We start from the raw sequence: 128,078 nt of genomic DNA on the forward strand, positions 1-128,078 counted from the left end.
ACGCTACTTTGGCATAAACTTCTACAAAATAATATCAACGGTAAATTCTTTCGAATTATCTACGAAATGTACCAAGGCCTAAAATCACTTATTCTTATAAATAATAAACAATCGGCTTTATTCCCATGCAATATTGGCATCCGTCAAGGTGAAAATTTATCCCCAATTTTATTTACCCTGTATTTAAACGATATAGAAGATTACTTAACTAACCATGGATGTCAAGGAGTTGCCCTATGTCCGATAATCAAAATTCACCATTAGATATTGTACTACATATGTTTTGTTTGTTATATGCAGACGATACCGCACTTTTATCAACCTCCGCAAACGACTTACAACACACCTTAAATATATTTTATCCTTATTCTTTAAAATGGAAATTTAAAATAAACTGTAGCAAAACTAAAATATTAATTTTTAATGGAACCACTAGAGATTATAAACATACTTTAAAGGTCGGAAACACTGTTCTAGAGAATGTAAAAGAATATAAATATCTTGGAATTATCTTTACTAAATTAAATAACTTCCTTATTACTAAAACTAAGCTCAACCAACAGGCTACTAAGGCCATGTATTTTGTATTATCAAAAGCCAAAAATAATCATTTATCAACTGAATGTAAATCAAAAATGTTTGATTCAATAGTCCTTCCAATCTTGTTATACGGATGTGAAGTTTGGGGACATGAGAAAATTGATATATTTAATTCCGTACAAATAAACATTTTAAGACATATTTTACCTATTAAGAAAGCAACACCATTTTTTATGCTCTTTGGAGAGCTAGGGAGACTTCCTATTGAATTAATAATTTATAGAAGAATGGTATGTTACTGGGCAAGGCTTTTATCAGGAAAGCAGTCAAAATTTTCGACGTTATTGTATAAAGTAATGCTAAATGACTATATTGTTAACGGAACAGAATATAAATGGGCCATTATTATTAAAAACATTTTGGAAAACTTGGGAATGCGTAATGTCTGGGTAGCTCATACTTTCAGATCAGTTAATTGTCTCTCGCAACAAGTTAAACAAAGACAAACTGATCAATATTCACAAACATGGAGAAGTAACATATCATTAATAATATAACTAATTTTAGAAAAATACATTAATATACTTCCAGAAAAACTGTGGTAACCACTCTTAAAATTCAGAACATCAAACCATTATTTACCGGTAGAAACAGGACGCTGGAATAATAGTTCATTAGAAGATAGAATTTGTACCCTGTGCAATGAAAGTGAAATTTGTGATGAGTTTCACTATCTTTTCATTTGCCACTTTTTTAGTAATTCTAGGACTCAATTTTTACATCCCTATTACTATACTCGACCAAGTACTTATAAATTCAAAGAACTAATGCAAAACAAACGAATCAGTACACTAAAGAATTTAGCAAAGTTTATAAAAGTAATTATGACTGCATTTAAACATCCTTGATATTTCACATCCCCAACCCCCAGAAATACATTTTATATATATTTTGAACATTAATTTACCAATAACAATTTTAACTAGTTCTACCGGCTAAACGGCTTATATATTTGTATTTTTATGAATATTCACAGCTTTATGTTGTATGCAGATGTTCATAGGAATTAATTCACAATCATTGTAATTTAACTTTTGTATTTCTCTTTCATCTTGTTACGTGTTTATAGAAATATGTATATATTCCTCCTACGCCGTTGTGCGCGCGTGTGTGTGTGTGTGTGGGGGGGGGGGGGGGTCGACCCATAAAGCCAGCACCTGAGAGTGAGGCTGAGTCGACCGATCTTACGAGGTACCCCCCCCCCCCCCCCCGCCCTTCCAGTGGATCTATTCACGAAACAATGTGCTCTAGTGGCGTCGTTAAACAAAACAAACTTAATCTTTATTCAAGGGATCAAAGCTTATGCTGACTTAAACTCTGTGTGTGGGGCGGGACGTTAGCCCAGTGGTAAAGCACTCGTTTGATGTACGGTCGGTCTAGGATCGATCCCCGTCGGTGGGCCCATTGGGCTATTTCTCGATCCAAGCATCGCACCACGACTGGTACATTAAAAACCGCGGTATATGCTATCCTGTCTGTGGGGTGTTGCATATAAAAGATCCCTTGCTACTAATGGAAATTTTTTTTAGCGGGTTTCCTCTCTAAAACTATATCTCAAAATTACAACATGTTTGACATCCAATAGCCGATCATTAATAAATCAGCTCTAGTGGTGTCGTTAAACATTACACACACTTCTTCATTTTTAACCTCTGCGTATTTATTTATTATAAAGTCAAAGTATCCCCTGTTCATGACATGCGCATGTATAAACTGTATGTGACAGACGTGAATTATGATGCCACCGCTGTCATAGCCTTTGTAAATTATTACAATTTAATCCTAGTGTCGCCCATTTTGTTTTATGAGTTATGTTGAAAAACATCAGAACAAGACATTTTCATCTCCAAACGTGAAAGACACTGCACTTGCTCGTTATGAAACTCGTATTTAGTTTCGTATTCATCGGGCTAATACTTCTTGTGGATTATGGCTTAAGTCGAGTGGCTGTACAAACGGTAGACGGATATTTTGTCCATCACCGACCCGGTGGCTATTTGTCCGGTATCGGTTCATTTCGACAATGGTGGAGACACTTGTTCCGTCTTAGGTGTTTACTGATTAACGAATTTGATTTTGAAGACGGAGTCAACCCGTGTTTATATTTCTTGTTGTTTCAGCCATGGAGACGTCCGCCACGACTGCGTTCAACAACAACTGCGACACGACCAACAATATATTCATCTCTCACGACTACGTCTACCGCAGTCCCTACAACGTCCACAGCCATGAGTACCACGGTGCCTTCTTCAACAACAACTCCAACACCAACAACAACAACAACAACGACATCTACAACAGTTTCGACAACTACGGTTATAACCACCACTGAAGACAGAGGTAAATAAGACACAATTATTAAAGCGACAGACCCTAGTTTTTAAACACTAAGACGTATTTTTCACTATTAGAGCCGTTTTCTCTGGTCATCCTGGCATGGTGCTTATAAAAACTAATAGAGTCTAAGACACTAATGTCCTAACAACGCCATACAAATTGTGTGTATGACGTCATTAGAGATTGAGTCTGGATTCTAAAAGTTTTATAACCACGAGCTCTAGTCTTTTTAATACCACGAAATGCATTTTTCATATTTTATAAACGCACATACCTCTGAGAAGTAACTGTTTTGGAGACGAGCTGTAGTCTATGTTTAGAGGGTATTTCCCCGGTTCATCGTCACAGACTCTTATTTCACTCTATTTTAACTTGATTCAGGTGTGCTACAGGTTGATTGATACTAGGGTCTGCGACTTTAAAATATGTAAACAGCGAACCGTCGTCCATAGCGTTAGGAAGTTAACCATGTTTCTGACATTCAATATCACATTATTGATATTGAATCTCACATTAATGACATTGAATCTCACATTATTGACATTGAATCTCATATTAATGACATTGAATCTCACATTAAGTGAGCGGGGCGTAGCTCAGTGGTAAAGCGTTCGCTTGATGAGCGGTCGGTCTGGGATCGATCCCCTTCGGTGGGCCCATTGGGCTATTTCTAGCCCCAACCAGTGCACCATGACTGGTATATCAAAGGTCGTGGGATATGCTATCCTGTCTATGTGATGGTGCATATAAAAGATCCCTTGCTACTATTGCAAAAATGTAGCGAGTTTCCTTCTTTAGACTATATGTCAAAATTACCAAATGTTTGACATCCAATAACCGATGATTAATAAATCAGTGTCCTTTAGTGGTATCGTTAAACAAAAACAAACTTCTTCTTCTTCAATATCACATTAATGACATTGAATCCCACATTAATGACATTGAATCCCATTAATGACATTGAATCCCAAATTAATGGCATTGAATCCCACATTAATGGCATTGAATCCCACATTAATGACATTGAATCCCATTAATGACATTGAATCCCACATTAATGACATTGAATCCCATTAATGGCATTGAATCCCACAGTACATTTTTGTACTGTATAGAGACATCACGATGTTGATGATGACTAATATTTGGTCTAAAATACCAAATGTTCTCGTTATTTCTTTCTTAGGGTATATTTAAAGACATACTAAAACGACCTTGTAAAAACCTATGCTTTTCCCCCTAAATATTCTATATGAGAAACAGTATATGTAATCTATGTTTAAACAATTATTTAAGTATGTCAAAACATCTATGTTTAAACAAATTCAGTTCGTTAAAACATCTCTGTTTAAACAATTCCAGTATGCCAAAACATTTATTTTAAACGTTTCCTGTATGTCAAAACACCTATGTTTAAACAATTTCAGTTTGCCAAAACATCTGTTTAAATAATTTTAATATTTGAAAACATATATTTCTAAACAATTTCAGTATGTAAAAACCTATATGTTTAAAAAATTTCAGTATGTCATAACATCTATGTTTAAACAATTTTTGCATTTGAAAACATATATATTTAAACACTTTAATATATTAAAACATTTATGTTTAAACAATTTCAGTATGTCAAAACATCTATGTTTAAACAATTTCAGTATGTCAAAACATCTATGTTTAAACAATTTCATTATGTCAAAACATCTATATTTAAACAATTCCAGTATGATAGAACATCTATGTTTAAACAATTTTTGTATTTAAAAACATCTATGTTTAAACAATTTCAGTATGTCAAAACATCTATATTTATCCAATTTCAGTATGTCAAAACATCTATTTTTAGACAATTTCAGTACGTTAAAACATCTGTGTTTAAACAATTTCAGTATGCCAGAACATCCCTGGAGCGTCGTGTCTTGTCCCCAACTGTGACCCAGCCCGTGTCATCTCAGACAAGGATTGCTCGACAGGTTTTCAATGCTGTTTGGTCTAGAGCCACATGCCTTCTATGCTGCTTGGTCTAAGGTGCATACCTCCCATGCCGCATTGTCTAACGATACATAACGTATAGTTCAAAAAATATATACGGATTTGCCCATGAAATCGTTGAGATTATAAATTTTGTTGTGTGTTAAAAGCGTAATAAACTGCATTTAAAGTTCCATGTCGTTGTATATATATTTTTAAAAGATTGTATGTGGGTGGGTGGGTGGGGTGTATTAAAAAAGATTATCCATTTTTTAATATATCCACACACATACACACCACCACCACCACACAACCACCACAACACACATATCTACAGACATACATACACCACCACAACACATATCCACACACATGCACACAACACCGCATAGGATACAGTTTAAAAAAACAAATTAGTTGGTGAAATAAGGGAGATAATCCCATATTTATTTTTAATAAATTATCTTAATTTTGTAGTTATCTCCCATATTCAATCAACCCAAGGAATATATTGTCCTTACAGTTGATAAATGATTCGTTTTAATGTAGATAAGTAATGCTATTTTATTTATTTATTCGTTTAGTTATTTAGTTATTTATTTATTTATTTATTTATTATCCTTGTTTGTTTATTTATTTATTTATTATTTATTTATTTAAGTATTTACGGCTAATTTATTTATTAATTTTTTATTTTTTTTAAACTATTCTATTTTACTACGTCTATGCAAAATGAAGTAATTAAGACAAATAATTCGATATTATCTGTCTAGAGTAGTTTAGTATTGTGTGTTCTTAGGACCCTAAATAAAATTTGGACACAAAAATTAAATAAAAACTTAAAAGTTCAGTGGACCTATTCACGGGACAATGTGCTCTAGTAATGTCGTTAAACAAAACAAACTTTAACTTTATTCACGGGATCAAAGATAATGCTGACTATACCTTTGTGTGGGGGTGGGACGTAGTCCAGTGGTAAAGGACCCGCTTGATGCGCGGTCGGCCTGGAGTCGATCCCGGTCGGTGAAATATTTGGGCTATTTTTGGATCCAACCAGTGCACCACGACTGATATATCAAAGGCCGTGGTATATGCTATTATATCTGTGGGGTGGTGAATATAAAATATCCCTAGACACTAATGAAACATTTTAGCGGGTTTCTTCTCTAAGACTATATGTCAAAATTACAAATTGTTTCTTATTCAATAGCCGATGATTAATAAATCAATATGCCCTAGTGGTGTCGTTAAACAAAACAAACTTTAATTTTATTCACGGGATCGAAGATCATTGCTGACTTTAGCCTTTGTGTATTTATTATGAGGTCGAAGTATTCCATATTAAAGGGACAGTCCTGAGTTTGCTGCAGTTTTTAAGATGTTATCCACTAACAGACTGTTTAACGATTGTAATTACATATCAAATATATTTATCTGCATAAAATATTAGTGGTGGTATATTAAACGTGTTTCTGATCGTTTTAATATTTATTCTAGGTTAAATTTATTTTATTTCCTAAAATATTATATTTTCGTACGTACGAAATTATTTGAAGACAAAATCCAGTTTCTGCTTCTTACAAATATTAACACGACCAGAAACATATTGACTACTAGTATACAGACACTGATATTCTAAACAAGAAAATATATTTAATACGTAAATTTAATCGTAGAAATATTTTATTAGTCGGAAACATCTTACAATGCAGGAAACTAAGGAATGTCCCTTTAAGGACATGTGCATGTGACAGACGTGAATCGTGTGAACACCGCTGTCAAAACCTTTGTAAATTATTACAAATCATTCCTTGCGTCATCAATTTTCTTTGATGAGCCATGTTGAAAAACGTCAAAATAAGACATTTTCATCTCCAAACGTGAACGATTTTATGACTTTAAGTAACCCTGATGTGACTTTCACACTGTACGCAGTGAAAAGAAATACACTGGTACTTGCTCGTTATGAAACTCATATTTAGTTTCGTATCCATTGGGTTAATACTTGTTGTGGATTATGGCGTAAGTCGAGTGGCTGTACAAACGGTAGACGGAGAATTTGACGATGACCAACCCGATGGGTATTTGTCCCGTATCGGTTCATTTCAACAACTATGGTGGACACACTTTTTCCGTATGTGTTCACTGAATAACGAATTTGATTTTGATGATGTCAACCAGTGTTTATATTTCTTGTTGTTTTCGCCATGGAGGCGTTCAACAACAACAACTACGACGTCGGCGACACGACCAACAATATATCCAACTACCACGACTACGTCTACCACAGTCCCTACAACGACCCCATCCATAACTAGCACGACTCCTACTACGACTACAACTACAACAACAACCACGGCATCTACAACAGTTCCTACAACTACCACGACATCTACAACAGTTCCTACAAGGACCTCAGCATCTATAACAGATCCTACAATTATCACGACATCTAAAACAGTTCCTACAACAACCACGGCATCTACAACAGTTCCTACAACAACCACGACCACGACATCTACAACAGTTCCTACAACGACCACGACATCTACAACAGTTCCTAGAACAACCACGACATCTACAACAGTTCCTACAATAACAACGGCATCTACAACAGTTCCTACAACGACCAGGACATCTAAAACAGTTCCTACTACAACAACGACATCTACAACAGCTCCTACAACGTCGACAACATCTACAACAGATCCTACAACTACCACGACATCTACAACAGTTCCTACAAAGACCTCGACATCTACAACAGTTCCTACTACAATAACGACATCTACAACAGTTCCTCCTACAACAACGACATCTACAACAGCTCCTACAACGTCGACGACATCTACAACAGTTCCTACAACTACTACCACAACATCTACAACAGTTCCTACAACTACCACGACATCTACAGCAGTTCCTACAACTACCACGGCATCTACAACGACCACGACATCTACAACAGTTCCTACAACTACCACGGCATCTACAACAGCTCCTACAACGTCGACGACATCTACAACAGTTCCTACAACTACCACAACATCTACAACAGTTCCTACAACTACCACGACATCTACAGCAGTTCCTACAACTACCACGGCATCTACAACGACCACGGCATCTACAGCAGTTCCTACAACAACCACGACCACGACATCTACAACAGTTCCTACAACGACCACGACATCTACAGCAGTTCCTACAACTACCACGGCATCTACAACAACCACGGCATCTACAACAGTTCCTACAACAACCACGACCACGACATCTACAACAGTTCCTACAACGACCACGACATCTACAACAGTTCCTAGAACAACCACGACATCTACAACAGTTCCTACAATAACAACGGCATCTACAACAGTTCCTACAACGACCAGGACATCTAAAACAGTTCCTACTACAACAACGACATCTACAACAGCTCCTACAACGTCGACAACATCTACAACAGATCCTACAACTACCACGACATCTACAACAGTTCCTACAAAGACCTCGACATCTACAACAGTTCCTACTACAATAACGACATCTACAACAGTTCCTCCTACAACAACGACATCTACAACAGCTCCTACAACGTCGACGACATCTACAACAGTTCCTACAACTACCACAACATCTACAACAGTTCCTACAACTACCACGGCATCTACAACGACCACGACATCTACAACAGTTCCTACAACTACCACGGCATCTACAACAGCTCCTACAACGTCGACGACATCTACAACAGTTCCTACAACTACCACAACATCTACAACAGTTCCTACAACTACCACGACATCTACAGCAGTTCCTACAACTACCACGGCATCTACAACGACCACGGCATCTACAGCAGTTCCTACAACAACCACGGCATCTACAGCAGTTCCCACAAAAACCACGTCATCTACAGCAGTTCCCACAACAACCACGGCATCTACAACAGTTCCTACAACGACCACGACATCTACAAAAGTTCCTACAACAACCACGGCATCTACAACAGTTCCTACAACAACCACGGCATCTACAGCAGTTCTTACAACAACCACGGCATCTACAACAGTTCCTACAACAACCACGGCATTTACAACAGTTCCTACAACAACCACGGCATCTACAGCAGTTCCAACAACAACAACGGCATCTACAACAGTTCCTATAACAACTATGGGATCTACAACAACCACAGCATCTACAGCAGTTCCTACAACTACCACGACATCTACAGCAGTTTCTACAACAACCACGGCATCTACAACAGTTCCTACAACAACCACGGCATCTACAACAGTTCCTACAACAACCACGACATCTACAACAGTTCCTACAACGACCACGACATCTACGACAGTTCCTACGACCACCACGACATATACAACAGTTCCTACAACAACCACAGCATCGACAACAGATCCTACTACAACCACGGCATCTACAACAGCTCCTACAAGGACCAGGACATCTACAACAGTTCCTGTAGATCCCATAGTTGTTATAACTATGGGATCTACAACAACCACGGCATCTACAGCAGTTCCTACAACAACCACGGCATCTACAACAGTTCCTACATTTACTACGATATCTACAACAGTTCCTACGACCACAGCATCTACAACGACCACGGCATCTACAACAGTTCCTACAACGACCACGACATCTACGACAGTTCCTACGATTACCACGACATATACAACAGTTCCTACAACAACCACAGCATCGACAACAGATCCTACAACAACCACGGCATCTACAACAGCTCCTACAACGACCAGGACATCTACAACAGTTCCTATAACAACTATGGGATCTACAACAACCACGGCATCTACAGCAGTTCCTACAACAACCACGGCATCTACAACAGTTCCTACATTTACTACGATATCTACAACAGTTCCTACGACCACAGCATCTACAACGACCACGGCATCTGCAATAGTTTCCACAACAACCACGGCATCTACAACAACCACGGCATCTACAGCAGTTCCTACAACAACCACGGCATCTACAGTAGTTCCTACAATTACCACGGCATATACAACAGTTCCTACAACGACCACGACATCTACAACAGTTCCTACAACAACCACGGCATCTACAACAGTTCCTACAACAACCACGACATCTACAGCAGTTCCTACAACTACCACGACATCTACAACAGTTCCTACAACTACCACGGCATCCACAGCAGTTCCTACAACTACCACGACATCTATAACTGTTCCTACAACTACCACGACATCTACAAAAGTTCCTACAACAACCACGACATCTACAACAGTTCATACAACAACCACGGCATCTACAACAGTTCCCACAACAACCACGACATCTATAGCAGTTCCTACAACGGCCACGACATCTACAACAGTTCCTACAACGACCACATTTATAACAGTTCCTACAACTACCTCAACATCTACAACAGTTCCTACAACCACAACATCTACAACAGTTCCAACAACAACAACGGCATCTACAACAGTTCCTATAACAACTATGGGATCTACAACAACCACAGCATCTACAGCAGTTCCTACAACTACCACGACATCTACAGCAGTTCCTACAACAACCACGGCATCTACAACAGTTCCTACAACCACCACGGCATCTACAACGACCACGGCATCTACAACAGTTCCTACAACTACTACGGCATCTACAACAGTTCCTACAACGACCATGGCATCTACAACATTTCCTACAACAACCACGACATCTACAGCAGTTCCTACAACTACCACATCTACAGCAGTTCCTACAACTACTACGGCATCTACAACAGTTCCTACAACTACCACATCTACAACAGTTCCTACAACTACCACGGCATCTACAACAGTTCCTACAACGACCATGGCATCTACAACGACCACAGCATCTACAACAGTTCCTACAAATACCACGGCATCTACAACAGTTCCTACAACGACCACCGCAACTATAACAGTTCCTACAACGACCACGACATCTACAAACGTTCCTACAAAATCCACGGCATCTATAACAACAACGACATCTACAGCAGTTCCTACAACGACCACGACTTCTACAACAGTTCCTACAACTACCACATCTACAACAGTTCCTACAAATACCACGGCATCTACAACAGTTCCTACAACGACCACGGCAACTATAACAGTTCCTACAACGACCACGACATCTACAATAGTTCCTACAATGACCACGTCATTTACAACAGTTCCTACAACAACCACGACATCTACAACAGTTCCTACAACGACCATATCTATAACAGTTCCTACAACGACCTCGACATCTACAGCAGTTCCTACAATAACCACGGCATCTACAACAGTTCCTACATCGACCACGGCATCTACCACAGTTCCTACATCGACCACGGTATCCACAACAGTTCCTACAACGACCATGACATCTACAACAGTTCCTACAACTACCACATCTACAGCAGTTCCTACAACTACTACGGCATCTACAACAGTTCCTACAACAACCACGACATCTACAGCAGTTCCTACAACTACCACATCTACAACAGTTCCTACAACGACCATGGCATCTACAACGACCACATCATCTACAACAGTTCCTACAACAACCACGACATCTACAGCAGTTCCTACAACTACCACGGCATCTACAACAGTTCCTACATCTACCACATCTACAACAGTTCCTACAACTACCACGTCATCTACAACAGTTCCTACAACGACCACGGCATCTACAACGACCACGGCATCTACAGGAGTTCCCTCAACAACCACGACATCTACAGCAGTTCCTACAACTACCACGGCATCTACAACAGTTCCTACAACAACCACGGCATCTACAACAGTTCCTACATCGACCACGGCATCTACAACAGTTCCTACATCGACCACGGTATCCACAACAATTCCTACAACGACCATGACATTTACAACAGTTCCTACAACTACCACATCTACAACAGTTCCTACAACGACCACGGCATCTACAACGACCACTGCATCTTCAACAGTTCCTACAACAACCACGACATCTACAGCAGTTCCTACAACTACCACGACATCTACAGCAGTTCCTACAACTACCACGGCTTCTACAACACGTCCTACAACTACCATGACGTCTACAACAGTTTCTACAACAACAACGACATCTACAGACGTTCCTACAACTACCACGACATCTACAGCAGTTCCTACAACAACCACGGTATCTACAGCAGTTCCTACAACTACCACGACATCTACAGCAGTTCCTACAACTACCACGACATACACAGCAGTTCCTACAACTACCACGGCCTCTACAACAGTTCCTACAACTACCATGGCATCTACAACAGTTCCTACAAAATCCACGGCATCTATAACAACAACGACATCTACAGCAGTTCCTACAACAACGACCACGACTTCTACAACAGTTCCTACAACTACCACATCTACAACAGTTCCTACAAATACCACGGCATCTACAACAGTTCCTACAACGACCACGGCAGCTATAACAGTTCCTACAACGACCACGACATCTACAAACGTTCCTACAACAACCACGACATCTACAACAGTTCCTTCAACGACCACATCTACAACAGTTCCTACAACTACCACAACATCTACAACAGTTCCTACAACGACCACGGCATCTACAACGACCACGGCATCTACAACAGTTCCTACAACTACTACGGCATCTACAACAGTTCCTACAACGACCATGGCATCTACAACATTTCCTACAACAACCACGACATCTACAGCAGTTCCTACAACTACCACATCTACAGCAGTTCCGACAACTACTACGGCATCTACAACAGTTCCTACAACTACCACATCTACAACATTTCCTACAACTACCACGGCATCTACAACAGTTCCTACAACGACCATGGCATCTACAACGACCACAGAATCTACAACAGTTCCTACAACAACCACGATATCTACAGCAGTTCCTACATCTACCACGTCATCTACAACAGTTCCTACAACGACCACGGCATCTACAACTACCACGACATCTACAGCAGTTCCTACAACAACCACAGCATCTACAACAGTTCCAACAACAACCACGGCATCTACAACAGTTCCTACAACAACCACGACATCTACAGCAGTTCCTACAACTACCACGACATCTACAGCAGTTCCTACAACTACCACGGCCTCTACAACAGTTCCTACAACTACCACGGCATCTACAACAGTTCCTACAACTACCATGGCATCTACAACAGTTCCTACAAAATCCACGGCATCTATAACAACAACGACATCTACAGCAGTTCCTACAACGACCACGACTTCTACAACAGTTCCTACAACTACCACATCTACAACATTTCCTACAAATACCACGACATCTACAGCAGTTCCTACAACGACCACGACATCTACAAACGTTCCTACAACAACCACGGCATCTACAGACGTTCCTACAACTACCACGACATCTACAGCAGTTCCTACAACTACCACGGCATCTATAACAGTTCCTACAACGACCACGGCAACTATAACAGTTCCTACAACGACCACGACATCTACAAAAGTTCCTACAACAACCACGGCATCTACAACAGTTCATACAACGAACACGGCATTTACAACAGTTCCTACCACAACCACGACATCTACAACAGTTCCTACAACGACCACATCTATAACAGTTCCTACAACGACCTCAACATCTACAGCAGTTCCTACAATAACCACGGCATCTACAACAGTTCCTACAACCACCACGACATCTACAACAGTTCCTACAACCATCACATCTACAACAGTTCCTACAACTACCACGACATCTACAACAGTTCCTACAACCACCACGGCATCTACAACGACCACGGCATCTACAACAGTTCCTACAACTACTACGGCATCTACAACTGTTCCTACAACGACCATGGCATCTACAACAGTTCCTACAACAACCACGACATCTACAGCAGTTCCTACAACTACCACATCTACAGCAGTTCCTACAACTACTACGGCATCTACAACAGTTCCTACAACGACCACATCTATAACAGTTCCTACAACGACCTCGACATCTACAGCAGTTCCTACAATATCCACGGCATCCACAACAGTTCCTACAACCACCACGACTTCTACAACAGTTCCTACAACCACCACATCTACAACAGTTCCTACAACTACCACGACATCTACAACAGTTCCTACAACCACCACGGCATCTACAACGACCACGGCATCTACAACAGTTCCTACAACTACTACGGCATCTACAACAGTTCCTACAACGACCATGGCATCTACAACAGTTCCTACAACAACCACGACATCTACAGCAGTTCCTACAACTACCACATCTACAGCAGTTCCTACAACTACTACGGCATCTACAACAGTTCCTACAACTACCACATCTACAACAGTTCCTACAACTACCACGGCATCTACAACAGTTCCTACAACGACCACGGCATCTACAACGACCACAGCATCTACAACAGTTCCTACAACAACCACGACATCTACAGCAGTTCCTACAACTACCACGGCATCTACAACAGTTCCTACATCTGCCACATCTACAACAGTTCCTACAACTACCACGTCATCTACAACAGTTCCTACAACGACCACGGCATCTACAACAGTTCCCTCAACAACCACGACATCTACAGCAGTTCCTACAACTATCACGGCATCTACAACAGTTCCTACAATGATCGGATCTATAACAGTTCCTACAACGACCTCGACATCTACAACAGTTGCTACAACAACCACGGCATCTACAACAGTTCCTACATCGACCACGGCATCTACCACAGTTCCTACATCGACCACGGTATCCACAACAGTTCCTACAACGACCATGACATCTACAACAGTTCCTACAACTACCACATCTACAACAGTTCCTACAACGACCACGGCATCTACAACGACCACTGCATCTCCAACAGTTCCTACAACAACCACGACATCTACAGCAGTTCCTACAACTACCACGACATCTACAGCAGTTCCTACAACTACCACGGCTTCTACAACACGTCCTATAACTACCATGACGTCTACAGCAGTTTCTTCAACAACAACGACATCTACAAAAGTTCCTACAACAACCACGGCATCTACAACAGTTCATACAACGACCACGGCATTTACAACAGTTCCTACAACAACCACATCTATAACAGTTCCTACAACGACCTCGACATCTACAACAGTTGCTACAACAACCACGGCATCTACAACAGTTCCTACATCGACCACGGCATCTACCACAGTTCCTACATCGACCACGGTATCCACAACAGTTCCTACAACGACCATGACATCTACAACAGTTCCTACAACTACCACATCTACAGCAGTTCCTACAACTACCACGTCATCTACAACAGTTCCTACAACGACCACGGCATCTACAACGACCACGGCATCTACAGGAGTTCCCTCAACAACCACGACATCTACAGCAGTTCCTACAACTACCACGGCATCTACAACAGTTCCTACAACAACCACGGCATCTACAACAGTTCCTACATCGACCACGGCATCTACAACAGTTCCTACATCGACCACGGTATCCACAACAGTTCCTACAACGACCATGACATCTACAACAGTTCCTACAACTACCACATCTACAACAGTTCCTACAACGACCACGGCATCTACAACGACCACTGCATCTGCAACAGTTCCTACAACAACCACGACATCTACAGCAGTTCCTACAACTACCACGGCATCTACAACAGTTCCTACATCTACCACATCTACAACAGTTCCTACAACTACCACGTCATCTACAACAGTTCCTACAACGACCACGGCATCTACAACGACCACGGCATCTACAGGAGTTCCCTCAACAACCACGACATCTACAGCAGTTCCTACAACTACCACGGCATCTACAACAGTTCCTACAACAACCACGGCATCTACAACAGTTCTTACATCGACCACGGCATCTACAACAGTTCCTACATCGACCACGGTATCCACAACAGTTCCTACAACGACCATGACATCTACAACAGTTCCTACAACTACCACATCTACAACAGTTCCTACAACGACCACGGCATCTACAACGACCACTGCATCTCCAACAGTTCCTACAACAACCACGACATCTACAGCAGTTCCTACAACTACCACGACATCTACAGCAGTTCCTACAACTACCACGGCTTCTACAACACGTCCTACAACTACCATGACGTCTACAGCAGTTTCTACAACAACAACGACATCTACAGACGTTCCTACAACTACCACGACATCTACAGCAGTTCCTACAACTACCACGGCATCTATAACAGTTCCTACAACGACCACGGCAACTATAACAGTTCCTACAACGACCACGACATCTACAAAAGTTCCTACAACAACCACGGCATCTACAACAGTTCATACAACGAACACGGCATTTACAACAGTTCCTACCACAACCACGACATCTACAACAGTTCCTACAACGACCACATCTATAACAGTTCCTACAACGACCTCGACATCTACAGCAGTTCCTACAATAACCACGGCATCTACAACAGTTCCTACAACCACCACGACATCTACAACAGTTCCTACAACCATCACATCTACAACAGTTCCTACAACTACCACGACATCTACAACAGTTCCTACAACCACCACGGCATCTACAACGACCACGGCATCTACAACAGTTCCTACAACTACTACGGCATCTACAACTGTTCCTACAACGACCATGGCATCTACAACAGTTCCTACAACAACCACGACATCTACAGCAGTTCCTACAACTACCACATCTACAGCAGTTCCTACAACTACTACGGCATCTACAACAGTTCCTACAACGACCACATCTATAGCAGTTCCTACAACGACCTCGACATCTACAGCAGTTCCTACAATAACCACGGCATCTACAACAGTTCCTACAACCACCACGACTTCTACAACAGTTCCTACAACCACCACATCTACAACAGTTCCTACAACTACCACGACATCTACAACAGTTCCTACAACCACCACGGCATCTACAACGACCACGGCATCTACAACAGTTCCTACAACTACTACGGCATCTACAACAGTTCCTACAACGACCATGGCATCTACAACAGTTCCTACAACAACCACGACATCTACAGCAGTTCCTACAACTACCACATCTACAGCAGTTCCTACAACTACTACGGCATCTACAACAGTTCCTACAACTACCACATCTACAACAGTTCCTACAACTACCACGGCATCTACAACAGTTCCTACAACGACCACGGCATCTACAACGACCACAGCATCTACAACAGTTCCTACACCAACCACGACATCTACAGCAGTTCCTACAACTACCACGGCATCTACAACAGTTCCTACATCTGCCACATCTACAACAGTTCCTACAACTACCACGTCATCTACAACAGTTCCTACAATGACCACGGCATCTACAACAGTTCCCTCAACAACCACGACATCTACAGCAGTTCCTACAACTACCACGGCATCTACAACAGTTCCTACAACGATCGGATCTATAACAGTTCCTACAACGACCTCGACATCTACAACAGTTGCTACAACAACCACGGCATCTACAACAGTTCCTACATCGACCACGGCATCTACCACAGTTCCTACATCGACCACGGTATCCACAACAGTTCCTACAACGACCATGACATCTACAACAGTTCCTACAACTACCACATCTACAACAGTTCCTACAACGACCACGGCATCTACAACGACCACTGCATCTCCAACAGTTCCTACAACAACCACGACATCTACAGCAGTTCCTACAACTACCACGACATCTACAGCAGTTCCTACAACTACCACGGCTTCTACAACACGTCCTATAACTACCATGACGTCTACAGCAGTTTCTTCAACAACAACGACATCTACAGAAGTTCCTACAACTACCACGACATCTACAGCAGTTCCTACAACTACCACGGCATCTACAACACTTCCTACAACTACCATGACGTCTACAGCAGTTCCTACAACAACAACGACATCTACAGTAGTTCCTACAACTACCACGACTTCTACAACAGTTCCTACAACTACCACGGCATCTACAACACTTCCTACAACTACCATGACGTCTACAGCAGTTCCTACAACTATCACGACTTCTACAACAGTTCCTACAACTACCACGGCATCTACAACACTTCCTACAACTACCATGACGTCTACAGCAGTTCCTACAACTACCACGGCTTCTACAACACTTCCTACAACTACCATGACGTCTACAGCAGTTTCTACAACAACAACGACATCTACAGAAGTTCCTACAACTACCACGGCATCTACAACACTTCCTACAACTACCATGACATCTACAACAGTTCCTACAACAACAACGACATCTACAGTAGTTCCTACAACTACCATGACATCTACAGCAGTTCCTACAGCTATGGTTATAACAACTACTGAAGACAGAGGTAAATAAAACACAATTATTAAAGCGACAGACCCTAGTTTTTAAACACTATGACGTATTTTTCACTATCAGAGCTATTTTGTTTTATAACTGAAATCAGGTTTGATATTTTGTAAACGCACATACCTCTGAGAAGTAAGGGTTTTGGAGACGAGCTGTAGTCTATTTTTAGAGGGTATTTCCCCGGTTCATCGTCTCAGACTCTTATTTCACTCTGTTTTAACTTGATCCAGGTGTGCTACAGGTTGACTGACACTAGGGTCTGCGACTTTAAAATATGTAAACAGCGAACCGTCGTCCATAGTGTTAGGAAGTTAACCATGTTTCTGACATTCAGTATCACATTATTGACATTGAATCTCACATTAATGACATTGAATCTACTGACATTGAATCTCACATTACATCTTTGTACTTTATAAAGACATTACTATGTTAATGATGACTGATATTTGGTGTAAAATACCAAGTGTTCTCATTATATCTTTCTTAGGGTATATTGAAAGACATACTAAAATGACCATGTAAAACCTGATGCTCTCCCCTGCCTATCCCACCCACCCCAACCCCAATACTCTGTATGATAAATAATATTTGTATTTTATGTTTAAACAGTTATTTTAGTATGCCAAAACATATTATTTTGTATTTTATGTTTAAACAGTTGTTTTAGTATGCCAAAACATCTATGTTTAAACAATTTCAGTATATCAAAACATTTATATTTAAACAATCTCAGTATGCCAGAGCATTTATGTTGAAACAATCTAAGTATGTTAAAACATCTATATTTAAACAATTTTAGTATGCCAAAACATCTATAGTTAACCAATGTCTAGATGATAAAACCTCTATATTTAAAGAATTTCAGTATGTCAAGACATATATGTTTAAACAATTTCAGTATGTTAAAACATCTATGTTTAAAGAATTTCAGTATATCAAAACATCTATGTTTAAACAATTTCAGTATGCCAGAACATCCCTGGAGCGTCGTGTCTTGTCCCCAAATGTGACCCAGCCCGTGTCGTCCCAGACAAGGATTGCTCGACAGGTTTCCAATGCTGTTTGGTCTAGAGCCACGTGCCTTCTATGCTGCTTGGTCTAAGGTGCATACCTCCCATGCCGCACTGTCTAACGATACATAATGTATAGTTAATAAAATAGGAATTTGAAAACGAAACCGTTGAGATTTTAAATTCAGTTGTGTGTCAGAAGCGTAATAAACTGAATTTAAAGTTTCATGTTGTATATATTTTTAAAAAGAAGTTTGTATTGTTTAACGACACAACTGCAGCACATTGATTTATTAATCATCGGTTATTATTGGGTTTCAAACATTTGGTAATTTTGACATATAGTCTTAGATAGGACACCCGCTACCTTTTGTTTCATTAGTAGCAAGTAATATTGTATATGCACCATCTCACAGACAGGATCGCACATACCACAGCCTTTGATATACTAGTCTTGGTGCACTGGCTGGAACGAGAATATTTCAAAGATTATCCATTACATTATCGAATATATCGCCAAGCTTTCACCCCAATCCACCACCCTCCCCCGATATATGCCAGTCTTACATTTGTTTTAGACCTTATTTATAATGTGGGTTATATCTAATAATAGATTCCTGTAAAATATATAATGAATTGTCAACAAAGGTATCTGACTGCCGAATTCATATGTAAGACAGTACAGTACATAGGTTGACAAATCTAGTTGTGACGATTCCTTCTGCGTCTTATTGTCAAATTCTTTTAGAAAATAATTATTTTCAGATCTCTCCATTTTTGGGGAGCTGCCATTCTCTCTCCATCGCTCCACATGACTCTCCTGAAATTAGTTTAAGGGTCAGTAATTACTAGTTTCCCTAGTATCAGGTAGAACTAAACCAAATAACGTCCGACTGGGTCAAAGTTCGAGGTGTACCCAACTTTTGAGGGAGCCGTTAATGCCACAAGTCCTGTGATGGGTGATAAATATGTTTCATCGGTGCCAAAAAAAAAATGCAATTTTATTTCATCTACTAATAGTTACTGTATCAGGTAGCGGAACTAGGGTAGTCATAGACGCTATCCGTTATCTCTGAAATTAGCAGCTTGACCCCCAATTTTTTCTTATTCACTTTAAGAATGAGGGGTGGTAGTATTTACATCCGTGGTATATATGCCGATTGATACGCTGCAGGTAGGAGTTTTAGCCACATATGTTACTATTGTCATCTATGAGATTTGATTTGGTGGTATACGCCCTATATACGGAATACCACATGCGCGTGTAGTAAGAGGCAAACATATATTCACACACATACACCCCACCCCAACCCCTACCACCCAAGATTTATGTTTACAGTTCCTCACTAGATAACTAGACTGTTTGGTTCTCACTACACAGATGTGATCTGTCATTGAAACCCATGTTAAATTGCTCAACTTCAAATGAAGATTGCCAATAGAACGGGTTCTCGTTGGCATTAACAACATACACCACTGTGAACATACATTATATAAGCATTTATTTTCACTCCAAAATTTAAAACATTTCATCTCATCTCTGTTTTTTGCTATATGACCGCATCTGGATATATATATATATATATATATATATATATATATATATATATATATATATATATATATACATATATATGTTTGTAAACCACCTTAATGTATCACCGTTTGGTGGTCTGAGTTGAATAAAGTTCTGTTCTGTTCTGTTCTGTTCGGCTGTAGTACCGGTCTGAACAGGTGATTCATTAAAGGGACATTTCTGAGTTTGCTCCGTTCTAAGATGTTTCCGACTTATAAAACAGTTCTACGATTAAATTTACATATTAAATACATTTCTTGTTTAGAATATCAGTGTCTGTATATTCAATGTGTTTCTGCTCGTCTTAATATTTCTAAGAAGCACAAACTGGATTTTGTCTTCAAATAATTTCGTACGTACAAAAAAAAAAAATTGGAAATAAAACGAAATTTAACCTAGTACAAATATTAGAACGATCAGAAACACATTTAATATTTTATGCAGAAAAATGTATTTGATATGTAATTACAATAGTTAAAAAGTCTCTGTTAGTCGATAACATCTTAAAAGGTGCAGCAAACTCAGGAATGTCCGTTTAAACGATTCACTCCGGTTGTCTCTTTCGCTATACACCCATGTCCCAAAACGTCAATGCACAATATTACAAAACAACATGGGCAAAATACAGCCAGAAGGCTTACAATTAAACATACTTATTGTTTTAATTTCCCCCCAAAGGCAAAGACGGGTGCGCCAACTCCGCAATAACTGGCGTTACGCGACAACGCAGTCCTATGTGACACTATCAAAAACCAGGAAGTAAACGACTTTGTATTTATAACTTTTTGTAAAAGTTCTATAAATAATGCCTTCTTCGTGTTTTTGTGTTACTCAGTACCACGAAAGAAGAAAACAGTTTTCCAACTGACAAGATATTGTAAAACAAAAGATGGATTGTTGTCATGAGATAAGACAAATGGCATTTGAAAGATGACCGTCAGTGTTGTTTGTTTTTACAGACCGCATATCCCGTGATAGAAGATTATAAAACATGTAAGTTCTACTGAAATTTTATTTTACTATTTTCTCCTGTAGATTCTGTCAGAATATAGTTTAAGTAATGCTAAAATATCAAATATTAATAACACGATAATATGAAATGTTTCTTTTTGCTTAAAGGCACACTATCACTATCAGTTTGCTTGACCTATTTTTTCAACACTTTTACATGATTTAGGTCTAGCCTGCTTGTGAAAACTAAGTAAAAAATTTATTAATCAATCCTACAATTAATATTTACATAATTAATGCAATAATATCAAATTGTAATGTGTAGCCAACCAAATTGTAATGTGCAGCCAATCAAATTGTAATGTGCAGCCAATCAAATTGTAATACGAAACCTCTCAATATTTTATATAGGGCCAGGACATAGCCCAGTGGTAAGGCACTCACCCAATGTGCGGTAGGTTTAAGCGTGAAGTGGATTTAAGATCGATTTCCATCAATGGGTCCATTGGGCTATTTTTCATTCTATCCAGTGCTCCACAACTGGTGTAAAAAAGGCTGTGGTATGTACCATCCTGTCTGTGGAATGTTATATATAAAAGATCGCTTGCTGCTAATCAGATAGAGTAGCCCAATGTGTGGCAGAAACAGGTTTCCTCTATTATTATTCTGTGTGGCCCTTAACCATATACAACCTTACATACATGTGTACCATGCATATAATAATACAATTTTTTAAATAATATTTGGGTGGAATGGGTTGTTAATGGCGTGGGTTTTTTTTTTTTAAATTGCTGGTAGGATAAAATAGGAATCCAGGTTATGTCGCTCTAAAACCTGTTCACATCCTGAATAATTTTGCCATATACATGTATTTGTTTGCACAATGTTTGCACAAACTGGATTTTGTCTTCAAATAATTTCGTACGTACGAAAAAACTATATTTTAGGAACTAAAGTAAAATATAACCTAGTACAAATATTAGAACGACCAGAAACACGTTTAATATACAGCCACTAATATTTTATACAGAAAAATATATTTGATATGTAATTACAAATCGTTAAAACGTCTCTGTTAGTCGATAACATCTTAAAAATTGAAGCAAACTCGGGAATGTCCCTTTAAGCTTAGCTACATGAATACACTTGTATTATAATTTAATTTTGTATTTTATGTACAGAACTACTACGATTTCTTAAAGACTGAGGCTAGAAGTCATCCCACGCTTGTTTGTATGGACAGAGCCTGATGTGTTGTCTTGTATCATTCGTGACAATCCGTTGTGGTCCGTATTAAACTGTACCGATCCTTAACGATCCGTAGCGACCTGTAGCGACCCGTAGCGCTCCCCGTTGTCAACTAAACCCCTATCCTTAATAATCCTTGGTTTATCCGTCGAAAACCGTAGTTAAACCGTGGTGCATCTGTGGGGGACCGCGGATAGACCATTATCCGGGGTCATTCGTGAGGTTTTCATCCGTCGTGAATCCGGCCAGACAATCCCTGACAGTGTGACCGAGGTTTTACAATGGTAATACATATTGTAAGAATGTGTCATGAATGAAAATCAAGTAGACACAGAACTTTCTATAATATAAAAATATACATTTCCAATGTTTTGCAACAGAGAAAATGTTTGAACGTTTTATTTTTTCATTTCTGTTTTAGATAATTGCGATAGTGAAAAAACCCAGGTTATGTTTGTTGACCAATCTTATAAACAAGGACATTGTTAATCATTACTAATTTAATCATTTTAAAGAGAAAAAATGGATAGATAATTTTTATTATTATTATTTATGTTTTTAAATTACGATGCTTTGCATGTTGTTGGTTTTATATTTTTAGACATAAATGCTTTCTGTTTACTTGAACCTTAATTGGATATAAACACGAAAATAGGTGGAAATGAAATGAACATTGTCCTTTCAGCAGTTGATAAACGATTCGTTTTCATGCAGGGAAGTAATGCTAGTTTATTTTTTTTATTTTTTTATTTATTTATTTATTCACGGCGTATTTATTTACTGACAAAAAGATGAGTAAACTGCAGATGAATAGATATTTTTGTTTTAAACTATTCTATTTGTCTACGTCGGGGCAAATTGAAGTAACTGAAGAAAAATAGTTCGATGTTATCTGTCCAGCGTAGTTTAGTTTTGTGTGCTTTTAGGGTCCTAAATAAAATATGGACACTAAAATAAAATTAAAATTTAAAGTTTGTTTTGTTTAACGACACCACTAGAGCACTTTGATTTCTTAGTTATCGGCTATTGGATGTCAAATATTTGGTATTTTTTTCACCCGTAAGTCTTGCGTTTCAGCGGACAAAAAGGAATTTGAAAAAACAAAACAGTGATCGAGTACAATATTGTTAAAGTTTGTTTTTGTTTAACGACACCACTAGAGCACTTTGATTTCATTGATATCGCTATTGGATGTCAAACCTTTGGTAATTTTTCACTCGTAGTCTTAAAGGTAACACGCTACATTTGTTGATTAGTAGCAAGTGAAAGGATATGTTTTATTTAACGACGCACTCGACACATTTTATTTACGGTTATATGGCGTCAGACATATGGTTAAGGACTACACAGATATTGAGAGAGGAAACCCGCTGTCGCCACTTTTTTCCTGTTAGCAGCAAGGGATCTTTTACATGCACCATCCCACAGACAGGATAGTACATACCACGGCCTTTGATATACCAGTCGTGGTGCATTGGCTGGAATGAGAAATAGCCCAATGGGCTCACCGACAGGGATCGATCCCAACCGACCGCGCAGCAAGCGAGCTCTGTACCACTGAGCTACGTCCCGCTTCTTAGTAGCAAGGTATGTTTTACATGCACTTTCCCCAGACAGGACATCACTTTGCTATGTCATTCGTGGTGTACTGGATGGGACGGTGGGGGGGGGGGGGGGGGGGTGTGTGTGTGTGTGTGTGAACAGCTAGAAAATGGGTCCACTGAGGTGGTTAGATGCCCGTTCCAGTCCGACCATCCATCGACTGTTGATGGTTATGTCATGTCATAGGGTTTTACGTGCACATTCAGAACAAGCTGTTGTAGCGCACGCCTGTCGTGGGCACAAGAGCCGGCCTTGGCCGGCTCCTCCGTCCATGACAGGAAAGGTGGGGGAAGGAGAGAGGAGGGTGGGGGTGGTGGTGGTGCTATGGAATTTGAATGGAGCAGTTAAATGCCAAAGAGAAAAGGGTGCGCAATTTTGATTGAGGGAATTTGGCGCAATTTTGAACGGTCGGTCGAAAGGTAAATGGCCGAGCTAATATAGGTTTTGATATTAGTGAATCGAGAGTAGCTCGTTAATTTTAGACCTTTATGATGCTGTGGTGTCTCCCTAGGTTGCCCATAGGGCCCTTATAAAGGGCCTGACCGCTTCTGGTCGAGGCATCACCATGTACCAAGTTATTACCAGCAGCAAGTATTGGGGGGTTTGGGTGGGGGAGGCCGATATTCTTTTGTTCAGCTTCCCCCGGGTGCATTGCAATTGTGTACTCGGAACGGTATTCTTTTGTCCGGTTCCTTATTAGAGTACGTGCTGGGCCATTAAATGGGGGGTGGGTGCATTGTTATCATTAGTCAATGCACCCTGTGTACTGATGCAGTGAGCGTGTAATCTGTGTGTGAATCCTAGTTTTGTGTTAAGATGTTCAACGGTCATTCATGACCACCCATCCCCCTCCGTCCTTGTATAGCATTGAATACAATGACGGAGGGGGAGTTAAACTAGCCTAGCTATCTAATTTGAAGGGTTAAACCCTTATAGTGTAGGTATTGGTTTAAAAAGCCTAGTGCTTGGCATACTTAATTTTATTACCAATGCAATAAACGAAACTAACGGTGGCAAGTAGCAATTGTATACATATATGCACCAATCTAGGTACTTAGTTTGAAGAATTTTGATTTCCTCCCCCTAAATAGGATTTTAGTAGGCTTACTTGGTTTGTCTTCAGGCTATCTGGATAGTTGGGTATCGGTTTTCCTGCATGTCTTTGCTTCTGGAACCCTAGTTGACTTACCTTAGTTAGCTAGGATGGAATGCATCAGTAATAAAATTTAAAAAAAATGGTGCGGGTGCAAAGACAAATTCCTGCTAAATGGTTACAAATGGATAGTCATAAGGTCCGATGATTGAAACATCGGCCGAACTCCCAACCATCACGCTGGCGGAAGGTTACTAACGGGTAGTGACAAGGTCCGTGGATTGAAACATCAGCCGAACTCGTAACCATCAGATTGGCGGAGGGTTACTAACGGGTAGTGGAAGGGTCCGAGGATTTTGCACGTGAGGTATTATTTGCGTAACCTCATTATAAACTTATTTTCTTTCTTTTCTTTCCGGACGTAGCACAGTTCTAAAGCGCTCGCTTGATGCGCCGTCGGTCTGGGATCTATCCCCGTCGGTGGGCCCATTGGGCTATTTCTAGCTCCAGCAAGTACACCACGACTGATATATCAAAGGCCGTGGCATGTGCTATCTTGTCTGTGGGATGGTGCATATAAAAGATCTCTTGCTACTAATGAAAAAATGTGGCGGGTTTCCTCTCAAAGACTATATGTCAAAATTACCAATTGATATCCAGTAGTCGATGATTAATACATCAATATACTCTAGTGGTGTCGTTAAACAAAACAAACTTTAACTTTATTCACGGGATCAACCATTATGCTGACCGTAACCTAGATACATGTATTTATTATGAGGTCAAAGTATTCCTTTTCCATGATATGCGCATGTATAAACTGTATTTGACAGACGTGAATTATGAGACCACCGCTGTCATAACCTTTGTAAATTATTACAATTTAATCCTAGTGTCGCCCATATTGTTTTATAAGCTACGTTGAAAAACGTCAAAATAAGACATTTTCATCTCCAAACGTGAAATGTTTTATGACTTTAAGTCACCCTGGTGTGACTTCCACACTGTACGCAGTGAAAAGAAATACACTGGTACTTGCTCGTTATGAAACTCATATTTAGTTTCGTATCCATCGGGTTAATACTTCTTGTGGATTATGATTTTACTCGAGTAGCTGTGCATACGGTAGACGGACGATTTGTCTATCACCGACCCGGTGGCTATTCATCCGGTACCGGTTCATTTCAACAATGGTGGAGACAATATTTTCGTCTGAGGTGTTTCCTGAATAACGAAAATAACGAATTTGATTTTGAAGAAGTCAACTGGTTTTTATATTTCTTGTTGTGTTCGCCATGGAGGCATCCACCACGACAGCGTTCAACAACAACTACGACGTCGGAGGTGGAACGACACAAAATATATCCATCTTCCAAGACTACGTCTACCGCAGTCCCTACAACGACCACAGCCATAACTAACACGACGCCTACTACTACAACAACAACATCTACTATATCAACAACAACCACGGCATCTACAACAGTTCATACAACAACCACGACATCTACAACAGTTCCTACAACAACCACGGCATCTACAACACATCCTACAACAACCACGGCATCTACAACACTTCCTACAACGACCACGGCATCTACAACACATCCTACAACGACCACGACATCTACAACACTTCCTACAACGACCACATCTACAACACTTCCTACAACGACCACATCTACAACACTTCCTACAACGACCACATCTACAACACTTCCTACAACGACCACGACATCTACAACACTTCCTACACCGACCACGGCATCTACAACACTTCCTACAACGACCACGACATCTACAACACTTCCTACAACGACCACGGCATCTACAACACTTCCTATAACGACCACGGCATCTACAACACTTCCTACAACGACCACGGCTTCTACAACACTCCCTACAACGACCACGGCTTCTACAGCACTTCCTACAACGACCACGGCATCTACAACACTTCCTACAACGACCACATCTACAACACTTCCTACAACGACCACAACTACAACACTTCCTACAACGACCACGGCATCTACAACAGTTCCTACAACAAGCACATCTACAACACTTCCTACAACGACCGTGGCATCTACAACAGTTTCTACAACGACCACATCTACAACACTTCCTACAACGACCACATCTACAACACTTCCTACAACGACCACGACATCTACAACACTTCCTACAACGACCACGGCATCTACAACACTTCCTACAACGACCACGACATCTACAACACTTCCTACAACGACCACGACATCTACAACACTTCCTACAACGACCACGGCATCTACAACACTTCCTACAACGACCACGACATCTACAACACTTCCTACAACAACAACGACATCTACAACACTCCCTACAACGACCACATCTACAACACTTCCTACAACGACCACAACTACAACATTTCCTACAACGACCACGGCATCTACAACAGTTCCTACAACAAGCACATCTACAACACTTCCTACAACGACCATGGCATCTACAACAGTTTCTACAACGACCACGACATCTACAACACTTCCTACAACGACCACGGCATCTACAACACTTCCTACAACAACCACGGCATCTAGAACACTCCCTACAACGACCACGTCATCTACAACCGTTTCTACAACGACCACAGCGATAACTACCACGACGCCTACTACTACAACAACAACTCCTACACCAACGACAACCACGGCATCTACAACAGTTCCTACAACTACTGTTATAACCACTACTGAAGACAGAGGTAAATAAAATACAATTATTAAAGCGACAGACCCTAGTTTTTGAACACTACGACCACGTATTTTTTACAATCAGAGCCGTTTTGTTTTACAATAATTGAAATCTGGGCCCAGACTTTCGAAGCTATCTTAGCACTATGAAGTCGTAAAACCATCGTAAGCTATGACGTCACTATGGCGTGTGCTGTAGTGACGTCACAGCCTACGATGGTTTTACAATTTTTTAGCGCTAAGATAAGCTTCTAAAAATCCTAGCCAGGTTTCTGGTGAGCCTGGTGTTTCTAATACCACAAAATACTCTCTTTTTTTCATATTTTATAAACGAACATAACTCTGAGAAGTAACTGTTTTTGAAGACGAGCTGTATTCTATTTTTAGAGGGTATTTCCCCGTTTCATCTTCACAGACTAATTTCACTCTGTTTTAACTTGGTCCAGATCTGCTACAGGTTGACTGACACTAGGGTCTGCGACTTTAAAATATGTAAATAGCGAACCGTCGTCCATAGCGTTAGGAAGTTAACCATGTTTCTGACATTCAGTATCACATTATTGACATTGAATCTCACATTAATGACATTGAATCTCACATTAATGACATTGAATCCCACATTAATGACATTGAATCCTGCATTACATCTTTGTACTGTATACAGACATCACGATGTTAATGATGACTGATATTTGATATAAAATACCAAGTTTTCTCGTTATTTCTTTCTTAGGGTATATTTAAAGACATACTAAAATGACCTTGCAAAAACTTATGCTTTGCCTCCACCCCCACCCCCTCAAACCTAATACTCTGTATGACAAATAATTTTTGTAATCTATGTTTAAACAATTTCAGTATACCCGAACATCTATGTTTAAACAATTTCAGTACACAAGAACATCTATATTTAAAGAATTTCAGTATGTTAAAACATCTATGTTTAAACAATTTCAGTATACCAGGACATCTATATTTAAACAATTTCAGTATGTAAAAATAAATCTATGTTTAAAGAATTTCAGTATGTTAAAACATCTATGTTTAAACAATTTCAGTATACCAGGACATCTATATTTAAACAATTTCAGTATGTAAAAATAAATCTATGTTTAAAGAATTTCAGTATGTTAAAACATCTATGTTTAAACAATTTCAGTATACCAGAACATCTATATTTAAACAATTTCAGTATGCCAGAACATCCCTGGAGCGTCGTGTCTTGTCCCCAACTGTGACCCAGCCCGTGTCGTCCCAGACAAGGACTGCTCGACAGGTTTCCAATGCTGTTTGGTCTAGAGCCACGTGCCTTCTATGCTGCTTGGTCTAAGGTGCATACCTCCCATGCCGCAATGTCTAACGATACATAACGTATAGTTCATAAAATATATACGGATTTGCACACGAAACCGTTGACATTTTAATTTTAGTTTTAGTTAAGCGTAATAAAAACTGCATTTAAAGTTCTATGTTGTTGTATATATTTTTTTTAAAGATTATCCATTAAATTTAGGAATATATCATCAAGCTTTTTTCCTCTCGATCAGGGCTTCTAGAATTTCATAAACATCCACTAGCCATGGGATCGGTGATTTTAAAAATGTACTAGCCATGATTTAAAATGTACTATCCCTACTTTAAATAAATACAATTTTACAATTAGTAATAATCAGATATGTCACCTAAAGAGGGAGATTGAGCTTAAAAATCCTTAGATTGGGGTAGAAAAACGGGGCAAGATATTCATATTTACAAAAAAGCATTTGACAAGGTTTTTTTTTTTCACTAGCCGTCTGGCTAGTTATACTAATTATTTACTAGCCCAACACTGATTATCACTAGCCCTGTCTCGATATATGCCACTCTTCCTTTTTCTTCAGACCGTATATACAATGTGACCGGCCTCGGTGGCGTCGTGGTTAGGCCATCGGTCTACAGGCTGGTAGGTACTGGGTTCGGATCCCAGTCGAGGCATGGGATTTTTAATCCAGATACCGACTCCAAACCCTGAGTGAGTGCTATGCAAGGCTCAATGGGTAGGTGTAAACCACTTGCACCGACCAGTGATCCATAACTGGTTCAACAAAGGCCATGGTTTGTGCTATCCTGCCTGTGGGAAGTGCAAATAAAAGATCCCTTGCTGTTAATCGGAAAGAGTAGCCCATGTAGTGGCGACAGCGGGTTTCCTCTCAAAATCTGTGTGGTCCTTAACCATATGTCTGACGCCATATAACCGTAAATAAAAAAGTGTGTTCAGTGCGTCGTTAAATAAAACATTTCCTTTTTTTTTTTTACAATGTGGGTCACATCTAGATGTATGTCCTTGTGAAGGGTAGTGAAGGGTGGGTGGTAGTAATGTTGTGAAGGGTAGTGAAGGGTGGGTGGTAGTAATGTTGTGAAGGGTAGTGAAGGGTGGGTGATAGTAATGTTGTGAAGGGTGGGTGGTAATGTTGTGAAGGGTAGTGAAGGGTGGGTGGTAGTAATGTTGTGGAGAGTAGTGAAGGGTGGGTGGTAGTAATGTTGTGAAGGGTAGTGAAGGGTGGGGGTAGTAATGTTGTGAAGGGTAGTGAAGGGTGTGTGGTAGTAATGTTGTGAAGGGTGGGAGATAGTAATGTTGTGAGGGAAGTGAAGGGTGGGTGGTAGTAATGGTGTGAAGGGTAGTGAAGAGTGGGTGGTAGTAATGTTGTGAAGGGTTGGGGTAGTAATGTTGTGAAGGGTAGTGAAGGGTGGGTGATAGTAATGTTGTGAAGGGTGGGTGGTAATGTTGTGAAGGGTAGTGAAGTGTGGGTGGTAGTAATGCTGTGGAGAGTAGTGAAGGGTGGGTGGTAGTAATGGTGTGAAGGGTAGTGAAGGGTGGGGGTAGTAATGTTGTGAAGGGTAGTGAAGGGTGTGTGGTAGTAATGTTGTGAAGGGTGGGAGATAGTAATGTTGTGAGGGAAGTGAAGGGTGGGTGGTAGTAATGGTGTGAAGGGTAGTGAAGAGTGGGTGGTAGTAATGTTGTGAAGGGTTGGGGTAGTAATGTTGTGAAGGGTAGTGAAGGGTAGGGGTAGTAATGTTGTGAGGGTAGTGAAGGGTGGGTGGTAGTAATGTTGTGAAGGGTTGGGGTAGTAATGTTGTGAGGGTAGTGAAGGGTGGGTGGCAGTAATGTTGTGAAGGGTAGTGAAGGGTGGGTGGCAGTAATGCTGTGAAGGGTAGTGAAGGGTGGGTGGCAGTAATGTTGTGAAGGGTAGTGAAGGGTGGGTGGCAGTAATGCTGTGAAGGGTAGTGAAGGGTGGGTGGCAGTAATACTGTGAAGGGTAGTGAAGGGTGGGTGGTAGTAATGTTGTGAAGGGTAGTGAAGGGTGGGTGGTAGTAATGTTGTGAAGGGTAGTGAAGGGTGGGTGATAGTAATGTTGTGAAGGGTGGGTGGTAATGTTGTGAAGGGTAGTGAAGGGTGGGTGGTAGTAATGCTGCAATTGTTTTATATTGTCACAACAGGCAGGGGCGGATTTGTTTTGTTTACCTACACCACTAGAGCACATTGATTTATAATTCATAGGCTATTAGATGTCAAACATTTGGTAATTTTGACATGCAGTCTCAGAGAGGAAACCCGCTACATTTTTTTTCTCTATTAGTAACAAGGGATCTTTTATATGCACCATCCCACAGACAGGGTAGTACATACCACGGCCTTTGATATATCAGTCGTGTTACACTGGCTAGAACGAGAAATAGCCCAATGGGCCCAAACCTGACCGCGCATCAAGCGAGCGTTTTGCCACTGGGCTACATCTCGCCCCGATGCTTCAAAGAGGCACCTACTAACAGTATTCACTTTCAAAGTGCCATACCCAAATACCCAAGCCTTTCTTTCTGGCAGAAACACTGCTTTGTTAATATATCCACTCAACACTTGTAGAACATATTGCAACAGAACAGCACAAACGTTACCAGTCGTCATTACGTTACCAGTCGTCATTACGTTAGCAGTCATTACGTTAGCAGTCGTCATTACGTTAGCAGTAAGTCGTCATTACGTTAGCAGTCGTCATTACGTTAGCAGTCAGTCGTCATTACATTAGCAGTCGTCATGACGTTAGCAGTCAGTCGTCATTACGTTAGCAGTCAGTCGTCATTACGTTAGCAGTCGTCATTACGTTAGCAGTCAGTCGTCATTACGTTAGCAGTCAGTCGTCATTACGTTAGAAGTCGTCATTACGTTAGCAGTCAGTCGTCATTACGTTAGCAGTCGTCATTACGTTAGCAGTCGTCATTAGGTGAGAACGAGACGTAGCCCACTGGTAAAACTCTCGCTTAATGCGCGGTCGGTAGGCCTATTGTTCCAGCCAGTGCACCACGACTGGTATATCAAAGGCCGTGGTGTGTACTACCCTGTCTGTGGGATGGTGCATATAAAAGATTACTTGCTGCTAATTGAAAAGAGTATACACATGAAGTGACGACAGCGGGTTTCCTCTCTCAATATATGTGGTCATTAACCATATGTCTGACGCCATATAACCGTAAAATAAAATGTGTTGAGTGGGTCGTTAAATAAAATATTTCCTTTCCTTTATCGCGATTAAATATAACAAAATAGCAATAATGACACTTTCAACTTTGAGAATGGATCTTCAACAACTTTTCAATAACACCAATTATATCATCCAGAGTACTCTGACCTTAAAGGGACATTCCCGAGTTTGCTTCAATTTTTAAGATGTTATCGACTAACAGAGACGTTTTAACGATTGTAATTATATGTCAAATATATGTTTCTGTTTAAAATATTAGTGGCTGTATATTAAACCTGTTTCTGGTCGTTCTAATATTTGTACTAGGTTATATTTTACTTTAGTTTCTAAAATATATTGTTTCGTACGTACGAAATTATTTGAAGACAAAATCCAATTTGGGCTTCTTACAAATATTAAGATGACCAGAAACACATTCAATATACAGACACTGATATTCTAAACAAGAAAATATATTCAATATGTAAGTTTAATCGTAGAAATATTTTATTAGTCGGAAACATCTTACAATGCAGCCAACTCAGGAATGTCCCTTTAAGAGGGCAAGGCAGACATTTGGACAGTTATAATGCTCCCCTCACGGTCAGAGAAAATTCTATATTAAAACTGTTCAGTATGTGCCTACCATACGGTAGTCAAAGATTCCCGCTCTAATACCACAACAACCCTATGTTTGACGTTAAATACCTTTACATCGATCATTTTCGAGTTCGCTGATAACAAACATTTGACATATTAATCATTAATACACACACTACAGGAAGAAATCCGACAGCACTGTAGCGCCCACACGCTACACACAGCACCTATGTATTTAACCGGTGTGGAGTGCTAAAAAAAATACACCGTAGTACTACGACTCCCCACACTTGCAAACTGACCCCTGTTGAATAATGACTCCCTCTTAAAACCACAGAAAACCTTCTCGTAGGGATTTCAGTTTGTGTTTAAGGTAAAATATTTCTACGATTAAACTTACATATTAAATATATTTTCTTCTTTAGAATATCAGTTTATTATATTTTTGGAAATAAAATGAAATTTATCCTAGTACAAATATTAGAACGATCAGAAACATATTTAATATATAGGCACTAATGTTTTATGCAGAAAAGTATATTTGATATGCAATTACAGTCGTTAAAAGTCTCTGTTAGTCGATAACATCTTAAAAATTGCAGTAAACTCAGGAATGTCCCTTTAACGGTGGCCTCTATGATCAAGTGACTATATACAGTTCAAAATAGATGCATATAGAGACTAATACATGAGTGGGCGTCAGATATCATTCATCTCACAACGAGTTGTTTTAAAATGTATCTAACAAGCGAGAGTGAGTTTAAAGCCGCACACCCTAGTTCCATCCAGCGAAAATAAATTATAATTTAGTTAATCTACAAACCTGTAACACACTTAGATCACGTTTTTATCAAATGGAGTGAAAAAGCAGGTTTTATATCGATAAATACCATGGGAATCCCCATGTCCCAATTGCTTGAAATAATTTTGAAAGTTAGTATTCTGATGTCACCGGTAGAAGCACAACAATGCCTACGTCACGACAAATTTCACAGACTTGGGGTGCGTTCGTTTCACCTCTCCTGGACATGTTCCAACTGTTCTGTCCTGGTTGTATCACCTCTCCAGATATCGTAAGACTTAGCAAAATTATTGGTTTTAAGGGCTTGTAACGTTTTGTATTGAGACACTTACTTGTCTGAACTTTATTGTTACTGAAAATGTTCACGAAATGTGAAGAAAAATCTCACAAATGAACAAAAACAAATCGGATGTTGATTGCGCGAACCGTGCACGAGAAAACAAACCAACCAAAATGATAACGGTCACGTAATATACCAACGTCTGTGACATTAAAAATAGATTGGACCTCGCTTGCTTAACGGTTTTTTCTCGACAACACGTTTTGTGAAAAAATGCAAAAAAATGCATTTCGTGGTTTTACAAACATCAGGATTACCAAAAAGCACTTCAGGTGAATGGAAATGTGTATTCTAAATAATAAAATGTAAGTAACGTGCAATTTTATTTGTGAAAAATGGGGTTTAATAGCGAAAAACAACGCCGTAATGGTTAACAAATAAACGTAACTAGGGTGTGTCCCTTTAATACGTTTTAAAACGAGTTGTGAGATAAATGGTATCTAACGGACACGAATGTATTATTCTATTTCTTAGCAAATTTTAACATCTTTTTCGACTAACAGTTATTTACAGCCATTGCACTTGTAGCTGACTTAGGTGTCACAGACCCATGATTGTCAGGTTAACTATACGTCACAGTCTAATCGATTTCCATCGTGTAGTTTTGTATTTATGGCAGTGGTGACCTGGTCATCACCTAGAAGCAGCCAGTCGTATGTCTTGAAATTGTTAACACTCATACGTGTGTTAATAACTATGACTGTGTTATCAAAAATAACGCATGGTGTTCTCACCAACGGGTGTGTAAGAAATATAATACATGAAAGAACATGACTGATTTTACAGGCAAGTGGTTGTTAGATGAGGCTCCAAAAATGTATACACACCCTTTTTCTTGCCAATACGGTAAATTATTCAGTGCAACTTATTTTCGTGCTTATATCCAATTAAGGTTCAAGCACGCTGAGCTGGGCACACACCTCAGCTATCTGGGTTGTCTGTCCAGGACAGTGGGTTAGTTGTTAGTTGGTTAGTGGGAAAGAAGAGGGTGTAGTGGCCTTGAACTTACCCACTGAGCCCTTAAGAGCTCGTTCTGGGTTTGAGCTGATACCAGGCTGCAAACCCTGTACCTACCAGCCTGTAGTCCGATGGCTTACCCACTGCGTCAACGACGCCGGTACGGGAAATCAACATATGAGTTAGAAAATGATTTAAACAAGTGGGATTGTCTACCTTGATGGCAGGTCTTGATTAGAGGCCATACTAGTACATGAAGTACGTACATACAAAATCTTGGATTTGTTGCCACCACCACCCTCTTCAACCTCCCTCTTGTACGTTTGATCATTGCGCTCCTCAACCATGCACAGACACACATTGTTCCTCCAGGCTGAAAAGTACTTTGCATACAACTAGGAGCTCGGACTGGTTATAATTTTACACCCATTATATATTTTGAGACATTCACGAAATAACAAGAGGTTGGGGGGGGGGGGGGGGGGTGGGTGTTTGTTTGGGTTGGGTGTGTTTTTTGTGTGTTTTTTGTGTGTGTGTGGGGGGGGGGGGTTTGTTGTTGTTTTTGGGTTGTTGTTGTTTGTTTTTTTGTTGTTGTTTTTTGGGGGGGTATTTAAACTTGACAATTGATTGGGATTTAAAAGCCTACCTCTTGTGAAAAAGAAAACATTATAAAAATTGGAATAGTTTATGCATGATATGCAGAGTGAAACTCCGAGAAACGACCACCCCGTTACAAAGACCAATATTTCAAATACCGAAATATTTCATTTTTATTTTATAGTAAAAATATACCGGTATTAAGACCATCCCGCTTCTCCGGATTACGACCAGTAAAGTCAAACCCAATAGTCGTTTTCAGTGCATTTTTATTTTTACTCAAAAAACGCGACCGCAGAATTGACCTGTTATGTAACACAAGCGACAAACAATAAATAATGTATTAAAATATTGTCTAATTGTTTGCGCCATGGTGTTAAAATTAATACGTTTCCCAAACAATAGACTTATGTTTATTTAGCTGACAAGACAGGGGTATTTTGGTACCAGCAAACAATTGGACTGCAAATTAGCACGTCATTGTTAATTTGTAAAATCATGGGAACGTGACCCAAAGGTCACGCGTTTTTATTACCTTTGGGAACCCTATGACGTCGGGAGGGTGTTATTTATCCAAACAGTTATTAATATCTATTTTGTAATAATTAAGAGGCTTGGCACTTGGTTATTCGTGCAGATCAATGCAAATGTCAATGCAAATGTCAATACAACGTCATCACCTATTTATTTTATCATATCAGTTGAAACATTGCTGAGGATATTTGGGAAGGAGGGTGGGACGTAAAATGCACAATCAGTATTTACCAACAGTCATCATTCTGAATATTTTTAATCTATTAATACCAGTTTTAAAAAAACACACCGGCCTCGGTGGCGCAGTGGTTAAGCCATCGCACTACAGGCTGGTAGGTACAGGGTTCGCAGCCCGGTACCGGCTCCAACCCTTAAGGGCTAAATGGGTAGGTGTAAGACTACTACACCCTCTTCTCTCTCACTAACCACTAACCAACTAAGAATTTAAACCACTGTCCTGGACAGACAGCCCATATAGCTGATGTATGTGCCCAGGACAGCGTGCTTGAATCTTAATTGAATGTAAGCACGAAAATAAGTTGAAATGAAATTAATAAATCACGCCGATAGCGGAGTTTCACTGTAATACTTATGCTGACGTATGTGTGGGTATTTTGGTGAACAAAAATTAGAGGATATCGACTTTGGCCTAACGTCAACGAAACAAATATGTTTAGGGTAGTGTCCCTAAAACACTGGTGACAAAATTGGAATGAGTAGTGAATCCATAATTTTTTCCCTGTAACCAGTGAGTTTCAACTTCAAGAGTTATTAGGGCTTCAAAAAAATTAATGTAGTGTGCGTGTGCGTGCGTGCGTGCGTGGTGCGTGCATGTGCGTGTGTGTGTGTGTGTGTGTGCGCGCGCGCGCGCGTGTGTGTGTGTGTGTGTGTGTGTGTGTGTGTGTGGAGTGGAGTACACAAGACCATATGTAGTCCATGGCCTACTATTAAAGGGACATCCCTGAGTTTGCTGCATTGCAAGATGTTTCCGACCAGTAAAATATTTCTACGATTAAACTTACATATTAAATATATGTTCTTGTTTAGAATATCAGTGTCTGTATATTCAATGTGTTTCTGGTCTTCTTAATATTTGTAAGAAGCCCAAACTGGATTTTGTCTTCCAATAATTTCGTACGTACGACAAAACATATTTTAGGAAATAAAATGAAATTTAACCTAGAACAAATATTAGAACAATCAGAAACACGTTAAATATACAACTATTTATATTTTATGCAGAAAAAAATATTTGATATGTAATTACAATCGTTAAAAAGTCTCTGTTAGTCGATAACATCTTAAAAACTGCAGCAAACTCAGGAATGTTCCTTTAACTGTATCCAAACATAGGATACAAATGTCAGCAAAAGGATTGTTGCCTCAAAACGTATTCGATTTTGAAAATACATCACCCAATGATAGGTGTCCTAGCAATGCGCATAGCCTACACAAAGAAAACTACACATTGAACACCAAGTCAGCGCATCGTGGTTAAATATCTGAATCGAATCATTTGCTTGATTTCAGAGGGAGTTAGCTTTACTCCACATGGAATAGCTATTTGTGGAAGTGATGTTTACAAGGAAGGAAGGAAATGTTTTATTTAACGACGCATTCAACACATTTTATTTACGGTTATATGACGTCAGACATATTGCTAAGGGCCACACAGATATTGAGAGAGGAAACCAGCTGTTGACACTTTTCGATTAGCAGCAAGGGATATTTTATATGCACCATCCAACAGACAGGATAGTACATACCGCGGCCGTTGTTACACCAGTTGTGGAGCACTGGCTGGAACGATAAATAGCCCAATGGGTTGATGTTTACAAATGCTTCATTTTCTCACTACCAACAGTATGTAGCATCTTTATGCGCCAATACTTTCTGTAGCTTTCTTTGTCATAATTCTACTGTAAAAGTAATTTTTCTACGGCAAAGGAGTCAATATTCTATATAGAAAAGTGACCGGGGGTCAGCATTCTATGGGTGTCAAAAACCACGTTACACCGGTCGTAATGACAGTGTCATGACTGTCTAAATGTCCGTCTTGGTATCTTGCCGTCAGAGCACTCCGGCTATAATTATTACACAAACCACTTTGTTAGAGTAGCTTCTTAAAACATATCCTCATTTTCTGGGGAAAAGGTGTAAAGAATAACAACATTAAATTTAAATCTAATATTTTAATAGCAAGATATACGCTGACGACAGTATATACAGACATAAATACTAAGTAAAGAAAACATCACGTGATGGAAAAACAAGTGAATCATTATAATTTTAAAAATATAGACGGTGCAATAAGGATATGGACGGAATTAAAGTTAACAACACATCTATAAATCGATTCTTACTGACCCTGATTAAGTTGTAGTTTGTATATGTGTTAGGTTTGTCCACAGCTTATATTTTTGGTAGATGCTGGGGGATTTTAAGGTGGACTTGGGGTGTTAAATATATGCCACCCATCCCAGTATGAAACGCTAAATCTGCTCCCCTAACAGAGTAAGGCACATACTAACAAAAAAGCAGATTTAATATATATATAGTAGGGAACCTAAAATATTAATGTTAATATCAACTATTAGACCGAACATACGTTCTGACCACAGACATCCTAGTAAAGAACGTTCAGGTCTGTTTATCAACACATGGAAACACATTCCATAGTTTGCACGTGTATCGCGCAGTTGGCCCGTACACGTGCGTGGGATGTCATTCTCGATTTTGACAATTTCCTTGAAGGTCGATAAATCACTGTGGAACATTATTTCTAGTTATTGACTCTAAAGGTTTCATAAGCACCAGGGCCCGTGCTTATAAAACTTAAAGTCTAGACTTTAATAAAGTCCAGACTTTAACGTAATGCTATTTGAATGGCGTTGCCATGACGTTAAAGTCTGGACTTTATTAAAGTCTAGACTTTAATGTTTATAAGCACGGGGCCAGGCCTGGGCCCCAGCGTATACAACTTTCAGAGCGCAGACTCAATCTCTAATGACGTCACAGGCATACAATTTGTACGGCGTTGTCATGACATTAACGTCTAGGCCTTTGAAAGGTTTACAAGCACAAGGCCTGTTTTCAATTGCTCTGCTTAAAACTACAACAAATCACGGAAACGTGCTATATAATAAAATAATTTTACAAAAGAATGCCATTTATTTTTTAATGATTGTAATTCCTGCTGTAAAGTGTTACACAGCACACACACACACGGGTAAAGTCGAGCCAGTCATACTGGACATCGTGTATACCAAGAGTCAGTCCTTAAAAGTCAGAATTCTTCAAGCACGTTTTTCAAGTACCTTGTGGTGCTTTAATATACATATTCGACAGAACACAAAATACTTCCATTTTCACTCAACATTCCTATACACACAAAACACAGAAAAGTAACGCTCTATATAATATTATAAAACAACACCAAACTAAAGATACTGAGATTCATGTGTGTGTGCTGTTTTATTTGTGTTACATCAGGCCTGAGTTCAGCCAGCGAACGTTTCGCTAACGTTTGCGAACTATTTGACTGATTCCCGATGTGGCTATTTGGTTTAACGTGAAGCGTATAAACCAGTCTAGCAGGCGTTAGCGACAATCGGTTGACTTAAATTACCCCGGGCCTGTACACAGGATTTATCTAAGGAGGGGTCCATAATTCACGAAAGTGATTTTGTTAATAATTCCTGTAGGAACGAAGTCGTGTTAAGAGATATGTATACTATTTCAGTTGTAAAATGCAGTGACGTTATTTCTCAAATATTCTAAGACAAACGTTTAGCAACGTAGTCCTACAGCATTGTACTTTAAAATACAAGTTACAGTCAGTGACGTGTTAGCTGCGTGTTTCATTTTGGACTGACAACCCCTTGATACTTGACAAATGATGTATTAATTAAAACAAAGAGTCTGCTTTCCCTGTGAAAGTCACGAGTTTTATTTTATCTGTGCACATTTATCAAATCGCTAAACTTTTTTTTTCTTGTCTTAGTACGCATTATCGGAAGAAACAAATTATGCCAGAAAACCGGAAAGGGGTCTTCCCGGGGTCAAATTCTAGGATAGTTAGAGCTTTGTATAATCAAATCTAATATTTCACAAATATGGCGCTGCTTCTTAGTTCGATTTTGTGTGATCAAAGGTGGGAAAATAGTGGTCAACGACAGTGTGTGTGTGTGTGTGTGTGTGTGTGTGTGTGTGTGTGATACGTAGGGGTGTCACGATACTCCTACCACACGATACGATACGATACGGATCACGATACATAACCCGCGATACGATATGTATCATGATACATAACACACGATACGATACGTATCACGATACATAACCCACGATACGATACGTATCATGATACATAACCCGCGATACAATACGTATCACGATACATAACCAGCGATACGATACGTATCATGATACATAGCCTACGATACCATACGTATCATGATACATAACCCACGATATGATACGTATCATGATACATAGCCTACGATACGATACGTATCATGATACATAACCCACGATACGATACGTATCATGATACATAACCCACGATATGATACGTATCACGATACACAACCCACGATACGATACGTATCACAATACATAACCCGCGATGCGATACATATTACGATACACAACCCAGGATACGACACGTATCACGATACCCGATTCACAATGTTTTCCCAGTAAAACAAGAAGTTTATATTTAGGTGAAATGTTTTTAAAATAAGAAATAAACAAGATAAAAGTAAAACACTGATTAAACACGGTTTTAATGTAGAAATGCCACATCGCATACTTATTAAAATAAGCAGATAGAAATACCACATCGCATACTTATTGAAATAAGCAGATAGAAATACCACATCGTATAGTTATTGAAATAAGCAGATAGAAATACCACATCGTATAGTTATTGAAATAAGCAGATAGAAATACCACATCGTATAGTTATTGAAATAAGCAGATACATTCTCTGTCCGCTTTATTAAAAAAACATTTCTTGAACGAAATAACTTGTCAATAAGTACCTCTCACTACGAATTGCTGTATCGATACAGGAATCGATACATGGTTAAGATTTGAATCGATATACAAGCAAGGGCATGGTGTATCGTACCGTCAGCAATAGTATAGTGATGCATCGATGTATCGTGACACCCTTCGTGTTAAGGATCTCAGCTAATCGGCACATTACCCACTTCACTCATATCTCGATACACATACTGTAATAATTTACATAGTCTATGACCATTTTGTGTCATATTCGTCCGGTACGAAAGAATAAAATACATAAACTGTCTACATCGATTATCAAAACAACAACCACGATATGCACATAAAAACACGAAACAAAAAGCACACACACAATATATAGTATATAAAACATTATATATATATATATATATATATATATATATATATATATATATATATATATATATATATATATATATATATATATATATATATAATTTATAAGTAACTATGGTCGTACCTAGGTAGAACTGGTTGGAACTCATTTAACTTATGACGTCACGAGGGACACTGATATCAATACGATTGTTAAATCAGTCAACCATTTAACACATAATTGCATGCACCGAAGGTTCAAGCACGTCTGTTTGGACAAATTTATTAAGTGTCCCGGCGAACGTGTCCAAGACAGGGGAATGGTGGAATAATAAGTTAAATGGAATTTACAATTTTAAATAGAAAAAGAAAGAAGAAGAACGAAATTAAACAAAGATATTATCATGGCAAACTTAACATCCTATCCAAAAACAGCTCATTATATATTCATAAGTGTATAGATAATACATCCCATCCAAAAATAGCTCATTATATATTCATAAGTGTATAGATAATACATCCCATCCAAAAATAGCTCATTATATATTCATAAGTGTATAGATAATAAAATAATTTTGTGTCAAAAAACTTTTTGTTGGCATTTAATGTCAATTTACAGACATTCATTCCCAATTTACATCTTTGTACTTTCCCGCTCCAACCAGTGCACCACAACTGATTAAGGGCCGTGGTATGCGTTTTCCTGTCTGTGGGAAAGTGCATATAAAAGATCCCTTGCTGCATTAGGAAAAAATGTAACAGATTTTCTCTCTAAGACTATATCATATGTCGGAATTTCCAAATGTTTGACATCCAATAGCCGGTGATTAATTAATCAATGTGCTCTAGTGGTGTCGTTAAACAAAACAAACTTGTTCTGTTTTTCTTTATATTTTATACAGACATTACGAGGCAAATAATGAATAAAATGAGGTCTAACATTGCAGGTGTCCCCTTAATGTTTTATCTCTGTATATTCGAGGTATGTCTGTGCCCAGGACAGCCTGCTTGAACCTTATTTGGGTGTACGTATAAAACATTTATTGAAATAACTAAAATAATAGGAGAGATGTTGGTCTTTGAAAACGGCACTTCTTTAGAAATAAGGCACTTCTCTCCAAACCACTCCCTTCTAACACACATCCCACCCCAATCCACCGCTAGGTACAACCATGTCTACAAATATAAGAAGCTATGCAAAAATAGAGCAACACAGAGCTATACTGTTTGCTACCTACTAACAATTAAAAACGTGTTCTACGTTCCATTCATCTTGAACATTACACATGAAATTAACATCACAGAAAGCTTTGCATTAAACATTACCATCACAAGACTCTCGGGAGCAATAGAGGTTAAAAAAAAGTGTAAATCCGCATAAAGTTAAGGACGGACATTATCGATATTTTTGGGCCAATAAAAAAAAAAAAAAAAAAAAAGTAAAGGACATTTTAGTTCTGTTTGTGTAAATATATTGCCTACCATATTTAGGATAGGCATGTACGTAAATATAGCATTTGCAATAAATTCATTATAATCTGATTGGGAGGTGGGGTTACCATATTTAGGATAGGCATTACGAAAATATATCATTTGTAATGAACTAAGTACAATGTGATTTGGATGGTGAAGTGAAAAACAGTAATGCGTATTCTGGGCCTAAAAGTAAAACTTGAAGATACAGTTTTAAAACTCAAAGAAATATTAACACAACGACGTCTGAATGTGTTAATTTGTTCGAGTTCATATTAAATTATTTGCTGTTTTTATTACTATAACACATGAATAACAAAGGTGAAGGATATTTCGCCCTTAAAAAGAAGAGTTTTCTCCCGAAGAAATTGATGATAATATATATTAAAGTGACGGACCCTAGTTTTAAACACTACAGCGTATTTTTCACTATTAGAATCGTTTTTTATAATTGAAATCGGACATTACATAGGTTTTATTGTTTAGATTATCTATTCCCGTACATCCAAAGCATTTGTGAGTATTTTTAATACACTAAATCTATTGTCATATTTAAAAAAAGCACGTACTTTTTAAATGTAACGTTTATTTAAGGGGATTTCCCCGTTTCAACGTCAACGATTCTTGTTTAACTCATCTGGAACTTTATTCAAATGTGTTACACGTTATTAACCAAATTTAGTGTCCGTTTTCGCATGATGAAACTAGGGTAAGGTACTTTAAGGAAGGACGGGTAACTACTTTATAGAAATAATTATCGTTGTCCTGAGGGCCAAGTACCTTTAAAATAATGATAAAAATATGTATTGTGTATAATGTTTAAAATAATGATACAAATATGTGTTTGTTATGTTTAAAATAATTATAAAAATATGTTGTGTGTAATGTGTGTGTGTGTCGGAAATGTAAATGTCATATCATAGTAGTAATAAAGCAATTGCTTACACATTAAAAAGAAACCCCACCATTTTATTACTTGCCTTATATGATATTTACATTGTTAAAATTGAATACCCATGCTTCATGGTGTTGGTTTTTGTCAATACATTACCTGCCCCGGCGTGTGTATATTGTTATAGGCCGTTCTACACCTAATGAATCACTTCAAAATGAAGGGATGTGTGCTATAGCATCTCTTGCGATGATTTCATAATTTCACATTTGAATCCAGCATTTCATTGCACATTGTACCAAGCGAGGGTACAAGGAATTCAACCAACGATTGCAAAGTATAGAACGACCATTCATAGTCCACAGTACCCAGCATATATATATATATATGATTGATGTTTAAATATTAGTTTATAGTTTATAGTGTTGCAAATGTACCAAGAGTGTTCAGTATAAGTGTTACATTTTAAGTGAGAAAGATGTAAATATGTCCCTTCAGATTGCAAATTCTGGCTCTGACGTCATCGGTACTTCCTGCCCGTCAATTGTGAGCACGAACGAAAGGCCCGTCCTGACAACAGCAAACGACTTTATCCGGCCCTTGTGTCCGTTGATTTCGAAGTCAAACGTCGCCCCCGTCTCGTCAAACTGATTCTACAATTATTAAAGAGAAATCACAGTAATTATTAAAGAGAAAACACAGGAAGTATTTTTAAAAATTAACATAACAATAAAAGATAAATTAACAGAATTATTAAAAATAAATCACTGGAATAATTAAAGAGAATTTTTTTTTAAACAATAAAATTATTAAAGAGAAATTCCTGAAATAAACAAACAGAAATCAATAGATTATTAAACAGAAATCAACAGATTATTAAACAGAAATCAACAAATAATTAAACAGAAATCAACAGAATAATTAAACAAAAATCAACAGAATTATTAAACAGAAACCAATAGATTATTAAACAGAAATAAACAGATTATTAAACAGAAATAAACAGAATTATTTAAGAGAAATTACCGCAATAATTAAAAAGAAATCACTGGAATAATTAAAGAGAAATCACTGAAATAATTAAAGAGAAATCACAGGAAGTATTAAACAGAATGCAACGGAATTATTAAACATAAATATATAGAATTATTAAGCAGAAATCAACAGAATTATTACAGTGAAATCAACAGAATTATTACAGTGAAATCAACAGAATTATTGAACATAAATCAACAGAATAATTAAACAGAAATCAACAGATTATTAAACAGAAATCAACAGAATTATTAAAGTGAAATCAACAGAATTATTAAACAAAAATCAACATAATAATTAAACAGAAATCAACAGATTATTAAACAGAAATCAACAGATAATTAAACAGAAATCAACAGAATTATTAAACAAAAATCAACAGAATTATTAAACAGAAACCAATAGATCATTAAACAGAAATCAACAGATTATTAAACAAAAATATACAGATTATTAAACAGAAATTAACAGAATTATTAAACAGAAATCGACATAATTATTAAATAGAAATCAACAGATTTATTAAACAGAAATTAACAGAATTATTAAACAGAAATCAATAGAATTATTAAACAAAAATCAACAGAATTATTAAACAGACATCTCCAGAATTATTAAACAGAAATCATCGGAATTATTAAGTGAAATCAGCAGAATTATTAAACAGAAATCAATAGAATTATTGAACAGAAATCGACAGAATTATTAAACAGAAATTAAAAGAATTATTAAACAGAAATCAACAGAATTATTAAACAGAAATCAACAGAATTATTAAACATACATCACTGGAATAATTAAATTGTAATCACCTGAATTAGTAAAGAAATCAACAGAATTATTAAAGAGAAATCACTGAAATAATTAACAGAAACAAGTAATAGAAAATGTTAAAACACAATATACAGAAACAAGAACAGATCAAAACGCTAACACAACTTACACCGACTTGCCAGGTTTATTAATGATAAACTTTTTGGGAAGTGCTACTTATGGAAATACGAAGCAAAACTATTTCTTACTCTAGCTATATGAAAAAGCTAACAGATAAACAGAAAGCGAACCAATAAAAGAAATAACAAAATTAGAAAAAGATCATAATATAGACAAAACTACTTTAGAAGAAAAACGTACTGAACTTAGAACGATTAGAGACAAAAAGCTACAGGCGCAAATAATAAGATCTCGTAGTAAATGGATAGATGAAGGAGAAAAACCGACTAAATATTTTTGTAATATGGAAAATTGTAACTATATAAGCAAAGCTATCCCAAATGTATTCAAATCAAATGGTCTATTAACTGAAACTGAAACTGAAATTGTGAAGAAAGTAAAGCTATTTTATGAAAATCTGTATAAATCCAGACCTATTAATGATGTTAATTTAGAAGAAATATTAACTTTTCACATATACCGAAACTTAACTAAACAACACAAGAATAACCTGGAAGGTTTCTTTAAAGAAGATGAAATACTATCTTGCTTAGAAAATATGACAAATAATAAAAGGCCGGGGTCAGAATCTGATGAGTTCACAGCAGAATTATTTAAATAAATTTGGACAGATATAGGTAGGTGTCTTACTAGAGCAATAAATTATAGCTATCATATAGGTGAACTCTCATTAACCGAAAAAGAAGGTGTTATAACATGTATTCCTAAAAAGGAAACAAATAAACAATATTTTTTAAAAATGGAGACCTATATCTTTGCAAAATGTCTCATATAAAATTGCATCAGGTTGCATAGCTAATAGAACTGAAACTGTTTTACCTTGCTTAATAAATGAAGACCAAATGGGCTTTATATCTGGCAGATACATCAATGAAAATATTATAAATCTCTACGACTTATTTCATTATACAGAAAAGAATAACATTCCAGGCCTTCTATAGTACTTGATTTCGAGAAAGTATTTGATTCTATTGCCTAGGCCTTTCATTCTCAAGACCTTCGACATTTTTAATTTTGGAGATTCTATTTAAAAATTGATTGAAATTTTCTATTTTAATCCTCACCGTGGTGCTGGGGTGTAACATTCTCTTTGAGAATGGCCAATACAGCGCAATTGAAATTTTGAGTAAAAGTCAGTATCTATCTGTGATATTTGTATTTTTGCACAGTTCTTTACACTGTTTTTAGTTAAATCTTGAATTTTTATATTGATGTTGATCATCACTTTATTTGTTTGCATTACCATAGTTTGATACCCAATAGCCGATGTATTTTTCGTGCTGGGGTGTCGTTAAACATTCATTTATTTATTCATTCATTCATTCTATTTTAATATAAATTATTAAACAGAAATCACCGGAATTACAAAAGGAAAATTAATACATGTAATATAATTGAAGATGAATTCCATTTTATAAGTGTTTGTCCTGTTAAAAAATTGATTGAAACGTTCTATTTTAATATTAATTATTAAACAGAAATCACCGGAATTACAAAAGGAAAATTAATACATGTAATATAATTAAAGATGAATTCCATTTTATAAGTGTTTGTCCTGTTAAAAAATTGATTGAAACGTTCTATTTTAATATTAATTATTAAACAGAAATCACCGGAATTACAAAAGGAAAATTAATACATATAATATAATCGAATATAAATTCCATTTTATAAGTGTTTGTCCTATGTATATATCTATCAGACATTATATCACAAATTATTATAAACCTCTGCTTAATAATTCCAGTGATGTGTGCTTAATAATGTTCTAGTTTCTGTTTAATAATTCCAAAGAATTCCTCTTTAAAATGATTTGTTTAACAATTTCATCAATTTCTGTTTACTAACTCCAGTATTTCTATCTACTAATTCCATTAAGTTCTGCTGAATAATAAATTCAGTATTTTCAGTTATTTCGTTTTAATCATTGTAGTGATGTTTGTGTAATGACTCCAGTAATTTCTGATCCTGTAAAACTTAACGTTTGAGTTAAACGAACAAGCTCAAACTGTCACTACTAACGTCGTTGTCGGAAAAGTATAACCTTTATCTCGCCCTTCAACTTAGTAAGGGCGAAACAAAAACTGCATTTTTATTTGTTTTATTCTAGTACAAGTAATAATATGTGAAATCGATATCGTACCTTTAAAAAATACAAAGTACAATAAACTGAATTAATAATAAAATAGCTGTATTGCGTTTTGGCATAATAAAACACAGACGTGAAGGTTAAAATCGTAAATCTTAGTTCCTGGGGTACTTAGTTTTTTCTTTTCACAAAAAAAAAATGCATTTTAAAAGATGAGAAACGAAATCGATTTGAAAAAAGGAGAAGATAATTTATGCCAAAAAATCATAGGTAATGACTGTGTACGTCGATGACAAAAAAGAGCTACAATAGCCAACAGTATTTCCATGGAATAGCACATACCAAGTACTTTGACACACTTTAACATATGAATGAGTGAATGAATGAATGAATGAATTTGAGATGTAAACTCACCAGGGCGTCAACGAAATTGCCATTCACTGTTATCGTATTGAGATCTCGACCTGCAAAATAAAAACATGTAACATAATCTTAAAGGGACATACCCTAGTTTTTAAACACTACAGCATATGTTTCACTATTAGAGCCGTTTAGGATCACTGATATCAAACATTACTTATATTTTATTGTTTACATTATCCATTATCGTAGAACCGAAATGTTTCTGGTCATCCTGTTGTTTCTATTACCACAAAATGCATTTAAATATTATATATATATATATATATATATATATATATATATATATATATATATATATATATATATATATATATATATATATATAATATATTAAAAACGCACGTTCGTCTGAGAAGTAGCAGTTATTGATTCGAGTTTTAGTTTTTAAGGATATTTTCCGATTCTAACGTATCAGACTCTGTTGTAACTTTATCCAAGTGTGTTACAGGTTTGTAGATTAACTAAGCTTAGTGTCCATTTTTTCTATAATGCTGCCAATAACAACTCGCTGATAAATAAACAAAATACATCACTTAGGCGGACTGTTATGAGTTTCCAACCCTACTGCAATCGGAATTTATGCAGTGAAACTCTACAGTCAACCATGTTTTAAAGTCTCTCATAACTCCATGGAATGGCGTGTGCACTTTTATTGCTGTATTATTGGTGTTGAACTCTTGTTTTTATTTTAATCTGTACACAAGGTGAGACGTAAATAAAGAATTTGTCTGTCTGTCTTGTCTGTCTTGTCTGTTTGTCAGTTTCGTCAAGTGTACAGTTTTATTTTGTCAAGTTAGGAGTTGTGTTCTACAACTCTTTAAACATGCCAGATACCGACTCCAAACCCTGAGTGAGTGCTCCGCAAGGCTCAATGGGTAGGTGTAAACCACTTGCACCGACCAGTGATCCATAACTGGTTCAACAAAGGCCATGGTTTGTGCTATCCTGCCTGTGGGAAGCGCAAATAAAAGATCCCTTGCTGCTAATCGGAAGAGTAGCCCATGTAATGGCGACAGCGGGTTTCCTCTCAAACTCTGTGGTCCTTGGCCATATGTCTGACGCCATATAACCGTAAATAAAATGTGTTGAGTGCGTCGTTAAATAAAACACTACTTTCTTTAAACATGTTATGGCATAACAGAATGGCAATTAAACTATAATCTCTAGGAGATTTGGAAAACATCTAAGTAAGTTCGAAGTTTTACCACAGACAACAAATATGTATTGAAGTACTAATGTCCTGTTCGTGTGCCAGGGTTCTATCTTATATCCTATATTATTCTTAACTTATATTAATGATTTTTGTAAATGCAACAGAATTATACACATTGGGCCAAATTTACGAATCCTGTTTATCTTAAACGCAGGTGTTTAAGCATTGTAAATGTGTGTAGTTACACGCATGTAAGAAATAAACAGGTGTTAAAGCATTGTAAATGTATGTAGAATGTGTGTAGTTACACGCGTGTAAGACATAAACAGGTGTTAAAGCATTGTAAATGTGTGTAGTTACACGCGTGTAAGACAAACAGGTGTTAAAGCATTGTAAATGTGTGTAGTTACACGCGTGTAAGACAAACAGGTGTTAAAGCATTGTAAATGTGTGTAGTCACACGCGTGTAAGACGTAAACAGGTGTTAAAGCATTGTAAATGTGTGTAGTCACACGCGTGTAAGACGTAAACAGGTGTTAAAGCATTGTAAATGTATGTAGTCACACGCATGTAAGACATAAACAGGTGTTAAAGCATTGTAAATGTATGTTGTAAGACATAAACAGGTGTTAAAGCATTGTAAATGTATGTAGTTACACGCGTGTAAGACATAAACAGGTGTTAAAGCATTGTAAATGTGTGTAGTCACACGCGTGTAAGACATAAACAGATGTTAAAGAATTGTAAATGTATGTAGTCACACGCATGTAAGACATAAACAGGTGTTAAAGCATTGTAAATGTATGTTGTAAGACATAAACAGGTGTTAAAGCATTGTAAATGTGTGTAGGTACACGCGTGTAAGACATAAACAGGTGTTAAAGCATTGTAAATGTGTGTAGTCACACGCGTGTAAGACATAAACAGGTGTTTAAGCATTGTAAATGTGTGTGGTCACACGCGTGTGAGACATAAACAGGTGTTAAAGCATTGTAAATGTGTGTAGTCACACGCGTGTAAGACATAAACAGGTGTTAAAGCATTGTAAATGTATGTAGTCACACGCATGTAAGACATAAACAGGTGTTAAAGCATTGCAAATGTGTGTAGTTGCACGCGTGTAAGACATAAACAGGTGTTAAAGCATTGTAAATGTGCGTAGTCACACGCGTGTAAGACATAAACAGGTGTTAAAGCATTGTAAATGTATGTAGTCAGACGCATGTAAGACATAAACAGGTGTTAAAGCATTGTAAATGTATGTTGTAAGACATAAACAGGTGTTAAAGCATTGTAAATGTATGTAGTTACACGCGTGTAAGACATAAACAGGTGTTAAAGCATTGTAAATGTGTGTAGTCACACGCGTGTAAGACATAAACAGATGTTAAAGCATTGTAAATGTATGTAGTCACACGCATGTAAGACATAAACAGGTGTTAAAGCATTGTAAATGTGTGTTGTAAGACATAAACAGGTGTTAAAGCATTGTAAATGTATGTTGTAAGACATAAAAAGGTGTTAAAGCATTGTAAATGTGTGTAGTTACACGCGTGTAAGACATAAACAGGTGTTAAAGCATTGTAAATGTGTGTAGTCACACGCGTGTAAGACATAAACAGGTGTTAAAGTATTGTAAATGTGTGTAGTCACACGCGTGTAAGACATAAACAGGTGTTAAAGCATTGTAAATGTGTGTAGTCACACGTGTGTAAGACATAAACAGGTGTTAAAGCATTGTAAATGTATGTAGTCACACGCATGTAAGACATAAACAGGTGTTAAAGCATTGCAAATGTATGTTGTAAGACATAAACAGGTGTTAAGGCATTGTAAATGAATGTAGTTACACGCGTGTAAGACATAAACAGGTGTTAAAGTATTGTAAATGTGTGTAGTCACAGGCGTGTAAGACATAAACAGGTGCTAAAGCATTGTAAATGTGTGTTGTAAGACATAAACAGATGTTAAAGAATTGTAAATGTATGTAGTCACACGCATGTAAGACATAAACAGGTGCTAAAGCATTGTAAATGTATGTTGTAAGACATAAACAGGTGTTAAAGCATTGTAAATGTGTGTAGGTACACGCGTGTAAGACATAAACAGGTGTTAAAGCATTGTAAATGTGTGTAGTCACACGCGTGTAAGACATAAACAGGTGTTAAAGTATTGTAAATGTGTGTAGTCACACGCGTGTAAGACATAAACAGGTGTTAAAGCATTGTAAATGTGTGTAATCACACGCGTGTAAGACATAAACAGGTGTTAAAGCATTGTAAATGTATGTAGTCACACGCATGTAAGACATAAACAGGTGTTAAAGCATTGCAAATGTGTGTAGTTGCACGCGTGTAAGACATAAACAGGTGTTAAAGCATTGTAAATGTGCGTAGTCATACGCGTGTAAGACATAAACAGGTGTTAAAGCATTGTAAATGTATGTTGTAAGACATAAACAGGTGTTAAAGCATTGTAAATGTATGTAGTTACACGCGTGTAAGACATAAACAGGTGTTAAAGCATTGTAAATGTGTGTAGTCACACGCGTGTAAGACATAAACAGATGTTAAAGAATTGTAAATGTATGTAGTCACACGCATGTAAGACATAAACAGGTGTTAAAGCATTGTAAATGTATGTTGTAAGACATAAACAGGTGTTAAAGCATTGTAAATGTGTGTAGGTACACGCGTGTAAGACATAAACAGGTGTTAAAGCATTGTAAATGTGTGTAGTCACACGCGTGTAAGACATAAACAGGTGTTTAAGCATTGTAAATGTGTGTGGTCACACGCGTGTGAGACATAAACAGGTGTTAAAGCATTGTAAATGTGTGTAGTCACACGCGTGTAAGACATAAACAGGTGTTAAAGCATTGTAAATGTATGTAGTCACACGCATGTAAGACATAAACAGGTGTTAAAGCATTGCAAATGTGTGTTGTAAGACATAAACAGGTGTTAAAGCATTGTAAATGTATGTAGTCAGACGCATGTAAGACATAAACAGGTGTTAAAGCATTGTAAATGTGTGTAGTCACACGCGTGTAAGACATAAACAGATGTTAAAGCATTGTAAATGTATGTAGTCACACGCATGTAAGACATAAACAGGTGTTAAAGCATTGTAAATGTGTGTTGTAAGACATAAACAGGTGTTAAAGCATTGTAAATGTATGTTGTAAGACATAAACAGGTGTTAAAGCATTGTAAATGTATGTAGTCAGACGCATGTAAGACATAAACAGGTGTTAAAGCATTGTAAATGTGTGTAGTCACACGCGTGTAAGACATAAACAGATGTTAAAGCATTGTAAATGTATGTAGTCACACGCATGTAAGACATAAACAGGTGTTAAAGCATTGTAAATGTGTGTTGTAAGACATAAACAGGTGTTAAAGCATTGTAAATGTATGTTGTAAGACATAAACAGGTGTTAAAGTATTGTAAATGTGTGTAGTTACACGCGTGTAAGACATAAACAGGTGTTAAAGCATTGTAAATGTGTGTAGTCACACGCGTGTAAGACATAAACAGGTGTTAAAGTATTGTAAATGTGTGTAGTCACACGCGTGTAAGACATAAACAGGTGTTAAAGCATTGTAAATGTGTGTAGTCACACGTGTGTAAGACATAAACAGGTGTTAAAGCATTGTAAATGTATGTAGTCACACGCATGTAAGACATAAACAGGTGTTAAAGCATTGCAAATGTATGTTGTAAGACATAAACAGGTGTTAAGGCATTGTAAATGAATGTAGTTACACGCGTGTAAGACATAAACAGGTGTTAAAGTATTGTAAATGTGTGTAGTCACAGGCGTGTAAGACATAAACAGGTGCTAAAGCATTGTAAATGTGTGTTGTAAGACATAAACAGATGTTAAAGAATTGTAAATGTATGTAGTCACACGCATGTAAGACATAAACAGGTGTTAAAGCATTGTAAATGTATGTTGTAAGACATAAACAGGTGTTAAAGCATTGTAAATGTGTGTAGGTACACGCGTGTAAGACATAAACAGGTGTTAAAGCATTGTAAATGTGTGTAGTCACACGCGTGTAAGACATAAACAGGTGTTAAAGTATTGTAAATGTGTGTAGTCACACGCGTGTAAGACATAAACAGGTGTTAAAGCATTGTAAATGTGTGTAATCACACGCGTGTAAGACATAAACAGGTGTTAAAGCATTGTAAATGTATGTAGTCACACGCATGTAAGACATAAACAGGTGTTAAAGCATTGCAAATGTGTGTAGTTGCACGCGTGTAAGACATAAACAGGTGTTAAAGCATTGTAAATGTATGTAGTCACACGCATGTAAGACATAAACAGGTGTTAAAGCATTGTAAATGTATGTTGTAAGACATAAACAGGTGTTAAAGCATTGTAAATGTGTTTAGTTACACGCGTGTAAGACATAAACAGGTGTTAAAGCATTGTAAATGTGTGTAGTCACACGCAAACAGGTGTTAAAGCATTGTAAATGTGTGTAGTCACACGCGTGTGAGACATAAACAGGTGTTAAAGCATTGTAAATGTGTGTGGTCACACGCGTGTGAGACATAAACAGGTGTTTAAGCATTGTAAATGTGTGTGGTCGCACGCGTGTGAGACATAAACAGGTGTTTAAGCATTGTAGATGTGAGTGGTCGCACGCGTGTGAGACATAAACAGGTGTTTAAGCATTGTAAATGTGTGTGGTCGCACGCGTGTGAGACATAAACAGGTGTTTAAGCATTGTAAATGTGTGTAGTCACACGCGTGTGAGACATAAACAGGTGTTTAAGCATTGTAAATGTGTGTGGTCACACGCGTGTGAGACATAAACAGGTGTTTAAGCATTGTAGATGTGTGTGGTCACACGCGTGTGAGACATAAACAGGTGTTTAAGCATTGTAAATGTGTGTGGTCACACGCGTGTGAGACATAAACAGGTGTTTAAGCATTGTAAATGTGTGTGGTCACACGCATGTCAGACATAAACAGGTGTTTAAGCATTGTAAATGTGTGTGGTCACACGCATGTAAGACATAAACAGGTGTTTAAGCATTGCAAATGTGTGTGGTCACACGCATGTAAGACATAAACAGGTGTTTAAGTATTGTAAATGTGTGTAGTTACACGCGTGTAAGACATAAACCGTCTTTGCAAATTCGGCCCACTGTTTTTACCCCATATAATACATTTGAATCCATTTATAATATACACCAACGACAAACCGTTTTTAATTCTGCCCTTGAATGTATTTTTTTTAAAAGCTTAACAAGAACGTGACCTGTCTTAATTGATTCCTGTTAGAACCAAAAGTATCACGTGACGTCAAGTCCTCTCGGTTGTTGGTTAAACCTTCTCTTTTTTTTCACAGTCAAAAATGTTGACAATGTTAACGTCTATAAACATGTAGCACATGACTTTTTTAACCGGTGAATGGAAATTTCAAGTACAATTATCATTGAGAAAACAAGTAAAAGTGATCTCTTGTCTTCGCTCCCATAAACATCTAAGTTTTCTAACATAAAATATAAATAACTCTTTCATTATTTCCCTCCTGAACGATATAATTTTGAATAAAACCTTTAACGACACCACTAGAGCATACTGATTAGTTAATCATTGGCTATTGGATGTCAAACATTTGGTACTTATGACTTGTAGAGACAACCACTATGGATTAATTAAATGAATGCATGAATAAATGTTTAACGACACCCCAGCACAACAAATACATCGGTTATTGGGTGTCAAACTATGATAAAGGCAAACGTTTGGGTTAATTAATCATCAGCTATTGAAAAGAAAGAAAGAAAGAAAGAAATGTTTTATTTAACGACGCACTCAACACATTTTATTTACGATTATATGGCGTCAGACATATGGTTAAGGACCACACAAATTTTGAGATGAAACCCGCTGTCGCCACTACATGGACTACTCTTTCCGATTAGCAGCAAGGGATCTTTTATTTGTGCTTCCCACAGACAGGATAGCACAAACCATGGCCTTTGTTGAACCAGTTATGGATCACTGGTCGGTGCAAGTGGTTTACACCTACTCATTGAGCTTTGCGGAGCACTCACTCAGGGTTTGGAGTCGGTATCTGGATTAAAAATCCCATGCCTCGACTGGGATCCGAACCCAGTACCTACCAGCCTGTAGACTGATGGCCTAACCACTACGTCACCGAGGCCGGTCAGCTATTGGATGTCACACATTTGGTAATTATGACTCGTAGTCATCAGAGGAAACCCGCTACATTTTTCCTGATGCAGCAAGGGATCTTTTCCACAGACAGGAAAGCACATACCACGTCATTTCAACAGTTGTGGTGCACTGGTTGGAACGAGAAAAAAGTTAATCACTTGAATGGATCTTCCGAGGTGGTTTGATACTGCGACACAAGCACCTCAGGCGAGTGCTCAACCAACTGAGCTAAATAATTAAATAAGTTTGTAAAGTTTGAAGGGACATCCCCGAGTTTGCAGCAAACTCGGGAATGTCCCTTTAAGAGAAACATCTTAAAATGCAGCAAATTCGGGAATGTCCCTTTAACGAAGCTGTAGCAAAAACAAACATGAAAGGTATACTCGGCAAATTAGGCTTTCCGTCCTTATATAAGTTGAAGGACTACAATTTATTTATGGCATCTATCTATCTATCTATCTGTATGTATGTCTATGTCTCTGTTTCTGTCTGTCTGTCTCTGTCTGTCTGTCTCTCTGTCTCTCTGTCTGTCTGTCTCTGTCTCTCTCTCTGTCTGTATGTATGTATGTGTATGTGTGTCTCCATCCATCCATCTATCTATCTATCTATCTATCTATACAATATTTAAGTCTTCGAAAAAATCACGATCGAGAAAATGTGAGTAGCACATTTATTATTCATACAGCTATTTTTTAAATTCTTAAAGGGACATTCCCGAGTTTGCTGCAATGTTTTAAGATGTTATCGACTAATAAAATATTTCTACGATTAAACTTACATATTAAATATATTTTCTTGTTTAGAATATTAGTGGCTGTATATTAAACGTGTTTCTGATCGTTCTAATATTTGTACTAGGTTAATTTCCATTTTATTTTCTAAAAAATATTTTTTGGTACGTACGAAATTATTTGAAGACAAAATCCAGTTTGGGCTTCTTACAAATATTAAGACGACCAGAAACACATTGAATATACAGACACTGATACTCTAAACAAGAAAATATATTTAATATGTAAGTTTAATCGTAGAACTATTTTATTAGTCGGAAACATCTTACAGTGCAGCAAATTCGGGAATGTCCCTTTAACGACAGCACTAAAGAACTTTGATTAATTAATCATCGGCTACTGGACGTTAACCATTTGGTAACTGATAAACAGACATCACAGGAAACCCCCTACATTGTTCCTAATACAGCAAGGGATCTTTTAATCTTGAATAAGTACACATTGTATATATCACAGCAGTCTGTTGTGTGCCCAGCCATGTTGGCATCAGGGGGAAATGAAAAGGCAGATTCAGCTGCCAAGTCTGCTTTGGATTTATCTCATGCCAGAGTTGGTGTACTTTATACTGATTTTAAAAATAGTATCAACCAATATATCTTTTCAACTTGGCAACATGATTGGAACGGTGCGGTTGCGAAAAAGCTGCATGCCATCAAGCCAGTCTTGGAACAGTGGCCGTCGTCCAATAGGCAGTGCAGGAAAGATGAAATAATCTTGTGTCATACATACTTAACCCATTCATTTGTCTTGACGGTACGCAACATTTTGGTGGAGTGTAAGCATCTGAAGGAAACTAGAAAAAATATATTAGGACAAAGAAATGTGATGTAATCATTTTGATTCCATCCACAACTTATATTACAATTTCTTCGAGATATTGACTTTTATTCTAAATTTTAATTTTAACTTTTTCTATATTTGTATTTTTTGCACAGTTCTTTACACTGTTTTTATTTCTTTGTTGAATTTTTATATTGAGGTTGATCATCACTGTATTTGTTTGCATTTACCATAGTTTGATACCCAATGTATTTTTTGTGTTGGGTGTCGTCAAAGGGGCATTCCTGACTTTGCTCTATTGTAAGATGTTTCCGACTAATAAAATATTCCTACGATTAAACTTACATATTAAATATATTTCCTTGTTTAGAATATCAGTGTCTGTATATTCAATGTGTTTCTGGTCGTCTTAATATTTCTAAGAAGCCCAAACTGAATTTTGTCTTCAAATAATTTCGTACGTACGAAAAAACTATATTTTAGGAAATAAAATGAAATTTACCTAGTACAAATATTAGAACGATCATCAACACATTTAATATACAGCCACTAACATTTTATGCTAGTCAATAACATCTTAAAAATTCATTCGTTATCACAACAGCTTCCAAAGATCCAACTGGATGCCTGTCGCGTAACTTGCGGTCCTCTTCGCTGAGCGTGCAATCAATTATTTTATAACGAAATAATGCCTTTACAAGAATAGAACGTGTCACAAATTATGTATGATAAATCGATTCGGCTATCGTAAAATAAATTGCCTCGAACGGTTGCAGAACACTTTTCATATCATCATGCAATGAGGACAGCATACATGGAAGGGGCGGGGTCTAGCTCAATCGCTAGGGGTCTCGACTGGGGTGATCTGGACGCAGGATCGAATCCGCACAGTGGACACATCGTCTGGATGGGTTATTCAAAGCATATCAAAGGCCGTTGGATGTGCTGTCCTGTGGGGAAATGTTTATAAAAGATACTATGAGTGGGATTCAGCTCACTCGGTTGAGCGCTCGCTTGAGATGCTTGCGTCGAAGGATCGAACCCCCTCAGTGGACCCATACTCTTAGTTGGGTTATTTCCGTCCTAACCAGTGCCCCACGACTGGCATATCAAAGAAGGTGTCAATGTGCTGTCCTGTCTGTGGGAAAGTGTCTATAAAATATACTTTGCTGCTAATATTAAAATGTAGCGGGTTTCCTCTGAAGACTACGAATCACAATTACCAAATGTTTGACATTCAACAGCCGATGATTGTTTAATCAATGTGCTCTAGTGGTGTCGTTAAACAAAAGAAACTTTAACGTTAACTTTCGTGGAAACACATACCATGGTATTTGATATACTAGCAGGAACGAGAAATAGCGCAATGGGTCCACCAACGGCTCGCACCCAGAGAGAGTTTAACGACTCCACGGATAGGTGTATGGCCACTACACCGACTTATCTTTTACTACACACTATTTGTTCTGGACAGAGAGTTCAGATAGCTGAGGTTTATGTCCAGGACAGCATGCTTCAACCTCAACTGGATATAAGCACAAAAATAACTATTTTTAAAAATCTGAACAACAAAACAGTTAACCACGATGAAATCGTATATCTGCAGTGTTAAAATCAGTACGACTCACACGCGAGTGTAATAATTTCTTTATTATCCATATTATTATTGTTGTTTTCTTTATAACAAGACCCAACTCAAAATGTTTCAGTCACAACTAGAAAGAGACGACGAAATGACGTTGTATTTCAAATGCACAGTCTGAGCTAGGACTGGAGAAGCAATGTCGTGTGATGATGTCGCTTCCCAAAATTACGTCATTACACTTGTTATTACACGTGTGCTTCGTATGATTATTATTAACTCTGTTTTGTATATCTGCACAATGCAGAGTCGAATGGTTATTTGGCCTAATAGTGCATCGTCTATAGGACAGCTATTCCTGAGGAGAGTCTTCACTGGACAATGCATCCTTCTTGAACCGCTAAAAGAAGACTGCCACTCCCAACCGTTTTACTAAACGAATATTACCACGGCGCAGAGCTCAATGGAATAAATATAGCATTCATGAATCACTGTTGAAACAGTGATGATAGCACATGTTCGCGAAAGGTGAGCATATTCTGCCTCGCCGGTGGCAACCATCATGAGTACTGCTACCATAGCTGTCAAGTCCGTCACTTCATTTACAACGATGAAAAATGAATGTGCAAAGGTGATACCAAAGAGATGAAAAGGTAAACACAAGTTCAAAGTATGGATTAGTAACAGCCATCACTTTGGTTTGTGAAAACATAGCTTTTCGAAGAGGCGTGACGTGGTACAGCGCTTGCTTGGTGCGCGGTCGGTGTGGGATCGATCCCCGTCGGTGAGCCCATTGGGCTATTTCTCGTTCTAGCCAGTGCACCCTGACTGGTATATCAAAGGCCATGGTATGCATTATCCTGTCTGTGTGATGGTGCATATAAAAGATCCCTTGCTGCTAATCGAAAAGAGTGGCGACAGCGAAAATTCGTTTTCAAACTTTTTTTCTCGAAATGCCTCAAGATGTTAAGCTGCAATTTTCTGTATAGCTTTGTCGTGTACAATTACAGATCATGTTTGACTTGCATGATGATTTAGTACTTCTTTACAGAGTTATGACCCTTGAAATTGTGTTGTGCCCGGTAGGGGACACCGATTGCTTTAGAAGTACTCTCGGGATGTTTGTTTTAAATGGTCTGAGATATGATACTTTACATTGTCATCTTCGATGAACTCGTTCCAGCTAGTGCACCACGGCTGGTATGTCAAAGGCTGTGGTATGTGTTATCCTGTCAGTGGGATGGTGCATATAAAAGATCCTTTGCTACTAGTGAAAAAAGTAGCAGGTTTCTTCTCAGGTTAAATAACCACATTTTTTTATATCCAATAGCCGATGATTAATTAATCAATGTGCTTTAGTGATGTCGTTAAACAAAAACAAACTTTAAAACCAAACTTTTATTTTCGATGAAATATCAGTGCTTCGGTGCTTTTATGCTACCATGTTATAAACACAGCATATATTCACACACGATAGATATATAGAGGTTATTACCAGAGTGTTTTTCGGTATCGTCAATATCATATATTAGGAATAAAAATCCTATTATGCGAGCCTCTGGGTAATAATTTCTTTATCATATAAACTCAAGCTTAATACAACGTGTTTTTGTAAATTGTACGCGCAACTTTAATTCCAGTCCGCCATTACTAGATATTCAAATGAATTAAGAATATGTGTCGCGGTGTATTTTTGAATGGAAATGACGTCAAACTTGAATGACGTCATTTTGGATGTCCTTACATCAAAATAAAGTTATGCCTAACGTTTTTTGTTTTCTGAACGCTGGACAGCTTTCAGTGTCAAATTGCCATTGAAATGTTTTTAGTTGATGACTATGAATGCATGTCATTCATAGAGTGTCACCCAAGTACGTTTGCTTAAATGTCAATAAACCTAGTGCCGAGACCTCGACTAATTTACATCTGATCTGAAAAATATCACATACTTTGATTGCACTGAAAATGTAAGATATTATATTTATTTATTTATTTATATTTTTATATTTATTTATTTATTTATTTATTTATTTATTTTAAGGATTGTTTGTTATTTCTTCTACGTTGGCCGGAGTAAAACATTATCTGCAAACTGTGCGAATCGGCGAATCCGTTCAAACCTAAAGGCCGTTGCACACACAAGCGACACGTCATAGCTTCAGGCAACGCAACAAGCGTTATGACATCAGTGCTGCTGATTCTTCTTCCGGTTCTGTCGCACACATCATACAAGCAACAGCGCTTCGACGATACAAATAAAGTTTAATCCCGGGTCCCATACATAGAAAACATCTGGAGAAAATACCGGCCGTGTAATTCACACAATAATGCATCTTATTTTTAGTTTTGGGGAGGATTTGCTTTCTTTTTTTAAAGGGACATTCCCGAATTTGCTGCACTGTAAGATGTTTCCGACTAATAAAATATTTCTACGATTAAACTTACATATTAAATATATTTTCTTGTTTAGAGTATCAGCGTCTGTATATTCTATGTGTTTATGGTCGACTTAATATTTGTAAGAAGCCCAAACTGGATTTTGTCTTCAAATAATTTCGTACGTACAAAAAAATATTTTTTAGAAAATAAAATGGAAATTAACCTAGTACAAATATTAGAACGATCAGAAACACGTTTAATATACAGCCACTAATATTCTAAACAAGAAAATATATTTAATATGTAAGTTTAATCGTAGAACTATTTTATTAGTCGATAACATCTTAAAACATTGCAGCAAACTCGGGAATGTCCCTTTAAGAATTTAAAAAATAGCTGTATGAATAATAAATGTGCTACTCACATTTTCTCGATCGTGATTTTTTCGAAGACTTAAATATTGTATAGATAGATAGATAGATAGATAGATAGATAGATAGATAGATAGATAGATAGATGGAGACACACATAAACATACATACATACAAACAGAGAGAGAGAGACAGAGACAGACAGACAGAGAGAGACAGAGAGACAGACAGACAGAAACAGAGACATAGACATACATACAGATAGATAGATAGATAGATGCCATAAATAAATTGTAGTCCTTCAACTTATATAAGGACGGAAAGCCTAATTTGCCGATTATGCCTTTCATGTTTGTTTTTGCTACAGCTTCGTTAAAGGGACATTCCCGAATTTGCTGCATTTTAAGATGTTTCTCTTAAAGGGACATTCCCGAGTTTGCTGCATTGTAAGATGTTTCCGACTAATAAAATATTTCTACGATTAAACTTACATATTAAATATATTTTCTTGTTTAGAATATCAGTGTCTGTGTATTCAGTGTGTTTCTGGTCGTCTTAATATTTGTAAGAAGCCCAAACTGGATTTTGTCTTCAAATAATTTCGTACGTACGAAAAAATAATACTTTAGGAAATATAATGAAATTTAACCTAGTACAAATATTAGAACGATCAGAAACACGTTTAATAAACAGCCACTAATATTTTATGCAGAAAAATATATTTGATATGTAATTACAATCGTTAAAAAGTCTTTATTAGTCGATAACATCTTTAAAATTGCAGCAAACTCGGGAATGTCCCTTTAATTGTTAAAGAATAAATTGAAGCATCAAAAGCGCCATTTGGTTAAGGACCACACAGATTTTGGGAGGAAACCCGCTGTCGCCACTACATGGGCTACTCTTTCCGATTAGCAGCAAGGAATCTTTTATTTGCGCTTCCCACGGGCAGGATAGCACAAACCATGGCCTTTGTTGAACCAGTTATGGATCACTGGTCGGTGCAAGTGGTTTACACCTATCCATTGAGCCTTGCGGAGCACTCACTCAGGGTTTGGAGTCGGTATCTGGATTAAAAATTCCATGCCTCGACTGGGATCCGAACCCAGTACCTACCAGCCTGTAGACCGATGGCCTACCACGACGCCACCGAGGCCGGTGTAAAAAGTAAAGTTTGTTTTATTTAACGACGCCACTAGAGCACATTGATTTTTTATCTTATCATCGGCTATTGGACGTCAAACATATGGTCATTTTGACACTGTTTTGAAGAGGAAACCCGCTGTCGCCACATAGGCTACTCTTTTTTCGACAGGCAGCAAGGGATCTTTTATTTGCGCTTCCCACAGGCAGGATAGCACAAACCATGGCCTTTGTTGAACCAGTTATGTATAACTGGTCGGTGCAAGTGGTTTACACCTACCCATTGAGCCTTGCGGAGCACTCACTCAGGGTTTGGAGTCGGTATCTGGATTAAAAATTCCATGCCTCGACTGGGATTCGAACCCAGTACCTACCAGCCTGTAGACCGATGGCCTACCACGACGCCACCGAGGCCGGTGTAAATGCATGAATGAAGACAAGCCAAAGTCTGGGACTATTGGAGGGACGAACTTGCTCGAATTTTAGACCTGCTATGACCCAGGCGTAAATACAGTAGTCTCTGACAACCGGTTACATTCAGTATAGCTGACGTTGCACTGATGTGTTTTATAGACTTGCGATTAGGGTTAACTGAATTTATACCTACATTTTGGACGCTGGGGCAGATCCAGCATTTTGTAAAAGGGGGAGGGGTCTCACAAAATTATAAAAAGGGCAATTTAGTTTTTTCGAAGGCAAATTATCCGACCTCCTAAAGAGTGCAAGATCTTTATGCGGGTTTGGGGACATTTTCATCGGAAATTGTTGAAATAAAGATGCCCAGAGACGTGTTTTCATAACAGCTGAGTGTTGTGCATTGTGGGTGATGAATTTAAAAAGGACACTTAAAACGGAAGCCCTCTGGGCCCGCCAATGGGACGTATATAATGTCGATCAAATATATCAGAATTTTCTGTTGTACCGGTATATCATTTATCAACTACATGTCAATAGGAACCGGAGGCCTGTGACTCCCGTCTACCACCCGAATTATTAACTTTTTGGTCCTACAACATGGGCGTACATAGGATTTTGAACAGGGGGGTTCCAATACATATGATTTTGAAAAGGGGGGTTCCAAAATAGATTGCAGAGATATTGGGCATATATTTCTATGTTGAGTAAATATAATAATGTCAGATATCAATGTCAGATATATTAAATTATTAAAAAAAGCGATTTCAGGGGGGGAGGGGGGGGTCGGTCGAACCCATCGAACCACCCCCCCCCCCCCCCCCCCCCCCCCCCCCCCCCCCCCCCATGTACGCCCATGTACAAATACATAAATGAAACAAACAAATCGTTTGTCTCTCCTGCTCTACCTCAACATATAAGTGTGTGCCTTACGTTTCACATATTGTTACTACGGGCCTCAACTAATTAGCAGCATGATGAGCGATATTCAGCACACATCGTGGTGTTAACAAATTCCACTCAAAAACAATATGTAAAAAACGTTTCGAACAAGATCATCTGTGCCCAGAGCCCTTTCAATTTGAACAAAAGGTTTTTATTTGGTATATTGTAACAATCATTGTGTGGAACCGACAATGGATACTGATACTGTCGTAACGACAAATCTTGCTAGCACAAGTAGTCAAAATAATTACTAAAGTTTTTTCTTTATTAGTGACTTACTGTTGGGTGTCACTTATCATTAATCAAGTCAATACAGGTTCATATAACTTTAACATTGCAGAACACATTAAGAATAATTGCGTATTTCTTTCATTCAAGTTTGTAATCACGTCCGTTATTGTAATTTTTGCAATTTCGAACGATGTTTGAATTTATTATTCAGAATTAATAGTGGGAGTACTTGTTTGTTAAAAGTCTTAAATACAGGTCTGTAATTGTTTTATTATCAGTTATAACTTTAAATTATATGTTAAAATTTTAACATTTTATTACCATAGTTGAATCGTGATGTATGCAGCAAGATTATAGCTACGATAGTACCAATATCCGATGTTGGTCCTACACAGTGAGTCATACAAATCTTATTCGCGTAAAATACGAAGAAGAAAAAAAGTTTTATTTAAAGACACCACTAGAGCACTTTTGTTTATTAACCATCGGTTATTGCATGTCAAACATTTTGTCATGTTTTTACTAGTAGTCTTAAAGGAAACCCGCTACATTTTTCCATTAGCAGCAAGGATCGTTTATATGCATTTCCCCACAGACAGGACCGCACATACCACAGCTTTTGATATACCATTCATGAGGGGGGTATTCGATTGCCTTAATTCGATGTTACGTAAAGGGGAAATTAAATACAAAATTGGCGATTTACAGGTATGGTTTAATTGGCAGGCGCAAATCTAATATTTTTAAATAGCGTGGCCCATAATCTTGTGATGGATTAAAAAAATTAATCTCAATTATAAAGTAACAGATATGTTGCTGTATAACACTAGTTTCTCTGATTTAAACCCCCTAGCTTTCTTCATATTTTCTCACCTTATTAATAATTTGTGCTACAGTGCCACCATGGTCACCCACGACATTACCTTTATTAGCAATACTCACCACAATAAATATTGCAGAGAGTAGTTCCATTATAAATACAAAATCAATGTGATGTCAAAAACGTTTTCTAGTATTTCTTGCAATATTATAGTTTATATATTGGAGTGTTTCAGTGCAAGAAAATGCTTGGGATTTCCTACTTTATAAATAGAAATACAGCGAACGCTGTAACAATCGTGCTAAAGTCTCGAACTTCGTTGTCGTAGTCGCACGTCGGGTCCATGCATAGAAAACTGACGACGGTCAAAGTCTTGACGTGTATAGTCTGGGACAATGACTTGTTAGAGACTTTCGGTTGTCTCGGTTCATGCATGAGACCCCTGGATGTCAAACATTTGGTAATTTTTACTTGTAATCTAAGCGAGAAAATACTACATTTGTTCATCAGTAGCAATGGGTCTTTTATATGCAGCAGTCCACAGACATGACAGCACATACCACGGCCTTTGATATGCCAGTCGTGGTGCACTGGTTGGAACGAAAAATAACCCACCGACGAGGATCGATCCAAGACCGACCGCGCATCAGGCGAGCACTTTACCACTGGGTTACTACGTCCCTTTAATAAACCCATGTTTCCTAGTGGTGTCATCACAGTTGGTAAAACACCGGACTCTTTGCACACAGAGAGTATCTGGTTCGAATCTCTTCAACTGTGCTTGATCCATCATTCACATATGTCCTTCAGGTGGATGGCTTAAATGACCACGTCATCACACGACCGATCGCTATCGAGTCGAACCACTGCGCTGTATACTAGAACAATGTATACAGTATCAGTACAGGTTTTTCCAGTTTTCTTTTGCTCGAATACGTAGGCGAAACTTTCCTGGCAACACTGATTGACAAAGCTTCTTGTGATATAAAGGACGTCAGCACAGCAATGGCGTATCCAATATATTACAGGGGAAGGGAAAACAAACATCTACCTTAATACATTTTGTTAAGATTATAAGATGTACAAGGTGAATGGGGGAAAATTGATTGGGGGGGGGGGGGGGCTTAGGACACTGCTGTGCAGGAAAGCTTGCGGAATTTCTATTATAGTCTAATCCAAACTCACATGAAAATGTTTTTGTTTAACGACACCACTAGAGCACACTGATTTATTAATCATCGGCTATTGGATGTCAAACATTTGGTAAGTTTTACATATAGTCTTAGAGAGGAAACCTGCTACATTGTTCCATTAGTTGCAAGGGATCTTTTATATGCACCAGCCGAAAGACAAGATATCACATACCACGGCCTTTGATACACCAATTGTGGTGCACTGGCTGGAACGAGATATAGACCAATGGGTCCACCGACGGGGATCGATCACAGACCGACCGCGCATCAAGCGAGCGATTTACCACTGGGCTACATTCCGCACTCTTAACGCACTAGCGCAGGAGATAACAGCAGATGATTAATTAATCAATGTGCTTCTTTTTTTTAAACAAGGTTTGATTGGGACGGGGCATGGCCCCCGTGCGCCCCTTCACACACACCCACCCCTCACCACCACCACCACCACCCTTGTCTACGCCACTGCAACTATTGGATGTGAAGCGTTGTAGGTATGACGTTATCATCTTTGGAGTGAGAACTGGGCATTGTCTTCTACTCAACCACTTCTATAGACTGAAACTTGCCCACCCTGATGAATGTCCATGAAGCACAGGTGCCCAAATACCGGAACACATCCTTCAGTCGTGCCCATCATACAACACTCTGAGACATGAAACCTGGCGGTATCCTGTGGACAACAAAGACTAACTTTGGGGACCGACGACGTCCCTTCGACGGACAGCAGACTTCCTGGTGAGATCAGAACTGGAAGTCTGAGCATGGTTTTGGGATCGAAGAAGAAATAGAAGAAGAAGAAGAAGAAGAAGAAGAAGAAGAAGAAGAAGAAGAAGAAATAGAAGAAAAAGAAGAAGAAAAAGAAATAGAAGAAGAAGAAGAAATAGAAGAAGAAGAAGAAGAAGAAATAGAAGAAGAAATAGAAGAAAAAGAAATAGAAGAAGAAGAAGAAGAAATAGAAGAAGTAGAAATAGAAGAAGAAGAAATAGAAGAAGAAATAGAAGAAGAAGAAGAAATAGAAGAAGTAGAAATAGAAGAAGTAGAAATAGAAGAAGAAGAAATAGAAGAAGAAATAGAAGAAGAAGAAATAGAAGAAGTAGAAATAGAAGAAGAAGAAATAGAAGAAGAAATAGAAGAAGAAGAAATAGAAGAAGAAGAAATAGAAGAAGAAGAAATAGAAGAAGTAGAAATAGAAGAAGAAGAAATAGAAGAAGAAATAGAAGAAGAAGAAATAGAAGAAGTAGAAATAGAAGAAGAAGAAATAGAAGGAGAAGAAGAAGAAGAAATAGAAGAAGAAGAAACCTACTGCGACCTTTAGGGGAACAAGTGAAACGCGATTTTCAGATAGCGCTTGCGGTCTTCAATAGTCGTATTCAGTGTTATATTGATTTACAGGTTTCGAATGAATTATTGAAGTGCTGTGTAAACGTTTTGTGTAGGACTCGTCACGTGAATGTTAGACATTACCATCTCGAGAGAACGAGGGACAGATAAGCACACACACACACACACACACACACACAGAGAGAGAGAGAGAGAGAGAGAGAGAGAGAGAGAGAGAGAGAGAGAGAGAGAGAGAGAGAGAGAGAGAGAGAGAGAGAGAGAGAGATGTGATCGTTTAACATCACAAAACATTTTTATTAGTGGTTTTTATATGTGTCAGATACGCTTATATCATAATTGAAACAATTGGTCTAAGGTGTCAAATATATATAGTATATATATATATATTATTATTATTAATATTATTATTATTTTATTTTATTTTATAACTACGAGTTAGAATATGTTATAGCTACTGTTGCTGTATTTTTTCCCCTCTGTAAAAGTATGAAAAGTATATAAATAAAATTAAATAGGACATTATGGGACGTTCTAGATGACCTCATCTACTTATGTTTAAGAATAAATTTTGGCGTTTATTTGTTTGGGGTGGTTACCAAAGTCCAACGAACAAGAAATTTGTTTTGTTGTACGACACCAATAGAGCACATTGATTTATTAATCATCGGCTACTGGATGTAATTTGGTAATTTAGATATATAGTTTTAGAGAGAAAACCCGCTACATTTTTCCATTAGTAGTAAAGGATTTTTTTATATGCACCATCCCACAGACAGGATAGCACATACCACGGCCTTTGATATGCCAGTCGTGGAGCACTGACTGGAACGAGAAATAGCCCAGTGGGTCCTCCGACGGGGATCGAACCTAACCAACAAACAATGGCTGATTTAAGCGTGTGTATTTGGTGTGTTTCGCTGCAATCAGTGTACCCCTGACAATATCGTACTATAACCATAAAAGAAAGTCATTATTATACACTATTGATTCGCTAGGCTTCGACCTAATCGTACAAAGGGTAGTTTACACGACGTGCGACAAACTACACGTTAATACGACTCTAGCACAAAATAGCTCATAAACAGCTCAAGAACAAAATACGTAATAAATGTCTTTAGGACAAAATACGTAATAAACGTCTCCGGAACAAAATATGTAATAAACGTCTCCAGAACAAAATACGTAATAAATGTCTTTCGGACAAAATACGTAATAAACGTCTCCAGAACAAAATATGTAATAAACGTCTCCAGTACAAAATACGTAATAAACGTCTCTACAACAAAATACGTAATAAATATTTCTAGAAATAAATGCGTAATAAACGTTTCCAGATCTAAATTCGCAAAAAAACGTTTATAGAACAAAATAAGTAACATCTCTTTGTAGAAACAAGTGCATAGTAAATGTCTGTAGGACAAAATAAGTAACAAATATTTGTAGAAACAAGTGCATAGTAAATGTCAGTAGGACAAAATAAGTAACATATCTTTGTAAAAACAAGTGCATAGTAAATGTCTGTAGGACAAAATAAGTAACATATCTTTGTAGAACCAAATACGTAATGACCGTCTGTAGAACAAAATACTTAACAAATGTTTCTAGAACTAAACACTTAACAAATGTTTCTAGAACTAAATACGTAATAAAGGTTTGTAGGAAAAAAATAAGTAACAAATATTTCTAGAACCAAATAAGTAATGAACGTCTGTAGAACAAAATAATTAACAAACATTTCTAGAACGAAAGGTATGTAGAACAAAATATGTAATAAATGTATTTAGAATCAAATACGTGACAAACGTCTGTAGAACAAAATAAGTAGACATATATATATATTTCTAGAAGTAAATGCGTAATAAACGTCTATAGAGGAAATTAAGTAGCACGCGTCTCTAGAAAAAAGGGTAATAAACACATGTAGAACAAAGAGCTAATAAAGAATTTTTTTTTTTTTAAAACGTAATAAACGTTCGTAATAACAAAAAACTAGACTGGTTTATGTGCTTCACATTAAATCAAATGACCACATAGGGCACGAGACGAATAGTCCACGAACGTTTGCGTCGCTCGCTGTCGCTGAACACGGGACTGACGTAATTTCTAAGCTGTGTTTGAAAATATATTCCTACTCAAGAATAAATACGTAAAGAACATCTCTGGAACAAAATTTATACTAAATGTTTCTAGAAAAAAAGAGGATAATATTAAACATATCTAAAAAAAAAAAAAGTCATATCTGGAACAAAGTATGCAACTAAACGTCTTTGAAACCAAATACGTAACAAAAAAAATACTTTATTACGCTCAGGGCCATCGTTCGATGGTATTTGAGGAATACATATATATATATATATATATATATATATATCGTTAAAAAGTGTATGTTTTTCTCTACATGACAGGCTTGTTTCGTGAGAGTGTTGAATTATTGCTCTCACTCATCAGATGTAGATTTAATTACACCGTTAACGAAAAGCTATATAACAGCATCAAGATGACAGGTTTTAAAAAACTAAATTCATAAACTGTAAATAATAAAAGTCTTAGGAGGAACAGAAATGTTTGGTGATTGTAGTTATAAATCTACACAAGTTTCTAAGGGTACCTATATTTTTACAATTAAAAAGCTGCTTAAATGTGTTTACATTTGGTCTTGTGAAATAGTATTTGTTAATATATTTACATCTATCTTCTGTAAATTTAATACATATAAAATAAGTAGTGAAATTCATCACCCACATCATCAGCAGTACCATGTTTTCAGAACAAAACAAAATTAAAACATATTTTGGAATAAGATAACAAAGTTCATTGAATGTATTTAGAACAACCTTATAAAGTTTGATAAGATAACAAAGTTCATTGAATGTATTTAGAACAACATTATAAAGTTTGTTTTGTTTAACGACACCACTAGAGCACATTGATGTATTAATCTTCGGCTATTGGATGTAAAACATTTGGTAATTTTGACTTATAAAGAGGAAATCCGCTATATTTGTTTTTAGTAGCAAGGGATCTTTCATATTCACCATCCCACAGACAGGATAGCACATATCACGGCCTTTGATATACCAGTCGTGGTGCACTGGCTGGAACGAGAAATAGCTAAATGGACCCACCGATGGGAATCGATCCCAAACCGACCGCGCATCAGGTGGTATTTAGAACAAATGCAAAACAAAATACGCACTAAATCTCGAAAACAAAATATACAATAAATAATATTGAACAGACCTATATCGAAAATAAACTCCTCTACAAACAAAAACACAATAAACAGATCTAGAACTAAATACATGTACATAAACATATCGAAAACAAAATATTATGGACTATATGTCTTGATAATAAAATTGGAACACAATATTATGGACTATATGTCTCGATAACAAAATGTTGAACAAAATATTATGGAATATATGTCTCGATAATAAAATGTGGAACAAAATATTATGGACTATATGTCTCGATAATAAAATCTGTAACACAATATTATGGACTATATGTCTTGATAATAAAATGTGGAACAAAATATTATGGACTATATGTCTTGATAATAAAATGTGGAACACAATATTATGGACTATATGTCTTGATAATAAAATGTGGAACAAAATATTATGAACTATAATATGTCTTGATAATAAAATGTGGAACAAAATATTATGGACTATATGTCGTGATAATAAAATGTGGAACAAAATATTATGGACTATGTGTCTTGATAATAAAATGTGGAACACAATATTATGGACTATATGTCTTGATAATAAAATGTGGAACACAATATTATGGACTATATGTCTTGATAATAAAATGTGGAACACAATATTATGAACTATAATATGTCTTGATAATAAAATGTGGAACAAAATATTATGGACTATATGTCTCGATAATAAAATGTTGAACACAATATTATGGACTATATGTATTGATAATAAAATGTGGAACACAATATTATGGAATATATGTCTTGGTAATAAAATGTGGAACAAAATATTATGGAATATGTCTCGATAATAAAATGTGGAACAAAATATTATGGACTATATGTCTCGATAATAAAATGTGAAACAAAATATTATGGAATATATGTCTCGATAATAAAATGTGGAACAAAATATTATGGAATATATGTCTCGATAATAAAATGTGGAACACAATATTATGGACTATATGTCTCGATAACAAAATGTTGAACAAAATATTATGGAATATATGTCTCGATAATAAAATGTGGAACAAAATATTATGGACTATATGTCTCGATAATAAAATCTGTAACACAATATTATGGACTATATGTCTTGATAATAAAATGTGGAACAAAATATTATGGACTATATGTCTTGATAATAAAATGTGGAACACAATATTATGGACTATATGTCTTGATAATAAAATGTGGAACAAAATATTATGAACTATAATATGTCTTGATAATAAAATGTGGAACAAAATATTATGGACTATATGTCGTGATAATAAAATGTGGAACAAAATAAACTATGTGTCTTGATAATAAAATGTGGAACACAATATTATGGACTATATGTCTTGATAATAAAATGTGGAACACAATATTATGGACTATATGTCTTGATAATAAAATGTGGAACACAATATTATGAACTATAATATGTCTTGATAATAAAATGTGGAACAAAATATTATGGACTATATGTCTCGATAATAAAATGTTGAACACAATATTATGGACTATATGTATTGATAATAAAATGTGGAACACAATATTATGGAATATATGTCTTGGTAATAAAATGTGGAACAAAATATTATGGAATATGTCTCGATAATAAAATGTGGAACAAAATATTATGGACTATATGTCTCGATAATAAAATGTGAAACAAAATATTATGGACTATATCTCTCGATAATAAAATATGGAACAAAATATTATGGAATATATGTCTCGATAATAAAATGTGGAACACAATATTATGGAATATATGTCTCGATAATAAAATGTGGAACAAAATATTATGGAATATATGTCTCGATAATAAAATGTGGAACAAAATATTATGGAATATATGTCTCGATAATAAAATGTGGAACACAATATTATGGACTATATCTCTCGATAATAAAATATGGAACAAAATATTATGGAATATATGTCTCGATAATAAAATGTGGAACACAATATTATGGACTATATCTCTCGATAATAAAATATGGAACAAAATATTATGGAATATATGTCTCGATAATAAAATGTGGAACACAATATTATGGAATATATGTCTCGATAATAAAATGTGGAACAAAATATTATGGAATATATGTCTCGATACTAAAATGTGGAACAAAATATTATGGAATATATGTCTCGATAACAAAATGTTGAACAAAATATTATGGAATATATGTCTCGATAATAAAATGTGGAACAAAATATTATGGAATATATGTCTCGATAATAAAATATGGAACAAAATATTATGGAATATATGTCTCGATAATAAAATGTGGAACAAAATATAGTCCATATGTCTCGATAATAAAATGGAAAAAAAAATATTATGGCCTATATGTTTCGATAATTAAAAAATGGAACACAATGTTATGGACTATATGTCTCGATAATAAAAAGTTGAAAACAATGTTATGAACTATATGTCTCGATAATAAATATTAGAATTAGAAACAAAGTTAAATCATTGTTCTTGAGCAGTCGGCTCGAAACAATTGAAGGGCTGATCCAGATTTGTCCATTTGGGGGTGGGGCGAATTATTAACATATGCCTAGTGGATCCGCCGCAAATTTCGTCCTATATTGCTGTGGTTGGGTGGTTGAGTGGTTGGTTTATTTTATTGACTTGGTTGGGTGTGGGGTATAAGGGGATTGGTCATTTTCTCTTCTTTTTTTGTTGTTGTTTTTGTTTTTTGATGTTTTGTTATTGTCTTCTTTCTTGGGGTGGTTTGGCTGGGTTGGATGGGGTGGAGGGTGTGTATTTTCCGTTGTTTTTGTTCTTTGTCTTGTTGACATTGCGTTTTGATGTCGCTGTTGTTATTACATTGGAGGCTATAATTTATTATATTTTTGTTGGGTTTCGGTTTCTGTTTGTTTTGTGAGGTAGGGTTTTGGGTGGGGTTTTCTTCTTCTTCTTTTTTCTTTTTTTTTTGGGGGGGGGGGGGGGGTAGGTGTCGTTTTTGATGTCGTTTTTTAATTTTGGTGTATTTTTACATTTTCGGCTCTGTATTCAACCCGCTACTGCTTTCATCGTTTCGATTACTACAGTTTTATTTTTAATCCAATGAGACAGGGACACTTGTTCTTTGAGACGTCTTGCACAACGAATGCAGTAAATGTGACACAAAAGACAAAAGATAAAATTGATTGGCGAACAGCCGACTAGGCTCAGTACTTGTTTTTTTTATCTTTTATCGACTGGTCTTTATTGCCTTGCCTTTGAAAGCAAAATTGATCGTTGAAACGGATAACAACTTTTTTTATTGTAATATTTTGTAGTGAAATAGCTTATGCGCAGTTTGCACTGTTGGATCCTTGTTTACCCCATTGGTCAAGTCGTTAATGTTTTAGTAATACGACCACAAAATCTATGATATCTCCTTTGTCGTATTGATAACAGATATTAAGTGTGTGGAGTTGAATGCATTACTGGTGTTTAAATAGTGTCTTAATGATCCATCCGCCAATTTATGACAGGTACCACGCTGTTACAAGTTGAAAGATTGATTATTATAATTTGAAACACTTGGTTATCATAACGTGAAACACTGGTTGTCATAATTTGAAAAACTGGTTGTCACAAGTTGAAACACTGGTTGTCATAATTTGAAACACTGGTTGTCACAAGTTGAAACGCTGGATATCAACATTTGTAATGTTGCTTGTCATAATTTGAAACACTGGTTGTAATAATTTGAAACACTGGTTTTCACCAGTTGAAACAATGATTGTCATTATTTTAAACACTAGTTGTCAAAAGTTCAAAACACTTATTGTCATAATTTGAAACACTAGTTGTAAAAGTTGAAACATCAATTAAATCAAAATGTAAATAATAGGGTTTTACAAAATGAAACACTGGTTGCCAAATGTTAAAACGCCAGTGTTTAAAGTTAAAACACCGATTGTTACATGTTGAAACATTATGGTTTGCTGTCAAAACATGAAACTGGTTGTCAAACGTTCAAACGCTATTTGTCTCAAGTTAAAATACTAGATATCACCTGTTGAAATACTGAATGTCAGCAATTGAAACACACGTTGTCAAAAGGTGAAATATATATTGTCAAAAGTTGAAATATGTGGTTTAATAAGTTGGAATACTGGTTTTCAGAAATGAAACGCTGGTCGTCAAATGTTAAAACACCAGTTGTCACAAATTGAAACACCGCTTGCCTCAATCAAAATCTCATGTCAAATGTGAAATATCGGTTGTCAAAAGTTGAAATGTCGAATGTGAAATATCGGTTGTCAAAAGTTGAAATGTCGAATGTGAAATATCGGTTGTCAATAGTTGAAATGTCAAATGTGAAATATCGGTTGTCAATAGTTGAAATGTCGAATGTGAAATATCGGTTGTCAATAGTTGAAATGTCGAATGTGAAATATCGGTTGTCAATAGTTGAAATGTCGAATGTGAAATATCGGTTGTCAATAGTTGAAATGTCGAATGTGAAATATCGGTTGTCAATAGTTGAAATGTCGAATGTGAAATATCGGTTGTCAATAGTTGAAATGTCGAATGTGAAATATCGGTTGTCAATAGTTGAAATGTCGAATGTGAAATATCGGTTGTCAATAGTTGAAATGTCGAATGTGAAATATCGGTTGTCAATAGTTGAAATGTCGAATGTGAAATATCGGTTGTCAATAGTTGAAATGTCGAATGTGAAATATCGGTTGTCAATAGTTGAAATGTCGAATGTGAAATATCGGTTGTCAATAGTTGAAGTACTGGTTGTGAAAGATTTAAAGCCCCGTTCTGACCACCTGTGGTGGTGCTGCATTTACACTCACACACTGGAGACGGGATTTAGCTCTGTCGGGATAGCGGTAGCCGAGGTTATTTGGTTGTAACAGCACAATTTAACAAAATATATATTTTAATAATTTTGTTTAGTTTTGAATATTTGTAGAATATTGTTTGTGTAAATTTCATTGATACAGGTAGATGTGTACACGGCGTCATTTTCCCGGTCTTTAATATGTGCATTTTCATGTCTTGTTTAGTTATTTTTGGAGTAATTTTTGGTGATTTTTTTTCATTAATGTGCAGAGTATATAAATAAATAAAATACTATACTCATTCCCGTGTGAGACCGTTTATTTTACAACTCGTGATGTACGATTGATTTTCAATTCAACTTAAGCACGTACGATTGAAAACACACTCGATGTCATTTAAACGGTCTCACGAGGGGACTTGTGTAGTATTCTCTATGTCTTGCAGGGGCGTAGCGTGATCTGGACTTGGGGGGGTGGGGGGGGGGGGGGGGGGGGGGGGGTTCGAATATGAACTAAATGAACCTTTTTCTATTTTGTTTTTGCACCACCAGAAACTCCATATGTATAAACCTGTATGTTTTACTTCTGAAAGCGGACCATTTGCTTCAGCGGAAGGGGGGGGGGGGGGGGGGGGGGGGGGGGGTTCGTCCGAAGCCCCCGAACCCCCCTAGCCTACGCCCCTGTCTTGGACATATCTCCCAGGGCTCTGTACCAAAGGTGCTCGAAACTTGACAGATTCTTAGCTCGGATCATGTGATTCACTGATTGATTTTACACAGGGATAGAAAGAAAGAAAGAAAGAAAGAAATGTTTTATTTAACGACGCACTCAACACATTTTATTTACGGTTATATGGCGTCATACATATGGTTAAGGACCACACAGATATAGAGAGGAAACTTGCTGTCGCCACTACATGGGCTACTCGTCCGATTAGCAGCAAGGGATCTTTTATTTGCGCTTCCCACAGGCAGGATAGCACAAACCATGGCCTTTGTTGAACCAGTTATGGATCACTGGTTGGTGCAAGTGGTTTACACCTACCCATTGAGCCTTGCGGAGCACTCACTCAGCGTTTGGAGTCGGTATCTGGATTAAAAATCCCATGCCTCGACTGAGATCCGAACCCAGTACCTACCAGCCTGTAGACCGATGACCTACCACGACGCCACCGAGGCCGGTACACACACAGGGATAGATTACTCTGTCTTATCCTGTGGTTTCGATCTCCGTCAGTGGGCCTATTGGCTACTTCTCTATTCAGCTGAGACCGGCCTCGGTGGCGTAGTGGTTAGGCCATCGGTCTACAGGCTGGTAGGTACTGGGTTCGGATCCCAGTCGAGGCATGGGATTTTTAATCCAGATACCGACTCCAAACCCTGAGTGAGTGCTCCGCAAGGCTCAATGGGTAGGTGTAAACCACTTGCACCGACCAGTGATCCATAACTGGTTCAACAAAGGCCATGGTTTGTGCTATCCTGCCTGTGGGGAGCGCAAATAAAAGATCCCTTGCTGCCAATCGGAAGAGTAGCCCATGTAATGGCGACAGCGGGTTTCCTCTCAAAATCTGTGTGGTCCTTAACCATATGTCTGACGCCATATAACCGTAAATAAAATGTGTTGAGTGCGTCGTTAAATAAAACACTTCTTTCTTTCTTCTATTTAGCTAGTACACCACGATTGGTTTATCAAAGGTAGTGTTATGTGCTTGTGTGTGGAATGGTGCATATAAAAGACCCCTTGCTACTAATGGGAAAATGTAGCAGGTTTCCTCTCTAAGACTATATGTCAAAATAACCATATGTTTGACATCCAATAGCCAATAAATTAATAAAATCAATGTGATCTAGTGGTGTCGTTAAACAAAACAAACTTCCTATTGAAAAAGGTAGGTGGGAAAAATACCTTTGACAAATAGAACAGGCTTTATGTGTATACATAACGCAATTGGTGATGAATTTCATCATAAAATGTGTTGTCCTTCTTTTTTTTTTTAAAGATGAAAGAAAAAGACTTCTGCCAAAGTGTTGCCAGTCTAGACCAAATGTTTACAAATTTAGAATGGCTATTCGCAGAAATCTAGCAGTTTTCTGTAAAAACAATTATGAATATTCACAAGTCGCATGGCTGAAATCTGTTTTTACGATTTTATTTTATTTGTATATATACAATGTATGTCTCCAAATGCAAATATAAGCCCATAGATATACACATTTCAATATCTGATGCACCTTATTATTCTGACGAATTTGCCATCTTGTCATTTCTTTATTTACTTATATTTTTCAATGTACCTCATGTGCCGTTGAATTACGGCCAGTGTGTAAATAAAACTCAGTTCAGAAATACCATTCGTGCGGTTGGCAACAACTACACACGACTGATGACGTCATAACATTTTTGGTATTTTAAGACACGTTGCCAACTGCTTTGTGTCTGGTTTATTTATTTGTTTACTTATTTATTTATAAACTTTTTAATTAATAAATAAATTTCATATTCTTATACGTTGTATTTTGTCAAATTTATGTTTAAAGGGACATTTCTGAGTTTGCTGCAATGTTTAAGATGTTATCGACTAAATGAAACTTTTTAACGATTGTGATTACATATCAAATATATTTTTCTGCATACAATATTGGTGGCTGTATATTAAACGTGTTTCTGATCGTTCTAATATTTGTACTAGGTTACATTTCATTTTATTTCCTAAAATATATTTTTTCGTACGTACGAAATTATTTGAAGACAAAATCCAGTTTGGGCTTCTTACAAATATTAAGACGACCAGAAACACATTGAATATACAGACACTGATATTTTAAACAAGAAAATATATTTAATATATAAGTTTAATCATAGAAATATTTTATTAGTCGGAAACATCTTACAATGCAGCAAACTCGGGAATGTCCCTTTAAGGTCAAGTTAATATGGCTTTTTTCCAACTTATTTTCGTGCTTATATCCAATTAAGGTCCAAGCACGCTGTCCTGGGCACACACCTCAGCAAACTGGGCTGTCTGTCCAGGACAGTGGGTTAGTTGTTAGTTGGTTAGTGGTTAGTGAGAGAGAAGAGGGTGTAGTGGCCTTACACCTAACCACTGAGCCCTTAGGAATTCCCTCTTGGTGCGAATCCTGTACCTACCAGCCTGTAGTCCGATGGCTTAACCACTGCTTCCACCGAGGCCGGTAAATATGGTTTAAAGAATACGAACTACATTGTTTTGCGTCTGTGATTAATTCAGTTTGTATATGCAGTGCCTAGGAATAGATGAACCATGAACACACTTTATTTTACCATTGTGTTACTGTTGTAGTTAACCTGGAGTGAACAAAAATCAATCACTGTTTTGTTTGCGATAGACCCGGACTTTCCAACCCATGGGAGTCAAAGGGGTTTTTTTCTAAGTGCCTCAATAAATTCACGTGATTGTTATAACCTATATATTCAAAATTAATTGAGTACACATTTCCCCAAACCACTATATGCCATGTATTCATCCGTTTGTGTTTAACGACTTCACTGGAGCATATTTGGTTAATTAATCATCGGTTATTGGATGTCAAACATTTGGTACTTCTGACTCGTATTCATCAAAACAAGCCGCTACATGTTTTCATTTGCAGCAAGGGATCTTCTATATGCACTTTCCCACAGACAGGAAAACCACATACCACGGCATTTTACCAGTTGTGGTGCACTGGTTGGTACAATAACAAAAATCAGAAGAGCTTTAAAGGGAAATCTCGACATGTTGGAGGCACAAAGAACTCTCTTAGATATAAAGAAGTGTATTTCACATTGTAACAAAAGAAAATTGTAGCAAAGTGTATAACGAGAATAACTAGTTACAGTCTTAAAGGTCCTATGACAGCGTTCGTCCAATCCATTAAAATTGTAGTACAGTATATAACGAGAATAATTAGTTACAGTCTTAAAGGTCCTATGACAGCGTTCGTCTAATCCATTAAAATTGTACTAAAGTATATAACGAGAATAACTAGTTACAATCTTAAAGGTCTTATGACAGTGTTCGTCTAATCCATTAAAATTGTAGTAAAGTGTATAACGAGAATAACTAGTTACAGTCTTAAAGGTCCTATGACGGTGTTCGTCCAATCCATTAAAATTGTTGTAAAGTATATAACGAGAATAACTAGTTACAGTCTTAAAGGTCCTATGACAGTGTTCGTCTAATCCATTAAAATTGTAGTAAAGTGTATAACGAGAATAACTAGTTACAGTCTTAAAGGTCCTATGACAGTGTTCGTCCAATCCATTAGCCGTTGGTCCCGGCTAGTGAATTTGTGTTATCTGGGCTAGTGAAAATGATCATCTGTATTACTATACACACTGTGTCTATGTCAAAGTTGAGACTACAGTATTTCGTTATGTTCACATATTTGCAATAAATAACTTCAAATTAATCGACCCTACGTATAACCGCCATTATTGCAACTTTGACAAAGGACCGTTAAGATTTATCCTGCGATGGTTAGAATGGTGAATGCCGTGAGGGTCTGACGAGCGGCATTCCCAATTGGACCTGAGGAAGAAAGCGGATATTTTTTATCCTGCAATCCGTCCCATAAAGCTATAACTTTCGCCAGTGACCAAAAATATAGTAACCATTAACAACCACTAACCCACTGTCCTGGACAGACAGCCCAGATAGCAGAGGTGTGTGCCTAGGAGAGCGTGCTTGAATTTTTTTTTTAATGTGATTCATCAACATTTTTTTTTTTTTTTTTTTTTTTTTTTTTTTAACTTTAATTAGATATAAGCACGAACATGACTATAAATGAATGACTACATTTCTAGCAGTACTTACGAAAGACGACCATGGTGGGAACATCGTCCATAAAGAAAGTCCAGACAAGCGTGGCGGAGTTAACCTGGGGCTGACCTCCCATGCTGTCAATCAGAGCGTCCATCTTGGCCTGGCGCTTAGCACGTCTACAAAAATACCACACAAATTCCATCAAAATGTCTTCATATGGCAACAATTATTATTATTATTATTATTATTATTATTATTTACGCTATATGTTTCTATATAGCGTTCGTGGCATAGGATTTTTATTAATATCAGTTTTTAATGCACCTTTGCAACATACCCTGAAAAGAACAACACCTGTTGTCCGGTTTTTTCTCCCAGGATATTGGTTTAAATAAACATACCAACTAAACCTGGTCGGAGTACACCCATTTTACACAAAAAGCACCACTTTTGCATGGGCCGGAAATACCACAAAAATGTCTTCAATGTCAACAAGTTACACATGTTTGCAAAATACATACTCTCCCCTGTCAACTTCAGTCAAATAGTTGCCACGTCAAAACTGTCTGCCATGAAATAATCGCAGTCAAACAGCAGACTACTTGCGCGGACATATTTCCGGGTAACTGTTATCTGAGGCAATATAGAACCTGGTTTCATTTTCAAAAGTCCCGGTTGGTGGGCCATTTCTCGTCCTAGCCAGTGCACCACGACTGGTGAATCAAAGCCCGTGGTATGTGCTATTCTGTCTGTGGGATGGTGCATATAAAATACCCCTTGCTATTAATGGACAAAATGTAGCAGGATTCCTATAAGAATATACATTAAAATTACCAAATCTTTGACATCAAATAGCCAATGATTAATAAATCAATGTGCTCTAGTGGTGTCCTTAAACAAACCAAACTTTAACTTTCTTGAAAAGTTTACCTTTAAAACGTAACTGGTCCTCAAGAACAATGCATGGTACTTTTGGTAGCAGGGAACTAAATGGGCCAATCAACGTCGAGAAAAACATAGGATCTTTTAAAGTTAAAGTTTGCTTTGTTTAACGACACCACTGGAGCACATCGATTAAGTAATCATCGGCTATTGGATGTCAAACATGATAATTCTGAAATGTAGTCATCAGAGGAAACCCGCTACATTTTTCCTAAAGCAGCAAAGGATCTTTTACATGCACTTACAGAAAAGCACTTACCACGGACTTTAACCAGTAGTGGTGCACGTGTTGGAACGTAGTGCATTTTAAATGCATCCCATTAAAGGGACAATCCCGAGTTTGCTGCATTGTAAGATGTTTCCGACTAATAAAATATTTCTACGATTAAACTTACATTAAACTTTAGAATATCAGTGTCTGTATATTCAATGAGTTTCTGGTCGTCTTAATATTTGTAAGAAGCCCAAACTGGATTTCGTTTTCAAATAATTTTGTACGTACGAAAAAATATCTTTTAGGAAATAAAATGAAATTTAACCTAGTACAAATATTAGAAAGATCACAAACACGTTTAACATACAGACACTAATATTTTATGGTTAAAAATATATTTAATATGTAATTACAATCATTAAAAAGTCTCTGTTAGTCGATAGCATCTTTAAAATGACAGCAAACTCAGGAATGTCCCTTTAAAAATAATAATAATAATAATAATAATAACTTACGTGTTTAAAAATAAATATGAATTTTGATAGCAACTTCACCTGCCTTTAGTGTTCACTTTCCGTAATCTATCAGATATCACTTTCCACAACCTATCAGATATCACTTTCCACAACCTATCAGATCTCACTTTCCACAACCTATCAGATATCACTTTCCACAACCTATCAGATATCACTTTCCATAACCTATAAGATATCACTTTCCATAACCTGTCAGATATCACTTTCCGTAACCTATCAGATCTCACTTTCCACAACCTATCAGATATCACTTTCCACAACCTATCAGATATCACTTTCCATAACCTATAAGATATCACTTTCCACAACCTATCAGATATCACTTTCCATAACCTATAAGATATCACTTTCCATAACCTATCAGATATCACTTTCCGTAACCTATAAGATATCACTTTCCGTAACCTATCAGATCTCACTTTCCACAACCTATCAGATATCACTTTCCACAACCTATCAGATATCACTTTCCATAACCTATAAGATATCACTTTCCATAATCTATCAGATATCACTTTCCACAACCTATCAGATATCACTTCCCACAACCTATCAGATATCACTTTCCACAACCTATCAGATATCACTTTCCACAACCTATCAGATATCACTTTCCACAACCTATCAGATATCACTTTCCGTAACCTATCAGATATCACTTCCCACAACCTATCAGATATCACTTTCCACAACCTATCAGACATCACTTTCCACAACCTATCAGATATCACTTCCCATAATCTATCAGATATCACTTCCCACAACCTATCAGATATCACTTTCCATAATCTATCAGATATCACGTCCCCCAACCTATCAGATATCACTTCCCACAACCTATCAGATATCACTTCCCATAATCTATCAGATATCACTTCCCACAACCTATCAGATATCACTTCCCACAACCTATCAGATATCACTTTCCACAACCTATCAGATATCACTTTCCATAACCTATAAGATATCACTTTTCCGTAACCTATAAGATATCACTTTCCATAACCTATAAGATATCACTTTTCCGTAACCTATAAGATATCACGTTCCATAACCTATAAGATATCACTTTTCCGTAACCTATAAGATATCACTTTCCATAACCTATAAGATATCACTTTCCATAACCTATCAGATATCACTTTCCATAACTTATTTCTGTATATGGAGTATGAATACAAGCCTGGGGCGAAGTAACTTCCTAACGGTCGTGAAACGGAAAATTGGGCCGGGGTGTGCCTCCACCCTCTTACAAAAATGGTTTTCTTTCAGTTTGGTTTGACGTAAGAAGTGTTTTGGAAATAACCAAATTAAAAAAACAATTGGCTTAGAAATAATAACTTGTAGTAAATTCTATAGTATGAAAAAAGGCGTTCCCTGTGGGACGGACTATAGTTCAGATACTTTTGAAGCACGAAGCAAGGACTGCGTTGCTTCTCATCTCTACATATGTGATTCACCTGGAAACAAATCTTATTTTACACTTTCTTGCATTTATATTATTATGGTACACAGTGGTTAATTATTTACTTCCCTGCTGCCTTTTGCCTTAGAATATTTGTTTCTGTTCAGCCGCTATGTTCTTTCAAGCGTTTAGCCAGGTACATGCATGAACGCACTTGCATATCAATGGAAATAGGCAAAACCAAAATATTATAAATTAAGTAATTTGTGGGCAGAATCTTGGTTAGTCGGTAAAGCTCTAGCTTGAGGTGCTTTTGGTCTTAGGATCAAACCTTGTTCTCTGGTTGGGTTTTTCCAGTCCCAACCGGTGGCCCGTAACTGGTATATTAAAGGTCATGCAGGGCTCACAATGGAAAGTTTTTTGGCTTAGCCAATTATCAGATATAGTATAGTATCTTGTTGAAAATTATTAAAATGTACTTAATTTAAGGAATATTTTATTAGCCAAAGACAAAATGTTGTAGCCACTTTGTGTAAAAATTAGCAAATGGCTAATTTGGCAATGTACAGGGTGATCCCTAGTAATGGTATGTACTGACTTGTTGGTGGGAATGTGCATATAAAATATTCTTTTCTGCTAATGGAAAAACGAAATGGGTTTTCTCTAAGACAAAACATGTCAGAATCGATGTCCGTCGGTGCGACTATTGGACTATTTCTTGTTCCGACCAGTGCACCATACCTGGTCAAAGGCTGTGGTATGTGTTTTCCTGTCTGTGGGAAAGTGCATATAAAAGATCCCTTGCTGCTAATGGAGACATGTAGTGGGTTTTCTATAAGACTATATACATGTCTGGGCGGGAAGTAGTGCAGTGGTACAGCTTTCGCTCGATGCGCGGTCGGTGTGGGATCGATCCCCGTCGGTGGGCCCATTGGGCTATTTCTCGTTCCAGCCAGTGCACCACGACTGGTATATCAAAGGCCGTGGCATGTACTATCCTGTCTGTGGATGGTGTATATAAAAGATCCCTTGCTGCTAATCTATCTCTGTCTTTATCTACCGGCCTCGGTGGCGTCGTGGTTAGGCCATCAGGCAACAGGCTGGTAGGTACTGGGTTCGGATCCCAGTGTTCCATAACTGGTTCAACAAAGGCCATGGTTTGTGCTATTCTGTCTGTGGGAAGCGCAAATAAAAGATCCCTTGCTGTTAATCGGAAAGAGTAGCCCATGAATTGGCGACAGCGCGTTTCCTCTCTCAATATCTGTGTGGTCCTTAACCATATGTCTGACGCCATATAACCGTAAATAAAATGTATTGAGTGCGTCGTTAAATAAAACATGTCTTTCTTTCTTTATATACATGTCAGAATTAACATGTGTTTGACATCCAATGGCCGATGATAAATAAATCAATGTTCTAGTGGCATCGTTAAACAAAACAAACGTTAAGTAACCCTCGGCAAACTGTATATACTGGTAGGGCGGGGCTGGAAGTGGGAGAGGGTGCATTATCTGAGTGTAAATTAATCGCATTCACGCCAGTGTTATAACAGAAACTAAACACTGGGAAAAGGTCTCAATACTGTCATAGTGTAGCATTTATAACTATATTCAAATGCAATTTATATATTTAGCTGTTCATGTACAATTAAATTAATTGTTATTCTGTTACCTGACAATTATGCAATAACTTAGTCTTTTGTTAATTAGGGTCTAGCAATTAGACCAATTAGTGTCAAACTCAAGGACACAATGGATTTTAATTGTTGTCCCCAGTTTAAAAGGACATTTCTGAGTTTGCTGCATTGTAAGATGTTTCCGACTAATAAAATATTTCTACGATTAAACTTACATATTAAATATATTTACTTGTTTAGAATATCAGTGTCTGTGTATTCAATGTGTTTCTGGTCGTCTTAATATTTGTAAGAAGCCCAAACTGGATTTTGTCTTCAAATAATTTCGTACGTACGAAAAGATTATATTTTAGGAAATATAATGAAATTTAACCTAGTACAAATATTAGAATGATCAGAAACACGTTTAATATACAGCCACTAATATTTTATACAGAAAAAAATATATTTGATATGTAATTACAGACGTCAATGAGTCTCTGTTAGTCGATAACATCTTAAAAATTGCAGCAAAGTCAGGAATGTCCCTTTAAAAAGTCTTTATTAGTCGATAACATCTTTAAAACTGCAGCAAACTCGGGAATGTCCCTTTAACAGCTAAGGACTATAAACCATGGCAAGTACGTGTCATATATATATATATATATATATATATATATATATATATATATATATATATATATATATATATATATATATATATACTCAACAACGAAAGTTTAGCTAATGTTAAAAGAAATGGCGTAACATGTATAAATTAACCTATTTTTATTAATTAGTATTCACATCTGAAATGTTTTCCATTTACAAACAACATAACTCGTCAACCTTTGCCTTAACACAACAGGAGGACCTGGTTTTATTTTAAGTTTATTCACCATGGCAAAGTTAGACGTCATAAAAGATATTTGCTAAACTTTCGTTGTTTTCCTATACATGACAGAGAGACCCAAGGAGAGCAGCTCTGCTGTTCGTACCCTTGAGGTTCTCAGTCGCGATGTCAACTCTATCGAGAGACCTGTGTGGCATTCACCCAACAGCTGAGACCTATATTATCTGTATTACTAGGTTTCATGTTGTAAAGAAAACTACAACCTACAAGGCAGTTTGTGACTTCTGTTATCCATTTAATATTCCGGTAAAACAACACTAGGAAAACATACACTGTGTTAATACACATATAAACAAGGCAATGCCATGTCGCCACATCCACTTCCTCAGGAAACCTGTGACTTGCTTTCCTAATGTTCATAGAATCAAAAGGCATGATGTGACAGCGAGACGTGTGTGTTGGAGGTCGAAAGCCCTCTCGGTTCAAGCAAAAACAATTTCTCAATATATTTTTCCGCTGAGCATGACTCGACCCCCTTTAAACTTCGGTCACAATATAGTTAACCTTTATGCCCGTCTATACGTCATTTTGTCCGTCTGTCCTGGTTTTCTTTCTGAACAGAACAGCTTACTACAACGTCGTCAGTAGAAAATAAATCAGGTTTTGTTTTTTGTTTTTTTTTGTTGTTGTTGGGTTTTTTTGGTGGGGTAAATATAATTTCTGGGAAATTGAGATCCACATTTAGAATCAAAATTCACGTTTTAGGACCAAGCTTCAAAAAACTTTGTTAGAGTTGTCTTCCATTCATCCTCGATACCAATTTGGTTAGCGGATAGTTGAAATGTGTCTGCTTCGGTTCAGTGAAAATGTTTTATTTAGAATAAAAGAGAGGAGAAAATGGGGTTTTGTGTGTGAATTTTGATTAAAGGGACATCCTGAGTTGGCTGCATTGTAAGATGTTTCCAACTAATAAAATATTTCTACGATTAAACTTACATATTAAATTTATTTTCTTGTTTAGAATATCAGTGTCTGTATATGCAATGTGTTTCTGGTCGTCATAATATTTGTAAGAAGCCCAAACTGGATTTTGTCTTCAACTAAGTTCGTACGTACGAACAAAACTATTTTAGGAAATAAAATGAAATTTAACCTAGTACAAATATTAGAACGTAATTAGATTGTAATTACAATCGTTAAAAAGCCTCTGTTAGTCGATAACATCTTAAAAATTGCAGCAAATTCAGGAATGTCCCTTTAATGTTTTGTTGTGTTTTTGTTTGGGGTTGTTGGGGGAGGGGGGGGGGGGGGGGGGGGGGGGGGGGATTGGTTGTTTGTTTGTGTGTTTGTTTTTGTTGTTGGTGGGGTTTTTTTTTGTGGTCATTTGTCATTAAATGGCCTTTTCTAATTCGTCCAGTGTGTTGTAAGATAACTATGTAACCACATGATTTAGGGTTCATTCGCCGAAAACGTGACATTCGATGGGGAATTAATAGTTTGTGCAATTCATCATGTTTGCGTTCAAAATGCACCGTAAAGAGCATTATTGGCAAGGGACAAATCCGATCGACTGGTTTCAAAGAAACAAAGAAAGAAATGTTTTATTTAACGACGCACGCAGCGCATTGTAAAAAGAAAAGGTTATATGAAATACCCTTGCTACAAATTACAAGTTGTTCGCAGCGACAATTTTAGGCAATGGTGAAATACCCTTTCTAGACATAACATGTTTAGGCAATGAGGCTGCGACCAGTGGCTTAGCGAGGGGGAAGGGGTACGGGGCCAATACACACACACACACACGCACGCACACGCACACGCACGCACACGCACACACACACGCACACGCACACACAATCAAACCATTGTTTTTTACTATATTAATTTTTTTTTTATTATACATACAGACACTGATATTCTAAACAAGAAAATATATTTAGTATGCAGGGCTCGAACTTAAGAATTTGTTTCCTTCGGCAATGTTTAAAAGAATTGCAATGGGTGAAACAGTCCTCCGACGGCAATTTTGAGCCTGCCTATGGCAATTGTTTTTAAAGTGATATTTGCAGTAAATAAACCTGACGCACAAGGCTATCTTGTTAAATGCGCAAATGTTAAATATTGACAGATAATGTACACCAAGTGTATACATTTCGCCATTGTTGAGGAGCTTTACCGACGGCACAAAAGTGCCATCGGTGAGGCTCTCTACCTACGGCAATGTATATCTCAACAACGGCAATTGCCGTCGGTGCCGCCGTTAGGTTCGAGCCCTGAGTATGTAAGTTTAATCGTAGAAATATTTTATTTTTCGGAAACATCTTACAATGCATCAAACTCAGGAATGTCCACTTGACTAGATCATTATACAATATAGGCCAAACATTACTGAATTGTGTGCGATGTTAGAAGATGATCTTAAAAAACAAATGCACTGATCGCAATATTCGTATGCTTGTCCATCAGTTAAAAATAAAGTTTGTTTAACGACACCACTAGAGCACATTGATTTATTAATCATCGGTCTGGGATCGATTCCCTTCGGTGGGTCTATTGGGCTATTGTCGTTCCAGCCAGTGCCCCACGATTGGTATATCAAAGGCCGTGGTATGTGCAATGCTGTCTGTGGGATGGTGCATATAAAAGATCCCTTGCTACTAATGGAAAAATGTAGCGGGTTGCCTCTACAAGACTATATGTCAAAATCACAAAATGTTTGACATTCAGTAGCCGATGATTAATAAATCTATGTGCTGTAGTGGTGATGTAAAACAAAACAAACTCTCAGGCCGTAAACCACGGCATATGAGGTACATAATACAATTATACATATATTTTGACAAGATGGCAAACGTATAAGTATTTCACATATATAAATAAATAAATAAACAAATACATATATTTATATATACACACATACATACATACATACATACATACATACATACATACACATACATACATACATACATATACATACATATACATACATACATACATACATACATACATACATACATACTTACATACATACATAAAATACATATCCATATAGGTATTTTAGCCGGGGGACTTAAAGGTATTCATAATAAATTTACAGAAAATTGACAATTTACGAAGGACACCGGTTTTCTTGCTGTTGAAGATATCATAAAATGTATATGTATTAGGTTTTGATTGACAGTATTGTGGTAAGTAAATAATTCTAGGTTCTTTAAAAAATGGGCATTTGAGTATATAATGGAACTCGTCTCCGATGTCGTTACTGTTGCAGAGGGGACATATTCTATCATGTAGTGGAGACAGGAGAGTACATACCACGGTCTTTGATGTACCAGTAGAGGTTCACTGTTTGGGACTGGGGACAAAATTTAGTCCATAAAGGTGGATGGATCCCGCGAGCCATGGCAACTGAAGCGCACATTCTACCACTGAGCTATATAAACCAACTGGGAGGGTGCACAGCTCACCGGCTTCGGTGATGTCGAGGTTAAGCCATCGGACATAAGGCTGGTAGGTACTGGGTTCGCAGCCCGGTAACGGCCCCCACCCAGAGTGAGTTTTAACAATTCAATGGGTAGGTGTAAGACCATTACACAGACTTCTCTCTCACTAACCACTAACAACTAACTGCTAACCCACTGTCCTGGACAGACAGCCCAGATAGCTGAGGTGTGTGTGTGTCTAGGACAGCGTGCTTGAACCTTAATTGGATATAATCACACAAAAGTAAGTTGAAATGAATAAATGCACTGCTAACTAACCATTAACCCCTCAGAAGTCTGTGTGTGTGTGCCCAGGAGAGCTTCCTTGTACGTACATTATATATAACCACGAACATATATTTGTGAAAATGAATAAAGACTTAGTATAAACTCTACCCGTCCTCGTACGCCCCGCTAAACTTCACGCTTCTGAGGATGTGAATATTATATTCCCGCTATGCACTTTATTTCTCAGAACAATAGATAGATCAATACATTAAGTCGAAAGATGTTGTGCTTGTCCAATTTATGGAATTTTCCTCGGAAAATCGACAAAAGTGAAAGGGGCGCATGTTGTATTGTATTACGGTTCAACTAATGCAAATGGTGTTCAAATTAGAGACATGTAAAGCGTACAGTTGGGGAACAATTGATAGGATGTTATGGTGCAGTGCAAAAGGTTGAATCTTATTGAAGATTATTTTTTGAAGGAAAACAATAGGTTTCTGGCGACAACTGTGGGTATTTGACAACCTCTCTGCATGAGCTAGTTTTAATAATTAATAAACTATACTAAATAATGGTGTTCTCTGGTGCAAGCTGTTTCAGGTCAAAAGCTCGATTCGGTGTTTTTCACGGTAGGGCTAGTAAAAAGTTTGTTTCACCATGCCCGACGGCGAGATAAAAAAAAGAAGATAATAATGAAACATTTTTTTATTTTATTTTTAAACTCGAGGGAGGGGTGGGGGATCTAGATCAGTCGGTAGAAGGATCGAATCCCTACGGTGGACCTATTTGTTACCAAATTGTTAACTTACAATAAAAATAGCTAGATAGAATAGTTGTTTAACGGCATCTCTAGTTACAGTACGATTATATATATATTGCAAAGAACAATACATTGGTCATACCACACAGCTGAGAGCCAGAGTACGCGTACACAAACAGCAAATAAAACAACCTGAAACAAGATGCATACCCTTAAGTTCACATTTAAATACATGTGCGGCATATATATATATATATATATATATATATATATATATATATGTGTGTGTGTGTGTGTGTGTGTGTGTGTGTGTGTGTGTGTGTGTGTGTGTGTGTGTGTGTGTGTGTGTGTGTCTGTGTTTGTATGTGTTAGTGTGTGTGTGTCTGTGTATGTGTCTGTGTGTGTCTGTGTGTGAGTTAGTGTGTGTGTGCGCGCGCGTGTGTGTGTCTGTGTGTTAGTGTGTGTGTGTGTGTGTGTGTGTGTGTGTGTGTGTGTGTGTGTGTGTGTGTGAGCGCGCGTGTGTCTGTGCGTGTGTATGCGCGTGTGTGTAAGTAATACTACTGTGAGTGAAATTTTTTAATAACTGTAAACTGGCGCTTACATAACTCTGGTATGAGACAATTACCAACCGCCAACTTACGAAGTCTTTTATTACGTTTGGGCGAATGTCAATCCTTTTAAATGATGTAATTATTACTTGTGTCATGTCGAGGCACGAGGTTTCTTGTCACTTCTGAGTGTTTAACAAATCATGTTTATCCGTTTACGTACTTGCAAATTGATTGACAGTAACCTTTAAGAATTATATTTATTGTACATCCGGATCACAGTTTTCAGCGGTAAATACAACTAAACTTTGGAAAACCAAAGTTTAAATTATTATTTTCGAAAGAACATGAATGAGATTAGAATGTACTGTATATGGTTATTTAGATAATTTATTGAGGTATTAGTTTACACTAGTACTAGGAAAGTTGGGTGTATTTTTAGCGTGACTAGCCCTACCCATCCAAAAAGAGGGCGGGTCTTAGTTCGCCGATTCAGCTGGCTCCGCTGATTCAGCACGATGAATTCAGCGCCGCTGATTTCAGCCGGCTGATTTTGATCGTCTTAGACGTGAATACCCTCCCAGTGCGCTGATTCAGCACGCTGATTTTACCAGCACGCTGATTTTTCGCTGATTAGCAAAAGTTAAATAAAAGGTGGGTTGGGACCCATTTTGTTTATTTTCTAAAATTGTGGGTTTTTAAATAAACAGCTGGGATTAGATAGTCATTCTCACTAATAAGCAGCATCAGTAAACATGATAATTATATTTGGCAATAATAATTAATTAGAAATTTATTATTTAGATATAGGTTGATAGCCTTCAATCAAACTGAGAGCCCAGAAGTGCTATGGTATTTACTGTGAAAAGCTAACATTGAGATAAAGTGTCTTGGACATAAGTGATATTATTCTGAGATAGGAATAGGTAGTCTGTTCAATTAGAAGTACTGAAATAGAAGTTCAAGTGTAGTTTAATATATTGATGAAGTAGTGAAAAGTGAGATAGTTCACTCGGTGTATAAGAGAAGATAGTATGGAAGTAGTGAAGAGTGAAATATAGTTGAAGTAGCTGAGGGTGATGTAGTGCCACCCTGTGTAGTTTATAGTGTTTAAGTGGTAGTTCAGGGTGATGTAGTGCCCCCTGTGTAGATTATAGTGTTTAAGTAGTAGTTCAGGGTGATGTAGTGCCACCCTGTGTAGTTATTATAGTATTGAAGTGACAGAGAGTGATGTAGTGCCACTCTGAGTAGAGAAATATAGTACTGGAGTAGTAGGAAGTAGTGAGAGATAGTATTAGAGATAGTGTAGAGAACTGTAGTATTAAAGATAAAGCAATATATTAAACTAGCACATCTGAAGTTAGAGTATAAGTAAATAGAAATTTAGTTATAAAAGGAAATAGTGTGTAGTTGCATAATGTAGTTTAATGATAAAATAGGTAACCTGAATACTACTTACCTTAATGAATACATATGGCTGAGATAATGTTAGTTTTTAGTAACATTTAATGACATATTGGTCAGTGTGCATGACATGAAAGTGCTTGTTGATAGCAAATATTGATTGATATACAAATAATATATAGTGAAGTGCAAGAAGCATTTTATTTGGGAGTTTATTACCAGCCATTCACAAAACATTCAGACGCTCGGTCGTCACAATGTATATGATAGAAGAAAATAAGTGTACAGTATATGTTTCAATTATTCCTCTGCAGAAAGGAAGTACTAAATAACTACTAAATATGACGTCATACATATTATGACTTACTACAGTAGAAGGGGATTAATAATTACTTAATTATGTAATCGTTGCTTTTATCTAACGAAGAGAATTAAGAAGTGGACAAAACTTTCTAATAAAATACATTTCCTTTGTCTTTCTTTTCATTTCATCGTTGGTATCTATGTGATAAAATGGGAAAATGGTGAATTTAATATCTTTTTCTGTCGCACATGTATTTAAACTCAAAGGTATGCATCTTGTTTCTGGTTGTTTTGTTTCCTACTCTAATGATTATTCTCGGGAGTGGCAGTCTTCCTACAGACGATGTAAGGGTGTAGTGTCCTGGGAGTGGCAGTCTTCCTACAGACGGTGTAAGGGTGTAGTGTCCTGGGAGTGGCAGTCTTCCTACAGACGGTGTAAGGATGTAGTGTCCTGGGAGTGGCAGTCTTCCTACAGACGATGTGAGGATGTAGTGTCCTGGGAGTGGCAGTCTTCCTACATGCGGTGTAAGGGTGTAGTGTCCTGGGAGTGTCAGTCTTCCTACAGACGGTGTAAGGGTGCAGTGTCCTGGGAGTGGCAGTCTTCCTACAGACGATGTAAAGATGCAGTGTCCTGGGAGTGGCAGTCTTCCTACAGACGATGTAAAGATGCAGTGTCCTGGGAGTGGCAGTCTTCCTACAGACGATGTAAGGGTGTAGTGTCCTGGGAGTGGCAGTCTTCCTACAGACGGTGTAAGGATGTCGTGTCCTGGCAGTGGCAGTCTTCCTACAGACGGTATAAGGACGTCGTGTCCTGGGAGTGGCAGTCTCCCTACAGACGGTATAAGGACGTCGTGTCCTGGGAGTGGCAGTCTTCCTACAGACGGTGTGAGGATGTCGTGTCCTGGGAGTGGCAGTCTTCCAACAGACGATGTAAAGATGTATTCTTGCGGAGTATTTTTGTTCCATTTTTATATATACTCTTCAAAAAAAGTAGGGGAACTCTAATCTGAATTTATATTTGCTGTGGGGAATGGTTATATGATAACAGTGAATTAATTGGGCAAACATTACAACCGGTAGTTCAGCATTACAGTTGGTTTTATAACCACCAAAGATCTTTAAGGACGATTGGGGTCAGAAGTGAAATTTGAATGTTGACGTTTTTTTATCAGTAGTGGGTGATACCGCCACGATGTGTCAGACATTCATTCAGTCGACGAGGCATACTGCATATGAGTCTACCAATAGCCATTTGAGGGATTCTGTCCCACTTCTCTTGCAGCGCCTGACCAAGTTCCGCTAACGTGGTCGGTGGTCTTTGACAATGACGTACACGTCACCCTATCATTACCCAGACAAAAGGTCTGGAGCCAATTTCACTAAACATCGTAAGCTACGTTTTGCACGTAAACGTAAATCTACGACTGAAGATCATTTCACAAAGAAGTGTAAACGTAAGTTACAAGTAACTCTAGACGTAAATCTAAAAGTGCCCTCGACCACAACTAGTCGCACACGTAAATTGCTACATCCACTTCGATAATTCATAAAATGGTAACACTTTTGGTTTTTCTATAGTGTTTAACAAATTAACTCCTTTTATTAATCCAGTGATTGCCAGTTTTGTTACCTGTGTCATTTGATCCACTCAGGGAGGGATTTAGCTCAGTCGGTTGAGTGCTCGCTTGAGATGCCAGCGTCACAGGATCGAACCATCTCGGTGGATCCATTCAACTTTTTTTTGTTTTTTTTTCTGGTTGCAACCAGTGCATCACAGCTGGTCAAAAAATGTAGCGGGTTTCCTCTAACAACTACTTGCCAAAATTACGAAATGTTTGGCATCGAATAGCCGAAGAATAATAAATCAATGTGTCGTTAAACAAAACATTTTTATTTTTTTCAATCCACTCAGTTTTTTTTGTTTATTTTTCGAATAGGCTGATAGCGCTCAATTAAGACGATATATGCAAATGTATGCAGCACAAAAAACAGACGATATTTTTCCCCCAGTACCTATTTCCCGTACCAGCTCCCATTAAACTGTCCTGAAAACGCGTCTCTTCTCGTCTTCATTACGGATATATGTACTTTCAGACCTCGGCTCATTTGCCTTGCATAAACTCAATCTGCTCGTTTTACAATTCTGTAACACCCCTCTCCTCTTTACAAATGTCTAGATCCGCCCCTGCTATCAAACATATTATTTTAAAACTTATATTTGACGCACTGTACAATGTTTTACTTTCTTCTTTTTCAAATTCAACGTCATATTTTCTGTACAATTTAGAAATAAAATATATATCCATACACAAATGACTGCCTGCTCAACTGACTATTATTTTGATAGGGGTGAAAATAGTCTAGACAAAAAAAAAACAATAAAAAAAAAAAAAAAAAAAAAAAAAACCGCTCACCCCAAATACACCTGAACAGTGGCGTAGCGTGGGCGGGGCCACCAGGGCGGTTGCCCTGGGCACAAAATTCTGGAGTGGTGGAAGGGACTCGGGGAGTGCTAACGGTCCACTGGTTAGGAGGCGCAATAGTTGGCTTGCCCCGGCCGTTGGCAACTCACGCTAAGCCACTGCACCCAAACGTCATCTTGTATTTTGCCTACACAAATAATAAACTCGTTCATGACGTGGGGAAATTTTAGTTGCGGATCCAAGGTGTGGACATGACATTTTTTTTTATGCAGACCCTTTTTGTAGTATATCTACTACTTTGTTGGAAAACACGAATTAAACACACACACACACACACACACACACACACACACACACACACAAACACACACACCACACCCCCACACCCCCACACACACTTGTAAGACACTTTTTTTTTATCACATTAATGTTTACCATTGTAACTAAAATGTGATATAGAGTTTGTACCCGAACCATCAGTGCCCCCCCCCCCCCCCCCCCCCCCCCCCCCGACACACACACACACTCCCAAAGCAAATATAGGGAAATGACCCATAATATAGTGTTTTTAACTACATAGGTTAACATTTTCGCCTATAGGATTTTATTTGGTACAGTACAACCATGTGTTGGTATACCGGAAACGGTGGTTTCCAAACTTTGTCAAGTTTATTCGTTCTTTCTTTAAAAGTTATAAGTTTGTTTTGTTTAGCGACAGTACTAGAGCACATTGATTTATTAATAATCGGCTTTAGACGTTAGATTTCTGCTAAATATGCTGCAAAAGAAAACAGACGTAGATTTACGTGTAAAGTAAGTTAGTAGTATTTCTACGATCGGCTTCGTGAAATGGAGTAAACGTACACGTACACGTAGACGTACGACAGGTGTAAGTTTTACACGTAAACGTAAATTTACGATGTTTAGTGAAATAGGCCCCTGGGCTCATTGCTGGCCATGGTATTCGATAGATGCTGTGCTGCTGGAAGTGAGCATTGACGATTCGTGCACAGTGAACATGGGCATTGTCGTCCTGAAAAACAAAACGTCGACCCACACGCCTAGCAAACGGGACGACAAAGGGTGTCAGTATGTTGTCCCGGTAGTACTGCACAGTGACCCTTCCATGCGCAATATGGAGGGGGGGGGGGGGTCTGTCGGTCATGGTGATACCACCTCACACCATAGCCGATCCACCGCCAAATCTGTCATGAAATCGCATTGTGACGTTGGCGTGCCGTTCATTTCGTCATCGCCAGACCTGACCACGCCTGTCAAGGAAGTCCAAAGTGAATAGGGACTCCTCTGAAAACATGACACGTGACCAGCGACGAATACCACAGTTCTGACGCTCCCTACACCATTCACGTAATATTTCAGGTCCCCCCTACTTTTTTGAAGAGTATATATTTGTGACGGTACATGCTCTTAATTTCTTTTCGCCTGTAGCGATATTAATTGTTTTAGAGGACCGTGTGCAGTTCCAAATGCACTTAGCCCAGATGGGCAACTTGTTACGTGATACCTTTGCGCGACGGTCGTCGAGCTTTTCTAATACACACCTAGCGCAGGTGTGGAGGCCATGTGGCCAGTAGTTACGTAATAACTCCGCTAGTGCTGTTTATGACCAGGGGATTGCTCGCGGAATGGCGACAGCGAGTCTGACGATCAGAGAAAAATATGCCGGCGTGGTGGCTGTGGAAAATCCACATGATACGTGAGGTACCACCTTGTACCCCCAGGCGATATTCGCTGTCTCTGGGAGTTTTGAATAAATAGCTAGGGTTTTAGAGATATCGGGGAGAAACATAAGAAGGCTTCCAGGGGAAACGTTAGTCCGTTTGGACTTGGTAAATATCATTTTCTGCTCTGTGTATAACCTTGATGTGATTGATGTGACTTTAAATATTTTAATACTGTATTATACCAATATTATTTAGACGGTGCTGCCGGTCATCTGACGCAGTAATCTGTAGGCTCATTGTCCTAAATAATTATAAAAAGCTTAACCAGTCATCCTAGAGGACCTAGGTAAACTGTAGGTTATTGTCTTTATTGTGATAGGTACCAGTATTAATTCTGTGTTACAAGGTTACTGAATGAGTAGTTAAGGGTTAATTAAAAATTAACCAGTTAGGAATAGAGTTGTAATTCCTTTATTAATTAAGTTCTCCTGGAAGCGTTTCTCAATTATCACACGTGCGGGTGTTGTGTCACGGTGAAGTGATTAGCATATTGTGTAAACTAGACACCTAGATATTAACTAATTAAGTGATCAGTTCTGGGTTGTTATTATTTGTTGTTGTTAATTAACTACTGCGGCAGTACATTGGTCTGCGTAGGTTAATACAGATTCCAAAGTGTATTGTGTTTTTGTTGTGTTTTCTAGTGAACTAAACGTGCTATATTATATATACTTTATATAAGATCTTATCTCTGATCATACCTAGACGAGCCAGCGGGTATAACTGCCTGTTACAGAGATATCTAATAGATATACAGTTAGGAGAGATATTTGGACAATCGTGTTTCATTCAGTTACGGTATTATAGGATCCCCGTGACAATATTTTTACCTTAGATCAACTGAAGCTTGGATTTTAATTTTACATCATTAACAAATGTCGACAGGTAGTTCATAATATGTATGTATGTATGTCTGTGTGTGTGTGTGTGTGTGTGTGTGTGTGTGTGTGTGTGTGTGTGTGTGTGTGTGTGTGTGTGTGTGTGTGTGTGTGTGTGTGTATGTATGTATGTGTGTATTATGTGTGTATGTGTGTGTGTGTATGTATGTATGTATTTAAGAATGAATGAACGCACTGGCTCAGGCATTTTTTAAAAACTAAAAAATTGTTATTTTCTAATTTTGCCCCAGGGATTCGAAATTGATTTTAAATTGACCGTTGTGATATACAAAATATAATTGTTTTTCGGTCAGTCTTGTTTTAAATTTATTTGGCTAGTACTATGTTTTGTTTACAGCCGGATACGATGTATTTGTTTTTAAAAACATTTGTTAGGAAAGGGATAACAACAAACCAACCACTGAAAAATGGACTGGCTTACAGACTTAAGCGGCGTGTAGTCGGGTGGAGACTAAGATATCCTTGAGACTTGGATTTTTTCTATATGCAATAACCGGACGTGCTGTAATAGGGCGTGTGTGTATGTATGTATGTATGTATGTATGTATGTATGTATGTTCATTAATGTATGTATGTATGTATATTCATTAATGTATGTATGTATGTATGTATATTCATTAATGTATGTATGTATGTATGTATGTATATTCATTAATGTATGTATGTATGTATATTCATTAATGTATGTATGTATGTATATTCATTAATGTATGTATGTATGTATATTCATTAATGTATGTATATATACATTTGTACATATATATTTTATCTGAAAACAAATGTAGTATCATTTGACACATTGTACTCTCTAAAGAATATTTGGTTAAAATTGGGTCAACCGTGAGCACGTGCGAAGCTGTATCATTTTTACCGATTTGTCAAGAAAGCGTGCATCCGGGCCACTGCCACGTGCTATGGACTTGAACACCATACAAAATCGAAGTTTTGAACAGTACACATCGAGTATGCAACATTTCGTTTCAACACGATTGAAAAGCAAAATGCCGCGAATATTAGGGAAATCGCAACGTCGCGTCGCCCAGTAATTATGGGTATTGGTTTGGATCAGGAAATAGCGTAGGGTATCCACATTTCAACGTTATCCATGCAAACGCCGTCTATGATAACACAAAACAAACTTGTCCAATTTATTCAGTAATGCAGACATAACCTAGAAATCTAAACAATGAAATAATTATCAATGAAACATTTGAAGTATTCACCACCAAAAAAAACCTTGCATTTTGGGGGTTTTTTTCGTCATTTTATATATCAAAAGAGATATTGTTCCGGGATATAACCAATGAAAACAAAGGAAAGAAAAAATTATATCCAATCAATGAGTAAGTAACGTAATACAATGTCAAATTCTAATTTTAGTGTAAACAATCACAGACTTGTGACAAAACGCTATGTTGTCCTTTAACAAAATTACAACGACGTTATTCATATTGTGATTTCCACAAATGTAACCAAGACTAGATCAATACTCGTCAAATTTTGTAAGGAATATCTCGCAGATTTAGAAACGTACATGATACATCAAAACGCAGTTGCATTCGGCGTTTCCTCCAGTAACTGTTTAGTATAAAATGTGTGTTAAGATTTATCATATTTTGGATTTTTTTCATCTTGTCATTAATATAATTTTAACACTCTTGCTGATAATAGTGTCTCTAATTTAATTATAAGGTCAATAATTGTTTTATTACATAATAAAATCCATAAACTCGTACATTACTGCTTTATTTATCAGTATTGAAATACACTAATTCTTATAATTTCCCGCAAAATGCGTTCTAATAGATGAGATTTAAAGGGACATTCCTGATTTTGCTGCATTGTAAGATGTTTCAGACTAATAAAATATTTCTACGATTAAACTTGCATATTAAATATATTAACTTGTTTAGATATCAGTGTCTGTATATTATCTGTGTTTCTGGTCGTCTTAATGTGTGTAAGAAGCCCAAACTAGAGTTTGTCGTTAAATAATTTCGTACGTACGAAACAAAAACATACGTTAGGAAATAAAATGAAATTTAACCTAGTACAAATATTAGAACAATCAGAAACACATTTAATATACAAGTAATTACAATCGTTAAAAAGTCTCTGTTAGTCGATAACATCTTTAAAATTGCAGCAAACTCGGGAATGTCCCTTTAAGACGACCAGAAATACATTGAATTTACAGACACTGATATGCTAAACAAGAAAATGTATTTAATATGTCAGTTTAATCGTAGAAATGTTTTATTAGTCGAAAACATCTTACAATGCAGCAAACTCGGGAATGTCCCTTTAATGACGCACGAAATCCTATGATATCGTATGACAAGCAGGGAAATGCGAAAAATAAACAGTTGAAACATTACCAAGACAAAACTTAAATTAGAGACACTATGACCAGCAAAAGTGTCAAAATCATACTAATAACAAAATAAGAAACAAAATATAATAAATCTGAACATACATTTAAACTGAACAGTTACTGACTAACTCCAAATTTATATTTGTAACATAAAATCTTGAGAGTGCAGGTTCCTAATGAACTTTGATGTATCATGTACTTTTCTAACTCTGCGAGATATTCCTTACACGACCTTGTCTTTGTCGTATTTGCGGAATTAAATTCAGTATGAATATAAATGTTATCTTTTTGTTGAAGAACAGCAAAGCGTATTGTCACAAGTTTGTGGTTGTTTACATTAGAATTAGTAGCTGACGTTGCATTACGTTACCTACTCATTAACTGGATAGAATTGTGTCTCATCTTTCTTTTCTTTCTTTTTTAAGCTGAAGAAATCGGGATTTAAAAAGAAAATTGCAATTTTGACATGGTTCAACGGTGTTAATGTTTTCTCTATGTGTTGTTTACTTGGTTATTTTAGCTTTAAAAGCATAAACATATCTTTTGTTTTGAAACAAATAGGACTTTTTTTTAGTAGAAATGAAACATCAACAATTTTGGAGTTCATTCCATGTTAAATCCTTGCGGTATTTTCTTGGATTCGTATATTTCCATAATTGCTGTGGTTTTTCATCATATAGGGTATTACGGTATTACGGTATATAGGGTATTACGGTATATAGGGTATTACGGTATATAGGGTATTACGGTATATAGGGTATTACGGTATTACGGTATATAGGGTATTACGGTATATAGGGTATTACGGTATTACGGTATATAGGGTATTACGGTATATAGGGTATTACGGTATTACGGTATATAGGGTATTACATATCAAATGGTATGCTTGATGTGATATTGGAACAATTTTGAATTTTCAACCCGTGTCACACAAAAGAGCCCTTTTTTAATTTCACTCAATTATCTTTAAGCTACCAATGTAGCGTTGCCAGGGTGTGTTTTAAGGAGGGGCACCAGTGGCGGATCCAGAACATTCATTTAGGGGGCACCAGTGACATGAGGTGGAATGCCAAGGGAACTTTGGTGGAGGTTTGGGGGGGGGGGGGTCGTAATAAAATAATATATAATAAAATTATAACTATCGCAAAATGTAAGGGGGCCGGGCCCCTGCCCCCCCCCCCCCTCTACATCCGCCTCTGGGCACTCACACTGAGTCAAATGTAGGGGGTGGTAGGGGAGAAAGTGGTGTGATGTACTCACTGGCTACGCTTTTGCCGAGGGGTATACTCATGAATGGTAGATCTAATATAAACGTTAATATGCATGTATAGAAAAAACAAGTTAGAAACATGTGTTGAGAAAACACTTTGTGGTACTGTTTGGTCGCCATTTTGTACGGGGAGCGATTCTATATATATATATATATATATATATATATATATATATATATATATATATATATATATATATATCAATATATGTCTGTTATAAATGCAATGTTTTAGTTATATAATTGCAGTGGCGGATCCACAAAATTCATTATGTGGGCCCCAATAACATGAGGCGGAATGCCAAGGGAACTTTGGTGGAGGTGTGGAGGGGATGAAAATTAATATATAATAAAATTATAACAGTCGCAAAATTTAGAGGGGCCGGGCCCCGCAAACTATTGTGTGGATCCGGCCCTGAAATCAATTAAACTGAAATGTTATTGTAACCTGTATCCATATCATTTTTCTGGGACTAACTTCATCCGTGGTCTACCTATTCCCAGAACGGGCCAACGAACGCGTTAATAGCGCCCTGGTCACCATTAATTTCTATATGTCGTCTGCTAATATGGCAGCTAATACGTTCCTCGGCGCACAACAAATATGACTGCTGCAATCAATAATGAAACCAGCTTAACGAGATGACGCTGTAAAACAAATCCAGCCATACTAACATTAATTTATCTTGAACAAATGACTTACTTTAATTCGGCCTTTTTCTTCAGCGCCCTTTCTATTGCCTTTTGGCGCGAATATCGGCATGACGTTAAGATAACCGACATGTTGACGTCTGCTATACTTCACGCGTATTTTTCCCAACTGAAGTCGACGTCTATATCGACAGCCGACAAAACACTGGCTCTTCGCTTGTGCATTGGTTGCTAAGCGACTGTCATATCCATCTTCTTTTAATCGATAGATGTGTTCGATAGGTGTTGGATGTTTTTTCTTTACTTTGTTTTTCTTGTCGGGTCACAAGTAAGACTTGTCGGGGTGTTTTTTTGTTGGTATCAGACGCAAAGCCTGTTTTCGATATACCTATGATTTCGAAAGGCACACTGAACTTTTGTACTAATTAAGAGTCCTGGTCCCCTTTGGATCATATTTTTAAATATAAATATTTTGCCTTTAACAGGGCGATATTTAGTGGAGAGGGAGCAGATATAAGTAAACGTTTCCATTAGCCTATATTCAGCTGAATAAGACATTTGGCGTAACCAGCATTATATATTGGGGTGGGTGGGTGGATATTCGGGTGGGTCACTGATGCACCCATATTTTCCATGATCGTTAATTGACACTTTTACACGTGTTAGACCAGGAACACGCAGGAGCTGAGTCGGGGTCTGACGAGCATGGAGCCAGTCGAAACCCAATCCCATTGAAACATACCGCATCTGTTGGCGCGAACTACAGATGGATCTGAAAGCAGACGACATAGAAAGTGCGGTATATTTGTTGTTGTTTTTTATTTAAAGTGACAGACCCTAGTTTTTAAACACTAAAGCATATCTTTCACTATTAGAGCCGTTTATGATCACTGAAATCAAGCGTTACTTCTATTTTATTGTTTAGATTATCCATTTCCGTAGAACCGAAGTGTTTCTGGTCATTCTGGTGTTTATAATACCAAAAAAATGCATTTTTCATATTTTTAAAACCGTACCTGCGTCTGAGAAGTAGCTGTTATTAATCAAGTCTATTTTTAAGGACTCTTCTTTCACTCTATTGTAACTTTATCCAAATGAATGAATGAATGAATGTTTAACGACACCCCAGCACGAAAAATACATCGGCTATTGGGTGTCAAACTATGGTAATAGGAAAAACAAAGTGATGATCAACATCAACATAAAAATTCAACAGTTAAATAAAAACACAGTGTAAAGAACTGTGCAAAATACAAATATTTATTATCCAAATGAGTTACAGGTTTGTAAATTAACTAACCTTTGTGTCCATTTTTTATGGGTTAAAACTAGAGTCTGCGCCGTTAATGACACCGCTAGAGCAAATTGGTTTTTTAATCATCTGCTACTGGATGTCAAACATTTGGTCATTTCTAGGTATCATCTTAGACAGGAAAACCACTATTTTTTCCGTTAGCAGCAAGGGCTTATTTTATGTGCACTATCCCACAGACAGGATAGCACATACCACGGCCTTTGATATACCGGTCGTAGTGCACTGACTGGAACGAGATATAGCCCAATGGTCCTACCGACGGGGATCAATCCGAGACCGACCGCGCATCAAGCGAGCGCTTTACCACTGGGCTACGCCCCTCCCCCGCTATATTTTGACAGCTCTAGACTCACCAGACCCAGACCTGATATGTTTTGGGCCATATGGGGCGTCAGGCAAATTATATAAAAGGTTCTTGGAAAGAAAGGTGTGATTGAGAACAATCTGTCTGCTTAAATTATTGTTCTGCTTCTTATTGTTGGCTCTCTCCACTTCCTTTTCCTTCTTCTCTCTTCCTCTCTGCCTCCTCACCTCTTCCTCCTCTCTTACTCCTCCTCCCCTTCTCTTCCTCCTCCCCTTCTCTTCCTCCTCCCTTCCTCCTCCCCTCCTACTCCTTCCATCTTCCTCTTCCCCACCCCTCCTTCCACCTCATGTCCTGCTCATCCACCTCCTACCCTCCCTTCCTACTCCCCTCCCTTCCTCCTCCCCTCCCCTCCCCTCCCTTCCTCCTCCCCTCCCTTCCTCCTCCCCTCCGACTCCTCTTCCCCTCCTTCCTCCTCCCCTTCTCCTCCTCCTGTCCTCCTCCTGCTCCTGTCCTCCTCCCCTCCTCTTCCCCTCCTCCACGTCCTCCCCTTCTCCTTCCCTCCTCTTCCTCTACCTCTTCCCCCTCTCCTCCTTCCTCCTCCTCAAGGCTTCCCCCTTCTCTCTCCTCCTCCTCTCCCTCCATCTTCCCCTTCTGTTCCTTCTCCCCTTCTACTCCTCCCCTCTTCTTCACCCCTCCATCCTCCTGCTGTCCTCCATCTTTTCCTTCCCTTCCTCCTCCTATGAATCACAAGTATCAAAAGCTCAACACCAAACTCGTTACAATTTCAACGGACTTATCGACCATATTACTGAATTTTTTTTTCCTGAAGTTGGGTAGTAAAGAAAACATTTTAAAACTCTTAAGTTTGCGAAAGCTGATTTTCTTAAATGCGGGTGTTTAAATAAAGCATTGTAAATATACTGTTACAAATAAGATGGGGATATTCCATTTCAAATATCAATAATTATAGAATGAAATGAGATATAAAACTCAAAATAAATGCTCAATGTGCGTTAATGTCAAAGAGTATGAAAAAACGCACCGACGTGACGTTGCACGTGCGATTGGTGTGATTTGAAATTGAACACTTAGTTTGTGTGTACTTGTGTGCACACTGTGGCCATATTCTTTCTTGTTTGTTATTGGAACACTGACTCAACCGTGCTGTTACATTCTTTACAATAGTGTGTAACGTTTTAACAATGCGACGTCTCCCACGTCAGGAACGTCTCAGGGCTGTAGACATGCTCCAAGTTGGCACCACCCAGCGAATTGTGCAAATACTGTAAACGTCAAATTGACATGCACCACCCCTGTTGCCTATCTGTGTCTCCTCCAGACCTACATCACTATCCAGGTTATAATATTTAATGCCAATCCCTTGTCACATGAGTGCTTGTGTTTTACCATTAATTAATATTGCACTAACAATTAATACGTCTCTGTTATGTTTTGTTATATCTGAATATCCCCTACTTATTTTGAACATTATATACAGTGGCGGATCCAGAAAATCCATTTAGGGGGACCTCAGTGACATGAGGTGGAATGCCAATGGAACTTTGGGAAGGTTTGGAGGGGATCGTAAAAAAATGAAAATTAATATATAATAAAATTATATCTATCGCAATTTTTTTTGGGGGGCGGGCCCCTGGTCCCCCCCCCCCTCCCAACTCTGATATATTACGTAGTTATTCCAGTATAAGACACAATCTGGCTTTGCATTGTAAATTTGTATGGCCCGCTTCTGCTGCTGCTGCTAATGATGATGATGATGATGGTGGTGAAGACGCGATGCTAATGATAGCGATAGTCATGATAGTCGGTAGTGTTGTAGTGTAGTGGTTAAGCCATTGTCTGTTTCCTACTAAATTCGCATACTGTTACCGGCTCCCACACAGAACGAGTTTTCATGACTTGATTCTCTCTCACTTTAAATATTAACAACTAACCTCACTGCCCTAGTCAGACAGCCTAGATACCTTAAGGTCATTCTTTCGACGCAACGAATCTCGTGGGAATCAAAATCGTAACATTTTTGGAAGATCGCCGACAGATTACGCTGTACCCAGTTTGTTGACCTGAGTGTTTATTACGATCTCTGTTAACGATACTACGATCGTTTTAGAAAATCGTAGATGAAAAACAGCCCAATAGAAATTGTTCTATTTTTCATACAATGGCGAACACCCAGAAATTATCTCCCCCTTAGAGGTCGCGTCGTCACTATACACCCTAGAGTCTCGCTTTAAACAGCTGTTCAGTGGTGTGATTTGAAGCCACTGGTCGTATAAAATTACTTGTCCACCTCTGTACGAACAGGAAAAGTGGTCATATTTTTTCAGACGATGATGCATTACACAAAGAATGTCTGGACTGCATAACGGATCTAAATGCAATGAAACTGCACACGGCCCTCTAACACAATTAATATCGCCACAGGCGAAAACAAAATTAAGAGCATGTTCCGTCACAACAACAACAACAAAAAACAAAACAAACAGTGAATCGCTAAAAAACGAGGAGTTTGTATGTCATTGCCAAACACCTATCCATTCTCGGTGTGTGGATTTAAAACAAAATTAATTATTTATATGTTCTTTGAATAAAATCTAGTTGAAATATTTTTTTTTTCTTCCTTTTATGTATGCTATGTGGACATTTGTTTATTTGTGTGTTTTGTTCACTGCTTTTTGGTGAGGGGATGGTTTAGGTGAGTTCGTCCTACCCCCCATGGCATTGATCATGTTTGTTATCGATTATTTAATTAATTAATTTATTTATTTTTAATCAATAATTTCAGACTAAAAGAAAAAATGTTTTAGAAACAACACTTTTTTTTATTTATGTACAGGGCCAGCGGAGAATTTGAAAGTGGGGGTACTTATAGGGTGCTGTTTGTTAAAAGGTTGTGGTGTGTGTGTGTATGTGTGTGTGTGTGTGTGTGTGTGTGTGTGTGTGTGTGTGTGTGTGTGTGTGTGTGTGTGAAAGAGAGAGAGAGAGAGAGAGAGACACACACACACACGCACACACACACACACACAGACAGAGACGTAGACACACAGAGAGAGAGTGTGTATACATGTATTTGAGGGCCCGAACCTGTTGGTGGGGGTCCGGAGGCATGCTCACCAAGAATAAGTTTAAATATCAGATGTTAACATAGGGCCTATGACATCTCCAGACTTTTGAGAACAGTAACAGGAAAAAAGAGGAGACCATGGCCCTATCGGCCCTCACCTCTTCCACAGCCCCTAATACACAATTTGAAGAAGAAGAAAATAATAGTTTGAGACATGCAAATAGCATACATACAATATAAACAGAATAGTGAGATGTGAAGTGCCCAATGAGGTGTAAAAACAATTGTTTCTTGAAACCGACCGTACCAAAAAAAAAGGCGTACCCTGATTATTTTTCCCCATTTTTTTTTAACTTAAAAAGAGTACAGAAGTAGGGGTTTTTTTAGGGGTTTTTTAAAGTTTAGACTGGCCCTATCTAATATTTTTAGTCATGTTCCCAGAATTTTTTTTAGGTACAAGGCAGAATAAAATTTTCTTTTCTTCATTTGTTAAACTACATTTGATTATTCCTTTGTTAATCTATCTATAGGGGGCCTATTAGTTGGGTATCTCTTTTGTAAGCTGTAATATGTATGTAGGATGCATTTTCTTTTTATACTAAGCATATCTGAAATTACTGACAAAAACACTACCAAAGGATGCTGTGATGGTGGTGCAAACAAATAACTCCAATGAAAGTGAAAATGCTGAAATTAAAGTAATTGGTAGGAGTAGTCTGTGTGGTGGCCACGGGTTTACCTTCTTGGTGAGTCAGTATCTATGCCAAGTGTCAAAACCATGGGTCAAAATTATGAAGGCTGTTTTTCTGAAACACAGATGTTTAACACCAAATTTAAAATGTGCTGAGATGTTGTAAAAAAATATTAATTTCTTTTCATTATTGGTTATTCTAAAGAGACTGCGGAGCTTGTTTTGCAATGTGAGATTTGATTAAATACTTAGGCATAACAGAACAAACTGTTTTGTTTTTGCTACTGACCCAAAAACAAACTAACCATAACAAAATACTTTCCAAATTATAATCTAGAATTTATTTACATAAATATCCTGAAACTGGAAATTTTAATATTTGTTCAAAAAATAAATTTCTTTTTTTTTTTCTTTCTTTTTTTTTGAGGGGGGGGGGGGGTCTCTTTTTATTCTTTGTCTTTTTTTTTATTATTGCCTAACTGGACTATTTTGGACAAATGTAGCAAAATCCCAAGATTTCATTCTCCAGTGACTGTTTAAGCCTATAACAGTTTATAATACTTTTTGTATGTTGATTACATTGTGATAAATTCTAGCATGGCATTGAAAAAACTCACACTGTTAGACTGAAAATATAAATACCAGATAGGTATTATTTATGTACAGTTTATCAAATACATGTACATGCTAAGCAAGTAACTCATCATACATTGAACATGAAACAAGCCATGTGTGAATACTGCATGTAATGCATCTCTTGAAATTAATGTAATTGGTGTTAATTGGTGTTGTACCTATATTCACTTTAAACTATTAGTGAACCATAAGTGTACTTTTATATATAGTCATAATTATTTCTTGCTGCATCTGGTTTTTAAAATCCACATTTGTAAAATAGCAGTATTTTGTTTCTTTAATTTATAATTTATTACTCTTGCAGCCTTTGGAGAGAAAAAATAGTATAATGTCTAAAGCAGTTTTCAATTGCTGTTAATTTCATTATCAGTGGAAATCATGGAAAGTCATGAATTTTCTTGGTAAATAAGTGTATGAACCATGATAAAGATTATTTACATTGGACTTTTCTTAATATAAGTACTGAAAAGTATAAAATTTAGATACCGGTAGGTCAAATAGATTTATGTTAAAACAGGCTCAGTGAAATCAGAATTCCTATCAGATTATGTCATTTTGTACACACAAATTTGAAAATTTAATATTTATTTCTGTAATTACATTTTTTTATTTTACATTGAATATATATATTTATTTATTTATTTATTTATTTTATTTATTTTGTTTGGGTTGGGTTGGGTTAGGTTGGGGTTTTTTTTCTTTTTTTCTTTTTCATTGAAATAATTTATTAAAAATAATTGTTGACAAATTTGGTTCAATTTACTCTACTCTGCAAACGAATAATTTGTGGTTTTAAACACGTATATCTTCATATTAAATCGCGATAACAAACATTGAATAGTAAATGAATGAATGAATGTTTAACGACAACCCAGCATGAAAAATACATCGGCTACTGGGTGTCAAACTATGGTAAACAAATAACATTGAATAGAACCCGGAAGTAAAGAGCGAAGAATGGATCGTGGCGTTTTACAAATTAAAACTTTATTAAATGCTGTTACCGTTTTTTTTTATTATTGCAAACACTCAAGTATTATCAGTCAAATATGTACACATTTAATGGTTTTGGCATGGTGGATATATGATAGAAAGTTGTAAGAACGGTAGGGAGTAGCCTACGTGGTTCGGGGAAAAACCCACGATTAACTGGACATTATTTTGTTCTTTTTTATTCTTCCATTTTTTTTTTTTTTTACTACCAACTGTGGAATTTCGTAGATTTTTATTATTTACTTTAATTTTTAGCCGTTCTATGCTTTAGTCACATACATGCTCACAATTAAGTCGGGAATAATAGAGTGGATATACCGATCGGTGCTTTACGACAATACAAATTTAGAAAAAGGAATGGTGTATAGTGCACGAGCGCCACCTGTCGGAAAGTCTCTGATTGTGCGCCATTGTACGATTCGTCGAATGTTCCCACTTTTGGGTTATTTTCATAGCTATATATATAACTATATTTCTATATAACTAATACCAAAAAAAATCATTTAACAATTTATAAGCTGTACATAAGGATCGGAAGAGGTTAATGTAAGAACTATCCGTTACTACGATGGATCGCTAGATGGCCGATCTATTCCTACGATGGAGTACTAGATGACTGATCTGTTCCTATGATGGAGCGCTAGATGGCCGATCTATTCCTATGATGCAACGTTAGATGACTGATCTGTTCCTATGATGGAGCGCTAGACGGCCGATCTGTTCCTGTGATGGAGCGTTAGATGGCCGATCTGTTCCTACGATGGAGCGTTAGATGGCCGATCTGTTTCTGTGATGGAGCGTTAGATGGCCGATCTGTTCCTACGATGGATCGCTAGATGGCCGATCTATTCCTACGATGGAGTACTAGATGACTGACCTGTTCCTATGATGGAGCGCTAGATGGCCGATCTATTCCTATGATGCAACGTTAGATGACTGATCTGTTCCTATGATGGAGCGCTAGACGGCCGATCTGTTCCTGTGATGGAGCGTTAGATGGCCGATCTGTTCCTACGATGGAGCGTTAGATGGCCGATCTGTTTCTGTGATGGAGCGTTAGATGGCCGATCTGTTCCTACGATGGATCGCTAGATGGCCGATCTATTCCTACGATGGAGTGCTAGATGACTCATCTGTTCATATGATGGAGCGCTAGATGGCCGATCTGTTCCTGTGATGGAGCGTTAGATGACCGATCTATTCCTACGATGGAGCACTAGATGACTGATCTATTCCTACGATGGAGCGTTAGATGACTGATCTATTCCTACGATGGAGCGCTAGATGGCCGATCTGTTCCTATGATGGAGTGCTAGATGACTGATCTATTCCTACGATGGAGAGCTAGATGACTGATCTATTCCTACGATGGAGGGTTAGATGACTGATCTGTTCCTACGATGGAGAGCTAGATGGCAGATCTGTTCCTATGATGGAGCGCTAGATGACTGATCTATTCCTATGATGGAGCGCTAGATGGCCGATCTGTTCCTGTGATGGGCGCTAGATGACTGATCTATTCCTACGATGGAGCGTTAGATTACTGATCTGTTCCTACGATGCAGCGTTAGATGACTGATCTGTTCCTATGATGGAGCGTTAGATGACTGATCTGTTCCTATGATGGAGCGTTAGATGACTGATCTGTTCCTATGATGGAGCGCTAGACGGCCGATCTGTTCCTATGATGGAGCGTTAGATAGCCGATCTGTTACTACGATGGACCGTTAGGTGACCGATCTGTTCCTACGATGGAGCGTTAGATGACTGATCTGTTCCTACGATGGAGCGTTAGATGACTGATCTGTTCCTACGATGGAGCGCTAGACGGCCGATCTGTTCCTATGATGGAGCGCTAGACGGCCGATCTGTTCCTTTAATGGAGCGTTAGATGACTGATCTGTTCCTACGATGGGGCGCTAGATGGCCGATCTGTTCTTACCATGGGGCACTAGATGACCGATCTGTTCTTACGATGGGGCGTTAGATAACCGATCTGTTCCTACGATGGGGCGCTAGATGACCGATCTGTTCCTACGATGGCGCGCTAGTTGGCCGATCTGTTCCTACGATGGGGCACTAGATGGCCGATCTGTCCCTACGATGGATCGCTAGACGGCCGATCTGTTCCTACGATGGAGCGTTAGATGACCGATCTAGTCCTATGATGGAGCGTTAGATGGCCGATCTGTTCCTACGATGGAGCGTTAGATGACTGATCTGTTCCTATGATGGAGCGTTAGATGGCCGATCTGTTCCTATGATGGAGCGTTAGATGACTGATCTGTTCCTATGATGGAGCGCTAGATGGCCGATCTGTTCCTGTGATGGAGCGTTAGATCGCCGATCTGTTCCTACGATGGAGCGTTAGGTGACCGATCTGTTCCTACGATGGAGCGTTAGATGACTGATCTGTTCCTACGATGGAGCGTTAGATGGCCGATCTGTTCCTACGATGGAGCGTTAGGTGACCGATCTGTTCCTACGATGGAGCGTTAGATGACTGATATATTCCTACGATGGAGCGCTAGATGGTCGATCTGTTCTTACGATGGAGCACTAGTTGGCCGATCTGTTCCTACGATTCTGGCGCTAGATGGCCGATCTGTTCCTACGATGGATCGCTAGACCGCCGATCTGTTCCTACGATGGATCGCTAGACCGCCGATCTGTTCCTACGATGGATCGCTAGACCGCCGATCTGTTCCTACGATGGAGCGATAGACTGACGATCTGTTCCTACGATGGATCGCTAGATCGCCGATCTGTTCTTATGATGGATCGCTAGATCGCCGATCTGTTCCTACGATGGAGCGATAGACCGACGATCTGTTCCTACGATGCAGCGATAGACTGACGATCTGTTCCTACGATGGGGCGATAGACTGACGATCTGTTCCTACGATAGATCGCTAGATCGCCGATCTGTTCCTACGATGGGGCGCTAGATCGACGATCTGTTCCTACGATGCATCGCTAGATGACCGATCTAGTCCTATGATGGAGCGTTAGATGGCCGATATGTTCCTATGATGGAGCGTTAGGTGACCGATCTGTTCCTACGATGGAGCGGCAGATCACTGATCTATTCCTACGATGGAGCGCTAGACGACTGATCTGTTCCTACGATGGAGCGTTAGATGACTGATCTGTTCCTACGATGGAGCGCTAGATGACTGATCTGTTCCTACGATGGAGAGTTAGATGGCCGATCTGTTCCTATGATGGAGCGTTAGGTGACCGATCTGTTCCTACGATGATGGAGCGCAAGATGACTGATCTGTTCCTACGATGGAGCGTTAGATGGCCGGTCTGTTCCTACGATGGAGCCCTAGATGGCCGATCTATTCCTACGATGGAGCGTTAGATGACTGATCTGTTCCTACGATGGAGCCCTAGATGGCCGATCTATTCCTACGATGGAGCGCTAGATGGCCGATCTGTTCCCATGATGGAGCGTTAGATGACTGATCTGTTCCTATGATGGAGCGCTAGATGGTCGATCTGTTCTTACGATGGAGCGCTAGTTGGCCGATCTGTTCCTACGATTTTGGCGCTAGGTGGCCGATCTGTTCCTACGATGGATCGCTAGTTGGCCGATCTGTTACTACGATGGATCGCTAGTTGGCCGATCTGTTCCTACAATGGAGCGCTAGTTGGCCGATCTATTCCTACGATGGATCGCTAGACCGCCGATCTGTTCCTACGATTGAGCGCTAGATGACCGATCTGTCCCTACGATGGATCGCTAGACGGCCGATCTGTTCCTACGATGGATCGCTAGACCGCCGATCTGTTTCTACGATGGATCGCTAGACCGCCGATCTGTTCCTACGATGGAGCGCAAGATGACTGATCTGTCCCTACAATGGATCGCTAGACGGCCTATCTGTTCCTTCGATGGATCGCTAGATCGCCGATCTGTTCTTACAATGGGGCGCTAGATCGCCGATCTGTTCCTACGATGGGGCGCTAGATCGTCATTCTGTTCCTACGATGGGGCGCTAGATCGCCGATTTGTTCCTACGATGCATCGCTAGATGGCCGATCTGTTCCTACGATGGATCGCTAGATCGCCGATCTGTTCTTACGATGGGGCGCTAGATCGCCGATCTGTTCCTACGATGGGGCGCTAGATCGTCATTCTGTTCCTACGATGGGGCGCTAGATCGCCGATTTGTTCCTCCGATGCATCGCTAGATGGCCGATCTGTTCCTACGATGGAGCGATAGATCGCCGATCTGTTCTTACGATGGGGCGCTAGATCGCCGATCTGTTCCTACGATGGGGCGCTAGATCGCCATTCTGTTCCTACGATGGGGCGCTAGATCGCCGATTTGTTCCTCCGATGCATCGCTAGATGGCCGATCTGTTCCTACGATGGAGCGATAGACCGACGATCTGTTCCTACGATGGATCGCTAGATCGCCGATCTGTTCTTACGATGGGGCGCTAGATCGCCGATCTGTTCCTACGATGGGGCGCTAGATCGCCATTCTGTTCCTACGATGGGGCGCTAGATCGCCGATTTGTTCCTCCGATGCATCGCTAGATGGCCGATCTGTTCCTACGATGGATCGCTAGATCGCCGATCTGTTCTTACGATGGGGCGCTAGATCGCCGATCTGTTCCTATGATGGGGCGCTAGATCGCCATTCTGTTCCTACGATGGGGCGATAGATCGCCGATTTGTTCCTCCGATGCATCGCTAGATGGCCGATCTGTTCCTACGATGGAGCGATAGACCGACGATCTGTTCCTACGATGGATCGCTAGATCGCCGATCTGTTCCTACGATGGGGCGCTAGATCGCCATTCTGTTCCTACGATCCATCGCTAGATCGTCGATCTGTTCCTACGATGCATCGCTAGATCGCCGATCTGTTCCTACGATGGATCGCTAGATCGCCGATCTGTTCCTACGATTTGGCGCTAGACCGCCGATCTGTTCCTATGATTTGGCGCTAGACCGCCGATTTGTTCCTACGATGGGGCGCTAGATCGCTGATCTGTTCCTACGATAGACCGCCGATCTATTTTCTGCAATCTTCGTATTTGATCTGAGTGTCAACAATTTCGTGTACGACGCTCGTGTTGTAGATGAACCAACCATATGGGTGACATCAGCGGCATTTTAAGATGTGTGTGTGTACGTGTCTGTGTGTGTGTGTACGTGTGTGTGTACGTGTGTGTGTGTACGTGTGTGTGTGTGTGTGTGTGTGTGTGTGTACGTGTGTGTGTGTACGTGTGTGTGTGTACGTGTGTGTATGTGTGTGTACGTGTGTGTATGTGTGTGTACGTGTGTGTGTGTGTGTGTGTACGTGTGTGTGTGTACGTGTGTGTGTACCTGTGTGTACGTGTGTGTGTACGTGTGTGTTTGTGTACTTGTGTGTGTATGTGTGTGTACGTGTGTGTGTGTACGTGTGTGTGTACGTGTGTGTATACGTGTGTGTTTGTGTACTTGTGTGTGTGTGTGTACGTGTGTGTGTGTACGTGTGTGTGTGTGTGTGTGTGTGTGTGTGTGTGTGCTCTCAGGACAGAATGAACCTTACAGACCTGTTGGAACAATACTTTGAGTGGAGGGAACAATCGCCATTTATATATATGTAATTGATCATCACATCGGGAAATCTTAACCGATTAATTTTCGATTATAATAACGTTGTCAGGATTGGGAATTGATTTAGTGTAAAGAAACGAGGAAAACGAAAGCAAAAGTATATTCCGTTTGACGCGTCCATCAATAGTGCACAGTCTGCATTATTCACGCCGCTGACGTCACCGTCGTACAGAATTATTGAATGATATTAAATATTCATTCTGTCGCTGGATACATGGGTATATTCAGATGCGGTTCAGTTATATAGACACTGATATTCATAGAAACAGTTTAGATACATAGACACTGATATTCATAGAAACATTTTAGATATATAGACACTGATGTTCATAGACACAGTTTACATATACAGACACTGATATTCATAGAAACAGTTTAGATATATAGACACTGATATTCATAGAAACAGTTTAGATATATAGACACTGATATTCATAGAAACAGTTTAGATATATAGACACTGATATTCAGAAACAGTTTAGATATATAGACAGTGATATTCATAGACACAGTTTTGATATATAGACACTGATATTCATAGACACAGTTTAGACATAGGGACATTGATATTCAGAAAGAGTTTAGATATATAGACACTGATATTCAGAAACAGTTTAGATATATAGACAGTGATATTCATAGACAGTTTAGATATATAGACTCTGATATTCATAGACACAGTTTAGATATATAGACACTGATATTCATAGACACAGTTTAGATATATAGACACTGATATTCATAGACACAGTTTAGATATATAGACACTGATACTCAGAAATAGTTTAGATATATAGACACTCATACTCAGAAACACCTTAGATATATAGACACTGATATTCATAGACACAGTTTAGATATATAGACGCTGATATTCAGAAACAGTTTAGATATATAGACACTGATATTCAGAAACAGTTTAGAAATATAGATACTGATATTCAGAAACAGTTTAGATATATAGACACTGATATTCATAGACACAGTTTAGATATATAGACACTGATATTCATAGACAGTTTAGATATTTAGACACTGATAAGCATAGACACAGTTTAGATATATAGACACTGATATTCATAGACACAGTTTAGATATATAGACACTGATATTCATAGACAGTTTAGATATTTAGACACTGATAAGCATAGGCACAGTTTAGATATATAGACACTGATATTCATAGACACAGTTTTGATATATAGACACTGATATTCATAGACACAGTTTAGACATAGAGACATTGATATTCAGAAAGAGTTTAGATATATAGACACTGATATTCATAGACACAGTTTAGACATAGAGATATTGATATTCAGAAAGAGTTTAGATATATAGACACTGATATTCAGAAACAGTTTAGATACATAGACAGTGATATTCATAGAGAGTTTAGATATATAGACTCTGATATTCATAGACACAGTTTAGATATATAGACACTGATATTCATAGACACAGTTTAGATATATAGACACTGATATTCATAGACACAGTTTAGACATACAGACATTGATATTCAGAAAGACTTTAGATATATAGACACTGATATTCAGAAACTGTTTAGATATAGAGACACTGATATTCATAGACACAGTTTAGATATATAGACACTGATATTCACAGAAACACTTTAGATATATAGACACTGATACTCAGAAATAGTTTAGATATATAGACACTCATACTCAGAAACACCTTAGATATATAGACACTGATATTCAGAAACAGTTTAGATATATAGACACTGATATTCATAGACACAGTTTAGATATATAGACACTGATGTTCAGAAACTGTTTAGATATATAGACACTGATATTCATACACACAGTTTAGATATATAGACACTGATATTCAGAAACAGTTTAGATATATAGACACTGATATTCAGAAACAGTTTAGATATATAGACACTGATACTCAGAAACAGTTTAGATACATAGACAGTGATATTCATAGAGAGTTTAGATATATAGACTCTGATATTCATAGACACAGTTTAGATATATAGACACTGATATTCATAGACACAGTTTAGATATATAGACACTGATATTCATAGACACAGTTTAGACATACAGACATTGATATTCAGAAAGACTTTAGATATATAGACACTGATATTCAGAAACTGTTTAGATATAGAGACACTGATATTCATAGACACAGTTTAGATATATAGACACTGATATTCACAGAAACACTTTAGATATATAGACACTGATACTCAGAAATAGTTTAGATATATAGACACTCATACTCAGAAACACCTTAGATATATAGACACTGATATTCAGAAACAGTTTAGATATATAGACACTGATATTCATAGACACAGTTTAGATATATAGACACTGATGTTCAGAAACTGTTTAGATATATAGACACTGATATTCATACACACAGTTTAGATATATAGACACTGATATTCAGAAACAGTTTAGATATATAGACACTGATACTCAGAAATAGTTTAGATATATAGACACTCATACTCAGAAACACCTTAGATATATAGACACTGATATTCATAGACACAGTTTAGATATATAGACGCTGATATTCAGAAACAGTTTAGATATATAGACACTGATATTCAGAAACAGTTTAGAAATATAGATACTGATATTCAGAAACAGTTTAGATATATAGACACTGATATTCATAGACACAGTTTAGATATATAGACACTGATATTCATAGACAGTTTAGATATTTAGACACTGATAAGCATAGACACAGTTTAGATATATAGACACTGATATTCATAGACACAGTTTAGATATATAGACACTGATATTCATAGAAACACTTTATATATTTAGACACTGATATTCATAGACAGTTTAGATATATAGACACTGATATTCATAGACACAGTTTAGACATACAGACATTTATATTCAGAAAGAGTTTAGATATATAGACACTGATATTCAGAAACAGTTTAGATATATAGACACTGATATTCAGAAACACTTTAGATATACAGACACTGATATTCAGAAACAGTTTAGATATATAGACATTGATATTCAGAAACGCTTTAGATATAGAGACACTGATATTCATAGACACAGTTTAGATATATAGACACTGATATTCATAGACACAGTTTAGACATACAGACATTGATATTCAGGAAGAGTTTAGATATATAGACACTGATATTCAGAAACAGTTTAGATATATAGACACTGATATTCAGACACACTTTAGATATACAGACACTGATATTCAGAAACAGTTTAGATATATAGACACTGATATTCAGAAACAGTTTAGATATAGAGACACTGATATTCATAGACAGTTTAGATATATAGACACTGATATTCATAGACACAGTTTAGACATACAGACATTGAAATTCAGAAAGAGTTTAGATATATAGACACTGATGTTCAGAAACAGTTTAGATATATAGACACTGATATTCAGAAACAGTTTAGATATATAGATATATTCAGAAACTATATAGACACTGATATTCAGAAATTCAGAAACAGTTTAGATATATAGACATATTCAGAAACTGATATATCAGAAACAGTTTAGATATATAGACACTGATATTCAGATAATAGACAGTTTAGATATATAGACACTGATATTCAGTTTAGATATACTGTGTGTTAGACATATTTATATTCAGTGTGTTTAGATATATAGACACTGATATTCAGAAACAGTTTAGTATATAGACACTGATATTCAGAAACACTTTAGATATACAGACACTGATATTCAGTGTGTATAGACATTGATATTCAGAAACGTTTAGATATAGAGACACTGATGTGTTTAGATATATAGACACTGATATTCATAGACACAGTTTAGTGTACAGTGTTTAGATATACAGTGTGATATTCAGAAACAGTGTATATAGACACTGATATTCAGAAACAGTTTAGATATAGAGACACTGTGTGATATATAGTGATATTCATGTGTGTACAGACATTGAAATTCAGAAAGAGTTTAGATATATAGACACTGATGTTCAGAAACAGTGTGTGTGTGTATATTTAGAAAACAGTTTAGATATATAGACACTGATATTCAGAAACACTTTAGATATACAGACACTGTGTGTGTGTGTGTGTGTATGTGTGTGTCTGTGTGTGTGTCTGTGTGCGTGTGTGTGTATGCGTGTGTGTGTATGTGTGTATATGTGTGCGTGTGTGTGTGTGCGTGTGTGTGTATTTGTGTGTGTGAGTGTGTGTCTGTGTACGCGTGTGTGTGTGTGTGTGTGTGTCTGTGTGCGTGTATGTGTGTGTCTGTGTGCGTGTGTGTGTGTGTGTGTGTGAGAGTGTATGTGTGCGTGTGTGTGTATGTGTGCATGTGTGTGTCTGTGTTCGTGTGTGTGTGTCTGTGTGCGTGTGTGTGTGTGTCTGTGTACGTGTGTGTCTGTGTGCGTATGTGTGCGTGTGTATGTGTGTGTATCTGTGTGTGTATTGTGTGTGTATGTGTGTTTGTGCATGTGTATGTGTGTATGTGTGTATGTATGTGTGTGTGTATGTGTGTGTGTTTGTGTGTGTGAGTATGTGTGTGTGTCTGTATGTGTGTGTATGTATGTATTTGTGTGTGTATGTGTGTGTGTATGTGTGTGTGTATGTGTGTGTGTGTGTCTGTCTCTGTATGTGTATGTGTGTATTTGTGTGTGTATGTGTGCATGTGTATGTGTGCGTGTATGTGTGTGTATGTATGTGTGTATATATGTGTGTGTGCGTGTGTGTGTATGTATGTGTGTGTGTGTGTATGTGTGTGTGTGTGTGTGTGTGTGTATGTATGTATTGATGTATGTATGTATGTATGTATTGATGTATGTATGTATGTATTGATGGATGGATGTATGTATTGAGGTATGTATGTATGTATGTATGTATATATGTATGTATGTGTGTATGTATATATGTATGTGTGTATGTATGTATGTATGTATGCATGTATGTATTGATTTATGAATATCTATATATTGTATGTATGTCGGGTTTGACGTTTACATACATAGATATTAACGAGCTGGCGCAGGGGATATTTATTAAATCCTTTCTGGCCTCACAAATTTTCTTATGTCGCTGCTGGGACTCGAACCTGTGGCACCGAATCGTCCGCAACCTGCGGACTTGCCACAATACGTTCTGAGCTATAGAGGCATCTATAAAAAGGATGCTCTTTAACTAAACCATATGCATACACTTACTTATAGACCAGGAGCATTTAGGTGAAGCATGGAAAAGTTACCGTGGAGTATGTTGAAACACATATCAAAAGTCTGCAAATCGACGAAAAGCTAACATGGCAATTCAAGATGGCGTCCAAAATGGCCGCCATTATCTGTTATCTTTGCAACCAGACATAGTATAAATGAAAGTATAAATGAAAGAAAGTGTTTAACATAAGTTTTCAGACACAAGCTATGCAATAAAAATTGTTAATTACATGATTTTTTTTAAAAGAAGAAATCTCAAACATCAATATGGTTGGAACTCCCGTATATGAACCACACTTTTTAGGAACTGTTTTGCTTTCAGCTTTTTACCAATTTGTTCTAGTTTTGGGCTATCGTAAGCATTTACTCCTGAATTATTACGTACCTACACACACAGACATGGGCGTCACTTGGTGGGGGACATGTCACACACACACACACACACACACACACACACACACACACACACACACACCGCTGACAACACGACTGGATCCGCGCCTAGCTGTGATGGCATGCGCTTGTGAATGATCGTGAAAACGGTGCTGATACTGGGTGGTCTCCAAAGTTAAACATATCTTGCTTGAACTAGGACAATACGGGTGTAATAGGAATAGAAGTCCGTAGGAATATAGTTCCGACACAATGTAAAATGCTATAAGACTTACATACCTAGGAATCCTTGTCCAAACCAGACTTTTATAAAACACATGGTTTTATTGCACTTTTTCTTACCATAACTATAGGACTTGGAGGTAATATCTAGTTTTATGGATCAGACTTTTTGTTTCATTCCGTAAAGATTTATTTTATAATTAATCCAGTTTGTTGTGATATAACCGGACTTGCATTCCGGCCTCGGTGGCGTCGTGGTTAGGCCATTGGTCAACAGGCTGGTAGGTACTGGGTTCGGATCCCAGTCGAGGCATGGTATGTTTAATCCAGATACCGACTCCAAACCCTGAGTGAGTGCTGCGCAAGGCTCAATGGGTAGGTGTAAACCACTTGCACCGACCAGTGATCCATAACTGGTTCAACAAAGGCCATGGTTTGTGCTATCCTGCCTGTGGGAAGCGCAAATAAAAGATCCCTTGCTGCTAATCGGAAAGAGTAGCCCATGAAGTGGCGACAGCGGGTTTCCTCTCAAAATCTGTGTGGTCCTTAATCATATGTCTGACGCCATATAACCGTAAATAAAATGTGTTGAGTGCGTCGTTAAATAAAACATTTCTTTCTTTGAACCAGGACACTCACCACTGATAACACATACCACGGACTTTGATATACCATTCGTGGTGCACTGGTTGGAACGACAAATAGCCCAATGGGCCCACCGACGGGGATCGATCCCAAACGGACCGCACACGAAGGGGACACGCTACGTTTTGTCAAACATCATTTGGCCTCATTCATGCTTGAGCACATGCTTGAATGCTTTGAACTTTTTTTATCATTTGCATTTAAATTTTATTATAGTTTTGATCGTAAAAATTAGCGTTACGCGGATTTCCATATTCGTCTCCATCATAAGCGTACGGACTCCCATTGTTGTAGGGAGTAGTGGGGCAGACGTCTTTTCATAAGTGTACGAGACGGACGGCCAGGGGGCAATTACCCACCTAGTGCTGGAGCAAAACCTCAAATTCGCTCAAAATTGATACAGATATTCGAACAAAATGTGCTAACCTGAGACCTTTTTACCATGCATTTCCATCATTAAACCTTTAAAAGATAGTAACTTGTAATCCATGAAAAAAATTTGTAGTGATTCGTTTACAATCCTATATTATATAGCTGTTTGGTAGTAATTTGAATAAATGTTGTTATTCAGATTCTGGGATTTTCGTTTACTTCGGGCAAAACTCAGCATGTCCTCCTACAAAAATGGGAGCTCAAACGCCTATGCTTCTTTTTGCTCCAATTAAAAGCAAATACTTGAGTCTGGATAACAACTTTTTAAAAATATATATTAGCATTACTGTCAAACAGCTACATAGGATTGCAACTAACTTACTGCGCATTCTTACATGGATTAAACTAATTGTGCGGGTAGTGTGATGGAAATACATGGTAAAAAGGCATCAGGTTAGCACATTTTGACTGAATCATTTGAGGCCGAATTTGATGATTTGCTCCACCACTAGGGGGGGGGGGGGCAATTACTCCCACCCACCCATCCACCCACTCACCCCCGTACGCTTATGGTGTTCGTGGTCGATTTAGAGTTTTAGTCTGTCCAAACTCCAAAACGAGTGGCTTGGCCATTACTTTTACACATCGTATTATTTTTATTGATGTAGTTTGTCTTATGTGTACACAAGAGCGGGATTTAGTTCAGTCGGTTGAGTGTTCGCTTGGGGTGCTTGCGTCGCAGGATCGAACCACCTCGGTGGATCCATTCAACTGATTGTGGTTTTCTTGTTACAACCAGTATACCACATCTGGTCCAAGGCCGTGGTATGTGCTATCCTGTCTGTGAGAAAGTGCATATTGCTGCATTAAGAAAAAATGTAGCTGGTTTCCTGTGATGACTAAGTGTCAGAATTACCAAATATTTGACATCCAATAGCCGATGATTAATTAATCAATGTGTTTTAGTGATTTCCTTAAATAAAATAAACTAACTGTATTACGATATTTAATTCAGTTCAATTCAATTCAATTCAATGTATTGCCCAATGCCAAACAATCTGATGTCAGCAAACAAAGATGAAACAAAATGTATATACAATCAATAACACCAACAAAAACAACAATTAATAATAATAATAATAATAATAATATGAAGATCTATGCCTAGTTGTACTGTGTGACACAGTCGATCACCTGATCAGAGGTCATGCCCTCCCAAAAGGCATATTCAACCATGTGAAGAGACGATAAATATCACATGGGTATCTCTTCCACCGTGGTGTAATAAATGGTAGAAACTAGCCACAACTTTGTCATACATCATTTGGCCTCCTCATTCAGAGATACATACTTCAATGTCTTGAACTATGAAATTTATTGTCGTTTTAATCGTTAACCATCCCCCCCCCCACCCCGTACGATTATGATGTTTATGCCCCACCCCCCACCCCACCCCACCCCACCCCCGTACGTTTATGGTGTTTATGGCCGATTTAGAGTTTTAGTCTCTCCAAACTCCAAAGGGCTTGGCTTGTTTACTTTCATACATCGTTGTATTATTTTTATTGATGTGTTTTCTCTTATTTGTACACAAGATGGGGTGGGGGGTTATGGTAAATGAAGAATATGTCTGTCAGTGTTGCACCATTGCTTCTGCCTGGTACGTGATAAACAATACACCCGTGCTCAGCGGATATGACACGACTTAAACTGTGTAATCCCTAATAAAACTCTCGTAATAATTCTCTTCGCTATAATACGCGATGTAAGGATCTGCAAATTAAAACACTGGGGGGGTTTCATTTTATTCTAATTCTTGTTTTTATTTGTGTTCTTGACACAGAACTATAACACGATAAGGAGAAGAAAAACAAACGCAAACCTTAGCACAAAATGTCACGGTTTCGATCGGAATAAGAACAATATTCTATTTCATGTTTTTATTTGTATGGCTGTCACGGCAATACGTAGTCATACGGAAATTCAAAGCAAAAAATATATATATATATCAATAAATTTTATTGTTTTCTTTTAATTATATATTATTCTTTATACCGTTATAATATTACTACATAACACGTCACTATAATATGTCTCTGATTATTCGAGTTTTTTAACAACTAAAACTGCATACTAAAGGTCATAAACAATGCTGCCTATTTTTCACTATTGCAGTCATTTTGATAAATGAAATCAGACATTATTTACATTTTATGGTTTGACTTATCCTTTTCCGTAGTGTTTCGTTTTTTCTTTTCTTTTGTTTTCCTGTTCTTTTGTTTTATTACTGTCTCCAGATATGCATGCTGGATAGTGTCGGAGTTGTAGAGCCCCGAGTTCAGTGACTTACAATTATTAATATATATATATATATATATATATATATATATATATATATATATATATATATATATATATATATATATATATATATATATGTATATAAATGCTTAAAGTTTGATTCTAAAGTTTGGTTTGTTTAACGACACCACTATAGCACATTGATTGATTGATTGATTAACTAATCATCTGCTATTAGATGTCAAACATTTGGTAATTCTGACACATAGTCATCTGAGGAAACCCGCTACATTTTCTCAAGGCAGCAAGGGATCTTTTATATGCACTTTTCCAAAGACAGGAAAGCACATACCACGGCCTTTGACCAGTTGTGGTGCACTGGTTGGAAAGAGAAGAAAAAAAACAATCAGTTGAATGGATCCACCAAGGTGTTTCGATCCTGCGACGCAAGCAACTCAAACGAGCACTCAATCTACTGAACTAAATCCCGCCACTGGTGTGGAGAAGAAGACAAAAAAAAGAGAAAGAATCTAAAACTCGATGTTAACAATGACGCCTAAAAATAAACAAATGTTAAACACTTAAAAATTAACATAGAGTTTAACATATATATATATATATATATATATATATATATATATATATATATATATATACTCTTCAAAAAAAGTAGGGGAACCTAAAATATTAATGTTAATATCAACTATTAGACCGATCATATGTTCTGACCACAGACATCCTAGTAAAGGATCAACACACCGAAACACATTCCATAGTTCCACATTCATTATGCATTTGCCCCTTACACGTGCGTGGGGTGTCATTCTCGTGGGGTGATGCATATAAAAAAAATCCCTTGCTGCTAATCGAAAAAAGTAGCCCATGAAGTGGCGACAGCGGGTTTCTTCTCTCAATATATGTGTGGTCCTTAACCATATGTCCGGCGCCATATAACCGTAAATAAAATGTGTTGAGTGCGTCGTTAAATGAAACATTTCCTTCCTTTGTATTGGTTTGTGGCTTATGTGTGTATTTTGTGCCCTGCTTATATCCGTTTTATTAGTAAACGTTAACATTATCAGCAATATGAATTCAGTCGGTACACTGGAACCTGCACTACATACCATTATATTGCATTACACACTGAGAAATATAATCACTAAACTCTGTCCCGAACAAAGTACAGTCCAGATAGCTCATGTGTATACATGTGTGTGTGTGTGTGTGTGTGTGTGTGTGTGTGTGTGTGTGTGTGTGTGTGTGTGTGTGTGTTTGTCATGGCCACGTGCTTGAACCTTAATTAGTTATAAGTGATAAAATATCCTTAAAATAAAATCGAACTAACTTCTGTGATGGCAGCGGCTTAAACAAACATTGTTCGTGTTCTGTTTATTGTTAGCTTTAAAACGTTATTTCATATCTTCTGGGTCGCCAAATTACATTTCAATACCAAATTCACAATAACATAATCGTGACAAACGTCGTTGCATTTTATTACAATTATTTTATTAATTCAATGAATCGACTCCAATCCAGGCTTTATTCGGCACAAAAGTGATAGATAAAAAGCAATGATTTTTACAAACGTCTCTTAACATTAAATATTGTTTTGGAATTTTAAACAACAAAAATATACTCTTCAAAAAAGTAAGGGAACCTGAAATATTAATGTTAATATCAACTATTAGACCGAACATATGTTTTGACCACAGACATCCTAGTAAAGAACGTTCAGGTCTGTTTATCAACACACCAAAACACATTCCATAGTTTGCACGTGCATCAAGCAGTTGCCCCGTACACGTGCGTGGGGTGTCATTCTCGATTTTGACAATTTCCAGGAAGGTCGATTAATCACTGTGGAACATTATTTCTGTCAATCTTTTTCATTCTGTTGATCATACAGTTGTTATTGTTTTGTTTTTAGTCATTTTTATTGTTTGAATTTGTGATTTACTGATAAAAAAAAAAAAAACGTCAACTTTCAAATTTCATTTCTGACCCCAATCGTCCTTCAAGATCTTTGGTGGTCATAAAGCCTACTGTAATACTGAATTACCGGTTGTAATGTTTGCCCAATTAATTCACTATTATCATATAACCATTCCCCACAGCTAATATACCTTACAATTTTGGCAATTGTAAATTCTTATTAGAGTTCCCCTACTTTTTTGAAGAGTATATAATGGCATTTGCTAATGACTCATTATTAAAGGCATACTGTCACAGATTTAAGGACCTTATTTCTCTAAAAATGGATAATAAATAAAAATTACATTAATTGTTGGAAACCAAATCTAGCTATTGCATCACCTTAACTAAACCATGATGGAGTGAAATCCATGTCAACCCTCTCGGCAATTTTAGTTTTTGAATTATGGACCATTGCCATAATTCAATTATTTTTACAAAATATATTTAATAAATGGAGTATGGTGGTTATGAAGATGGTTGAATAAAATACATTTAAGGACAAAACAAATTATTTTTGTTCAGGTAAAACTTTGTTAGACCATTAAATAGGTCAGTGGTCTGTGACAATATGCCTTTAATGTTAAATATATAGAGGATACTCCCCGAATGTCTTGTGGTATTATAATATATAATATACAGAAGTAAAATGCAGAAACAAAAACTTAACATATATGCTCTTTTAAACATTATAAAAGATAGAATACAAATTGAAAAATATCTATTTTACAAAAAGAATATGGGGCATCTTTGTGCAATAGCAATATATTGTTATAGAGGTATTTATTACAATACAAAATTTAATATTTTATATTTCAAAATCTTATCTCAACATTCATTCTTTCTTCTTCTTTTTTCTTTCCTTTCTTCTTTCTTTTTTCCATCTAAACTTTTTTCTTTTTTTACTTCCCTGTTAAGCCCATATATTACATAATTATTGTATGTCTCCATTTTCAATTATACTGTTGTAATGTGCCATATGTTTGCATATTATATTTATATTACCACGACTGTAACGTAGTGGTATCAGGGTCTACCATATATGTTTCTGGGGATAATAAACTGTTTAATAAAATAAAAAAGAGAAAAGAAAAAGGTATATTTTATTGCTCGTAGTTTGACACCCAATAGCCGATGTATTTTTGGGGTGTCGTTCATTCATCCATCCATTCATTCTTTTATTGTTACGCGGTAAAATATATGTTAAAAAGTTTCTTTTGTTTAACGACACTACTAGAGCACATTGATTAATCAATCATCGGCTGTTGGATGTCAAACATTTGATAATTGTGATTCGTAGTCTTCAGAGGAAACCCGCTACATTTTAGTA

General features: G+C 37.5%; 4 protein-coding genes and 1 long non-coding RNA gene across 5 annotated transcripts; 3 read left to right on the forward strand and 2 right to left on the reverse strand.

The window, feature by feature from the left end:
* Nucleotides 1-2,193: 2,193 nt before the first annotated feature.
* Nucleotides 2,194-5,098, forward strand: LOC121368225. Its single transcript, XR_005957489.1, has 2 exons — nucleotides 2,194-2,940; nucleotides 4,824-5,098. It is a non-coding gene; the product is annotated as an uncharacterized LOC121368225 (long non-coding RNA).
* Nucleotides 5,099-5,637: 539 nt separating this feature from the next.
* On the forward strand, nucleotides 5,638-19,599 carry LOC121381890 (putative uncharacterized protein DDB_G0282133). Its single transcript, XM_041511328.1, has 11 exons — nucleotides 5,638-5,642; nucleotides 6,660-6,694; nucleotides 8,492-8,639; nucleotides 9,206-9,930; nucleotides 9,965-10,983; nucleotides 11,339-11,586; nucleotides 11,618-12,330; nucleotides 12,389-12,447; nucleotides 12,479-12,504; nucleotides 12,536-18,388; nucleotides 19,358-19,599. Exons 1-10 carry the CDS (start codon nucleotides 5,638-5,640, stop codon nucleotides 18,378-18,380), a joined length of 8,823 nt encoding a protein of 2,940 aa, XP_041367262.1. The 3' UTR covers nucleotides 18,381-18,388; nucleotides 19,358-19,599.
* Nucleotides 19,600-24,889: 5,290 nt separating this feature from the next.
* Nucleotides 24,890-28,461, forward strand: LOC121381970 (probable serine/threonine-protein kinase clkA). Its single transcript, XM_041511451.1, has 2 exons — nucleotides 24,890-24,906; nucleotides 27,360-28,461. Exons 1-2 carry the CDS (start codon nucleotides 24,890-24,892, stop codon nucleotides 28,459-28,461), a joined length of 1,119 nt encoding a protein of 372 aa, XP_041367385.1.
* Nucleotides 28,462-43,113: 14,652 nt separating this feature from the next.
* On the reverse strand, nucleotides 43,114-103,160 carry LOC121368232. Its single transcript, XM_041492873.1, has 4 exons — nucleotides 103,032-103,160; nucleotides 81,373-81,497; nucleotides 49,165-49,214; nucleotides 43,114-45,325 (listed from the first exon to the last, which is right to left on the reverse strand). The coding sequence occupies exons 1-4, from the start codon at nucleotides 103,109-103,111 to the stop codon at nucleotides 45,167-45,169; spliced, it is 414 nt and encodes a 137-aa protein (XP_041348807.1). The 5' UTR covers nucleotides 103,112-103,160; the 3' UTR covers nucleotides 43,114-45,166.
* A 481-nt stretch (nucleotides 103,161-103,641) lies between these two features.
* LOC121382051 (neurofilament light polypeptide-like) lies at nucleotides 103,642-108,023 on the reverse strand. Its single transcript, XM_041511563.1, has 3 exons — nucleotides 108,005-108,023; nucleotides 105,051-105,335; nucleotides 103,642-103,751 (listed from the first exon to the last, which is right to left on the reverse strand). The coding sequence occupies exons 1-3, from the start codon at nucleotides 108,021-108,023 to the stop codon at nucleotides 103,642-103,644; spliced, it is 414 nt and encodes a 137-aa protein (XP_041367497.1).
* Between the last annotated feature and the right edge of the window lie 20,055 nt (nucleotides 108,024-128,078).

Source organism: Gigantopelta aegis, chromosome 1, assembly GCF_016097555.1.
Source record: "Gigantopelta aegis isolate Gae_Host chromosome 1, Gae_host_genome, whole genome shotgun sequence".
Classification (NCBI taxonomy): Eukaryota; Metazoa; Mollusca; class Gastropoda; order Neomphalida; family Peltospiridae; genus Gigantopelta; species Gigantopelta aegis.

Coding starts and splice junctions, on each gene's coding strand:
- LOC121368232 (XM_041492873.1), bottom strand. CDS start 103,111: ATGTCGGTTATCTTAACGTCATGCCGATATTCGCGCCAAAAGGCAATA. Junction 81,498..103,031: donor AAGAAAAAGGCCGAATTAAA/GTAAGTCATTTG, acceptor GTATTTTTGTAG/ACGTGCTAAGCGCCAGGCCA. Junction 45,326..49,164: donor GCAATTTCGTTGACGCCCTG/GTGAGTTTACAT, acceptor TAATAATTGTAG/AATCAGTTTGACGAGACGGG.
- LOC121381890 (XM_041511328.1), top strand. Junction 11,587..11,617: donor CATCTACCACATCTACAACA/GTTCCTACAACT, acceptor CATCTACAACAG/TTCCTACAACGACCACGGCA. Junction 12,331..12,388: donor CGACCACGACTTCTACAACA/GTTCCTACAACT, acceptor CATCTACAACAG/TTCCTACAACGACCACGGCA.
- LOC121382051 (XM_041511563.1), bottom strand. Junction 103,752..105,050: donor GAGGAAGGAGGGGAAGAGGA/GTCGGAGGGGAG, acceptor GTCTGCTTTCAG/ATCCATCTGTAGTTCGCGCC.